Raw genomic sequence first — 122,660 nt, forward strand, 5'->3', positions numbered from 1 at the left:
CATGCGTATTTTAACCCAGATAATAATTCATATCACTCAATGAATCTATTGCATCCAGTGGAACTTAATGGATTAGCTTGTCGCCTTATGAATGAGAGGTTGCAAGATCAAATCTTCTGCAGTACGGATATTCCATTGCCTTATTTTAATTGCTATAGCTGGACAGACAAACAGATATTCAAAAATACAGACAAACTTTGAGATTTATATATATCTATAGTATATATATCTATATGTATAAATCTCAGTGTTTGCCTGTGATCGGTCTGCGATTCCGTCTGTGATTCTGTCTGCGATTCCGTCTGCGATTCTGTCTGCGACTCCGTCTGCAATTCCGTCTGCGATTTCGTCTGTGATTCCCTCTGCGATTCTGTCTGCGATTCTGTGTGCGATTTGGTCTGCGACTCGGTCTGCGAGTCGGTCTGCGATTCAGTCTGTCTAGCTATAGCTATTAAAATCTTGGAATAAAGAATCCGTGTCACAGAAGAATTGATTTTGGAACTTCCTGTTCACAAGGCGATAAACTACCTTATTGAGCTATGCAAGATGCATGAATTCATTAGGCGATATAAGTCGCTATCTAGGTACTCATAAGGAGTACATTACGGCGCAACATCACTAAAGCTTGCTCTCACTGCTCTTATTAGTAAGTTCATCAATACGGATACTAACTTCCTCAGATTAGCCATTGGCAATTTTCCAGGCTAATAGAAAGTGGCAGGCAACTTCATTACCTGCTCCTGTTTTTAAGATGTAACTTTAATTGTTATAACTAGATTTAGGAACCGACCCACAAACAAAAGACAAACATTGACTTTTTTATATATATGTATATATATACAATCAGAATTGTATCCCATTGTCCATAGAGGTGCTCAAAGATTCCTATATATATATATATATATATATATATATATATATATATATATATATATATAGTCAAATTAGATTGAATAGGAGGCCACTTTGGAAAATATATCCACGATATAGGGCTTTCGGATAATAGGAGGCTTCTGATAGGAGGCTTCGCTAGAAACATGCTTAAACAACTCTACTCGTCATGCTGATCGCATACGTATCGATTTTGCATTTTGCATAAATTTTGCCGGAGAGTTCAACATTTTGAAAAATTTTGCAGGTTAGGAGGCTCTGTAGTTTGAAATGGAGGACTTCCCATTAGCGTAAAATTTGAAAATTTTTATACAAAATTCTGAGTTGTCTTCTCTTTTGCAAGAGAAGTTATCTTCTCATTAAATTCAGGGCCTCCTATTATGTTTTTATATCTTGAATTAGATAGTCCTAGTTCCAAGCTCTACTTCTTTTCTTTTTATATAAATTTAGCTAACTATGATATTTAGTTTGGTTCTTTTTACTTGTAATGAACCTTTATTGCATCATTTAATTTTCTATCAATTGGTTAAAAAGGCGAACTAATCCCTGAAACCCCATTTCAGGGATTTTGTCAACAGAAACTAAGAAAACCGATTTGCAGGCACATCTGTGTGTGCTTTGATCTAAAGTTTATCATACATATTATTCATAAAATTGAAAACTTATGCTTTCCCTTAATAGCTTGTTAGTGGGCATGCATGGCAAAAACAAACACTTTGTCCATTTAAAAAAAGTTGTAATAAGTTGCAATAAAAGCTAGGATGGTATTGACATCAAGTAATTGGTATTGAAACCATCCTAGTTGTCAAATAGAAAACTTTTAAAACGTATATTAATTAAAACAGTGCATACATTCATGCTGCCAAATATGCCTGGTAGAGCCAGAGACACCCAATTTTTAAAACATAAATGTCAAACATGGGAGATTTTCATACCTGTGGCCACATTTATTACTTATACAATTCGATTTAGTCAAGTCATTGCTACTGAGGCAAAACTGGGAAATATAGCATATGTGGGGCCCTTTGGATTATAAAAGGTTTCAGATAAGAGCTTTCGATGAAACCATGCAGTAACATTGAACACACTGTGCAGATTTCATGCATGTATATCTAACTCGCATTTATCAACATTGGTCAGCATATTTTTTTTAAAAAAGCCCAAACTTACTCAAAAGGAAAAAAATTGACTCTTTAAGCAACCCCGTCAAGGAGTTGAGTTTACAGAAAAGGAAAGCTCAATATAAGTACGTCAAACAAAGTGAGTGCAACGGTGACAAATAAAATATTCTTAAAACACAATGAGTTTGTATAAATCTAAAAGTCTTTAGTGCAAAAGGAGCAACCTATCAAAAGCAGGCCAAACAGCTGTTACATTACCAAAAGATTAAAAATCAAAGCATTCACAAGAATACCATAAAACATTTATCAACAAAAGTGGAATATTTTATTTCTATCAAATAAAGCTGTAGAGCTTCAAAACACTGAGCTCTATAATTGTCTTGTAAATTGTGTGACCATCTCCTGGCACCTCGAGTATAATGTGTGAAGTTGTGGTAGCTGTAACTAATGGCTCTGCACAACGTTTAAAATATGATTTTAGCTAGAGATCTTAGAAGCGATTCGCAAGAGAACTTTGCTGACTGTAGACACGCCCAGCTACAGAAAGAACTTTAAGGTTGGATGTCATTCCAGTCACTGGATGCCTTTTTGGAAATTGAACATCAACTTGTTGTTTGAAGGTTAGGCAATCTAGACCACTTTGCCTCCACTGGTAAACATGCTGCTCTACCTGCAAAGAAACCATTTATTAACCTGTTAGTATAGTTAAAAATTAGGAGAATGTTGAACACTACTCATTTTACAGACTTTCCCAAGATATCAAACCAGCTTTAAAACAATACTGACTAAAAAGTGTGCTCCATCATGTTGTTTTAGAACGCTTAGGAGATTGGCCAGAAACTTGAAGAGTAGGCTTTGGCAGCTAGCTATATTGGTGGCTGTACTAAATGTAGGTCACACAGAAGATGCTTTCCTACTGAAACTCTGCATAATTATGTTTGCCCTAAAGAGATTGCAGTTCTCACTATGTTGATGTTTTGCCTAAAAAAAAATTAACCTAGTAAGCCTTAAAAAATTATTGTTTCGATATTGTTAACACAAGTTAACTCAATAAAAGTAAAAAATAACAAACATTATCATTAATGCTTTCTTTTAAGCTAAAGCTTTTTTGTCAAACTATTAGGTGAGAATGGTATCTTTTAAATATAAAATGTAATGAATAGTTGGGTTAAGAAAAGCTTTATTTTACAAACTAATAATTACAGCGTTTCCATTCCTCTTATTTCTAAGCAAAATGCACCAAAATCTACAAAATTTTACACATTCAGCTTGTACTGTGATGAAAACCGTGTCTGTCCATATAAAGCCAGCGTTGGATAATGGAAAAATATTGCATCCCGCTGGATTTGAACTTGCAACATTTACCTTGCTAGACTGACACTACAAAAACTATGCTAATTAACCTTGTAATAATTTGCAATATTTGAATGCATAATTATTGCAACTGATAATCTTTTACAGCACTTTACACTGCCAGGGTATTTGTTGGTACAAGCCAAGTTGATTCAAAACTTCTTAAGCTGAGTAAAATTCCTAACTGTCTACACGGTCAATTTTTTCCATGCACAGATTGACTATGAATTGTATAAAAGTCCCTTTTCATTCAGTTGGCCTTTAACACTGTAAGGTTTATGTGTATGAATATGCCTTTCACTGCAATGCATACGTGTACAAATTAAGCATAGGGTTACTGCCAGGTTACTCTGCAAAGCAGAGTTGTCCTCTCGTGCACTCCAAACAAATCCTAAATATTTAGGATTATACATTAATCATTAATTATATAGACATTATTGAAATTCTTTAAATAGTTTAGAAGTTTCTATTAAAACAGAGTTTCAGCTTTTGTTTACACCATTTAGTCTCTGCTTATATGATAAAGCTACTCTTTGCCATTAGCATGTCTGTGCAAATGCGCTCGTTTATAACAGTTCATCTTCGTAGACTATTTGAGATGACCAAAATAAATTCTAGCTCAGCCAAAAATTTAACTCTGATGCTCATATCAACTGATTTGACAATTAAAAAACATTCAGTTTTGAAGGTAGTAAACATGAATTTGGAGATCAAACAGAAGGTGAGGTGAATAAAAGCCACAAGAGACAGACTGCTACTTGTTGCGGCTAGCTAACAAAGTAAAATCAGTGTCTGTATGACTTATCATTTATCCATCGTCGGGAAGAGCTTGGGAGCAAGATAGATTTTGATGAGACTAGATATCATGACATTCAGCTTGGTATACAGACGGTCCCCAACCTACGAACGAGTTACGTTCCGAACAATTGTTTGTACAGTGAATTTGTTCGTAAGTTGCTTCAGTGCTATATTTTGTATTATAACTTATGCTTAAGGCCTACATGTATATAAGTATATTGAAGGTTTATATTAGTATGTTTAAGGCTTGTATAAGTAACCTGTAAATTGGTTTGTACTGAAAAAAACTTTTTAATAAAATGGAGAGAATACTGTGGTGGACGCCGGGCCATGACACAGCATTTCTTATTGATCGTATGTGTTGTCCTTTTTTATTATATCATTGTTTCACTCGTTATGCTATTGTTATATCTGATATCATGGTATAACACTATCATTTATCGTCACTTTTATTGTTGTCATACCAACTCGCTAGCGGTCCTATTTATTCACCTTGTTAGCCGGTGTTCTCACCGTTTGCCGTTAGGATGGAACAGTTGATATTACTAAATATAATGGAGCGCTCTCATTTATTTGAGCAGAGCAGATAGATGTACGCTCCTCGAATAGTGAAATTACCTTCGCTAATAAAAAAGCTGAATGGGACTACACACACTCTCTTCTTTTTATTTATTAGTCAAGATCGTGCCAAGTAAAGGTCGGCAAACTCCTTTACAATACATACAGGAAAAATAAAAAAAGTTCTTTGCGCACTGGAGATACGTTCACGCACTTATGCACTGCAACGAACTGGGCAGAGGAAGGTGGATGCTGGGTGATGCTTCTATGTAGCGCCTCTTTCTGCCGCTAATAAGTCGGTAATACCGTCGGTATAATCGATGAATATACGCGCAGACCTGTTCGTATGTACCGTTGTTTGTAACTCGAATGTTCGTAAGTAGGAAACCGTCTGTATTAACACTCCAAAGCTTTCACTGATAGATCCCCTTCAAATATTTCTGATTTCTTGCGAGGCGAATCATTTTACATATTTTTGACAAAAATGACAATCTCTAATGACAAACTAGTTTAACAATGTATTGGTATCTATAATAGCGAACCCTATGCATCTTATCATTGCTCAAGTTTACCAAGAATGTAAGCGATATTTTTAAGGACAACTATGAAAATTTTGTTAATAATTTTGGGAACTTTCACCAACTTGACACTTTACCCTATATGGCATTACTTATGTTGGTCAAACAAAAGCTTTACATAAATTCTTTACATTGAGAGGAATTTGCGTTATAATAGGTATAGGCCTACATGTACATTATAGCAAAATTTGCTGTACAGCTATTCCAACCAGATAAAAATCTGACCTATGCCCATACTACAAAAAATTCATAATTTGAGTTAAAATACTTGGACTTAAGTTAGAATATGACCTAAAAGTCAATGAAAGGAACTTAAGTTTACTTTTCACATAGGAAACAAATACATTATGCTTATGAAACAATGCAAGTGTTTTGGCCTTAAAGTTTGGCTTATTTATGTATAAACTTAAAAACATTACTTTTTATTTTGTGGGTTTTCACTGTCCACAAAAGACCCTGGTCCCCGATTATCCCGAAAATTGAATGGTTACTGCAGAAAACAGCTATGACAGGCCGAACAGGATTTGGAACAAAAGGTACATTTCTCACAAACAGAGATTGTAAATGGTACAAAAATGCAAGTTAAGCAATACGAGTGTCATTCAGAGTTAAAAAAAGCTATAGCTTGTTGCATACTATTAGATACATCGTCCAAATACATATTATTGAAATTTTTGGACTAACACAAAATTTTTCATCTCAATATTTGTAAAATACATCTAAAAAAATATTGTTTTTCACCAAGGTTCATTCTATGTCACTCACTATTTTGGTGTTTTGACACCCTAATTTACCTTCACTAAGTTCCTTTGTCCGCTCTCCTCTGACCAGAAACCTCCCCAAATATGTAAGCTTTTGTAACTTTGAATCGCCAATTCTTTAGATAACTTGTCTAGCACCAAAGTCGGTGCAGAACATGTTATAGCAACACCCTGCAATTAGTAATAACAAAATAGAAATATCACATTTTTTGAATGAATGATTTTCCGATTTAAATTAAACTCTTTTCATAGCTAATCAATTGAAAGCTCATTGCTTGCTGCAAAAAAAGGAAAAAACTGAGAAAGCAGAAGTGCATCTGATATTTTAGCTTATGACTCTCAATCCCAGCTTTGATATTTGTCACCATTGTGATTTGTAGGCAATAGCAGAACGCGAGTTAAGCAATGTAAAAACTTATTTATATCCTATTAAAAAAAGGACTTCAAATATTGAAGTGGTATTTCAAAAGCAATTACTCATTCGTAAAATTCATAGTCAGTAGTCTGACCCTGATCTGGACTTGGCTTTTAGATATTATTGCAAAGTAAAGTTTAGAGCTGGTCACCATAGGTTTTAACTGTGAGTTTCAGTTCCTATCCCAGACACTATGCTTACATATAGTCTGTACAAGTGCTATCGTCAGTGGACAGGCAACCAGAATGCAAGAACATGACAACTATAAACATGCAAGGGTGAATAGGAGCTGTATACACCAATAGTCCAATTTGTAAAACGGAAAAACTAGTAAATGACATTCAACTAAATTGTTGTTGATGACAGCTCTGCACAAGCTTCAGCTAAACATTCACAGATAATAATTACATAAGAAAATACACAAACTAAAAAGCAATAATACTTAGTCAATACTAAGAATGATTACGAAGTTTAAGAATATTAATCAAAATTACGTACAGTGGCACTCGCATACCGTTGTTGCTTGAAAGGTATGTTTCCAAAAGAAAATCTTGTCATTTTTCTAAAAGATTACTAATGCTTAAAGGTTGACATGCAACAAAATTCACGCTACAGTTATTTGGTATCAAAAGATTCATATGTGTTACTCTGTTGTGTTGCATGTGCAATATATGTAGAAATGTGATAACATGCTCTTAAAAGCTCAAAAGCGAAAAGTTAATCGCCGCCATCACGAAATTGCCGAAGATTAGAATCCCGTTCCAAAAATGGGTCAAATGGAACGTAGCTCGACAAGATGGCTTCTGTTTACACTTTCATGCAACCTCATTCATTCAAATATTTTCACAATTACGCTTCACGCATTCAATGAAACGATGTCTATTGTCCTCAAGCATCTGTTTCCTCATCACTGTATTGATGTCACTTTGAGCACTGATATCTCAAAACCTACCGTAAAAAATGGTTTAATTTTTAACCTTAGCTCGAAGGAATGCATATCATCATCTGATAAGCATGACAAACCTGTTGGTCACCTGTGATAGTCAAAAAATGCTGCGAAAATTATGCGCGCTGTTTGGCAAGAAGCATGGGTCACATGATCAGATTGCGACTAGACGATTAGATCAACCCAAAACAAAATTGTAAACTAGCGAGCATCTATATTTGGTAAGAGCTCTTTGGCGAAATCCAAAGTTTATGTCATAAACTAGTGCTACAAGAAGTTTTATATTGAGCCTTTTACGGAACTTACAATTCATGTGAGAAGATCACGTGTCAAAACAATAACCAAATCATTTTACTATGTCAGAGAAATGAATTGATTCCAATCTACGGCGGTTTCGGGATCGCGGAGATTAACTGTTTCTTTTTTAGCTTTTAAGAGCTTGTAATCACAGTTCTCCATATTTTGCACCCACAACACAGCAGAGTAAGCCAAGGTGAATCTTTTGATACCAAATAACCGTAATGAAATTTTGTTGCAAGTCAACCTTCAACAAGCAAAATGATAACAAGCTCCAGTACCATGCATTGACAACTTGGGCAGCTAAGTCGTACGTGCAAATTAGATGAGTATTTTACGGTATTTTTGAAAGGCCAATAATTAACCAATATTTGAGTTTTCATCAAAATAAAGTACATTTAATGGGCCATTTTAGCAGCGCAAAGAAAGCACATTTCTGATGACCATTTGCACTAATTTAGGGCAGGTAGTAGGAGTGAAACAAATTGGTTCGACTTATTTTAGTCAAAAATGGATACAAGTATTAGCCAAATAAAAGTTTGTTACGGAAAGTTCTATCATAAGAACATAATTTGAAATAAATTATATAATAAACTTCTTGCAGTTGCTTCATTTTGTCCTGCAAACACATTAAAATCTGTAATAGAAAACAAGACACCTATACAAAATCAAAACTGGTAGTTAATTTCTGTTAGTGATGACATATTTTTTATTGTAGTTCTACAATAGCACTATAAGTTCCAAACAGTGCATTAACTATTAATATGTGTCATGATCACAGAATTCATGGTAAGTCGGGATTACAAGATTTAGCAAACAAAATTTTGATTCTAGCCTAATTACAGCAGATTATATGGTCAAAAAACTGAAGCACGTTTACCATTAGTGCAAAAACATAGATCCAAGAAAACTGGTATTAAAGTTTTAGAAACGAAAACCAATGTAAAGTTTTGTTTACATTTCAAAACGACATAGCAACCAATATCAAGATATTGTGATATTTATCTAGATTTCTGTACTTGGATCCAAAAAACTATGCTGAATTTAAAAATCTAAACAGATTTTAGCTGGTTGTCAAAGAAATAGCTGTATATTTATAAGAAAGTGTATTACTTATTTTTGCAGATATTAAAAACAGCTTGATTGTATCGCGATATTGGGCACACCCAAATCATCAACCAAATCTTTAGAAAATTAACAACAGTAACATATTGCACACCATCGGTCACTATATACTTCGACCTTGCAAACTCGAATAATTATTCTCATAACTAAATCTGATTATAATTTCATAAAAATTGAATAATTATTCTTATTATTAAATATTGTAGTAATCTTGTAAGAATCGTTAGGAAAATATCACCACAACTCCCTTAACTTTCACTGCTTTTGACATCAGTTAGAATACCAAAGTACTCATTACAAACGTCCAAAATGTCAAAGTTACCTTTAAATTCGGCAAAAAAGAAACAATTATTTTTAGCGGACACCATTTTTCAGTACTTCTTGTTTAGCATAGCAACGGTTTTAAGTTTTTTTTCGATGGTAAAATACTTTTATTGGCTAAACTGACTTCAGATTCAGAAAGATCACTCTTTCATTGGTCCAGACCTACAGGTTACAAAATTTGTTACCAATATTATAAGTTCAGTTGGTGCAACTTCAAAGTCGAATAACTCAACTTCGTGATTTGCGACTTAACCATGGTTTCTGTGACCGCAACCCATATGATCTACCTGCTGATAACTTCAACTCCTTTACTAACAAATGGATCTCTCTACCGCGACATAAGTGTTTCGTGAAATTAATTTCTAAAAGAGTGTATAAATGGTTATAACTTTACACCCCAATTGTTTATTAACAATATTTTTATAGCAAGTTTGTCAGCATAAGTTTTTAAGTTAGTTCATGCCCCCAAAAATATTACAAACGAGTTGTCCGAGTGAGAGGGACCATTTTTCGTCCATTTTGAAATTACTGTGAGGTAAGCACAAAACTCTAGTCTGATGATTTATGAATATTATTAGTTTACATGTTAATTAATCTGATGAACATAATTACTCTCATTAGTACTATTGCTCAATAAAGTTGCTCAGTCTATAGATCTGAAGTTAGTAACCATTTATGGCTATATTGCTTCTGAAATTACTGGTCATCAGTAAGAAGATTTCATAAAACAAGTTTTTGCAAAGCAAAACTATGCTCAGGTTGTAAACGCATTCTTATTTGCTCAACATATGCAAATAATAGCTTTTTTCAATCAGGTATAGATGTAATAAGATAATTTACTAATTAATCAGTAATCGGAAACAATTTGTACAAAAGCTTGCTAAAGCCGCATCATGCAGCACTTGGCCATACAGAAACACATTGCCAAACGAGCTGTACTATTGGTAGTTTAAGAATTGACACTGAAACAGCTTCAACATAAAATTAAGACATAAGAAATCAGTGCAAAAACTGCTTCGTATTACATTTACTTCATGCCTTGTTGTAATTGAGCATCATACTGCGTGCACAATTAGGAAAAATGGCTGCAAGATCAAAATTTACCAAGTCTTTAATTTGTTAATGAAGCCGTGATAAAAAACAATTTAGACAATTTATGCAGAACTTAAATGCAACTGCATTTCATCAGCATTTTTATAAGCAGGCTTAGTGTAAAAAAAAAACAGAGTAAGAGCCATACTACAAGTTCATGAAGTTTTGAACAAATTGTTACTTTACCCTTCAATATGTTGTAAAATGCTAAGACAAGGTTAAAAAATTATTGACGCTGTTGGAAAAGAGAACGTTTCAAATGCCTCTAGATTTCATAAAAACAGCTAAAAATGATGGCCAGGGTTCTTGAGGACACTTTTATTTGTATGAAATATTGGTAGATAGAACATTATTACACAAACAGACAATTCCAGAATTAAAGCGCAAACATTGTGGCCATGAAGGGTAAATAAAAATTGTTTCAAAGTAAAAGCCAAAAGGTTATTGTGCCTGGTAGTGGTAGCATCATTACCATATCATTTTTCTATTGAATAACGTAATACACTTTTTATTAGAATAGAACAGACATTGGTACATTAATTTGTCCTACATGTGATGGCTCTTATTAAAGACCTAATTTTCACCAATAAAAGGTGCCCTCAGATTAAGTTGACCTTATTTATGAACCACTCCGCCTATCAGAGTTTTTTAACATACACATTAATCAGCAGAAGGTTTTACGCCTAATGTTACCGACAAAAAATCTAAAAAGTGTGTTGCAGTATGAGCTTGGTCAGGTTCTCATCATCTTTTGCTGATACAATAGGTAGCAATCAGTAGTCCATTTTCCAAAGGTTTATTTATTGCCCATTTCTAAAACCTTGGTAGCTGTAAAGGTCTAACACAGCTGTTTATTGCAATAATAAACTGTAAAAACAAAAATAATGATTCTCAAAAAACTTTGGTCGCTGTTGGCTGTTAACATGTTTTCTATTAGTTAGATGCAGGATGACGATTGGTTTTTTCCTATTAGGTACACATATGACCGGCTAACTAATTGCCTACTCACTAATAAGAAATGTTTTGTACAAAGATTTTTTAGCGCATTGCTCTTGGTTATAAGCGTACATTGTGCTGAGCTGCACTGCGCAGCCTGTTGTACGCACTCAGTTAATGGACTAGACCAAAATCTGATTGTGTTTTAGACTTTTTCCATTCGGAAAACCCAGGCTACACTCATTAAGAAATACATTCAATCTTTAAAAAATGGTTAATATTTTAGTACTTTGATATTGTATTTGTACAATTTAAATATCAATTGTACATGCCACTCCGTACATGGTTATTTTGCTTCATAACTATAGTTTTACTGTTTTTGCGGATTGTCAGTGCTATAGTATTTTAGTGTAGCCAACTACCCAATGAAATGACTGCAGTCTCCAGAGCTCACTTTAGTCATCAAAGCCCAATTTAATTATCAGAAGATTAGGACTACAAAAAGTAGAGGACTCATCAACTTACCCTTCAGTTTTTCAAAACACTTGTAGGCCAATATGATTAGTTCTGTGAGAACATGATTAAAGAACAATAGTTCTGCGTGGTGAGCTCATCTTCGTTCTCCAGATTAAACAACTTCTACAAAAAAACAAAGATTTTAACATTGTATAAAAAAATAAGTTGATGAGGACTTTATGCACAGAGTCTCTGACCACCTTCAATTTGGTATTGGAAAAAATGTTGAAAGTGAGCTACCGTTAAACCTATATTTGAATGCACCTTGATTTGATTGGCACCGCTATTTGGGACCACATCAGGAGATTGCTTTGAAAATCGAGCGCCATCTTTTTAATGAACGCCAACTCTATTTGAGGAGGTAAGTTACCTTATCAGTATATGTATAGGTTTAGGTATATTTGCCTTTTGTGAAAATATAGCAAGGAGCTTTTAAGGTCCAAACACACTAGGCGATTTTATTGCAAGCGTCATGAGGGCGAAGATATCGCTGGTGCGTGCATAAACACACTTGAGCGATTTACTAGCAAATGATATAATGGCCACGCTCACAAACTGCCAATAAAAATCCGTATCATCAGTTTTTTCGGAGTTGTTGATAAATTTAGGCCAGTCAAAATGTCGTCGTCTAGGCTACAACATAAACAACCTCCACATTTGTTATTAAACCTATCTCCCTTTCAGAGAGTGTACACTGCCTACACTACAAGAAGACAAAAGAAAAACGATTCTTGTATTTTTAGCTGTATTTTTTTTACAATTTTTTATACATATTTTATTTTGTAGTGGTTTTTCATATTTAATATATTAAATATTTACCATTCTCAAAATGGTCAACCGGCGCAACGATTGACTCCGGATGTTGGTTTTCAACTCGGATTTTTTTTAATTTTGTTATGATGGACAGAACTGGGAGTGCTATTATTAAATTCATGAACATTTGAGTGTTCGTTCTGAAGATGTTTCGTAACAAAATAGAAAATTGGAGCTGATGTACGTTGTTGAACATCGGTAAGAAATAATTACCTGCCGTAAAATTACATTCTGGTAAGAACTAACCAATCGAAATGCATCTCGTTAGCAATAAAGTTGTGTAGAGAAATTCTAGCTTTATCTCTCTGCATGAACACGCTGAGTGAATTTTAACGCAGATTAGCTCTAACGCAATATCGCTCTAAATATCGCCTAATTTGTTTTCACCTTAAGAGAATGCTTCAGCGATAACACTTGTTCTATTGAGTCAAATATGCTACAAAGCAAAAAATTACTCTGAATTTGTTGTCGGGGTTTTATAAAAACACCATTATCAGCTTTTTAAATGTCTTAACCGCCAGTACATCAGCAGTCATAATTAAACATTGTCCCAAAAACAAGCGGCCTCAAACTGCCTAAAATATCGTACTAATCAAACATTCCATGTTAAAGAATAGAGAAAGCATAATATTATTATGCTTTATTAGTTATCTTGAGGTGTTGACTGATGTTCTAAAAAAGGAATCAAGGAGATTGACCCCCTAGAAGCTGAGATATAGACAGCCAAACACAGGTCTACCTAATAAAGAATCAGAGGAAAACCCTTCGAAAATCCCGAAAACTGTGACGTATAAATCGACTTAATGGTCATGAGCCGGAGTTGCACACCCTTACCGCCGTTATGTATAAAGATTGTTTTGGCTACGAGATGTGAAACGCTTCTCGCGATAGTAAATAATTTACATACTAGCTCTGGTTTCTCAGGAAAATCATCCAAACATTGTGTGGTAAAGGCATTTGCCCACAACCCCTCGCCATGATTTTTTAAAGCAGAAGAGCAGATTTTGACTATTGAGCTTCAAATTTTAACTCGATCTCCACGGATATGCTCCGAAGATCATATGTTCAACGAACGGCACGTGTATAGTCTATATGCGATATCCGCGATTGCAGTTTGTTTAGAATAAGAAATAGGAATGGGACTTTTTGTTCCTTCATCATTTTTCTACTGTGTATCTACTGCAGCATTCAGTTGATTTTCATGATTATCGTCACTATTAACAGACTGGAAGTTCACTACAGCCATAATCTTAAAAAGACTAACTTGACCGTGCTGCTCTTGCTATAAGAAAAGAAAACGATAACTTTTGCTTTGATTTTTCTATTGATCTATTATCTTATCTATGATTATTTTTTATGATTTATATAATATTCATAATGCATATTATACAAAATAATAATATAACTGCGTATAGAATAAATGATGTAACTAATATAATTTGTAGAAAATTCCAAATGATAACCGAGATTGATGATTGATTATATTTATTAGCTATAGCTATAGTTAAAAAATCTGAACAACGCTAAAGATGAGCCTGGATATGGAAGCTAAGTAGGAGAACAACAAAACTGAGCTGAACTAGCAAGATAGCGAAATGTTGCGAAGTAATAGATGCGTGTAATTATTTTATGCTAAAACTAATCTACACGTCAGAGGGACTGGTTCGGAATTCTAGGAGCGATGATTGTTAGGCCCAATTTGATTGTTCTATACTTCCAGGGATTAAACCAATTAAAACGCCGTGATTGTTATAGGAGAGCGCATTAGTTGGCTTAATTGACCAATGGCACACAAGTCGATTTCATACGTCATATATTGATGATTACCAAAACACTTTTGTTTTTGGTAGACCTGTGTTTGGCTGGCTATATCTCAGCTTCTGGTTGGTCAATCTCCTTAATTCTTTTTTTAGAACATCAGTCAACACCTCAAGATAAATAATAAAGCATAATAATATTATGTTTTCTCTATTCTTTAAGTGGAAAGAAAATGGGATAAACTACAGCATTGAAATTAAAGCACTCTCACACTCACTTCATGAACAGTTCTGTCAAAATCTTTACTGATAACTCAGCTTGCACTTTTATACCATTAAGTGCCAGAGTTACATCTAGAAGCAATAGGTCGGCTTTGCGCTAGAGGACAAGCAAGGCTAAAAGTGATAAAAATTAGATAATACACAATAAACTTTCAAGTTCAATTAGTGATGAGGGAGCAAAAGTATCCTACATGGGAGCTATTGCACACTTTAAACATGATATTTGTACCTCACAAACTCACATGGTCTTTTAGAGTAAAGTAAATGCTCCTATAACGTATACCTCCTATAGCATAAATTCTAGAAAAAGTCGGGCAATTTTGTGAAGTTTTTGCTTCGTACCGCGTAAAAATCTCCATATAACTTAAAGTGTATCATCGGGCGAGTTCTAAAGTTTGATTTGAGTGTTAGTCTGTCTCGCCACACCTGCGAGAAAAGAAAGCGACATACAGCGGTGTCAGAAAGTATTTGTCCACCTCAAACCTCACTGCCCATTTTAAGTAAATTTGTTGTAGTAGTCATGTAGAGGGATTGAACCCTGACAAACCATGCATCATTTAAAAGTAAATTAACATTAGATCTTGTTGACACCATCAGTAATAAAATTACGGTTAATCAGGGATCAATAATCATTTTTAGGCCAATCAATGTGAATCAGTGCTTATTAACTCATTTTCAAACGCAATATGACATTATTAATTTTCAAGTGGAATATTATCACAACAATAGAGATCATGTTGGACAGCATGTGCAGCAAAGGTTTACAGTTTTGCTTGTTAAAAGAGGAACAGCTAGAGATCCCAGAATTCATACCAGCGTCAACATCAACCATGGATAAGAAATGTGTCAACGACCTCATCATTCGCCTACATACGATGGGCAATCTGAGCAATAGAAAAATAGCGAAGAAGCTTAGAGTATTTCAATCTAAAGAAAATTAAGTGGTAAATAAATGAATGCAGCATCAAACCACCAAAGATCTACGATGATCAAGGCGTTTGAAAAAACCAGCTGTCCAACATGATTGCTGGTTTCAGATTATGAACACTCTAGCGCTCGTGAGGCTTGTTCACAGCATGCCTAAGGCTGCAGAATGGTTATAGTCTGCAAAGGCTACCAGATAAAATATTAAAATGCAAAACAACACCAATGGCTTTTTTCTGGGCCCATAACAGTACAAGACCGTTATTTTCAATTTAGAAAATAATTAAAGAAGAGATAATAACGAAATTTGCGATGACATATTTTCTGGTATGCAGTGTGAATTAGTAGGCAGCGGTTGATACAATAGAAGATATTTGGCAATTTTAAAATCTAGTTATTTCTATTTTTCAGTTCATTAGGATTGTTTTGATACAGGGTTTTATGTATGCAGTGCAAAATATTTCCAAATTATGATGAATTTATTGCAGTGCTACACTTACTTAAACAGGCAGACAAAGATTTTTTCCCAACACTGTACATAAAGCATTATACATATAATACATACAATTTCCATAACATTCTGACTCTTGTGATAATTTGTCTGAAGTGACAACGGAACAGAAAATAGGTACATATAGCAGTGCAATTGTTGATAAATACTTTAAGGCTATTGGTCGGTGCATCTGAATGTCACGAGTTGGAGTTGCAATCTTGAGCTCTTAAGAACGAATAGATGACGAAAAGGTACTATCGCTTTTTTATAGTGAAACTATTTTTTCTTAGTCAATTGTTGTAAGTCGCTGTCGCGTCAAACTATGCGCTCTTCATCAAATTATTGTCAAATTACCACAATCATGGTCTATTAAACCAATGAGGTTGATCATGAAAAGTTGTCGATGAAAACCAATAATACAGTTAAGGCACCGCCAATACATTCAAAAGAATGTAAGTCGGATTCTCACATGAGTGAGTTTGGAAAGGTCCTGAAATGGTTTAGACAATTTACATGTATGTTAACATTCTTATAATGAAAAATCCTTATCATGTAAACGTTCCTAGAACTGATCATCTCATTTTAGCAGCGCCTACTGTACAGTCATGTCTGATATGAGAGCAAAATGCATTCTGGGACAAAAGCTCGCAAGTTAATTTTCTTAAAGTCCTATCTCAAAAATGTTTTTTATATAAATTAACTAAAGATAAATTATTGTGTTGCCATCCTCTAAAAAACTACCAATAAGAGATATTACAATGAAAAAATACATGATTTTATCTATTCATGCTCTATACCCATGCCCCCAAGGCTACAAATACCTATGTAAAGGTTATGGTCTGCATTAAAATGTAGCAGTATTATGCACAACATAATTTTGAGTAGTGGCAGTATGCAGCAGTCCATACAGTAGCATACCGTATGGAGTTCTTACCTTTCAGAGAATCATAGCACTAATGATTGTGAGAGAGAGACCTGATGCAACACGCTTGGTACGCTACACTTTTGTGGCATCGCATAAAAAAACTTAAAGTATAAATTTAATATAACTGAATTCAGCTTAATAAAAAATTCTTGAAAAAAATGTTCTGATCTTATATTAGAGCTAATTCTATTTTTTCTTCATTTTAATTTTTAAATCATCTCTTCCTGGCTGGAAACTTCTCGATTTGCTTATACTCTCATTTCCAGCCAAACTTTTTAAAACAAATCTGAAGCAGACCTGACGGGAAAACCAAGTGATGTAGTTTCCGTAACTGGCCTTTCGCATCTTTGGGCATTTAGTGATACATCAAAAACCACCTTGCAAGCTCGCAACTCTAATTTTCTAGAATTTCAAGGCGAAAGTGGGTAGTGAGATAGTGAACGGTACAGAATTTGTGTAAACATAAATTGCTTGAATTCTTAAATCTATTCGTTGGTTATTGTTATATATATATATATATAACAATATATTTATTTTGAAGGTTTGGGGTAGACTGACACAATCTTCTGAAGAATCAATTGATTTCCTATAGCCGGTTTGGGTATTGACTCGTGTTCGCTTCAAATTCTGTATCATTTACGATTTTGCTACCCATGAAAGTTTATTATAAGTTATGACTAATGTGTTGAGAGTATATGGGAGGTCATTAAGTACAAAGCCCATCAAGTCAAGTAGTCAATGATGACTTACCAGCTGTTCAAAATTAGGTTGGGTACATGTCTAATGACAGGGAAGAAGCGTTCAACTGACATTTATGATCTACTCATCGCCAAAATCTTCCGGAAGACAATGCAAGGAAGAGGACCTTGATGACCGCCCAGGCCTATATAGATGAAAGAACCGTGAGTCACCACCGGTTTGTATGTCAATGAATTTGATATAGAAATACATAAAGTGCTGGTCAAATGAAAAGCAATACACGAGATGTTATAGATGAATAGCTATGCAAATGGCTTTGTACTAACCCTTGGTATGAAATATTACCCAAGCCTGTGTCATTAGACAGCAACCACATTTGCTAGTTAAAGCTCTAATTTTCAAATAAATTAGACAATGCTATGTAAATACATGTAAGATAATATCATAGTTGTTAAATATAAATACAAACTTGTAAAAATCCATGATACGAAACCGAGTTTTAACCCGTTGATCCTTGCTCGATCTAATCAATGCGTGTCAGTAAACCTAGACAATATGTCCAGCAATCCGAAGTTATTAATTTTTTACCAAATATATCTAAACGTGCTAACAATGCAATGATATTTGGTGAAACAGCAGTACAAAAAGTCGGACAACCTACAGCAGATGTCATCAAACAGAAAAAACAGTATGTCACCATTATTCGGGCTAAAACTATAAAAGTTCGCACGATTTTAAACACTCATTAAACATTTACAGATAATATTCATCCATAGCACGCTCATCATCTTTTCATGACTCAAAATATACTGGAAATTTATATTTATTATCATAAAATTCCACATTTGTATCACAGTCATTTATGACCTACCAACGAATGAGTCATATTGATTGTTTCGCGATATCATTCTAATAAAATGTGTTATTATAATGAAAGAAGTAGATAAAGATAAATGAAAAATGTTAAAAATGGAAGTGAAATTTAGAATCTAACATCCTGCGCAAGAATTCATTTTATTAGTTTTTGCTGTTGCTTAAAAACATATTTTGTAAACAGAACCATATGGAAGCCTGTATTCCGCCATTAAGGTTTCTGCCACAGCCTACGCAATTCCGTAATACCAGCTGTGAGGGTTCAGAGGGCTAACATTGATGAGATACTGCATTATTTACTGTTTTGGTTAGTATTGTTCCTTATACCTAAATTTTAAAAACAAATGAAAAATAATTTTCTTTTGTTTTGCAGGTACAACTACAAAAAACATTGACAACAAGCGTGATAATCTCAAATCAGAAAATTGGAGACTAAAATTATAAAAACACTACACCATTCTACGTCATTTTAATTGAACAAGTTGAACTGACTGAAACATGCTACATCTCCTGTGTTTTTTTTGGAAAACCTAACCTAATACATGACACCAGCATAGTCAGTGTGATATTTAAATGCAACTGTAATTATTTCCCGAGTTGCATTAGTCCATAGCAAGCATAGTTGCTGAATATTGCACATATTTCAAGTGGAGTAAACCCAGCACTTATACATTCTGCTCAAAGAGTTCTTGTGCCAAATCTCAAACTCAGCAGTTAAAATTCTAGCCAACAAGATAAAAATACTCAAACTTTTAAATATCAAGATTTGAGAGAACATAATTCCCGAATTTCCAGTGAGTATAATACTACTTTTTACTAACAAAAGTCAACCAAAATACCATGATAACAGTAATACACAGTGTGGGTAAGGTTAGTCGGCTAGGCTATTAAGAACTAGATGAAATCATATTTGTTATAGACAGGGTTTAGCTTTATAAGAGGGTCAGTATGGTGTAATCTCAAGAGTTCAAAACTTTCAAGTTAGAAACATTGGAAAACATTGAAATCAATCTTCAGAGGCTAAGCATGACACTAAACCACAAAAATGTTCATTTTAATGTCATGACCAGAGCTATATTGATTGCTAATTATGATTTTTGTTATGTGGGCCTACAGAAAAAGCTATCTTAAATAGTACTCCACCCTTTCCTATTATAATTAGTTAAAACAATATGATTTTTAAATTTCTTGTTGGCATGAGTAACAGTAACAAAATAACAAGAAAAGAGGGCGTTCAGCTAAAGACTAAGACACAGTTGTTATCAAAATTATAGACCATATAATTAAACCCTGAAAATAAAATTGAAAAAGGAGTCGCACTGTTTTATCTTGTCAGTACACACCTGCAACCAAAAGCAAGTCAGGCATCATAGCATCATTACGAAACACGATTGCAGAATCTACAGAAAAAAAGACAATTGATGGTGACCATGCATTCATGTTGACCAAGATAAGTTAGACAGTACATCACAAGTGCCAGCGAGGTGTTGACAGTGGCTGATGGGATTAGCCATTTCTCTGAACTAAACAATCACCAGCCACGCTATTACATAATGCCATACACTCAGCTATACACAAATGGATGTTTAAATAATGCTAGCTACTAGATTATGACCTTCAGTTCTTGAACTGGGTAATGTCTGGCTCTGAAAGCTAAAGCTCACAAGAGACAAAAAGTGTCCTGCAGCACACTGGAAAACTATAAAGCAAATTTTAGCCATTGATTTTGCTAATGCTACACACAAATTTGTTGCTAACTAGCATATTAATGTGTATACAGAGAGCTTAATTATTTTGCATGTATCTGTATCATGGTTGATTAGCCAATCAAAAAAATGTTCAAAAGCTAAGCTTATGGCAAAATAGTCATTTTCTCTTAAGTAATATCTGCAACTGGGAATATTAATAATATCATTCAATAATATAAACATCCATGGTAAAAGATTTTTCTCATGTCATGCGTATCTAATATCCTTCACAAAGCCTTGTTAGCAAAGCTGATGCTACATGTAGTTCTAGCATTATACAATGTTGCTCATTTTACATCCATTTTTCGTCCTAAATTTCTATACTGAAAAATTAACTACTGCTAACTTTTGCCTTGCAATGGAAGCTTTGATAAGCATATGGTACGGAAATAATTTTTGTATGAATATTACAATATAAATTATATACCATTTCACTATTCAGTTCTTAAACATCCTTCTGTAAACCATATTATTGAAACAGTTGCTGTACATTTTTGAATCCCTTGAAATCTTTAAAAAGTTGAAAAACTTATCATTCGCGACCTTGAAGCTTTAATGTAAAGCATGCATCTAGCAACCAGTTAGCAAGACAACATTTTTCTGTAATCCATATCTACGGAAACATTACCAAGGATAGCGACTCTCAATTCTTACAAATCACTTGACATTTCTACAGTTATCTTCAGCTTTTAAAACTACATATGTTGTCTTGGCCTGCGCGATCAGGTGGGTTTTTGTACCTGCATATTTTTTGCTCCCTATAACTTTATATCTAAGCATTCATAACATCCTTTCTCTTCTTTGATTTTCTGCTTTTCAGTTGTTATACGACTAACACATATATAAAGTCAGAATGACTGCGTTAAAAACATGAATATGAAATAAATGTTAGGCTACAATCATTCAGGCTTCTAATAAAAATCCTAATTTTTTGTTACTTTGGATGAGTGACAACCATAAATTCTTTAGTTCAATGTAATCTCCAAAGTACATGGTAAGCCAGAGCTAAAGCATAAGCACACATACCTGCTACCTCCACTATCTGTCCTATTTCTTAAATAGAGTTTTAGCCTATCCTTGTTCGTCTAAATCAGAAACTAAAGCTAAAAGCCTGACTGTAACGAGATGGAATGGGTTAGATTTACAGCCTTACTTAGGCCTGGTTCGAACCAATATGGCATCTAAGACACGTGTGACAGAGTACCTGTTATGCAAGCATCGCTCATGGACTACAAGCTCAGAGTGCGCGACTATTATGTCCTACAGAAAGAAATGTCGTCATTTGCGCAATTAAATTAATTTGATGCCCATACGCAGCTACACAATTTGTTTGCTTTCCTGCTGTTGGATACATAATGAGTCGAGATTACGCAGCTGTCCCCAGGTCTGAACCCGGCCTCACCTTAGCATGCGCGGACAAAGGAGTGCCACACTGATAATTTCAAAATAAGATAAACTTCACTACAGGATTTGTAAATTTTTGATGGTTTTAATTTATACGCTACCACGTGCACAATAATATATATATATATATATATATATATATATATATATATACAATATATCATTATATTTTTAAAACAATAACTGCAAGAGACTTGCCAAATCATTAGTTCAAAAGGCAATGATGAAAGCGGGGATGAATTTGAGCACAAATTTAAAAAACAATATTTGCATAGTGCATAAAATGCTTTAGAAAAAAATTCATTTGAAGCATATAGGTGCCTTTTAATGCTTTTTAAATGCTTTCTGGAAGGCTCACCTATCTGGTATGTCTATGAAATTTATTTTAAGACTGCAGGGCTTTCTCCAATGCTTTAAAACAGTATACCTTTCACAAGCTATCGGCATGCTTAATCCATCATGGCTAACTGATTGTCAATGACAGTAGTTTAAAAACACTGCTACATTAGGCGGCAGTAAAAACTTTTGTTAAATATTTTCTTTTTCAGTTTAATATATTTGATATCTGAGTAAATACAAGATCTTTAAAATTTATTGAAAGCCTTTTACTAAAAGCATTGGAGTAAGTAAGAACGTCAAAGTTCAGAGTTAGTGTGTCTCTATCAAAGCCGGGCACTGCTACACTTTTGCTGTGTCATTTACTGTTAATTTCTCTCATCCTTTGTCCAGCTGGAGACACTCTATAGGTATTACGTAATTACTCTCGCATTGAGGGTCTGCTGCGCCAAATTGGACATTCACTGATCCCCATAGCTCGTTGCTCTGGCAGTGATTATTTCTAATCACAATTATTCTAAACATAGATGTTTGGATTCATCAAATTGAAAAACATTTAAAATCCCTAATTGGAAATTATGCAACTCCTATTAAAACATACATGATAATAATTGAAAACTACCTTATGATGGAACAATCTTCTGCCAACACAATCTGTTTGAACTATTATAGCAATAACAAGTAACAGTTATTAGCGGAGAACATTGGCTAAGAGAACATTTCAGGGGTTGATGTAGATCTGGCCATCCATAGGAGCTTATTTGAGAATTGAACAATGAACCACAGTTTGAATGCCTGGAGTTCTAATTGAACAGGCAACGGCTGTCTAAAAAGATAATGAAACTTATGAAAGGTTGGGAAGTTAAAAAGGAGCCTAGCTTAATCATTCTCCAAGTTTGTGATGACAGCTCACACCTAGAAAACAGAAGAACATTGTTTGGTTTAATCCAAACTTGTAAATACTAATGATTGGATCCGATAAGCGCCCCTAGCCCACATAGGTTGCTGTTTTTTTAGGTTTGGCTAACAGCTGAAGCCAAATAAGTAACTAATGTATTATTATTGTACCAGAAAATTTGGCCAATATCTTATTATTAGGTTATATAACATCTATAATAGATGTTATATATATCTATTATAGATGTTATATAACTCAATTATAAGATATTGGCCAAATTTTATGGCAAAAATTTCATTAAGAGTTGAAAAACATGTTTTCTTGAGTTGTTTGTGATAGATAGCCAAGCTACTTAATTGCAATGCAAATAAATGGCATTTTGTGCATTTCAAAAGCATAGTAGCAAGAGCTAATGCTTTCACTTCTACATATACAGTTAGGTAGTTAGTATAATGAATCAATTCGGGAGTGGCTACCGGTTTCTGTCTAGATTGCGTAATAGCAAATGTGCTGAGGTTCTACCGTTCTGCTATGTCATACTCTGAACGTTTGCTGAGCCCTATAGTTTGTTGTTGATCTGTATTTCATTTTCATAACAATAATTTTATGAACCTATAAATCTGGAATATTTGATATAAAAAAATTTCATAAAAGGCTGTTATAAATAGACTTGGAAACAATATTTCAGTTTGTTTTTATAACTTTTTTGTGTATTGATAAAGCGATGTAAAGTACAATCACTACAAAGCTAAAACAATCCTCCTCAATATTTCTTACTCTTACAAAAATATTACTTTCACTACCATCAGAGTCAGTGCTGCTATTTTTTGTCGGTTTAATGAAAAAAAAAGTAAATCTGAATTAGCTATAATATCATCAACATAAGTAATTATCTGTTGTCTAATGTAAGTTATGTATCTTGGTCTACTAAAATTCACTAAATGCCTCTCATCTTCAGCTCTGTTGTGATACTCTCCTTTACTGTTAAAGCATACGTAGCTCACTGACTCCAGCAAAACAATGCTACTAGCATAACTCATCAACGACAAAAACAGATACAAAAACCGCAGCATAATTGCTTTATAATAGCATACCATAACATACCTTAGGCAAGACTAACTAATGACGAAAAACATCATGAATACTTTAACAGATGATTGAATGTGAGCCAGTGCTAAAACTAATATTAATGACATATTTAATGACAGACTTAATCCTACTCTGCTTATGATAGGTAATCCAATTCACATGTATCTCGGAAGGTTCTTACATAAAACTTACACAATAATGTTGGTTTTTTCGGTTGGAAATGTCCAAACAAAAATTTAAAATTAGCTTGTGATTCAATGCTAATTTTATACAACAGATTTTGGACAACATTGTCAATACCATAAAAGTCCTAAATATCATTGGTTATGTTGTCAACGGATAATAAAATCAGGCTACTACGCAATTACTGGGAAGTTCGCGAAAATGCGCAGTCGACCATATATTTCACATAAATGAGCATAAGGCAGTGAAAGCGTATACGACACTGTATATTGTTAGTCATATGTATATTTAGTGATCGAATCTTAGGAAAACCAGAAACATGAGTGTACCAGGACCTTTGAAATTGAAATTGAAAATTGGAAATTGAAATCCATTGAAAACTACCAACTAAAAATGTATAATGGTAAAAATTAGATTTAAAAAAAACAAAACACCAAAGGTAATATCAATTAGCTACCTATAGGAAGTGCGACTTTGGCTTTTCCAATCGTTGAAAGAATATACAGTAGGCCTACATTACGAGCTCCTGCAGCATAAATGATCTTTTCCAGTGAAGTTTACAATATATTGATTGTACAATATAAGAACAGTAAAATACATGTGAATTGCACAACCCATTCAAAGACCTTTCCCAACTGACCTTTCGGGCATACAAAGAGGAAAAACTTGACGTAATTTTTTTTAAATATGTGGGGTGTACTGTAACTGCAGTAATATTAGGGTGCATTGACAACTTTTCTCTGTTTTTGATCAACCTCATTTGTTTTTTACCATTTTTCAGTACTTCCACAATAACTTGGGGAGCGTACATCTTTGACGTTCATTTACAACGATTTACTAATTTTTCTAAACATCAATGTATAATCTGCAAAGGAAAACTAATAACAAATATTTTATGTCTACAAGGAAACAAAACAACAAAATATTTTACAAAAGCTGTTCTGCCTGCTCATCACCTATCTGTATTCAGAGGTCAAGGTTAGGAAAAAATAGAACTAGTGATAATACTCCCACTCGTTACATTCACATTGATGGACTTACGCTGTAACACCTGCGCCAATCAATCGCCTTTATAATTATGAACATTGCACAATTACCCTATTCTCTGTTTTGTCGGTACATCTGGCAATCTGTCACAACCAACTAGATTGCTACAAAAATTATATACATAATATGTATAATGCTATATTCACATAGTCTTCTCTCTTACATGTGAATCAATCAATATAAACTAACGTTTAAATCAAAGTTGAGAACTTACTCGACTTAGCATGTAATATGGAATTTTTTTGGTAGTCGGAAGCAAAAACTTTACAGAAATGTATTTCGTCTAGACTTTAGTTCTAAGAGGTATAGGCCTACGTTATAGGTGCGTTTACTGTATATGGTAAGATATGGGGTTTACTATAAGATAAGCGTTTACTATATATGGTAAGAGTGATGGGAGTGATAAGAATGGCTTAGCCTTGTGGTTGGTCACTCTTGTTAGTAGACTTGCGGTCTGAATGTCATGAGTCCAATATACTGCAAGGCGATTTTCTCATTGCTAAAGCTTTATCGCTATAATTTGGTGAATGAATGACAGACAGACAAACATTGAGATTTGTGTATATATATATATCTGGATTTAACCCTGCATTTATTTATTCTAGCTTGTTCAAACTGCCATTGTGTTATCTTAAAAATTCTAGCAGCAAGGCCAAACGGCTAACATAAATAATATACAAGCTAGGGCCCAGACAGTTCTATTTTCCAAACAGCTTTCTGTAAACTGCATCATCTGATTTGCTCTAAGGTCAGCATATAGCATGCATGCATATACCGTAACAAAAATAGGTATTTTTAATGTTTTATGTTTGAATGTACATGTTGGTTCTAGTAAGTGTTACAGAGCAGGCTTTATTATTCACATGTGTGTTCTACCACTCTTTAACTAGCTCTGCCTTACAAACCTGGCCCTTCAGGCTGAGAGCCACATAATGCGTATATAACGAGTATGTGATAATATTGCAAAATACTAGATAAGCAGCTGTAATAACATTGGCCTTGCTTTGACTGCAGCAGCCGTAAATAACATCTCTGTCACATCTAGAAATACTGTGACGATTAATCACTATGTTTCCATGGTGCGCAGTACTGCGAAGCAGCCCCCCTCCAAAGTCGGGAGGATTGTACGTTTCCATGCTGCGCAGTGGTTTTCAGAATTTCAGCAAATTAGACAGAGAAGAGAAATTGTATAAATCGAATCACCTGATGGAGAAATAGATTCGATCACGGATACCGAACGTCATAAACGGTCTTTTTATGATTCTGTCGTCATTATACTTTTATTTACAATACACATTCACAAGGTTTTACAAACCTTAACACACTTTTTACAAAGTATGTTAAGTATATTTTTAATAAGTATTTTCAAGTAATATATTATTTATACGTTAATTTAGGACTTGCCACCTATTTTTCGAAATGTGTTGGCATCGATAACAAAGTCCAGGAATGTAATCACCTCATCATCCTCGTGAATGCAGACCATAATTAAATTTAAGTGAAAGAAGATCAGAAGAATAAAAAAACAAGATTAGCAGGACAACTTTTGTACTAGTTTATGGCCTTCGAAGAATCCCTATCCACGGCATGAGAGCTATGCGCAGCCACTGCGCAGTCGCTGTTTCTTTGCTGCGAATTTGCACTGGCTTCGCACTGATCAGTGCGCAGTGATTTCAGTGGGAAGACGCCGTTTCCATGATTCGGAGATAGCGCAACTCCGAAGCACTGCGCACCATGGAAACATAGTGAATGTTAGTCTTGCTTCATTAATAGGTGTATTTATAGGCCCGCAGGATAAACCCGGCAATCAGCTGAAACTTGACCACTCCGACCCATATTTCTCAGTCCATTGGTCACCTGCACCTAAATTAGGCAGGGCTAAGAATAAAGGGAGTAACAGACAGAAATTCGTGCCTGTCCCAGCAACTATAGGCAATGAATTGGTACACCACAATTAGCTCTAAAGGTTAGCTCTGAGGTTGATTAGGTAACATTGTTTTATGGACTGGCTTGATGATCTGGCCAAATACAGAGCTGAATGCAAGCTGATGATACTAATTATTCTTGGCTTCACTCACATTTTCATTGCTACATCATCCAATATGACTAATGTTGAAGTATAATCAAAATAACTATATTATAGCATTTGTAGACTCCTCCCCTCCTGATACATGGAGTTTTTAAAGAAGGTGCAAACCAACGGTGAAGGCCTCAACATCGCTTCAAAATCTTATAAATCGCACCGTCAAATACTTCAAAACCACTTCTGTCTCTTAAATAACCTATCTAAGAACTGTGGTAACTGAAGGCCAAAACTTCATGCTGGTTGCTTTCATGACACCAAGGCCAACCTTGCGGGTTCTCAAAAAGGGCACCTGGCTCCATAGATGTTAATTAATATTGAGGTCAAGCCTTTTTACTTGTGGCTGCTACTTGCCAACAGACAGCGTGTGTAATAAGAAAATTGTGATAATAATTGAATTTTTGCATCTAGTTGCATTTTTTCAACAATTCATCTCAACAACTATTAGACATGGTCATGATAAAAAACACTCTAAAATAATTTGAGTTATGACATACTAAACTTTGAAGTATAAAGAATTTATTGTATTATAAACATTTCCAAGTTTTCCTAATATTTTTCAGATATATGGTAAAAGTGAGAATCTTTTTGTCCCTTGTTAATATATGTTTGTGTGAATCCCTGTTGCTATCTTCGTTCAAATGTCATTCATGGACAAATTAAAAGTATGTTGGAAACTCACTAAATAAAAATGAGACTGTAAAAATCAACCATTTCAGTTAAGCACACATGTTTTGGCTTTATTTTAAAAATTGGAGTTTTGCAAAAATATATTTGGCATATAATTTACCAAGTTTAACTAAAAAAACCTCATAGTCTCAGATTTTGATGATTTTTTTAATATGTTGTTGACCATATTGAAAAGCGCTTATATCCCAAATTTTGATATTCTAGAGTCATTGGTTCAGGTGCTAAGAAGATTTCAACATTGACCATTTGTAGCCCGAGTTTGAGGGCATAGCACATCTACATGTAGCTGAATTTAGACTCATATGATCTGAAGAATATACAAGTTAATTATCTAGATTTTTGTGTCTACACAAAGTTTCTATATTTACACAAACAAATATGTTTGAAATTTTTTGGATAAATAATGAGGGAGATAGATGACTTAAACCAAAAAGGAACGAAAATGCTATTTTAGTGACTATTCAAAAACAATTATCCCTCCTATCATATAATTTGCCTTTGTTTCTGTTATTATTTCTGAATTTCTCCATGCCTCAGCTATCCAAAACTAGTCTCATCTTCTCTGTAGATGTATCAGGTCAGCGTCTGGAAGCCATACAAGAATAAGGTCTTTGTCGAATTACTGCAAAAGGAAAGGTCAAGGTCAACCTGCGGTTTCAACAGTCGCAAATTTTTCTCATGTTTTACACCAATTAGCATATCCAGATTTCATTAAAACTATCAAAAGTTTGTGTTTCAGCCTGTAAAATGCTGAAAATTGAGTTACAAATGCCCTCCAACCTCCTTTAAAACTTGCCTCAATCAAATGAGGTTATCCCCCCTTGTCAAGCTTTAACTTGGCTGATTATTAAAATATTATCCTATCAAGTTCAAATATGCCGTGTAATTTTGATTTGTGATTGTGGTAGTAATGAGCCTAAAATATTTTCTTAACTTACATTCCTCAATGTTATCAATTGTTGTAGCTTCAAATGCATATGCTTTGCCTGAGTTGGTGGTAGATGGCGGCGCCACAGCTAATAGAACATGCTCTTGTGGTACCCAGCAGATGTCATCTTGCTGTGGCCATGTGAAATTGTTTGTTGAGCCTTTGCACATGAATCTCACATTAACGCAAACGTTCTCTCGATCATAGCCAATTGCCATCCTCATATACCATCGACCATCATATATACAGGCCAGATATTGTCCAGGTTGAGGTGTTAAGGTATTGCTGGTAACATGTGAGTCATCAGTCTTCCCAACTTTGTATTCTTGTAGCGTACATTTTTCATCAACCAGTGGTGAAAGTTTGCAAACTTCAATGGCTGTTCTACTGAGCGGCTTGAAACAGTGCTGGTTCTGAAAACCAATGACTCGTTGTGCTGCCTTGAACCTTGGTTTTTAATTCGCTGCTTGTTCTGCGACTTCTTCAGTGAGTACATAAAACACCTCCACCCCAGCAATGTTTTCTCTAGCATACTTGCACAGTGGTTTAGCACTGAGCAGTCTTTCTTTTCCTGACTTAACTAACTGCTTGGAGTGACGGGTGGCCAGTCTCTTGACCACCCCGCGAATCCCATCTCACGGACCTTTTTCATGTGAGATGTCAAAGAAGCTCCAAGATGTTGTAAGATTGAAATCAAGCTCATGGTAACATAAGTTGGCAAAGTTCTTGTAATTCTTGTATTGGGCGCCAGATCCATCGCTGAAATAATTCACATGAGTCACTTGATGTAGGTTTTTTTAATGAATCTGATGAGCGTTCTCTGGAATGTATGTATACAATCTAAAATGCGTTATCTGGATTGTACGCTTTGGATTGTAATCTAAAAGTGCTGCAAAAATTGTTTGCGAAGTATTGGGTCACATAATCAAATTACGACTTGCCGATTAGACCAAACCAAAAGAAAACGGTAAAGTAGCAAGCATCTATATTTGATACGGTGTCTTCGGTAAAACCCGAAGTGTTTGTCATAAACCAGTTCTACGATAAGTTTTATATTGAGCTTTTTATTGGCCTTTCAATTCACATGAGAACATCACGTGACAAAACAATAACCAAATATCATGTCTACGTCCAGGAAATAAAGAGATTCGAATCTACGGCAGCTTTTCGTTTTTGAGCTTTTAAGAGCTTGTAATTACATTTTCACACATTTGGCACCTACACCACAACAGAGTAAGACATGGTGAATCTTTTGATACCAAATAACTGTAATGTGAATTTTGTTGCAGGTCAACCTTTAAGTCAGGAAAAGAAAGACTGCTCAGTACTGAGCAACTGTACAAGTATGCTAGGGAAAACATTGCTGGGGTGGAGGTGTTTTATGTACCCACTGATGAAGCCGTAGATTAAGCAGCGATTTTGGAACCAAGGTTCAAATCAACATAACGAGTCATTGGTTTGTAGGAAACAGCACTGGTTCAAGCCACTCAGTAGGAAAGCCATTGAAGTTTGAAAACTTTCACCACTTGTTGAAAAAAATGTATGCTACAAAGATATAAAGTTGAAAAGACTGATGACTCACATGTTACCAGCAATACCTTAACACCTCAACCTGGACAATATCTGGCCTGTATATATGATGGTCGGTAGTATATGGGGATGGCAATTGGCTATGATCAAGAGAACAATGATGTTAATGTGAGATTCATGTGCAAAGGCTCAACAAACAATTTCACATGATCAAAGCGAGAAGACATCTGCTGGGTACCACAAGAGCGGTTTTTTATTGGCAGTGGTGCCACCACCTGCGACCAACTCAGGCAAAACATATGCATTTGAAGCTACAACAATTGATAACATTTAGGAATATATGTTAATAAAATAATTCAAGCTTCATTACTATCACAAGCACAAACCAAAAGAAAACAGAAAATTTGATAATGAATGGATAATAATCAGCCAAGTTAAAGCTTGACAAGCGGGATCATCTCATTTAATTAAGGCGATTTAAAAAGGTGTTTGGACGCCATTTAAAACTCAATTTTAAGCGGTTTACAGTATGAAACACAAACTTTAGAAGGTTTTAATAAAATCTGCATATGTGAATTGGTGTAAACATGAGAAAAATGTGTGACTTTGTTGAAACCACAAGTTGACCTGGACCTCTACTATTGCAGTATTTCGACTAAGACGTTAATCTTGCAGGCTTATGGCTTCTATACGCAGACCCGATGCATCTACAGAGAAGACGAGACTAGTGTTGGATAGCTGAGGCTTGGGGAAATTCAGAAATAATAACAGAAACAAAGGCAAATTATATGTTAGGAGCAATAATTGTTTTTGAATAGTCGCTAAAAAAGCATTTTTGGTCATTTTCGGTCGGAGTTATCCCCCACATTATTCTTCTGAAAATTTTCATTCGTTTACTTGTGTAAATATACAAATTGTGTGTAAACACAAAAGAATCTATACCTCTCACTGGTATATTCTTAAATTTATAAGAGTCTAAAGTCAGCTAAATATGCTATGCCCTCAAACTCGGGCAAAAAATGGTTCAAGTTCCCCAAGTTTCATGATCAGATATCGACTAGATGATTAGACCAAGCCAAAACAAAACTGTAAAGTAGCGAGCATCTATATTTGATATGGGTTTCTCGATAAAACCCGAAGTGTTTGTCATAAACTAATGCTACGAGAACTTTTCTATTGAGCCTTGTATTGGCCTTCAATTTCACGTGAGAACATCAGTTGTCAAAACAATAACAAAAAATGCTGGACTAGCCTACGTCAGTAAAATAAATTGATTCCAACCGGCGGCGATTAACTGTTCGATTTAGAGCTTTTAAAAGCTTGCAATTACATTTACACATATTTTGCACCAACAACACAGCAGAGTAAGACATGGTCAATCTTTTGATACTATACACATGTAATGTGAATTTATTTTGTGCAAGTCAACCTTTACAGCTTTTGATTAAAAGCTCTTAAATTAAAAATTAGATTAAAATTCTTGTTATATATGTTGGATGAAATGTGGTGTACTCTTGCATGTGTGACACAATAGTTATGATATAGTTAACTAAAAAATTCACAGACGTCTAAAACCATCACTTTTTGTGAGATTTACAATGTAGCTCTCTGTTTCAAAGTTCAATGTATTACACGAGCTAATTATATTTATCAAAGCGTTTTCATAAAAAGATTAAAATGTTGATATCATCGAAAATGTTGCAACTCTTACTCACTATTTATTGAGTAGGACGTACAACTAATATTGATGTCATTATTTGGCAAATACTTCCTATAAACCTTTTAAAACCAATATTTTGAAATTGTCCATTGCATAAAGTTTTAAAAATCGTTATATAATCGTTGTATTTTCCTTCTTTTGACTTTCTGCATATTGTTTTATGTGATTTGGCTGCAGGGATGTTTCAAAATTAAAATTGAGAATTTTTGATTGCATTGATAAAGTTCAGAAGAAAATGTTTACTCCAAAAAGATGTCAATCGTTGCACTTCCTGTTCTTCATCTAGTGATGTCATCGGCTATTGCAGCCAAGTTGCGGTGTTATGCATATTTATTGACGTACATATTATTTGTGTTTGCTTATGAATGTTTAGATGCAAATTAGAATGTAAGCTTATCCTTAGATACACCGCTATAGCCAGTTTCAAATATTATAAAGATAGTTTGATTAGAATTAGTCCCACTGGTTTCCTTTAAATACTGTATGAACACGTGAGTATTCATTGATAACGTGATAGTATGTCTATTTTTGTAAACAACTAGCATGACTATGGATGTAATTTTTGGAGAGGTCTGAGCACTTTTTTTTGTGTGAGCATTGTAACTGGAATTGAGTTTTGCTAATTTTAATCTTAAAACATCCTGTCTGTCAGAACACCAAAAACAACCAACAAAATTTCAAATGATGGAAAAACTTCAATACTTTTTGACCAACTATTTTTGAATTTGACAGGAAAAGAGGCCGTTAAGACATCGAAGCAAATGAACTATGTATTAAAATTGAGACTAAAATGTCACAAGCATCTTAATTACTGTTTAAACCGTATAATGATTGCTGACATTTCCAGAAGCACAGCAAGCGTTATATTAAAGTGTAACAGACAGCAAGGAGAACCACACGTTTTTAAAAAGCTTGTGAAAAATCATGGCAGCTTTGACTATCCATCATCAGTGGCCTCTAAGCACAAGTTGTCTTATCCTGCATATATGCACAGCTAGAAGCAAGGTGCCTGGATGATTGTATTGGTAGTTCATTAGTACAGCCTTTTCATTAGCCTGTTCTCCATCAAATACAAACTCCAAGCAGTTCTACTTGTAAATGTATGAGAGTGTAAACTGATCAGTTCTTTTAAATATTTTTTACAAATGTTTGTTTGCATCTCCTTGCTGATTTTCTACGCATAGTACAAGATTGCTGGGACTGTTCTTGATCAGTGTGAAAACCTAATTTTCTCAGCTGTCGCTATCCTTGTCCTTTTCCTCTAGCTGTCTCTGGCAGTGATGTTTCATGAACAGGCTGAATTCTAAAAACTTTACCTCGGGAAATTATCAAAGCAGCAATTTATTTGTAAAAAATAATTTTTTCGTTGCAACTTTTCAATATTTACCCAGTATGAAACCTTACCTATTACGCAACGTTTTTCCCAAACCTCCAACCATGGCTTAGAACAGAAGGAGGCCCAGAATTCTTATTACAGAAAAACTGGTACCCTGTCAGTCTGGCAAGCTGAATTTGTAAAATTATTACACATAGGCTATGGGCCGAGCAGGCAAAACAGTTCTAGAAATGATGTTCCTTTGGCACCCCATTTTGGTGGCATTTTCTGCAGTGATTTAGACTATTTTTGGTATGGAGAGCTCAAAACTGAAGAGTTGCCGCAGCTGCCATTCCCACTTCTATGATAAATTTGAGAAAAATAATATATTAGGATTTATCTCCCCTGTAAATTAAATTATTTCCATAGAAGCGTCAGATTTGCAACTTTTTATCATAATTATTTTGCTGTAATTTAGGATGTCATTGGTGAAGTCGAAATTTATCTTCTATTTATTTTCGAACATTCCATATCGTACTATTGTTACACCCACATGTAAACTATATACATGTATATATGAATATGTACATACATGTATGTAAATAATTGTATGGTTTAATAGCTTTATTTTACAAAAACTATTCAAAACACTATAATTATGTTTTATAACCTGACACAGATTAGTTATGTTTTATTACCTGACACAGATGAATAATAGAAAATAATAAGATACAAGATAAGTGCATTCACTGTTTGAGCTTTGACATGATTTGTGTTGCTCACATACATGACTTTCAAAAATTTTACTTAATAAACATTGACTAGTCACTGTCTAGAAAGCTGGAAAACACTTTTAAAGAGCCTGAATGGTCTGTTTCAAATAGTGTACGCTTCAAGTTGTCTGCAATCGCTACTAGATTCACAGAACATATGCCATCAGAGACAAATAACAGCAAAATTGAGCTTGTTATGAGAAAACACTGTGAGGTGAGTGAGTATTTCAGAAGTCGACCTTCAGCAGGTAATGAAAGGACTCTGAGAATCATTTAAGTTTTAAAGCGACTTTATTCTCTCTGTGAAACCTACACACGCAGACTCTATGGCCAAGGAGATAGCACCCAGGAAAATGGTACAGACTTCAACTGACTAACAGACCGGCTGTTTTTGTCTAGGTCTAAACCAGTCAGTCCCTCCCTTCAATCGCTGAAAACCATGTGCATTGTGTCAATTATGTAGCAGCTATACATACATGTATATGGAAAGGGTCAACAACACAACTTGCCAAAGCACAATTTCCTTCTTTACATCGGTGGATACTGGGTAAGGAAAATGATGAGTATGCAGTAAAGTGTCATACCAGAATTATCGCCCCACCTGAAATTCTACAAGCTGTTCTATGGGAGTGTCAAAATCCAGGTTCCGAGGGAACTGATGTGCTAGTATCATGGCAGAGCTGCCTTACACAGAGCTTACACATGCATGCACTGAAACAAAACTGTAGCAGGAGTAGCAGAAGATGCCGATAGTGAAGAAAATGATTAAGAACTAAACATATTGAACGAATAGTTAGGATATGCGATATTTTGAAATATCCCAGCTCGTTTTGTAAGACTGCTGATATTAGCTGTTAATAATACCACTAATAATAATGCTAATAATAATCACCAATTATTATATTCTATGATTTATCAGTTTCAGGTTATAAAACATAATTAAAGAGGTTTTGAATTTTTTGTGTAAAATAAAGCTAATAAACCATACAACTATACACACATTTACATTGGCATATACGTATATAGATGTATATAGTTTACATGTGGTTGTAACAATCGTAAGATATAGAAAGTTAGAAAGTAGATAGAAGATGAATTTTGACTTCACCAATGACATCCTAAATTGCAGCAAAATAAATATTATAAAAAGTTGCAAATCTGATGGTTCTATGGAAAGAATATTATTTACAGGGGTGATAAATCCTAAAATAAAATTTTATCAAATTTCTTTCAGAATTGGGAATGACAGCTGTGGCAACTGTTCAGTTTTGAATTATCCATACCAAAATTATTTTGAATCACTGCAGAAATTGCCACTGAAAGGGGGTGCCAACGAAGATGCAAGAATAAACTGCCTTGGCCCACTGCCCAACATAGCTGCAAGGTGGTTAAGCTGAGCCGTTTTTAGTGTTAGTTGTTAGTGTGCACAGCTGTTCAGCCAAAGATTTGAGTTCAACTTCCCATGCAATGTTTTTCCTAACCTCTATATCTAGCTTTAGTCATATGGACAGACACTGCTATTATTTATATTATTAGTGTCATTCTAAAAACTGTCTTCACAACCGGGTGGCTGGTAGGAGGTGAGCCAAGGCCTTAGCCTGATGATTTTGACTTTAACGAGTCATTTTACTGAATAGTCGTCCTTAAAATCTGACCAGCTCCTAGCAGCACTGTTTTCTGAGTTGTTTGAAAGACTGTTGAGCACTGACCTCAATGAGATATGACACAAGCTGGCTGAATAATGTATCAATTACTCCAATCACTACATACATTATATTACTTTCGGTTGAAAATTCTACAGCCTTCGATGCTCAAATCTTGCACTTTGTACATCTCCTTTATATATTTCCTTCTTCTTTTTACTCTGGCATCACATATGACGGTTATACAACTAATCTGACAATCTGTTGTTTATTTTTTGATCAGTACTAAACCTTTCACTTTGTCATTCTCAGACACTGGCTCTACCCTATGGTTATACTATTATGCTGTGTGTGGTATGTTATGCTTCTTACATATACTCCAGTAATCTGCTGAGGCCACTTGATCAAGTCAGTGGTTGTATTCAGTTTGTGCAATCTTTGAGCATTTGTTTACAATATGGCTGTTTCACCCTTTGTCTTACACAACCTGCACTTAGTTACCATTCCTGTAATTGGTTTGCAGTGCTTAGTCTTGCGCTGCTGTTATTAGACACCCTGCCTCTTTCTTATGGCCTCTTTTTGTCATCCACTTTTGTGTCCCCTACCGTCTGATTGCTTGTTTTCATTTGTTATAGTTCATTCATCAGTCTTGGTGTTCATTATCTAGCATAGCACCTTCTAGTTTTTTTTCTAAAATCTATCTTACATGTCTTATTCATTGTTAGTTATCAGTTTATTTAAAATATGTATATGTATGTAATATGTATTTTTTCAGACTGCGGCTTTCATACTTTACAATTATCATTGTATTGTTATTACTAGTACCCATGGCAGTCTGCTGTATTTTGAGGGATGGTCATGCGTGTTGATAAAGTGCAGAGAATAATTACATCCACAATTATTCTACCCTTAAAGAAGACAGCTCATTATTGCATGTGTTAGGGTAGTCGACTCTTAAGCTGTATGCCACCAGTAGCCAAACCAATAAAAATAGTTTTTTTAATCTCTGCCCCTAGCTTCAGAGGCACAGACAAAATTGTTGCGTACTATAGAAATTATTGACTACTGTCTGCTCTGTTTGATGTTTGCCTATTAAAACCGGTAAAAAGGAAAGCCTGAACCTGTTCTTCATTAGATGAAGTAATTCGCTTAACCACTCTCCGCTTGGTGAGGTAGCATTTTATTGACAAACAGCAACGCTTTATTCAATACAAATATACAAATATAAAGTGCTAGTAGAAGCAAAAAATGTTCTTTGTAACTATTGATGCATTGTTGTAATGATAGCCAATGAACTAAGATAAAATAACTGAATTTTTGCTGCCTTCATCAGAAAACTAGCTGCAAGCGATTCTTACAGTATGTTTGTAATAATGTAGCCAGAACAGTGTAAGCTTTTTAATTAGTGGCTTGCCTAATGGCCTGTTCATGGTTTTCCAAACACTTGTTATGAAGTCAATTAACACTTTGATGCCGTATAGGCCGTGGGCCAAGACAGTTTATCTTGCGTTTCCATTGGCACTGTTTTTCAGTGGAAATTTCTGCAGTGATTTAGACTAATTATTGTATGGATAATTCAAAGCTGAAGAAGTGCCGTAGCTGTCATTTCCACTTCTATGAGAGATCTGGCAAAAATGACATTTTAGGATTTATCTCCCCTGTAAATACGATTTCCTCCATAGAAGCATCAAATTTGCTAATTGTATCTAAATTATCTTGCAGTGATTTAGAATACCAGGGGAGAAGTCAAAATTAACATTCTATCTATTGTTGAACATTCCATATCCTACGATTGTTACATGCGCACTAAAACTATATACATGTACATATGTATATGTACATGGATATATAACTGTATAGTTTAATAGCGTCATTTTACAATACGAAATAAAACATTATAAGAATATTTTGTTTTATAAACTGACACTGATGAATCATAGAAAATAATAAAAACACATTGTGAATACTTTGTATGTGTTTGAATAATAATGTCTCTACTTTTGTAGAATATATCTTTTAAATTTATTTGGTATTATATCGTTTTTGTAATTAAGTATCAATATGTTGTTGATTTCTTAACATTAATATCAAGAGATGATTTTTTTAGCGTAGTTCTGCATGATCATACTATGTTTGCATAAATTTGTTGCTGTTTGCTATTTATTTTTAGCTCTGTTGTGAAGTAATAAAATACAAACTATTTTAATTGGTTTTAATGCATTTACAACTTTTTGGATAAAAATGTTAGGTAAACCAGCTGTTTTAGTACCTACCATTCAGTCCCTTCTTGCCATGACAATAACCAGTCAGCCAACATCCACATTTACAAACTATATTTGTTGTACAATAAATAAAATGCTATGAGTTTTTTATATTGAGGAAAAGTAGCCAATTTACACATAAGTTCAAAAGATAGACCACAATCATCGAAATCAAACCATCAGTTTTAAAGGTTTATATTCAAAAAATAACTTCTTGCTAATTCAATTCATAATTGGTTTGTTTATTATTCACATCACATAACACTTTGATTTCATGCCTGATAAAAACCTGCCTATAAAAGCTCAGCTGGCAGCCATCAGTTGTGCATTTTATTGCAAAATTTGGGGTAAGGAGACTTAACTCTTAAGTGTGTACAAATTTTACCTATGAATTCATTAATTTTGGACACATATCCTTGAGGAGACAACTCCAAGTTCAAAACTACCTCTAACGAATTTAAAAATATATCCTCGATAGGAGGCAAAAATGTTCCGCCTCCTATTATCAATTTGCTATACACATTTTAGATAATTTTTATATATACGAAGGCCTCTTATTAGGGGGCCTCCCATCCTACATATTTTGAGTATATATATATATATATATATATATATATATATATATATATATATATATATATATATATATATATATATATATATATATATATATTTATATATAAATATTTATATATAAATTGTTATATACTTTGTATATAAATATATATATATATATAAATTAACAAATACTAAATTCAGTCTGCAATTATTTAAGGATCAAGTATGATGTTGGCTCTGGCAAGCAGAGTGTGTGAGTGTTCTAAACATCAGTGTTGGCAAAGCAAGGGCTCTGCAGTCTCAGCTAGACATGTTTGAGTATATTAACACAGAAACCTTAGGAACAGAGACAGGCCCAGTTGCTGAGAGAAATTTAACCATTTTCATTGCCATCTATGTGCAAATTTAGCTTTTGACCTAACATCAGCCATTTTACTAAAAATTGTAGACTTTTCTGTATATGTATAGATTTTTTGTCATTTCAAAACCTATCTAAAATATTTTTGTTTCAAATTTTTTGTTGCCAACATGTTAACAAACAGTTATTTATAAAAAGTTCTACGTATCTATATCATGCGCATAGCTGGAGACAAATACCCCTTGATAGTAGCTACTTTTATATATTCTCCTGCTCTCTCGCAAAACTCCTTGCTGTCTGTGATAACTTTGGTTTCCAAGTTGTAAGTTTAAATGCCTACTCATACGCAATTAGCAACAAGATAACAATTAAACCATGTTTTTCAAAAAATTGAAAATGCCTTTTTTGTACTTTAATTATGTTTTACACATTAATCTATCACTTGCTGACTTATGTTAAAAACCAATCATCATTTTTCAGTATTATGATATATGTCTCAATTGGCAGAGCTTTTAGCTATGAGTAAAAAACTTGTGCACATTTACTGCCATTTAACTTACTAAGAAACTAACTTACTAAAAGCCTTATAAAATTGACAAGGTATGACACAAGCTAATTAGAGGTTTTTATTGGAGCTTCCTAAAGTAGCGTGGCAAACAGTAAATGACTAGCAAATTGACTCATAACAACTAATTATTTAAAGAAACTTCTATTTTTAAGTAAACATTTAAAAAGTGAGAAAATCAGCACTTTCATGCAAATTGGAAACAGTTACATTAACGGTTTGATAACTCAAAGCTTTGAATTAAATATAATTATTACTGATATTTAATAATTAGTAGATAAACTCGCATTTTGAGCATGGATGTCTGACCGTTCTCCTTGGTTCATCTAAACTGCAGGGTATAGGTGATATATTGGAAACTTGCTGATGATTTGTGTGGTTATGGAAAACTTGAGAGTAGCTATCTTTTAGGTATATGAGGATTTCATGATAATGAACATTTCCAACAGCTATGATTAAGTCAGCAAATTCACCATAGAAATATTGTCCAGAAAACAATAATAAATATAGTTTGGATTTGAGTTTTCTCCTAAAAAACAATTAGCGCAACAGCAAATATGTTTTATGGCGAATAATTTTACCTTTGGTTTTAGTTATAGTTTTGTGTAACTTTTAAAAGTAAATTTGAAGATAGTTCTATGTATTTATTGGCTTTTTAGATTCTGAAAAAAATTGTAACAAATAGTGCAACTTTATTGAAAGTTTATTCGAAAGATTTCCAAATGTCCGATCATCATGGTTTGGCAATTTTATACCTTTTAATACATATTATTAATTTTATGATGAATTTAATGCTATAAAAGCTTTTGAAATCTCAAAACCTCTTTTGTTATCAAGTTTTATTATGCTAGCATCTGGACTCTGCGCTAAAGTCATTATGTGATTTTCAAAAAGGCTATGAGATTTATGACTTTTATAATCAGTAGAATTTACCCAGGACAAGTTGGACCAAATATTCTTTAAAATGTGTTTGCAAAAGATGCCTTAAGGTAATTATTTAAACAATATTAACAAAGGTGTAGAGCCAAATAAATGAAGGATATAATATTTGTTTCTTAGCCTAAACAAGTTGAAGTAAACTTAAGGCAACAAATAATTGAGCGTACAGTGATAAATGTTTGATCATTTTTACAAATACATTGAACTTATTACTTCTCAAAGAACTCGAAAATTTTAAAATCTGTAAATACCTTTTTCATTCCAAATGAGCTCCCTGCTACCATTTGTACTACCAATGATAGTTGAATCATAGTAGCTAGCATAAAAAATGCCTTCATAATAGCAACTCGATGCATCACCTAAAAGCAGAATAAACTGACATAAAATTATTAGATCATGAAACAATCTATTGTTCGGCTGAAAGAAGAATTTGGTCAGTGTACAGTGTTGCGCAAAGATATATCAACACCCTAAACAATACAGTATGCGCATTTTCAAATTGCACATTGCTGCATCAAGAGTCAAAAGTAATTTTTTTTATGACAAGTCGGTCGATTCAAAGTAACAGATCTACATACATACAAGTACATAGAAGTCACAGGTTGTGTTTTGTTATTTTACATGCCGCTAGTCAATTATAAGCATTACTTATTGAAAAATAATTAACCTACCTATAGTGTAAAGCTAATGGGACTGATTTAGGCCTAAATGTAAATCAATCCCTTTGATACATGTGTTTACTGTATCTAGTTAAACTGAGAAAAATGTCTCCAGAACAGCCCTGCAATGAACCTTTAAGCATTAATTGCTTTAACTAATGCTCCTGACTAAATCTTCCAAATAAAAATCTTTGTAATTCATTTTGTTAGAATAGTTTTTTGGATTATCTAGTTTTTATCAGCATTCAAAAAGTGGTGCAGCCAATCTCAAAAAGTAAGATCTCTGAAATATTTGGTGCTTTGGTATTTAGAGCTAATTCATGAATCTTATAGCTTAGAATAGTGAATGCAAAAGGTTTCTTTACCAACAACTTATCAATTCAAAATAAATACCAAACTTGCAGCGTACACATCATGGATGTTATCAATAGCAGCTCGATCAAAGTTTTCATTAGATTGAAATGCAGCTAATAATCTTTCAACCTGATTAAACTAGTTTTTAATTCAACAAAGCAAAGTCCTACAATGAAATTCACAAAAATAAAAAAATTATCTTATATTAACCTTTCTAACTGCAGATAACATATGCTGGGCTTAGTTTCTTAACAACCATCAAAACATGATGTAGCTGTAGAAAAGATCACAAGTCCAAAACTAATAAAAAATTTTAATGGCTCATCTTAATAAATCAGTACAGGATCATTGTAAATTCTTTTGAAATATGGAGGTTTAATGTTCACTGACTGTGTAAATTTATTAGCAAAACATCCAATAATGGAAATATTAATTCTGCCGGCATGAGATCGGAAGGCTACAGTTATAATTCAAGGTAAAGCTTGACCGATTAAACTTTTTTATGTTGATAATGCAAGACTTTTTATGTAATTACTATCGACTTTTCATTGGTGTAAAGCTTTTGCAGCTGTCAAAAAACTTTACGTAGATTTAGAAACATTGAACAAACATCTCATCACATATGAGTATAATCTAGATGTTTTGCCTATCTTGTGAATGCAACATTGATGAGGTTATTACAGCAGTTGTTCTAAAGAACTCGTGAACTAACAGGAACAAGGTTGCAACTTTGTGCCAACTTGACACCAGATCATCCCATTGCAGTAACTTATATTTACACAGTACAAGGTACAAGATAAACCTGCAGACCCAAACAAAGATTGTTCTAATGTGTTACCTCATAGGAAAGGGAGCAAACTTAGATATCCTTGTTGCCTTTTCAGCATACAATTTTTTATAGAAAATGCACAATAGCAATTATACGTCAAGTACAAAGCCTGCATATATTTTAAGACATTGTTGAAACTATGAACTGCAAGAAAGAAGGAGAAAAGTGTTTTGTCAGACAGGTGACATGCAATTATTATTTTTATATGCCATTTTATGGTGACATACTATCACAAGACATGCAATTACTATTGTGACATGTAATTACAGTTGACCTAGAATTAGTATTGCTACATGCTATACAGGTGACATGACATGACTATTTTGACATGCCATTATAGCTGACACGACATTACTATTGTGACATGTCATTACAGATTATATGATGTTACTATTGTTAAATGCCATTGTAGGTGACATGGCATTACTATCGCTACATGATATTACAGGTCAAATGACATGACTGTTTTTCATGTCATTACAAGTGACATGACTATCGCGAGATGTCATTACTGGTGACATGGAATTACTATTGCTACATGAGATTAGATGTGACCTGACATTACTATTGTTACATGCTATTACAGGTGACATGAAATTACTATTGTGACATGTCATTACAGGTGACAGGACATTAATATTGTAACATGCTATTACCGGTGACACGACATTACTATTGTGACATGCTATTACAGCTGACAGGACATTACTGTTGTGACATGCCATTACAGGTGACAGGACATTACTATTGTCACATGGTATTACAGGTAACATTACATTACTATTGTGACATGGCATTACAGCTGACATGACATTACTATTTTCAAATGCCATTACAGGTGACATGACATTATTACTGCCACATGCTATTACAAGTGACATGACTATTTCGATTAGTAAAAGATATTCACCCTTACCTCATGTATCTAAGGGGGTTCAAATGATTGATAAAACTAAAAATATCTAAAAAGGTAAAAAGTCCAAAATAATGAAAGCAGAAATTATAGTGAAATTACACAAAAAGAACTATTGTTCAGTTTGCTAAAAATAATTAGTTTATTCGGTAAGTTAATAGAGTGTTGGAACTTAGAAACTTTGCTCATTTTTTGCTTGACTTTTTTGTCTACATTGAAAAAATCTGTTTTGATCTTTTTCAAATGACCGAATAGTGCCACAGCACAAAATCAACTGTGGGAACTTCAAAAAACCATCTTGAGCTAGACCAAAATGAACCAATCGAGTGTATCTCATCCTCATATTCCGTATAACTCTATACCATATTTAGAGTGCAGAATGTCATTAGCAATGGAGCCTGGCCACTTGTCTATTAACATAGACTAAAATTAACATAACTATACTTCAACTTATGACAACTCAAAACCCAAGAACACAACCAACGTGTATTAATGACTCCGGCCATTCTACATATTCTCTTTTAGCTTTACGTACCTGTGACATAATTTGTTGGTTGGTAAAGGACTTTCATTCCTTGGTCCAAAGTATTTGGACTAAACCGAATTTCATCATCATCATCTCCTACATGACTTTTGGTTTTTGGCAAGTCAAAAAGCATATTATGCTAAGGAAAGAATTAGTACTTATGTGCATGCTAGATAGCGAGCCTAATCCTGAATCAATGAGCTTGTTTTGTGAAGTCCTTTTAACTTAGTGATACCAGTTTGTACAATATTGCTTTGTTTTCTATTGAGCCTTTCTAGTTGATTAACCAAACCAACGTCAGTTGTTGAAATTATTTCATTCATGCGAGTCAAGACTAAACAGTATTGTAGTTTTTGAAAGAATGAAAGGCTTATCAATTTATCAAAAATGCATTAGTTCCCTATGACTATTGTTACACAAACAGACATGTTTATTGCTGTTCTGCGTAGATACTTTCTGTGGCATAACATAAGCCATTAGTCTACCGATTACATATAAAAATAAATTAAAAATTGATATAACAATGAAGATGTGATGAAACTCATGGATTTTTAACATTTGCACTTGAATGCAGACCATCAACAATTTATACTTGCAAAACTGCACTTGCATTAATATATTTTCTTGAGAAAAAAACATGCAAAGAAAAACTGCTCCAATCTTTTTAACATAAGCGAAATCAAAGTAAATGTAAGGTGACATGTTCAATTCAAAAAGTGATTGTGATAAATTTTGCAATGGTGGTTTAATTATTCATGTTCGCTTTCACATAGAGGTTTATTAACGAGAATATTTGGCTCACATGTAAATGTATATATTTGTATTATAAGTTATGTTATTGTATATATATATATATATATATATATATATATATATATATATATATATATATATATATATATATATATATATATATATATATACATTATGTATATATATATACATTATGTATATATATGCGCATATATACTTTGTTTCATATATGTACACTAAAAGTCCTCAATATAAAAAAGTGCTAAAATACATGAAATTATTTGGGTAAAGTTTATTCATTTTATCACTACAACATTTGGTTTTATACAGCCAGCGAGCTGGCTGCGATCGTCAGGTAGCGTGGGTGTGTACAGAGCAGGTGTTTTCATCACTAAATGTTAGGAGGACTAAAAGGATTAAACAGCTAAAAGCTTGAAACTCAAAGTTGGAGTTGCTGTAAAATTAATAATGGAATAAAAATTTAATTTAAAGTTAAATTTTTGGAATAAATGGAATAAACATATATATATATATATATATATATATATATATATATATATATATATATATATATATATATATATATATATACATGCATATATATATGCATATATATATGTATATATATATTACTATACATATATATTATTACTATAATTGTAAATAATATAATGCTTTACATTTAAATGGTACTTTTAAAACTGACACAAATGAACAAAAATGTTAATAGTTTTTCATCTCAAATTCAAAGCATTATGAACTACAAGCTCTTAACAAAAATACCAGCTGTCTCTTGCTCATAGGTTTACTTATAAGTTGGAAACGAAATGGCAGTATAAAAACAGTTTTCTATCTTATTTACTTATTAATAATTTTTACTCAACAAAAAGAGTCAAAGACTTATGCTACTTCTGGTTGGTATTCAGCTGCTATACAAAAAGTTAATAAGAATATTTTGCAGTGTTAAATCACTTAAATGATAAACTTATTTTTTCAAAAAAGCCCAACTTCAAATTGATGCAATCCTAATTATCGTTTAATTATGTTCGTTCTAGCTCTACAAGTGGGTTATAATTTAGCATGTTGATCCACGCGTGTGGGTGGGTATGTGCACACATGTCTGTGTGTCTTTCAGTAAAAATATTTGCTGCAAGTTTAGAAAAATATTCATGTAATACTGTGATTATTTAATCTGTCACGTGTTTATTTGTACAATTGTATAAAATATTTAAATTATTACATAACTGTAACTAGAGACAAGCAAACAGTTTGTTCATGAACACACCTTGTTCATTTTAAATAGAGCATTGTTTACGCACAACTACGTATATGAGTGCACTTGTATTTAAGTTAACAGTTCAATAAAAAAGTCTATCAGTAGATTTTCGAAAAAGATAACGTTTGTTTCACAAGTTGTGGTTGTTTGATAAATTTTACTATTTCACTACCGCAAGGCAAATATAGAGAACAAATAATCTCTATATCTAATCAGATACGCTTAGTTTGACAATAATTTAGATAATAAATATAAATAACATATAAGGAAATTTACAGCATATATATGTGGCTAAATGAATTGGTATAATATTAAGGGTTTCTTATTACAGAGAAAGTTGAAAACAACCATGTCAGATATAATTGCTGGTATATGAGTATTTCAATAGTAAATCTAGAAAAGGTTCTAAAAATCCCAAACAACCAGTTTGTTTTAAGGCTCTAGTTTAACTGATTTCATGCAAGACTTTAAATTTTACTAGCTGAATCTCCAAGACAAGTGTGAGCTAAGCAAAGCCAACAACCAGATGAGCACTCATCTGCTTTTTTCCTGCTGAATCTGGTCCTTATAATTCTGAAGACTCAGTGAATCTCCATTATCTTAGGATTTTTGAAATACTCCAATCCGATTAATCAGCTATTCTAGTAGCTGGTTGATCCTTTGGAATTCAGTTTCAATATTTACCAGATTAACAATTGTTATAGGGATATCCTAGTTTAACAAATGCAATGTAATATACATTAGACATGTACAATGTGCATATACATGTATATGTACATTAGACCAGGCTTGCTTTATTTTATAATAGCTGAACGCCCACCATTGCACAAATCCTAAAAAACTTGTTGCATAGAAAATCTACTTTTAATTTGCTAAGTTTCTTTACCCAAAGAATTCAAGTAGTTCAAACTAGTTTAAACTTTTACTATAATAAGGTTTGTGTTTGTCCCTCTAAAGACAGTGTTAGGAAAATATATTTTGTCATGATCTCTCACACAATTATGATCTTCAAGCCTTTTAGCTAAAGAGTAAAGTGTGCTATTTCAACCAATCAAAATTATATATTGGGTATACTGCAGGTGTAATAAGTATTATGTGCACAATTATTTCATATTATGGCAAGTTGAACACCTAATCTAATGGATAATATGCCTGTCCGCAAAACTAGAGGTTCTAGCTTGAATTTCAGCGCAAAGCGGCTTCGTCGTTACTTTAATCTTATCGCTATAACTGGACACACGAATGACAAACAACGGACAGACAACAAACATACACTGAGATTTACAATAATATTATAGATACTCAACTATGTCATAATAGAGAATTTTTTTATACAGAGTAAATAATAGTTGAATAAACTTTTGTGTGTTGCTTTAATCATCCTTAGAACTTAGCCTTAGAACCTTGATACTACTTTGTTATCTGGTATGCACTATCCTTTTTTCAGTCCTCAATCCCTACTTGTTTTTCAACCTTCATCAGGGCCACCCACACGGCACGAAGATTCCTCGTCATCTGTTCCATAAAAAACTATTACAATGAACCATTACAATAGTGTCAGAAAATAAACTCATTAAGTCAGCAAATAATAAGAAAAACCCAATTGAGCGAAAACTCATGCTCAGTGTAAAATGTTGGATGCAGGACAAACAACAACTTCACAAGTTGCTAAAATAAGACTAATGATAGAGAAAGTGTTAAATAAACTTGGTAATCGAAAAGTAAGTAGTCATGAGGGAGATTACTAAGTGAAAAAAATCCATATTGACAAACCCAGGCTATTTTAAAGGCAAGTCCAACGAAAATTTTGAAAACTATATTAAAGAAGCTCAAACCTTTCTTCCGTTAAACAAAGTGTCAAAAGATTTTGAGTTATTGTGTTATGGCTATATGTTAAAGTCATTTTGGCCAAAAAACCTAAAAAAAAATTTCAAGAATGATGTAGAAATTTAATTAGTTAAATAGAGAAAACGAGTCAGTTAGAAAATATTTGTGATTGCCTTAGAATTATTGTGATGAGCAGCATTTGCAAACTGAGCCTCAGAAAATTTTAACTTGAAACTAAGCATAAAATCATAAAAGCTTGAATAAATGATTTGTAAAACCAAGCGCTGTCATTAATGTAAAAATCAAAGATGATGCTGTAAAGTTTATATTAAACATATTAATATATTTAATATATTTATTTATATATATCAATTATAAAAAAGAAAAAAAAGTGATGCTTCAAGTGTAACAGTAGTGCATATCCAATTTGACTAGTGCACTATCAGTATCGGTGACAAAAGACTTTTAACAGTAGAGATGGCTTGTGCAAAGATGTTTTTGATAAAATTTATAGTGAGATGTGATTTATGATTTATGTGATGGCTTTGATAATTAGAGCACATATGGTTTTTGGCAAAAATCGCAACAAAAATGTCACATATGGATTGACTACAAATATAATAGCGTATCAATCTGTTGGGTTGATCTACTTTAAACAAGTATATGGTGCTGTAGAAATGGTTTGTTTTATATATTTCAGACAACTATATGCTGCTGATAACCAACTATTTGTTATACAGGCTCATTTCTCATTGTATAGTACTGTTTAATTAAAAAAGAAAAAGGCCACCATTTTCCCGCAGCATCATACTGCAAGGTTTTTTGAGTGTTGATAGCCTGTGATCTCAGATACTTGCTGTGTTTTGTCTTTGTGTCTCATGAATGTACATGCTCAGCTAAGAAATTTGTCTATTGTTGTTGCTTTGAAACAAAATTTTATACTTTTGGCCAAACTAGTAACATAGTTGGAGTTGTTTTCACATGACACTAGCAAGTGTCTAGCTTGAAAAACAGAAATGTATGCATGTCGTTAATTATTGCTCAATCAACTAGAAATGGTTTGTTGTTGTGCTGATTTTTATCTACTTTACATGCAATATTTAGATGTAGCGCCATTATTCATGAGCTACGATGTGTTACCATCATTAGCAATATTTATTGCTAAACCAAGATACTGCATGGCTCAGCCATGCCTGAGGCGTGACTTAGATTTCGACCACACGAAAGAGGAGAATTCATATAAAAATGTTTGCAAACCCAATCTCAGTCTGCAGCCAGTGATAAATTATGGTGTTGCTATGGTAACATACTTCAGTAAATGAATAACCGTAGAGCATTTGGGTTGTACATGCAAGACAGGTGGCGCTCCAGAGCATGGCACGAGTACAGCATTTAATCGCATTTTACAGTGGAAGCTAATGATAAATTTCAGAGCTAATCAGTGTTTTTGAAAACTGCTGGCATGAATATTTTGGTAAGTGTTATGTTATATTGACACAATTACCATGCAGGAAATATCTAACTTTAAAGGAAGAGAAAACTCAAAAAATAAATAATGCTTTCAGGTTTCATAGAATGTGTGTGTTGAAGCCTTTAAGGTAATAAAAGAGGATGAATACCAAAGATCTGAGCACTTGTTAGATTTTTTTATTAGCCTCAAGTTATCAAAACTATATGCATTATTGTTTGAACACCTGCCTAGAGTTGTCACAACTGTAGGCAACAAGTGTCAGTTTAGAGTTGACACAATCATAAGCATTAACTGTTGGTCGCTTGTATAGAGTTGGCAATCTCTGGGCACTACCTGTCTGTCACTCACTTGTCTAGAGGTGAAAAAACCTGTCTTCACCACTTAATTGCCACTCACTTGTCTAGAGGCATCAATCTGTGGGCTTTATCTGTCTGTAACTCACTTATCTAGAATTGACAATCTGTAGGCATTACCTGTTACCCGTTTGTCACTCACTTGCCTAAATTTGTCTGAGCAGGCATTTACTGTGGCTCACTAAAAATACAACCCACTTGAACATTTCACATAGTTTCGGAAATCATTTCATGAAGGTATCTAAATATGGACTAATCATTACAGTTTTCTAGAAGCTGTGAAACACTTGAAGGAATTGAGACCCAAGTATATCCTCCGAGTTTCTCAACAATTGTAGTATAAGTTTACATGTACCTAGTTTTGTTTTTTTCAGACTATTTTATAACCCGCAGACTTCTTCCTAGAAAATAATGTTGTTCTTTATCCCTGCAGTGTCACTTAGCAGCCATCAATCTTAAAATGACAAAACTTTGAACATTTGTGGATTATTAATCTAATAGTGGTTAAAGTATGATTGTTTCCTAAACTGGCGACTAATTTTGCAAGAGCTTCTTTGAATTTTATGATGTAGGGATAGCTGGTTTCTGAGCCATTGTGTTGAATTCGGTGTACAAAATAATACAATGTACTTCTTAACGTTGGTAGAATCATAATTCATTTGTTGTAGCGTCTAGAAACATCGAAAACTACTTGAAATGTTTGTATTGAAAGAGACTAGAAGTACTGTAGCAATTTAGAACATAAAACAATATGTGTAGGCTACTGAAATAAGAGATCAGGAATGATAATTTTGTTATCGTTAGCTACTAGTACCCTGCCAGTCTAGCATGCTGTGAGAGATCAGCATGTGTACCAATAAGTAATGAAGAGTAAGAATGCGCACAACTATTCTAATGTGCTGTAAGGCAGACAATCGGTTCAGGTGTAAGAGAGCTGGCCTGCAAAGCTACAACTGCAAAGCTACAAGTCATGAGTTCATATCCCATACAACACAATTCTTTTCAACTTTTAACCTGAACAGAACATATTAGATCGTTGAAAATCTAGTGTGAATTTCACAGAGTTGAGCCGCAATCAATCAAACCTTTATTTGGTAATGCTCGAATAAGCATCTGCAATTTGAAGGGCCATGTTTTATGTCAAACACTTCCAAATTTATTATATAAGTACTTGTGACTATCCGCCTGCGGTATATGCACTCAAACTCCTTTTATACAAACAAACTATAAACTTTTAGCATTCTAGCAAATTCTTTCTTTCCATGTATTCTGCTGATCAAATATAGGAAAATGACCTACTATATGGCCTCATTTGTCATTTGTATTATGGTGAGTGTGACCTGTTGTGATATCCCATGTGACCCTTCACTCATATAAGCCAGAAATACTGTCGCAATCCAAGCACAATTAGGTATATATTTATGAATACAGAAGTGTAACTTTACAGCTGATGTTATTGATACAAGATTGATCTTGTCTCTGCTTTTTCATTGCATTGCTCTCTCATTCTCGTCTTTCCCACTGTCTCCTTGAACGAATGTAGGACGTTCCGACCTGGATGCTTCGGCTGTGGACATTTCAGCCTAGGGTTTTTTGGCTGTGGACGTTGCAGCCTAGGATTTTTCGGCTGTGGACGTTTCGGCCTCAATGATATATTCAAATTGATTAACTTGTATTTAGGAGGAAATTAATTCATTTTATTGCATGTATTTAATGTATTCTATCCTCATTTATTTTTACAAAGACAAAATTATAAACTTCAATTATTAAATAGTCTATGCAAAGTGCATTTTATGTTGTGTGGAAAAATTACCATCATCGAGCATGAAGTAAATAGTGTGATCTTGGTAAATACAAGATGCAATAAACCCAATTGCTTAAAGTTGGACTTGCAACAAAATTCACATTACTGTTAGTTGGTATCAAAAAATTCACCATGTCTTACTCTGTTGGGTTGTAGGTGCAAAATATGTGAAAAGGTGATTACAAGCTCTTAAAAGCTCAAAAATGAACAGTTAATCGCCGCCATCATGAAACCGCCGTAGATCGGAATCAGTTTATTCCTCTACCATAGTCATTCCATTTGGTTATTGTTTTGACACGTGACGTTCTCACCTGAATTGAAAGGCCAATAACAGACTGAATATAAAACTTCTCGTAGCACTAGTTTATGGCAAACACTTCGGGTTTTACCGAAGACCCCGTATCAAATATAGATGCTCGCTACTTTACAGTTTTGTTTCGGTTTGGTCTAATCGTCTAGTTGTGATCTGATCATGTGACCCATACTTCCTGCCAAACAGGGCAAATAGTTTCTACAGCATTTTTCGATTATCACAGATTACCAACAGGCTCGTCATGTTTATCAGACAATGATATGTACTCCTTCGAGCTAAGTTAAAAAAATTAAACGAATTTTCACGGTAGGTTATAAGATATCAGTGCTGAATGTGACAGCATTACAATAACGATAAAATAGACGCGTAAGAACAATAGACATGGTTTTATTGAATGCATGAAGTATATTTACGAAAATATTTCGACAAATGAGGTTGCATGAAAGTGTAAACAGAAGCCATATTGTACAACTACATCCCATTTAGCCCGTTTTAGAAAGAGATTCCAACCTACGGCGGTTTTGTGATGGCGGCGATTAACTGTTTGTTTTTGAGCTATATATTAAGAGCTTGTAATCACCTTATCACATATTTTGCACCTACAACACAGCAGAGTAAGACATGGTGAATCATTTGATACCAAATAACTGTAATGTGAATTTTGTTGCAAGTCAACCTTTAAGCCTTCGCATTATGTAATTGTCTTTAAATGTTTATTGAGCCTTTTGTGTCCATAAACAACTATTTCAGTCAGTCATAAAATTAAAGTAACCAAGTATGATCCTGATAAATGCTATTAGCAGTTTACAATTGCTTAATCGTGTATCTGGCGTCCTTCTGCAGAATGAGGGTGGTGTCCGACCACGTAAAAGGACAAAGAAAGTGTACGATGAGCTACGACGCCGACTGTTCAATCTCTGCCAAGATAGAATTCATGGACATAAAACAATTTCACAATTCTTACGCGGTGGACAACTAAACATTTAATATTTGTATTAATATTAACACTTGTTAATATTTTATATATCTTATACTTGTTAAAATTTTACATACATTCGAACTTACGCAAATAAAAATATATTAGCCTGAAAAAGAGTTTTTATTGTCATATTAAAAAAATTATTCATACCAGCCGAAACGTCCTCGGTATAAAAAATACCAAGCCAAAACGTCCCAGTCCAAAATGTCCACTACCGAAACATCCAGCTACCCCTTGAACAGAAGTGTAGCTGTCTTTCATATATTTCTTGTTGCATCCCTCCTTTCTACAGGCCATCTGGTTCTTGTCTAGCTGCCTGAATCGCATTTGGTCGGCTCCGTTCTTTATGCTAGCTGGCATTCATGGAGGCCAGCTGGGTTTCCCACAAAACCCAAACTAACGCATCACTAGTTGAAGATGCTGCCATGCTGTACTGTACTGAGACTGGAGTACAAAGATACCCTTTATTAGAGACAATCATAATATAATTTTTATTTACTATTACAGGTCTAAAGGTTAAAGGTTAAAGGTTACAGGTCTAAAGAAGCAGCAATAGGTAAATAGATTTGCGCAAGTAAATCAATTATTTGTTTTTATCAGGTACCTTTAATCTTGCACAAAATGGTTTATTCAAATCAGCAGTTATTTTAAATAAACTTTGGTTAGTTCACAAATTAATGTTGCGCACAAATAATGTGAGATTTTAGCAGGTGTAAAACAGCAACATAGGTGCAAAGTCTTTATATTGACTTACTTCTCATAGGTCAAGCTGTGGAAGCTTGAACGAACATCTTCATCAGCTTTAGTAGAAATCAGTGTAGATAGAAAACACACATGAATTTTGATGAAATATTCAATTATTTGCCTTTTTGTAAAACAATTATTTTCCTATTTTAACTGATTGTTATTGTAATTTGTGTGCAAAATTAAACAGAGAGTGTAGAGCAGGGTTGGAAAAAACCACGGTTTTTATTAAAAAAACCGAAAAAACCGAAAAAACCAGGTTTATTTGGTTGAAACCAGTTTTTATAGTTTAAACCGGTTTTTATGGTTTTTATAATTGTATCAAGGCTTTTGCAATTTTAAGTCTAATTAACATCACTTGCTATAGCTGCATGATTGAGTATTGAACATACATATGTGGAATCATCTGTTAAAGATGGTATACTGTGGGAGTTTTTATGGAAAAAAAGAGCGAAAACATATGGAAATTTCAGAATGACTCTTAAATCAAACATGGTCGATGAAATACAGAGCAAAAATCTTATCACATAAAGTGAATATTTTACATACAGCTCTATGTATAAGTAGGAACTTTAATCCCAGTGATTAGTCGTGTGGTAGTGCAGAGCATAATGCAGATGCATTGCTAGTGTTTGGAGCAGTGGCAGATGACTCCACTTTTATCACCTGAATATTAGCATCACTGTCTAAATTGGTGTTTTCAGCTTGATATTTGGCTAGTGAGCTTTAAGCCAATCTGTGTGACCTCGCGTTACGACAGCACACCTATTACGTTTTACCTTAAAACCTTTGCTTTTCAAAACTTCAAAACACAACAAACTTGATAAACTGAATTCTAACAATCCAACGACTTTGGCTTGTGACCAATAAATGAAATATTAGTTTGCAAACTTAAAGCTTTTGCCCAAAAGGATTTTATTGTTTTAATTTCTAATTATAAGTAATCCTTTCTCACTGGCCAGACTTGAGAAAGTATTCATTCATTATTAGAGACGATGATTGGATTAGTATATTTCACATTGTTTTTATATTTCATCAGTAAAGAGATCATCATATCACTTGATAAAACCAATTGAAAATGAAATTCACTAATTCATTGTTGTGCTAGGATTTCATGTAGTTTCAACTTGAACTCTGCAATCAATTTACTACTGTGTCCTAAATAAACTTCTGCAGCTGATAATTACATATAATTGCATTTCTACCGCACATGAACCACTAGGAGCATAAAATATTATGTTTTTCACACAAAAAATAATGAAAAAACCATAAAAACCGGTTTTTTCGGGCTGGTTTAAACCGGGTTTAAACTACTCGGTTTAAACCATTGGTTTAAACCAAGCCAACCCTGGTGTAGAGGTCTCTCCAGAATCATTAGTTTATGTAGGACCTTACTAACATGCTCCTATTGGTTCATTTAGTTACATATAAAAGTCTCTTATCTGTAAAAGTATTCCTCACACCCTTCTTAGTGATGCATGCTGCTGGAAGGTTTAGTTGATGTATTCACTTTCATAATACCTCACATAGAATTTTCAACTAGGTTTACGATGTAAATATTTATCAAAGAAGATGATCTTGCTGAAGGCCTTCAGTTTAAATTAGGTGATGTTATTGTTACAAAAGTTTGTTTAAAAACATTGCTAGCCAATAGTAATGTTGTAAGGCTGAGAATGTTGACTCAAATATCATAATTTACAGAACATCTATTCAAAAAGCTCTGGTTTGTCTATTTAATAAGACTAACGTTACAGGTTCAGTAAGACGAGCTATCTGTCTTCTTGGCTAATAGAGAATAGGCAGCTCTATTACTGTATTCACAGGCTATTGTCAAATTCTTTGTGATTTATTAACCTCAGTGGTCTCATTTTAGTCATTTATCCTATGACAGGTGGCTCGACTCGAGGCGTCTAGCTAGTTGAACTGAAAGAACAAATAGACTACTCTGTTGGATTATCTCTTCTTGAATCTCACTAACTCTGGGTAAGCAAAAGAAATTTTCAGATATAGCCTACCTTGTTCAAGTTCACCTTCAATACAGACCATTACAAAATTACTATTTCAGGTGCTGTTCATGCAACTTTCACTAAATTATACCTACGACACTAGGAATATGCTCGCAAATTATTGTGTGAAAGGCAGTTTAGCTGTGTCTCATATGACAATTTGAATTTAAAATATCCTGGTCAAGCATTTCGGTCACCAGAGCTACTAAAATTGGCACGCAAGATATGAAAGGCTTTCAGAGTATTTTACCAGTAGATTATAGACAACTGCATTTTATGATGCTGGTGACCTCACAGATAGCTGAAGGTTTAGCTCTTGCTGCCAGTAATAACAGCGTTGGCAATGCGGGTGAAGTCAATCGTGAGAAGCTAAGGACATAGTGAGTGATAAGTGTGGAGTAGACAGACAGCGGAGGTAGTCAAAACTAATCTTTTTAGTAAAGAAAAGGCCAAAAAGGAAAGTTTTATAGTGAGTAAAGAGGGTGAACTAGGAAGAGAACAAAGTGACTATAGAAAGAGGTGAGTAGCTTATGGTGAAGTAGGAGTGCAAACTCGTAGTGTGAGCGGTTCCTCGAGGATGGAGTAGGATGCCTGCTTAGCTTATTGCAAGCAGAGGTTGTGCATGTTTACAAGAGTATTGTTGCGCAAACAACGGCTCTGTGATCTTGGCTGGACATGTCTGATTCCAGTGGTAAGGGAACCTCTAGATGACTGTAAATGTGCCCAGTTGTAGAGAGCAATTTTTTTCTATGTCACTCTTATCACCACTAGTGGCTTTTTTGGGAATTTAACCTCAACCTGTTGTTTGCGGGTCAAGCGTTGTAGACCATGAGGCTCCTAATACTAATTTGTAGGCCACATCCATTAGTATCTGCTTCATGTATTTACTTCTGCGGAGAAGGTCTTCCTTGAATATGATTATAATTGACTAATTTCATTAAGTGATCTGCCATCTAATCTCTATTTACAATCCAGTGCTATGTTTGTGTTGAGTGATACATAGAGAGTTGGCAGTGAACTGTCTTGTCTACTCTCAGCTACCAAAACTCATCACAGGCCTCAAAAAATATTGTAACAAGTAAAATCCCCAAACATACAAAACAATTTGTTCGCTCCAACGATTTGGGAATAAGGATGAAAGTCTCAGGGGGCCTTCGTTACTAAACAGAAACCACTTTATTATTAGCCACTAGTACCCTGACAGCCTAGTGTTCTGTGAGAAATCATAAGGTGGGCCGATAAAGAACTGAGAATAAGCATGATTCCAGTCTTATATGCTGAAAGGTAGACAATTAGCTCAAGTGCAAGAGTGTTGAGCTGTTAAACTGAATGGCATGAATTCGAATCCTGAACAATGCAAGTTTTTCCAATTTCCAACCGTGGCTTTGGACAGACAGATAATGATTCTTATTATAGTAAAGATTTAAAATCTCTAAAAGAATGGAAGACCAGCCTACTGTGTACGCACTACTGACCTCTAGATGTGTTGTTTACAGCTGTCTCCTATTTCCTTATTGCCATCCAGGAAAAAGAAGTATATGAGCTATCACTATATATCAGATACCAAAAGAGTTTCGTAAATGTTAAGAGCTGTAGAGGTTAACAGTGGCTAATTATAGCTGTAGAGGTCAACTGTGGCTAACTATAGCTGCAGAGGTCGACTGTGGCTAACTGTAGCCATAGAGGTTAATAGTGGCTATCTGTAGCTGTAGATGTTATCTGTGGCTAACTGTAGCTGTAGGGGTTGACTGCAGTTGTAGAGGTTAACTGTAGTTGTAGAGGTTAACTGTAGCCGTAGAGCTTAACTGTGAATATGAGGATTCAAACCAAGCTGACCCTATTCATCATGGTTTATAGGCACGCATGCTGGGTCTGTTTGAATGCTGAAGCATGTACAGTTACTTTTATTCAAGCACTCGGTAAAACCACAGCTTTACAGTAAAACTGAATAGGTTAGACTATTGCACATTGTACCTAGTTAGAGAAAGTGTAATGGTTAGTTGCAGATGCCTGTCTACATTGAGTCAGTTCACATGAAAGTATTTCCTGTTGTTTGTCATTTCAGGATAGCCTACACAGCGGAGCTGAAGAACTAAAGGCAGGTACAATGATCCGTTACATAACATTACTGACTTTCCTTACACAACTCATCCTCGTCTTCTGCAGTGAAACTTTCCAAATATTAACAAGCATATCAAAGTACGTACCAGATGAAACCATGGAATACATTAGAAACAGAGAAGGCTGTGAGGAGTTGTCAGACTCTGTCGGGGAACAGTGCAAGTTTTATGGAGAATGCTGCGGTGATCCAGTGAGAATAAGAGAGCGTTTGGAACCGTCTGTGTTTAGATGTAAGGATTTTGGAAAAGTTCAAGGTAACAAATGCTCACTATCTCATGGTGTCAAGTAGATAATTTATGTGAACCACAAATATTTTGGGTGAAATATATAAACCCAGCCACTATACCGTGAATGTTTTCACGGTGACTTGTTTTCACACAGTGCTGCCTTGACTGGTTACGATGTTACCGGTACAGTCAAACCTCGCGTAATGATCAACTCGGCATATGAATTTTTCTAGATAGCCTACATATTAAGATTTGGGTCAATATTTTTTTTAGCGTGCAAAGTTATTTTTAACATACAACATTCAAAATTTTTCAAAGCTTTACAAATTTATTAATAAAGCTAAAAAGAAGTAGAATTTAGAAATAAAACAAACAAATGCCAAAAAGTGGGCATTCATTAAGTTACACTAAATTTAGTACGAGTTGAAGTGAGCTATGTGTTGCTATTATTCACTCAATCACAGAACCTTAGCATTGCTGAGCCTACACTTTCATTCAGATGTTTTAAGAGAATCATAAAAAAATTTTTACTGGTTTTTACTCGACCGATTTAGTTTTTGCATATAATTCAAGTTCTCACGTTTCCTTTTTTACAGCTATATGAAAATGTATTCACATGCATACATGTATATAAAAATATATAAATATAATAAATGTGATATAGGCCTATGTATATATAGGCCTACATGTATAAACTAGACAATTTTAAGGACTAAAATTTATTGCGGCTGTCACGTTGTTATTAGAAAAAAATTTAAAACAATGATTTATAAAAGACAGTGTTGATTGACATTAAATCATTTCCTCTCAAGCTCAGTTGTGTAACTAGTGCTGCACTTCTTAGCTGAGATAAAGATCTTAATGTCACCTTGAGATAGGCCTAAATGTACTGTACATGGCTCGTGTGTTCAATTAAACCCAAGTTCTCCATGTATAAAGAACAGTGCATGCTTAGAGTGGTTTCCTCAAAATCTCCTTTGAGAGAAAATCTATCTAGTAGATAGATACTCTCTATATATCAAGAGATTACCTGAACATAAACACTTAACTTGGTCACTTATGTTGCGCAAATGGAAAAGCTTCATAAGTCACTGTAGAAACCCGATTGTACCATACCACAGTCAAAAGTATTTAACACTCACATAAATGCAGAGTTGGGTACTTCTGTTCAATCTACAAATTATTTCTGCAAATATGTGAATAAAGGCAGTTATCAAGCAGTATTTTGGCTTGTGAGGGTTGGAATCTAACATAGCAAAGTTGCACGATATGAAAGTGGCAGATATATTGGTGCAAATGAAGCCTCATAACGAATCTTTGGTATCCAAACTCAAATATGTATGCCCTTCAACCTTTTAGTCTGAATAATTTAATACGAAGACCTTCAGAAGATCTTCAGGGCCTCATTTTTCAAAAAAGCGTTTAAACAAACACATATATTTTATGAGATACGTTGATAAACAGACACATGAAAAGGCCAGAGATAGGGAGAGAGTATGAGTTTAAACTAGTACAGAGCCTACTAGTACAGAACATAATAGTACAGAACCTACTGGTACAGAACCTACTAGTACAAAACCTACTAGTACAGAACCTACTAGTACAGAACCTGCTAGTACAGAACCTACTAGTATAGAACCTGGTAGTATAGAGCCTGCTAATACTGAACCTACTAGTACAGAACCTTCTAGTACAAAACCTACTAGTATAGAACCTGCTAGTACAGAACTTGCTAGTACAGAACCTATTAGTACAGAACCTACTAGTACAGAACCTATTAGTACAGAACCTATTAGTACAGAACCAACTAGTACAGAACCTACTAGTACAGAACCTACTAGTACAGAACCTGCTAATACCGAACCTTCTAATACAGAACCTACTAGTATAGAACCTGCTAGTACAGAACCTGCTAGTACAGAACATAATAGTACAGAACCTACTAGTACAGAACCTACTAGTATAGAACCTGGTAGTATAGAGCCTGCTAATACTGAACCTGATAGTACAGAACCTACTAGTACAAAACCTACTAGTATAGAACCTGCTAGTACAGAACTTGCTAGTACAGAACCTATTAGTACAGAACCTACTAGTACAGAACCTATTAGTACAGAACCTATTAGTACAGAACCAACTAGTACAGAACCTACTAGTACAGAACCTACTAGTACAGAACCTACTAGTACAGAACCTACTAGTACAGAACCTACTAGTATAGAACCTGCTAGTATAGAACCTGCTAATACTGAACCTGCTAGTACAGAACCTACTAGTATAGAGCCTACTAGTACAGAACCTACTAGTACAGAACCTACTAGTACAGAATCTACTAGTACAGAACCTACTAGTACAGTACCTGCTAATACCGAACCTTCTAATACAGAACCTACTAGTATAGAACCTGCTAGCACAGAACCTGCTAGTACAGAACATAATAGTACAGAACCTACTAGTACAGAACCTATTAGTACAGAACCAACTAGTACAGAATCTACTAGTACAGAACCTACTAGTACAGTACCTGCTAATACCGAACCTTCTAATACAGAACCTACTAGTATAGAACCTGCTAGCACAGAACCTGCTAGTACAGAACATAATAGTACAGAACCTACTAGTACAGAACCTATTAGTACAGAACCTACTAGTACAGAATCTACTAGTACAGAACCAACTAGTACAGAATCTACTAGTGCAGAACCTACTATTACAGAACCTGCTAATACCGAACCTGCTAGTACAGAACCTACTAGTGCAGAACCTACTAGTTCAGAACCTGCTAGTACAGAACATAATAGTACAGAACCTACTAGTGCAGAACCTATTAGTACGAAACCTACTAGTACAGAACCTACTAGTACAGAACTTACTAGTACAGAACCTACTAGCACAGAACCTATTAGTACAGAACCAACTAGTACAGAACCTACTAGTGCTGAACCTACTAGTACAGAACCTGCTAGTACAGAACATAATAGTACAGAACCTACTAGTACAGAACCTATTAGTACAGAACCTACTAGTACAGAACCTACTAGTACAGAACCTACTAGTACAGAACCTACTAGTACAGAACCTATTAGTACAGAACCAACTAGTACAGAACCTACTAGTACAGAACCTATTAGTACAGAACCAACTAGTACAGAACCTACTAGTATAGAACCAACTAGTACAGAACCTGCTAGTACAGAACCTATTAGTAAATAACCTATTATTACAGTACAATGCTGAGCAGACGAAGTCTGGCTACAGTTGTGTCTGAACAATTCGTCTCTGATACATTTGAATCAGGTCATCAGAGTTCTACCAGCTATAATTTACCAATAGCTTTACACTCTAGTTTAGTAAATAGCAGCTGGCAGTTGGAAGCAATTGCAATACATTATTGTTTGTGAAAGTCTTTGTTCCACCATTGATTATTTAGCTTCTTGATCTGTTGTAAACTCGTGTTCTTAAGATCAAGATCTGTGATTCCTATTTCAACGATGAAACGAAAACATAGATCTTAATTTAGTTCAAAATGAATCAGTGTTTACTCGTAGCCTATCTACGGTTGGATGCCTCTTCACCTGTTCAGATGCAAATTATTTTAGGCATAGATCATTATTATTGGCTTTGTTAAATCACTCTGGAGCATGGTTACAGACACTGCCATACAACTAGCATCTGTCCTTCTATCTGATCACGTCTTTAGCAAAACTTTTAGATGTTAGCAATAGACTGTTTTCTACAAATGCATTGTAACAGCCCAGCTTGTAAATATTTATGTAACTCTTTTGCTACCACAAGCCACCTAATATGGCTCAGCAAAGGGTTTTTGTATGGCCAAAAGCCACAAGATGCTGATTTAGCAGGCTACATACAAATCTTTTCTGATTAGTGAGTAGTTAATTAATTACCCTATCATATCTGTACTTAAATGAAAGGAATTTTAATATACGGAAATTGAATTGGTAGCAAAAGTATTGAGTTAGTATCTTTGAGACAGAGGCCTTAAATCTATTAACAATCAACCTCAGCAGTTATAGTGACATGTACAGTTAGTAGCTAGTTAGTTCTTAGCGATGTTGAAAACTGACTCCTTTTACAAGTTCAACTTAATTACAGGGTACGTTGTTGATGCTTGTCCAGAGAGAACAGCTAAGGAGCTTACCAACCTCTGCCAGCAATCCAATCACTCGGGTATGTTTTTTAATGCTAGTAATACTATAGCTTCAGTAATATGCAAAAACTTGAGAGTGGACACCTGTTTATATGTTACTAGCTGCATTACCCGTCTACAGGAGCAGATTCACGGGCAGCATAAGGTTTATTGAGAGTTGGCTTTCATACCGTAAAACAACTCCAAATATGCAGTTACATCTCCCTCTCTCCATCTCTTCCTCTTTCCTCTCTCTCCCTCTCCCCCTCTCTCCGTCTCTCCCCTCTCCCTCTCTCCCCTATCTCTCTCTCCCTCCCTCTTCTCCCTCTTTCTCTCCCTCTCTCTCCCTCTCTCCTCCTCGCTCTCTCCTTCTCTCCCTCTTTCCCCTCTCTCCCTCTCTCCGTCTCTCCCCTCTCTCCCCTCTCTCTCTCCCTCTCTCCCTCTTTCCCCTCTCTCCCTCTCTCCGTCTCTCCCCTCTCTCCCCTCTCTCTCTCCCTTCCTCTTCCCCCTCTCTCTCTCCCTCTTTCTCTCCCTCTCTCTCTCCTTCTCTCCCTCTTTCCCCTCTCTCCCTCTCTCCGTCTCTCCCCCCTCTCTCTCCCCCCCTCCTCCTCGCTCTCCCTCTCTCTCTCTCCCTTTCTTTCTCTCTCTCTCTCTCTCTCTCCCTTAGTTCAACGCAACACATGCGGATAGACAACATTTTTGGTTTTTCTGTCGGGCGTATGAAGAAACAGTTTTCGGCGTGTGCCTACTTTTGAGCAGGCGACGTATAGCTGGTCATGGCTGATGCAGGGTGACAGTAAGTCGATAGCAGCTGCTCTCTTTCTTTTCACAATAGCGTATCGCAACCCTCGGAGTACCCATGAAAGTTTTGTAATAGTAAGTTACAGTAGGCCTACTCGTAGCTGGAAAAAAATTAGTAATTCGGCTGCTGAAGGAAATGAACATGACCCACTATCACGAACAGCGGCAAATCCAACGTTATTAAGTAGTGGAGATGTGGCAATTCATAGGCAATACAACATCGTATAAGAAACACTTACCTTTTTGATGTGGAAATTTAGTAGGTGAGAAATGCGTTTTTCCAGTGGCTCCAAGAAACAAACGTTTACGTGACCTTCTCGGTACACGTTGGCAGTAAATATTAATTGCATGTAAATAACTACTCGTTAATTTATTTTATTTAATGAATAGTACATTTGTATAGCTGTATAGACACCTTTGTATAGGCCGCAGAACTCAGGAAAGGTGCTTTTTAAGACGTGCCGTTTAAAAAGCGTGCTAACCGGGGATTTCGGTTAATGCGCTCGAGCGGTGAAAGAAAAACAACAGATTCGCCACACCTTTATATAAGCTTCTTGGCTCAAATCGTCGGAGAAAAGTAGCGGCTAATAGTCCATATTACGAAATTACGATAATTAGTACTCATATTAATTCGGTTGGCTTCGTTTGACCGAATGGAAAAAGAAAGACCGCTCTATAATTTATTTACCTTTACTACACATATTAATTCAGTTTGCTTCGTACGACCGAAATTCGTACGACGATAAAAGAAAAGACCGCTCTATAAGGCGGACAGACAGATACACAGATAGATAGACAACGATTGCCGTTTATATAGTAGATTAGAGTTAGACAAGCCTTGTGTCTTCTTGTTTTTACTAACCTATATGTGATAATCTCATCGACCAACAGAGCATTGTATCTGGAAACTTGATGCTGGCCAATATGATGTTAGAGGTGAAAAGGTAGTTTGCCTTTCTTTACTGCTTATGTTTATGTCTGATCAATAACAAGTGGGTCATAGAATACGTAAACAACAACTAGAGGGTGGCTACCTCTAATTCTCCTATTTCTCATTAACGATGTGTCGGTACAACAACGGAGTCTATACTTACTGCAAGACGAATACACATTGTTTCAACTTCCTCATTGTAATAAAAGGTGTATTTTCAGCATCCTTTGTTGAAGAGTTTGATAAGAGCCAAACTTACCATTGTTGATAAACAATGCTAAAAGTTCATTACATATTCCGTGTAGAAATAATAATCTATATCCATAAATCTCAAAGTTTGTGTATGTCGGTTTGTCCAGCTACAGCTACTAAAATCTTATATGGAGAATCCGTAGGTATCGCAGAAGATTTGATCTCAGAACCTCCCATTCCCCAAACGATATGCTCAACCATTGAGCTACATGAGATTGATAGATTTATTGGGCGATATATGTCAGATTATGTGGGTGAAAATAAGCATACCACCGTGCAACGTCACGGCGCAACGTCATTTAATGCTTGCTCTCAAGGCTCTTATTAGTAGGTGTAGCAATACCAGCTTACTCAAATTAGCCGTTGGCAATCTGCCAGGCTAATGGCAAGTGGCAGGCAACTGCATTACCTGTCACTGTTTACAAGCTGATTTTTAATACCCGTGTAACGCCATGCATTCCGCTAGTTAACTATACAATGCAATGTTTTAGTTATTTTGATGCTCTGAATACATATATGTTGACTATCCCTTACTTATATGTATATTATCCCTTACTTATATGTAGACTATTCCTTACTTATATGTAGACCATCCTTTACTTACATGTATATGTTGACTATCCCTTACTTGTTTGTAGCAACAAGCATGGCCACAAGTATTGTGGAACAGTTGTTTAAAGGTTATTCATCACATTCTGAGCATTTTAACTGCAAGCAAGTTTTGGCTGATTTTAATCTTGAAACATCTTAGTATTCAGATCACCTCAAACATCAAAAACAATCGCAAATGATAGAAAAGTATCGATACCTTTTGATAAAATCTACTAAACTGTGTGTAAGTTTCTCTTTTAGATCTTGTTTCTATTTTTAGACTTGAGTATATCAAGATGGCCAGTAACCGGAACCTACACAGGGATAACCTACAGTAACATGTACTGTGCGGTTTGTAACGGAGCTCTGTCTCCTGTCACTAACAATAATATCTCTGAAGTATTTGACTCACAGAAAGCTCTAGAGTACTGGACTATTGAAGTGTATTGTGACAATGCTACGATAGAGCTCATTGAGAGTGATGAAGAGTACTTAGTGACACCTGAGAAACTTGATGACTTACTCAGAGAAGAGTAAGTTAGTCACAGAGCATATTGCTATAGCTGGCTTTATTGTCATCTCTAGTCATGTTAAGGTTTCAGGTACTTGTCTCTTTCGCACAAGTATCAGCGTATCAGTCTATCAGCCTTTATAAAGTCGAGTTCTAGCATTAGTGAGTACAAAATAATTTAGTACATTTTAAGGGAAATTCAAGTTATTGGTTTAAAGGGGGAGACAACTTTTTATTTTTTCCAAAAACTTGCATAAATAGCGACAGGTTTTCAACTCATTTCAACCTACATGGTATGAAAAAATGCATACAACCTCCAACAATTATTTTTAAACTAGAAATTCCACTGTCATACAGCCCGCGACCAAAGTGATATTGGAAAAAAGAAAGGGTACTGATGGTTGAGAAATGCAATATTAGCAGTCAAATAGGATAACTGCAATGGTAGCTGTAATGTACTGAGTGTGGGTGTTATTATATACAACAAATAGCAATAATGAAAGGAAAAGATTATATGTTTATATCTCTCCTCCTGCAAAAAGAGAAATACAATATCGGCCAATATTAGAAGTAAAATGCACTGATATAGATTTTTAAAAAATCTGTACTACGTAGCCATTGTTCTGTAGTCATCCAAACCTATAATTAGTTATTGTAATAATCTCATTAGAACCGTTAGAAAAAAATATCATCGTCTTTCCCTTTAGACTACTTACACTGCGTTAGATTTTTAGAAAATCTGTACTACGTAGTCATTGTTCTGTAGTCATCCAAACATATAATTAATTATTGTAATAATCTCATAAGAACTATTAAAAAATATCATCGCCATTTCATTTACTTATACTTCGTTGGACATCAGTTAGAATACGAAAGTACTCAAATGTGTCGGCAAATGAAATTGAAAATAAAAAAATTGAAATCGACAAGAATGAAACGATTTCTGTACTTCTATGTTAATTGCCGAAACCTTGGGAACAATGCTATAGACTGGTGAAAAGTGCACGTTTTTTTTCGTGAAATGCGCAAGACTTTATCGTTCTATTCTCTGTTCTTCGGTGTTTCAATTTCCGGTCTTAACTTGTATTAAACCAAGCTTTTCAAGTGTTTTGTGACGATTTTTGTCCTAATAAATCTGTCTATTTATGTATAATCCGATCAGATGGTCTAGTTTTAGGAATTTGCGGTAACCTTTCAAAGGCTAGGTAACATATTTAAATAGGTTTATATGCGTTTTATATCATTATTATACTTAAACGACTTTACTGAAAAATAGTTAAATTTGTTAATAGGATTTTGTTGCAAGGGTTTGGTGACGGCCGTAAACGGATAATTTTTCAGGAGTTGTGTGCACATGTGCATTTATCATAATTCTCCCAATCAATCGTTTCACTCTTGCTTGGTCATGGGAATATCATTGCTAGCTGCTTTAACAATGTTACAACTAATATCCATTCTCTTAATAGAGAAAAGCATTTTAAACTGTGTATGTCAAACCATCTAGTTGATTTCACATAAAGGGAAAAGGGCCACAAAAAGTGGGGCCCTTTTTTCATTTTATGATGATTGTATGGCATAATGTGGAAAATAATTCTGTTTGAAATGAAATTATTGCTAACAAAGTAATATATATATATATATAAGCACAAGCTTGCAAATAATACAACTACAAACATCCACATGTGTCCATTGTACAACCCCTTATAACAGCCTGAAATCACAGAGGCACTTACAACATCAAATCACATCTCATCATAAATCAGTGAACAGAATATAAACGAGAATAAGCAGTACGAAAACTAACTTTAATATAAAATACATTTGTGTACTTTTACCAGTTTAGTTTTCTTTCTGTCTTGCTGACTCTTTGCTCTAAATCAAGCAGGTGTAAACATGCATTGATTAATTACCATAAAACTCTAACAAAAACCTGCACTTTATGACTAATTTTTCAACCACTTGCTGTAAGTTTTCAGATCAAGTGCAATTTCAATTCAAGTCCATTTTTACTGCAGCTGTTTCTGAAGATATAAAAACTCTTTACAGTGATATCAAGCTTTCTATTTTGTACTTTAGTAACTGTTGGAAAGAGCTGCTGCCTACTGCACTCGGTATTCATAGACCACGCTGTGGTAAGTATATTAACAGCTGCCCTGAAGATTACACAGTTGAAGAGGTAAGAGAACTCTGTGAGAAAGGGCCTGTTAACCAGGTGTGCTTTGAGAAGGAGCCATTTCCTTGTCAGCAGGGTGCTTTCAGAAATAGCTTTTGCCAAAGCTGTTGGAAGGGCCAAGAGCTCCCTCAACCGTTCAACCTGACAAACAGTAACAGAACAGGTGAGAAAAACTACGCATGCTCTTGCTTTATCCCAATACAGAGCAAAGTCGAACTATAAGCATATGTCACTAAAACAATATTATTATCTACATAATATAATCGAGGGAATTGATTCGTAACATTTTTTTCAAAAAGTTTCAGTATAACAGACTTGCAGCGTGGAGTAAAAAGTATAATTTAATGTTTACATTGTGAAAAGACATTGCATTATGCATCTCCTCATGAGACTTTTGGTTTTTAGGGTCCTTTTTGATGGTCGCGAAACCATCAATCCAAAAGGAAAGCGACAGTGCATCTTGGTTCACAAGTGAGAGCCTAAAGAATACCAGCTTGTCTGCCCCAGGTCAAATCAGCTTGCCAAACCACGGCAGCTCTTATAATCTTGTAACCACCAACTCTTCTGGTAGGTTTCTATTTAGCCTTATTTCATTTAGCATTCGTGGGAAAGTTTTAGGTCAATGGCAATGTTAAAACAAGATAAATCTTCCAATTTTATGATCGATTTGCCTACTGAACCTCCATTTGTGGCCTTTTTTATATAATTGTTTGGTGCTACTATAGCGTGCGTGAGGTATATCGTCATTAGTGGTCTACCCAGGTAAAGGGTAGAGTGTAGTGTGGTAGACCTCATGCTATAGTGTGGTAGACCCACTCTATAGTGTGGTAGACCTCACTCTATAGTGTGGTAGACCTCACACTATATATTGTGGTAGACCTCACTCTATAGTGTGGTAGACCTCACGCTATAGTGTGGTAGACCTCACACTATATAGTGTAGTAGACCTCATTCTATAGTGTGGCAGACCTCATTCTATAGTGTGGCAGACCTCATTCTATAGTGTGGCAGACCTCACGCTATAACTACTGTTTGTTTTAGTCAGCAGTCAACAGTTCTGGGACCTTGGCAGTCTTTTGTGCTACAGCTACTTATCAACAGTTTGTGGAGAGTTCATCGTGTTTCCTGTCAGCAGCTGCACGCTGCCAGGCTGTGGCCCTGGTAGAGTACAAGGTCTTGACAATGCTTGCGTGAGCTTACGCCAACACGAATATAAACCACAAGTGACCCAAAAAAGACGATTTCATTGGGCGGGCAAAGTTTTACTGGATACAATAAGCTCCTGCAGAGAAGGAAAGAAGGCTTTGAACTGCGAGTGAGTGACAAGAGATTAATAGAAGATTTTATTCTTAAAGACTAGAGTTAGAATAGTTAGTTTTCTTGAAAAATTTACAATATATGAATAATTATAAATCAATAGTTATACTGCGATTGTTGTCTCAACTGTTAGTTATGCAAGAGTTGTTGTCTCAACTGTTAGCTAAGCAAGAGTTGTTGTCTCAACTGTTAGTTATGTAGGAGTTGTTGTTTCAACTGTTAGTTATGCAGGAGCTGTTGTCTCAACTGTTAGTTATGCAAGAGTTGTTGTCTCAACTGCTAGTTATGCAAGAGTTGTTGTCTCAACTGTTAGTTATGTAGGAGTTGTTGTCTCAATAGTTAGTTATGCAAGAGTTGTTGTCTCAACTGTTAGTTATGCAATAGTTGCTTTCTCAACTAAAATACTATACAACATAGCCCAAAGATTATAATATTTTATTCAGTATCATAAACTTAATATATTCTACAGCTTACAATAGAAATATTCAAAGGGTGGTATAAATAATATTAAATTTAATGTCTAATTTACGTCTAGACCGACTTACGATCTGCCAGTCGGATCGTAAGTCGATGATGTCCTATACTGTATTTGATCATTTACTTGTATATGGTTGACCCTGACACTATTATAGATGCAACTCGCGCTGCCACGTCTTTGGAGGCTGCTGTGCTGATGCAGAGGAAGCTAAGCCTGCTTATAGCCAGTTTTCTCTACACACAACGTTCCGCTGGTCATGTTACGAGGGTTACTACAGTGAGACGGGGTCAGCTATCATTCATTCCTGCCCTGACGAGTTCTCGAAGGAATCTCAACTTTGCAAGACAGGAAAAATTGGAAGTTGGAGTCCATTCAGCTGGATTGTCACAGATAATTCGACTTTGCTCTCGTAAGATGATCTATGAGTTACGCTAAAGGCCAGGCTACGCACACTGACAAAGTGACTCGCTGACATGTAGAGTAGTTATTTGACTCACTGTCCTGTAGTGTAGATATTTGACTCACTGACGTGTAGTGTAAATATTTGACTCACTGGCATGTAGAGTAGATATTTGACTTGCTGACATGTAGAGTAGATATTTGACTCGCTGACATGTAGAGTAGTTATTTGACTCACTGACATGTAGTGTAGATATTTGACTTACTGACGTGTAGTGTAGATATTTGACTCACAGACATATAGTGTAAATATTTGACCCACTGACATGTAGTGTAGACATGACTCACTAACATGTAGTGTAGATATTTGACTCACTGACGTGTAATGTAGATATTTGACTCACTGATGTGTAGTGTAGATATTTGACTCACTGATATGTAGAGTAAATATTTGACTCGCTGACACGTAGTGTAGATATTTGACTCGCTGACACGTAGTGTAGATATTTGACTTACTGACGTGTAGTGTAGATATTTGACCCACTGACATGTAGTGTAGATATATGACTCACTGACATGTAGTGTAGATATTTGACTCGCTGACATGTAGCGTAGATATTTGTTGTGGCTACACACACCAAAGCTACTCAATGCTACTAAATGCTATAATCACATTTCCACATATTTTGCACCTACAACACAACAGAGTAAGACATGATGAACCTTTTGATATCAAATAACTGTAATCGGAATTTTGTTGCAAGTCAACCTTTAATGAAGAAAACAGCTAAGTACAAAATTGAACTACAAAAAAAGTTTTTAACATATATTTTATTACCACAAGAATTATCTAAAATGTTTTATGAAACATTCTAATTTGTAATAGCAGCTGTCATATAGCTGTTACAAAAATATTTTTTTCATGTACAAATAGTTGATTTTGTGAAGCAGTGATATCATCATTGTTCAAAGCTAATTTTGCACAACTTGTCATGTTGGATATAAATAGAATAAAATCAAAAGCATAATTATAATAAGTTATTTTAGCCAATCACAATTGCGTCGGATACAACTTACACCAACATGTTGTTTGTTGAAACTACATACCGCCAACGAGCTGCCAGTGTGCGTTTCATATTCACCAGTGTGCGTTTGTGTAGCCAGGCCTTTGTAGCGTTTCTGGTTTAACCTGCATTACCACATTCACTTTGTAACTTGGACAATTACATCAATGTTTTCAACAATGTTACTAGAAAAAGTAATTTCGAAAATAATCTAGGTAGTTATTTGTCATCTTGTCATAAGCAGTTTATAGGACAGTTTGAGGAAGCTATGCGCCTGTGATTTCTTTGGATACCATGAAAGATAAGATTGAAAGTTGTCAAGCCTAAAGTTGTGTTAAGCAGCAAATGTACATTTTGAATGCAACTTAGAACAGAGTGAACTTAAAAGAATTCTCAGAACTTAACTATTGAATTTCTGTATCTACTTAAAAATAACCTGATGCAGATAATTTATTATTAAAAAGGTTGTAGAAGAACTACAACGATTAGTTTTAAATTTTAGTTCAACAATATAAAATATCAATACAATTTTATTAAGGCCAGAATCACATTGATATTTCTACAATACATCTCTATGTATCAATACATGTATTGATACATAGAGATTTATTAACACATCTCTATTCATCTTGCTATGCCTTCTGCTTTGAATGACATCCTATGCAAGTTCTGTCCGTTTTCAGGTACAAAAACCAATATTGCGCCAGCTGCAACAATGCTACCAACTTGATATACTGGGATGCACTCTTTGAATGCCCAATGAAATTTGGAAAGCACCGGTAAGCCAAGACTAAGAGTGTGTCTTCAAACCTTTATTTCCTTTGGTTTACCACAGAGGCTAGACCAATAAGGTGAAACTGTGGTAAGACAACTTCACATTTGTAATTAATGTTGAAAAATGTGTGTTATCTACTAATTGCTGACCAAAAGCTTCAATTTTTATACACTACTTAACAAATCATTGTGGGTCTATTACTTGGAATACTCTCCCTAGTAGTTGTATTTCCTTCAATAAAGCACTTGTGAGTGCATTTAGATGCAGTCAGAGCAAATCGTATGTATCTTGCATTTTTCAACGCGAGAAGATAATTCCTTAACCAAACATACCTTCTGTTTATGAATTAGACTTGTTCTGTTCTTGCAAGACTTTTGACAGACGTGAGCTGTTTTTTGAGGTTACGTATGCATTATGTCAATTAGTAATAATCGGATGCTTAGGTTACCAGTTGTAAATTAATTTTTTGCGCAACATCCAGAGAAATGTCGCTCTGCACAGTTTAAATATCTTATGCATCAAGACTCTTCGAAGACAATTGCCTCAAAAAAGTCATAAAAAAGCTTCTGTTGAGCATTGAAATTGTCATATTGTTGTGTATCTTATTTATTAAAAGATATAATGAAGTAGAAATCTTTTAAAAATGAAAACATTGAGTATAAATAGTGTCTCTCTACCGGTCTTCATTGGAGTATTATTATGAGGTATTGTTATAAAAATCACTGTGTTCAGAGACGGGTCAGCATTGGTACTATACTCGTATACAAGTCATCGGCATGCCTGAGTTTGAAGTTGAACTCTGTATAGTCACACCTTGACATATGAACTTAATGGCGATAGAGCATTAAAACAGAAAGAACGTGTCAATTCTCTTGTATCTCAAAGCAGTATTTTATATAAAATAACTAAATACAAACTTATCCGTTGCCACCCTTTGAAAAAACACCGAAAAACAGAAGTTTAAAATGAAAAAGCGTGTTTTTAATTGTTCTAACTCACTACCTACGCTGACAAAGTAACAAACGCTTAACTAGTGGTTATGATCTTCACTAAACTGTAACATTATTATGTACCGTACTGTGTAGAGAAGTTACTACCTTTGAGACAGACGTGGTGGCTAACAGCGGTGTGATAGACTTTATAGCAACTCGTTCGGTACGCTACACTTATTTGAATTTAACTTACTAAGCACACATACTTGAAAATAATTTTCAATTTTACACTAAACTTACTTCTAATTTCGTCTTCCTTTTTATTTCTTATTATTTTTTTCCAGCTTGGCTCTTTACGCCTCACTTCCACTTTTAGCCAGCCTTTCTAAAACTTTGTCGTCTTTCATTCTCAATGTCGCCTAAAATACTGGCCACATTGAGAACCATATCATATGCTGGTATCTTAAATTTGTCTCATATCTCAAGGCAAAAACTTGGTCAAAATTTTGCTCGTATCTCAAATTTCTCATATGCCGATGTATGACTGTATTTCTATTATTTGGTAGCCTGTATACCAAGTAATCGGCTAAGTAAGTAAGCTTCGGAATTGTCATCTTTGGTTTTATCCTGATACACAGGGGGAGATGCAAGTTTAAAGAATACGCCCCACCTGAAGGCAACGAACTCTTCCGTTATTCATGCTCAACTGACTTCAAAAAACCAGTAAGCAGCTGCCCAGAAGCCTACAGAGGCTGGAAGTTGAGAACTGATTGCAAGAAACAGCCTACCGCTTTAGTCTACGGCAAGGAAAAGGCATTTAAAAACATATACTGTGCCATCTGCAATCTTGGAGATGAGCTCCAGTTTGCGGAGTTGCTATCACCTGCTATAGCAGACCGTCAGAATGAAATAGTATCACGAATGAAAAATATTCATTCAGAAGGCCTTCATCCAGTTAAAATCTCCCCTATATCGGGCACCTGCTGTGTCAGCTGCCAGGAATATTTCAACGAGTTGTGTCAGCCGATCGACACGGTCAACAATATGTGGGGGACAATTTTTGATTCTCAGAGTGGAGAATGCGCAAAGGTGCCATTTGAGCGAAACTGTAGTGACGTGGTAGATGTTCAAATGGAAGGCGTTAAGAAAAACAGATATTTTGAATTTCTCTGTCCTTCCGTAAGCCTAGTTTGCAGTCATGCAGAAAATGAAACTGCCTGTTCAGGTTGTTATGACGATCCTGATGGACACAGTACCACAGATACGAATAACCTAAACGGTATTGACATTGGCAAAGGTTTTGGTAGCAATTCAGTAGCAAAACGACTGTTTGACGGAGCATCGGTAAGACAAAGCAATAAATTCAAACCTCGCCAACCCTTAACCAGAGTAACGGCAGCTGATATGGCCTTTCAATTCTGCCCTGATGGTAGAATATTAGACAAAAGGGATGGCGCATCATACAGCAGGCTGTTCCTGACTCATCAAGAAATTGAGGTAATTGCATCTCCTAAGACAACTTTTATACTCTGGTATGCTATGGCTGTCATGATGCATTCGGGGCAGCACACAAGTATTTTTAATTTAGCATGAAGCCTGTAATGACAACTATAAAATATCAACTTCAATTTTTTTATTATTAACTGTCAGTCTTCATGTCAATACAAAGCCAAAAACAAGTTTCTGAAATAAAAAAATTATGATATTGAGTTGGAAATATGAATATTTTACTAATCTATTCATAGGTATGGCAAAATGAATCTTCAGCAATGGTAGTGATGACTTCCTTCAGCACACTCGACTATATCTTCCTCACAACTTCATTGGTGGCGATTTTTGGCTACCTTGTTTATCTGTGCCTCACTAAGAAAAGATCATGGCATCTCGCTGACAAGATGATTATCGCTTTACTCTTTTCTCTATTGGGAGCACTCACCTGCTTCGCCATGTCAATGACGCCAGTAGGACAACAAAAGTATGCATGCTCATTTCTGGCAGGACTCACCCAGTTCTTTTTCCTCTCCACATTAACTTGGAGCAGCTCAATGGCCATGAGCATTTTCAAAAGCTTAAGTCGTTTAAGAGCCAGATGTCATTCCACAAAAGTGTTCAGTTACTACGCGCTCTACTCCTTCGGTGTGCCATCTTGTTGTACCATTATAGCGCATATCCTCTCCAGATTGGACATTGATGCCCTCAATGGTCAGGTCTACCAAACAAAATCTATCTGCTTTTTAGGGCACAAATTTGTCTTGTATCCCTTGTTTCTTCTTCCTATTTATATCTTAATTATTAGCAATGTCAGTATAGCGATAGTCGTCATGAGCAAGGTTGCCAAGAGTGGACATATTGGTGCGTCGCAGGACAAGTTCCGAACTCAAAAAAATATACTTAGCTGTGTCAAGGTTTCCTTATGTTTAGGTCTTGGCTGGATATTTCTTTTTGTAGCGTCTTTATGGGATGTTTTTTGGCCAATAATGCAGGCCTTTGTAGAACTACAAGGTGTTTTGCTTGTGATCTCCAATCTCTTTACTTGGAACTGTATACAGAAAATTAAATTGTGGAGGCGATCATCTTCCAAACAAGACTCCAAATCAGCAACTCGTCGACCACTCGGTTCCAATGCGTCTGACACGTCTGCACTGTCTAGCGGCAGGTGCAGCAGGCAGGAAGAAACCTAGCAGTAAATCTTTTTTATATTTATATGTCCAGATCATATAGTTTTCAGATCTCAGTGTGTGCCTTTATTATCATAGTAGTTGCATAATGTGCCTGCAAACTAAGGAACCACTTGTGAATTTTTTTGCAATTTTTTTATCACAACTATCGATACATCTCTTTCTTTATGTTTAAAGTATGTAGTTCTAAACTCCTGGCATATATTTTGATACATTATAAAAACTATTTGTTATATCACCTCATCTTAACGTCACTTCCACGAATATATGGAAAGCTCATAATGATAAACATAAGGAATTTAATATTGCGTTATAGTGAGACAGCGAGAACAACTCACTGTTTTAAAATGATAAATTACTTTAGCTAGTATATCTCAAAACATTTCCTAAAATGAAAAATGCAGAAAAACATCCAGGCAAGAACATAGAAAAGTTCAAGAAAGTTTTTCTACTAAATTAATTTCAGGGTCAAATATGGTACTCTACCGATGGTACTCTACCGATGGTACTCTACCGATGGTACATGGTAGCATCTTATTGTAAAAATATGTCCTCTTTGATTCTGCAGCCTTAAATTTATCAATATTTTGAGAAATGTGTATAATGATATGAAGAATAATTTAAAGATTTGTTTATAACCACAAAAATCAACACAGACCAATGGGAGTTATGTGATCTTTACTTATTCGAATGAGCACACGCTTAGCTTTCTTGTAATAAACAACAACGATAAGGATGAGACAATTTCTATGCGAGACACACTGCACTGCATGCCCCTTCATAATTAATACACAAGGTGAGAAAATAACAAGAACCAATTTGATTGGTTAGTAGAGATGACATTCTGAAACTTACAACTTGACTTCAAGAATTTTGAAGTGAGTTCATATACAAAACTTAAAGTATGTTGAAAAGTCCAATTCAAGTATGCATACAGCATGTCTTGCACAAATGATCTGTTTTGTTGTATATTGACTAACTAAATAGAAGTGTATAAAGTACTATGCTGCAGCGAAATACCAACACAAAACAAATAAAAAAATCAGAAAATGTAAAATTACCACAAAAGCATAATGATGGCGGCTTTAAACAGTTTACCAACATGAAGTATTATTTCCCGGTTGGTATATGTTTAAAAGCTTGTGAACATGTTCCGCCTTTGTGGCCCTTGGCTCTAATTTTGCAACTCCAAATAGCCATGTAATATAACTCGTCCGCTGAAGAAAATGGCTGCAAGACTTACAAAATCTCATTCATCTAGCAACGTGTCTAGCCATTCCTCTAGCTCACCGGCTTCCTCATCTAACTTCGCCCCTTTCGCTATTGTTACAACTTTCTCGTTGGGTATGGCTGCTTTCAAGTCTGAACCCGCACCTACAGAGCAGAGGACAAAGTCAACAAACGGTGCCAGATCAAATCGGATCGACTACATTGTTTACAGAGCCTGAAAGTACAAAAACTACAATTTCAGATATAGTGGAACCTCGGTGCTTGACCATAATCCATTTCGATTGAGTGGTCAAGCGCCGGTTGTTTGAAAACTGAAACCAATTTTTCCATAAAAAACAATGGTGAGAATTTCAATCAGTTTTTACCCCCCAAGAAAGATACTTTCAATATTACAAAAGCGTGTATCTCACTTTGGAGCCATTATTAAGGACTTATTATTATTAAGCAACACAAAAAAGTAAAAACTGGCAAAAAATATTCAAACCAACTGCGTAAGCCTTAGTGCACCAACGGTCTGAGTCGGATAGACGCCAAATGATCGAGAAGAGCGTCAACTTGGCTTTTTTCGTTTTTACGTAGCCTTTTCTGCACCGAAAATCTGTTTTTAAATTCAGATGCACTTTTACTCGAATTTTTTGGTTGAGTACCCAAATGCTCGAGTAATGAGATCGAGCACTGAGGTTTTGCGGTATACAGCTTTTAATATCATTCTGATTCAGTAAAAAAACCGACTCGGGTCATGATTTCCGAGCAGAATTATTTGATTCGTTCATGAAAGCCAACTTTTGACAGACTCTCTGATAACCAAGTTTACAAGATAACGACCCTCGGCTTTATCACTGTTAAACATGGACTTTGACAATGTTTTTGTAGATTGTATCGGAAATTATCGGTATTTTTCAATTGTTTGCGATTATTTTTGTTGTTTGAGGTGATCTGACTGCCAGAATGCTTTTAGATTAAAATCTATAAAACTTGATCGCGATTAAAACGTTAAAAAAATTATGTGCAAAACGACGTCACTAGTTGTTATCGTTGCGATAGTTGATATCGGTTATTGCGTTTCAGTTGAAGGGTTACACGTCTCTATTCTGTCAGTCTCTTTACAACTATAAATATCTTAATTGCGCTTTTGACTGATCTGAGCGTTTATTGCGATCAAGTTTTATCAGTTTTAATCTTGAAACATCCTGGCAGTTAGATCACCTCAAACACCAAAAACAATCACAAGTGATAAAAAAAATATTGATACTTTCTAATAAAATCTACGAAAATGTTGTGTAAGTTTATCTTTAATAGCGGGACTTTTTATGAACACTTTTTTAATTTTCACCTTTCACTAAATATTTTTTGTCCAAGGCAGAAACGGCAAATTAAACTACATTTTTTAATTAGATGAGGAAGATATTTAATAAGCAAATATATATAGTTTATATTCAGTTATACATAAGAGACACGCAGCAAAATACAGTCAAACATGGATAACTCGAACTTCACGGGACCGAGCGAAAGTGTTCGAATTATCAGAGGGTTCAAGTTATCAGAGCACTGTCACAAGTCCATGTATTTACTTATTTATTAGTAGATACATGTACATATACAATCTATATTATAAATCAAAAGCACAAATGGCTTGTTTCAAATTAAATGCTTCTAATGTAAAGTTTAAAACGTTTTTATCAAAGAGTATAGAGATTTTTCTATCACTTGAGATTGGTTCGTTGTTTGAGGTGATGTTATTGCCAGGGCGTTTTTCAGATTGACATTGGCAAAACTTGATCGTTGTTGAAATGCTCAAAAGAAAAGACATCCTTTTCTTTTGAGCGTTTTACCCACGATCAATTCTGCCGATTTTTCTTGAAGTTTTATGCAAAGATTACCTCACTTTACCTCGCTTCCGAAGGGCGATCGCTACGCGGATGTTTGGTATAAATCAAATTTCACCAAACCTTTAGAAAAGTCGTTGACAAAAATATTTTGCCGATGGTGGTAATAACGACGCTTATGAATTACGAAAAGTTGAGGTTTACCTCTATGGCTTGGAATAAAGTGATTTTCTAAAGCGATAGCAACCGTTTCGGTAGCCGTTGGGCAAAAAACAGTTCGAATTAACAGTGTTGAGTTCGAGTTATCTATAGCAATTTATCATTACGTGGGAACAGACCAAAGAAACCGTTCGAATTAACCATGTGTTCGAGCTATCCGTGGGCGAGTTATCCATGTTTCACTGTATAATGGACAGCGAGGTCATGATCTTTGCAATTTGTTGCTCAACCAGCAAGTTAATAACAAGACAACTGTGGACGCTAGCTAATAGCCATTTGCAGTTGACATGCACTACATAGCACTGATTGCTGACACCGAATAGAGTATCAAGAAGGAAGGTGGAGTAGCATAGACCCTTGAGATGTTATTATATAGATAATTAGCAATCATTGCGCAGTTGCAGTCAAAAGCTAGGGATAACTGAGCATTTTAATGATTGCTGAGAAGGCGGACGCGAGAAGAGAGGCTTTCCTCTTTTTATTATCTAGCGTTTTCATGTTCTACTTCGCGTAGCAGATCTGACTGGCTCCAAGGCATGGGACACACCTGCGTTTCACGCGTATTATATCACATTATTTTTAAATATTCTAATGCATTCTAATAATATTTTAAATATATATCAAGTACTGAAGCCTGTGAACCCATAAAATAATTTTTACACAGAAAGATGCTGAAAATCCATCAACTATGTGCAATCTTTCGGTCCGTCTTTCCAACTTATGCATTCACAAGGAATATTCAAAAAGCCTTCGCTCTCTGAAAGCATATCATATATACATGTATGTTATTTATACGAGTATATATTATATAATTGTTGATTTCTAGGAATAAATCTTTTTATATACAGTTTCCTGGTAACATGCCAGTATTGTAGCTGTCAATGGACTTGGAAGATTGTGTACCAAAGCTGTATATCTAAACAGTGCACTTTGTAAAGCACTAGACTGTGTACCAAAGTAACTCTTCATAAAGCACTAGACTGTGTACCAAAGTAATGCACATCATAAATTCTAAAGACGGTGTCCCAAAGTAGTATCGTTCATAAACTCCAGGGATAGAAGACAAATATTTACCTCCGCCCACATAGCTGTCATCGGCAGGGTGTTTCCTGTCAGCCAAGTAGTCGTGTCTTTCCATTTCCTCATCTTGACTAACAGATCAGAAAAGTTATGTCATATGATGTCACACATGAAATCGCATGAGATACAGCCTTGACCTTACCACTAGCATACAGTGGAATGCCTTCAAACATCAAGTAACAATCTTTTTAACATTATTATTGGAATCAAAGATTAGCTAGACCAAAAAGATGTCTGTGCCTTTCTTCAGCTCAGAAATTGCTTCAGTAAGCTTCAGTGATGTTGCATGTTGATAGAACAACACGTCTCCATTTCAATACAAAATAATTCTAATCAAAGATGGGCTCACATTAAATTTTAATTGGAAAGTATCGATATTTTTCTATCATTGGTGATTGTTTTTGATGTTTGAGGTGATCTGACTGCCAAGATGTTTCAAGATTAAATTCGACACAACTTGATTACAGTTAAAACACTCAGAAGTAAAATACATGCGAAATGGTCTCACTAGTTGTTATCATTGCGATAGTTGATATCGGTTATTGTGTTTAAGTTGCAGCGTTACAAGTCTCTATCCTTTCGGTCTTTTTCGCAACTATAGATGTCATAATCGCATTTGGCACTAATTAGACTACGTTTTGAGCAAGTTCATCTTTAAGATGGTCTGCTGACCCAAAAAATGAAGTTGACTATAAAAAAAGTCTGAACGGAGTTTTTGCAATGTTCAAAAGCAAAAACATTTTATCTTCCAACCTATGCTCAAACTAAATTTAGACCTGCCTTATTTATTCTTCCGGTGCAACGGAATGTTCTTGCGCTCGCAACAACACAGATTTCTACTCATATTTGTAATGTATTAAAAAAATCAAAACATCTGACTGTAAATCAGCCAAAAGCAGAAAATTGGGCCATTTTGTTTGCAAAATGGTTAAATTTGAATAGAAAAATTGGATTGAATAAACTAAAAGATTACCAGTTTTAAGCTTCGCTGACATTTTAAATATTTTAAATCAATGACATAACATGATTTGTAACTTTCCCAGCCAAAGTGCAATAATCACTAATTACTAAACATTTACCAACTAAAAATGTTTGGCTCTTTATAGCAGCACTCGTAATCAGCATTATGATTTAATGTTAATTAGTAAAGTTGTATGAATAAAAATGATGCAATATCAGCTCAAAACAAGACGAGTGAGTACAAGGCTTATTTCTAGAGTAACAAATGGAAACAAAACCATTTGCTTAGTAGTTGTATCAGAATATGGATTGACTTGGCAGTCACATCACTCAAGTGATCGCCAGCATAAGATCCTTTGTCTGAATCACAATCCAACAAACTACAGTATGCGCTGCCTCCTCCCTGAGACAACTTCAACTCAGGCAGCAAAAACTAGCAATTACTTTTGACATTACATTCCTGTAACTTGATACAACCTGTTTATCTCATGCAGTACCTAAACTAGCGGAGAAGATGAATATACAGAGATATCTGGTGACTATATTTGAGTTGAAACTTTACGAATATACCATTAGATGTAGGAACTCAGTCAAAAAATCCTCAGCCCTGAGGCTATGTTAAACCATAACTGCCACCATCCTAAGTAGAAGTTTCTCAAATAGCAAATCAGCTATGCTGATCAGTATGGTCACACTATTATTCATATTTACTGCCTCAATAAAAAAAATTCCAAACAATTTTGAGATTAATTTGCATTTTGTCCCCAAAACAATGTCATTTAGAACGTGTTGCTATTTAGCGGATATTATTAGCTAGGGCTATGGTAGAGTTTCATCAGAGACTTCTATTTGAAGATGACAGGCAACCTAATGAAGTAGTGGGTATGAGATCAAAAATTGACTATCACAAAGAAGTTACTACTGCCGTATTTTTCACACTGTAAGGTGCACTTGAAAGCCTAAAATTTTCTTTAAAAAATTGATTGTACACCTTTCAAATGCAGGGCCCCGTGTGTAGACTGAGTTCTAAGAAATGTTGTGGGCTTTTGGTACGTCACTACAGTCACTTACACCTACAATTATACCTACACTCAGACCAATACACAGTTATAACAACAAAAACACCTGCTAAGTAGCATATACTACAGTATACTACAGTATACTGTTAAGTATACATCAGAGGTGTGCTGTTAATTGCTATTTATTTTTAAGAAAATCTCTAAAATGGTATCCGTAAAGCGACGGAGGTTTAAACAGAGAGACAGTGACTAGCATGTTATGTTGCCATATGTGAATGGATGTGGGTGCACGGGCTAAGGTAAGGCCAGCCACCACTGTCAGAGCTTTCAAGAAAGCCGGCATCAATGTTAAACAGCAATCGGGTGGCGAGGCTGACTCAGTTCATGATGAGGAGAAACCCGAATGTTGCACAGAATGTTAGAAGAAGATTGAATATTTTATACAGTAAAGTTGACTAAATTCACTGTTTTGCATTTGTTGTCTTTTGAATGTTTCAAATTGGTTGTTGTGCCTTATGCATCGGATAAGTACAGAAATAGACGATGGAATTGAGACTGCACCCTATGATATAATGCGGTCTGAAATGCGGAAAACATGGTTATCTATTACAAAAACTTTTTCTACTCGTGATGGTGGGAACATGAGGCTTAGTCATAGATGACATCAAAAGGTATTAAAGTACTCACCCGGTCTTAGCTGACCACTTTCCTGTGTTTCTAAGGATAATTTCTCTTCTAGTCAGTGGTTCAACACTTCCGTGGTCGACTTTGTACACTGGGTCCATGTGAGTCTCAATGTAGTTGGAGAAAGTCTTCCTTGTCTCTCCTGAAATTTCTTTCAACTCTGCCTGCACAACGTCATAAACAGATTTAACATTTCCACAATAGGATATGAGGTCATCGTCTAACCTAGCTATTATATACTATTATGTATATTTCACCATAAAGGGTACATATATATTATCATGCGTATCCCACCATAAAGGGTACATACACTATCATGTATATCTCAACATGAAAGGTACATATACACTATCATGTATATCCCATCATAAAGGGTACATACACTATCATGTATATCCTATCATAAAGGGTACATATACACTATCATGTATATCCCACCATAAAGGGTACATACACTATCATGTATATTCCACCATAAAGGGTACATATACACTATCATGTATATCCCATCATAAAGGGTACATACACTATCATGTATATCCCATCATAAAGGGTACATATACACCATCATGTATATCCCACCATAAAGGGTACATATACACTATCATATACATCCCACCATAAAGGGTACATACACTATCATGTATATCCCATCATAAGGGGTACATATACACTATCATGTATATCCCACCATAAAGGGTACATATACACTATCATGTATATCCCACCATTAAGGGTACGTATACACTATCACGTATATCCCACCATAAAGGGTACATATACACTATCATGTATATCCCACCATTAAGCGTATATACACTATCACCTACATCACATGCCTCATACCATTAATCAGCCTGACTTGAATTATCCTTCACATAATTAATCTGACAGTATTCAATATTTTGATGCTAAAAGATTTTAAATATTGTTCAAATATCAACAGTTCAGTTGAAATCTGTGTACATTCGCAGTTTTGCTTCCGTGTAGGCCTACGCGTCTATGTACATCAATAATTTCATTGATGCTAGCAACAATGGAGAGCAACTCAGGTAGCCTGATCGACAGCACTGGAAGCCAAGGTAGATAAAGTTTCCGACAGCAATGAATAGGAAAATCTGAAATAGCATGACCAAAAGCATTAAAGACCAACTCAGACAGCGTCACCAACCGCATTGAAGACCAACTCAAATATAGCCTCTGACAGCATTGAAGACCAACTCAGATAGAGCCTCTGATAGCATTGAAGACCAACTCAAATATAGCCTCTGACAGCATTGAAGACCAACTCAGATATAGCCTCTGACAGCATTGAAGATCAACTCAGATATAGCCTCTGACAGCATTGAAGACCAACTCAGATAGAGCCTCTGACAGCATTGAAGACCAACTCAGATACAGCCTCTGACAGCATTGAAAACCAACTCAGATATAGCCTCTGACAGCATTAAAGACCAACTCAGACAGCGTCACCAACCGCATTGAAGACCAACTCAAATGTAGCCTCTGACAGCATTGAAGACCAACTCAGATATAGCCTCTGACAGCATTGAAGACCAACTCAGATATAGCCTCTGACAGCATTGAAGACCAACTCAGATATAGCCTCTGACAGCATTGAAAACCAACTCAGATATAGCCTCTGACAGCATTGAAGACCAACTCAAATACAGCCTCTGACAGCATTGAAGACCAACTCAGATATAGCCTCTGACAGCATTGAAGACCAACTCAGATACAGCCTCTGACAGCATTGAAAACCAACTCAGATATAGCCTCTGATAGCATTGAAGACCAACTCAGATACAGCCTCTGACAGCATTGAAAACCAACTCAGATAGAGCCTCTGACAGCATTGAAGACCAACTCAGATACAGCCTCTGACAGCATTGAAAACCAACTCAGATAGAGCCTCTGACAGCATTGAAGACCAACTCAGATATAGCCTCTGATAGCATTGAAGATCAACTCAGATATAGCCTCTGATAGCATTGAAGACCAACTCAGATACAGCCTCTGACAGCATTGAAAACCAACTCAGATAGAGCCTCTGACAGCATTGAAGACCAACTCAGATACAGCCTCTGACAGCATTGAAAACCAACTCAGATAGAGCCTCTGACAGCATTGAAGACCAACTCAGATAGAGCCTCTGACAGCATTGAAGACCAACTCAGATATAGCCTCTGACAGCATTGAAGACCAACTCAGATATAGCCTCTGATAGCATTGAAGATCAACTCAGATATAGCCTCTGATAGCATTGAAAACCAACTCAGATATAGCCTCTGACAGCATTGAAAACCAACTCAGATATAGCCTCTGACAGCATTGAAGACCAACTCAAATACAGCCTCTGACAGCATTGAAGACCAACTCAGATACAGCCTCTGACAGCATTGAAGACCAACTCAGATACAGCCTCTGACAGCATTGAAGACCAACTCAGATATAGCCTCTGACAGCATTGAAGACCAACTCAGATACAGCCTCTGACAGCATTGAAGACCAACTCAGATAGAGCCTCTGACAGCATTGAAGACCAACTCAGATACAGCCTCTGACAGCATTGAAAACCAACTCAGATACAGCCTCTGACAGCATTGAAGACCAACTCAGATAGAGCCTCTGACAGCATTGAAAACCAACTCAGATAGAGCCTCTGACAGCATTGAAGACCAACTCAGATATAGCCTCTGACAGCATTGAAAACCAACTCAGATAGAGCCTCTGACAGCATTGAAAACCAACGCAGATAGAGCCTCTGACAGCATTGAAGACCAACTCAGATATAGCCTCTGACAGCATTGAAGACCAACTCAGATACAGCCTCTGACAGCATTGAAGACCAACTCAGATAGAGCCTCTGACAGCATTGAAAACCAACTCAGATACAGCCTCTGACAGCATTGAAAACCAACTCAGATAGAGCCTCTGACAGCATTGAAGACCAACTCAGATACAGCCTCTGACAGCATTGAAAACCAACTCAGATAGAGCCTCTGACAGCATTGAAGACCAACTCAGATAGAGCCTCTGACAGCATTGAAGACCAACTCAGATAGAGCCTCTGACAGCATTGAAAACCAACTCAGATAGAGCCTCTGACAGCATTGAAGACCAACTCAGATAGAGCCTCTGACAGCATTGAAAACCAACTCAGATACAGCCTCTGACAGCATTGAAGACCAACTCAGATAGAGCCTCTGACAGCATTGAAAACCAACTCAGATAGAGCCTCTGACAGCATTGAAGACCAACTCAGACAGAGCCTCTGACAGCATTGAAGACCAACTCAGATACAGCCTCTGACAGCATTGAAAACCAACTCAGATAGAGCCTCTGACAGCATTGAAAACCAACTCAGATATAGCCTCTAAAAGCATTAAAGACCAACTCAGATACAGCCTCTGACAGCATTGGAAACCAACTCAAACACAAGTATCAACAATGCCTGATCAATAAAATGCCATGCAGCTGGCCCATTCATTTTTGCTGCGAGAAACTTCAGCAAGGGTACAAACCAGAAGGGTAACCTACCATTGGATAAGGGTAATAATACACCAAACCAAAGATTTCCTATAAATTATCTAATTTGAAAGAATTTATAGGAGCCTTGAGCGGAAGCCTAGAATCGATAGAGCCACTCAAATAAGCAAGAGCAACAACACTCCATACTGTAGAATATATCAACAGCGCGCGGTCTGCCTTACGATGGATCAATAGAGCTGAGAGATACTCGCATATAATAACGGGATGCACTCCAACTGGCCACACTAGAGGTCAGAAAAGCGGCGTAGAAACTCTCATATGCTGACAAGAATTCACAGAATCACTTGACAGGATAGAAGAGGAATTATTCAGAGAAATCAACATCAACTACTTAAGGTAAGAAGAGGGGAAAATCCATGTTGTGTTATAATAGTCGACTACGAACACAAAAATTCGACAAAAAATAAAATGTAATATTTTAAAGAGAGCTTGAGAACTTAGAATCTCATAAACCTCAAGCGGGTTGTGCTATTTGTATCACCTACCAACTTTCCATAAGGTTTACAGTTTGATGCCAAGGTTCCTTATTGCTGACTGTTCTATACGTAAAAGCTATAAAAGCCTTTTACGCTGCCTATACGCCGTAGTAATTAGCTATTAATTCTCAAATTATTTCATGCTCAACCGATGTGAGGAATGCTGTCACCCCGCCTTATTTCATATAACCTTGATGATAAAGCCTACAGTCACTGTCCAAACATTGCTTGCTAGAACACAACTCTGTATAACTGACTGAGATGAGCATTCCATGAAGCCCTGGCTGGCTTCAAACTGCACATTGTTGTTAAGGAGAAACAGGTCTTGTTGTGCTGCTCACTGCCGCCAATGAGTGCTTTGGCTATGCTCTCTACTATAGCAAAATAGCTCGAGTTACACCAGACTTGAAGATAAAATAGTAAATTTACCAAAATCAGCAGCGAGCGCTTCTCTCAAAGTTCATTTTTTAACTTTATAAAATATGTTGTTGTTATACATATGTCATCATTAACAAAATTCAAACAGAATAAACTGAAATACATCCTACAAAGGACGACCAAACTCCCAAAACTGAAAATTCTAATGTTAATTTTCCTGAAAAATGCTAGCAAACCGACAGCAATAGACAATCGGTTAAAATGCAGTCGGAACGCGCGTCTATCTAGTTTGTCTCAATGTTAATATGCAAGATAGATAGTAAGACGAATCCAGAGTTGTTCTACTTAGTAGGCCAGCTTCTCTTGATAATCAAAACACTCACGGTAATAAAAAGATAAGATGCTGCAATATATGCACTGAATAATTGCAACAAAGACTGTTTCATCTATTCCATGCGGGTTTAGTAAAAGATATTGTCACTATGTTCCTATTTGATAAAGATTAAGCAGTAGAAATGTTACAGTATAACGTCTACCAAAGATTCCGTTAATTAACTGCAAGAGAGATTCAAAAGGTTTATGTAGTTATTGGTAGCTTTTAGCACAAAGTAATAGAAATATTGCGTTTAGTACATTAACTTGTTATGGCTTTTGAAGGGGAATAAAATGAACAATAGATGGAAAAGTGAATTAAATATAACATCATATGGAATAGATTGTGGTTATTAATGTTTAGACTGAGGCAAAACAGTAAATCAATACTCCGTGATGCGTGTACATCTATGACAAATGTACATCTATGACAGATGTATGTCTATGACAGATGTACATAGACATAAATCTGTCATAGATGTACATCTATGACAAATGTACATCTATGACAGATGTACATAGACATACATCTGTCAGAGATGTACATCTATGACAGATGTACATCTATGACAGATGTACATCTATGACAGATGTATGTCTATGGCAGATGTACATCTATGACAGATTCATATCTATAACAGATGTATATCTATAATGTAAATGTGTCAGATGTGACAGACATACTATATCTGTGACAGACATACTATATCTGTGACAGATACACATTTGTCATAGACATACATCTATGGTAATGCATTCCTCACATTTGTCATAGACATACATCTATGGCAAATGTATATCTGCCATAGACGTACATCTAAGACAGACGTACATCTATAAGAAATGTATATTTAGTTGTTTACTGCAATATATATTCTTGTGATGTCATGAGGGTTCTGCAGGCTTATTCTGCAGAGTACAATTGCAGAGAAAAGCATAAACAATGTCGCTTGTGTAATCAAAATAGAGGTGAGATTGTGATTAGAAATTTCAATAAACGTCTGAGTGAAGCTAATAACATGTGTCAATCACCTGTTTACAAACATCAACCTCAAGTTAGCAACGGCATGCTTCTGCTCTCCGATTCCCAAAAGCAAACAAGCTAGTTTTGCAAAGGCAAGAGACTATAATTATGGTAAGATTGGAGTCTTACATACTTTAAGGCTGGAATAATAACTGTGTTTGTTAAGTCCTTATCAAGGAGAGTAAAGGGGAAGTATGAATAGATATATACAAAACTGTGAGGGGACAGCCCATTATCAGCAAATTAATAATGCTATATAGCATTATTAATTTAGTACAAATCAAAACATTTACAGGTGCTGAAGGGACAATCATGTCTACAGTGAGCGTATCCTTCTGCCTGCTCATGAGATGTACACATTGCTTAACAAGCGCTCTGAAGAACAATATAGGAGACTTCTTACCAGAAGTGTTAAAGCTTTATTCCAATATTCACTATATATTCATTGTAGAAAAATGAAAAGAAACTTGAAGAAAATAATAAAATGGAATCAGAGGGCGAGTTTCCAAGTTCTATTTTCGGAAAATCATCCTTTGATTCCATTTTATTTATTTCCTTTAAACTTCACTTCATTTTTTCAATGAATATATAGTGAGTGCCAGAATACAGCTTTAATCTTAATGTTAGGAAGTCTTCTATACTGTCCTTTGGCACACTAGTTAAGCTATGTCTACATCTACTAGCCAAATGACAGGATATGTTCACTGTAGACAAGATTGTATCACTCCATATTTTATGTAAAAACAAACATACTAATTTGGCTGTACTTAGATGTATAACTATTGTAGCAGAAGAGTAGCCAAGGGGATAGAGGTGTCTGAACCCTAGGTTCTAATCTTCTATGGTTTTAAGGGATCGATTAGTAATGCTGTTCCTAGAAAAAACTTTGTCTTGGATCTTCCTCTTTAACTTTGAGGTCTGATTAGATGAGTCAAACTTTATTTCTATACAGTACTTTTAGATCATGAAACCTCAGTGTAGGAAATGAGATTAACAACTATGCGCATACATTCACATCTTCAAAAGAGAACCTGCTATCCCCTGACACTTCTGTATGAAAGGACTTGTAAGTTGCATGCTATGACTTGACTGATATGCATAATCAGTAGCGCTTCCTGACAAAGACTTTGATGCTTTGACACTCGCAACTAACACGACTGCTCTCCTTTAGATTTCCTCAATCACAAACAAAAATTTATCGCGATGATATTTGTCCTGTCATGTTACAGAAAAAATATTTTTAAGGTATTTGCAAAAATAGCTCGATCGAGTTTTTAGCAAAAAGTGCCTTGATGCAACAGATAGGCGTAATTGTGAACTTACAAAAATATATATATGGCCATGGGTACCTCCTTCAAAAAAATGATTTGCAAGATCTGCAGCATATTAATATATATTATGTATGAATCATTATATTATTTCATAATACTATTGCACTTCATTATAAAACAAGCAAGTGCTTAGCCCGCCAGACCATCTTTTAAATTCATTCACTCCGACAAGCAAATGTACATATTGTATGCATTACATCAGGATAGCTTTCTCTACTGGTAAACTAATTTAATATTTCAATACACTCATTATCATTGCAACCGGTGATTAGCAGGATACCTTACACATAAGTTATAATCACAGAGAAACACTGTTACTACAACCTTCAACTCACTATCCAGCCTCCTCAGCAACACTATTAGACTATTAACATTTAAAACATGTCTGCTCAGCTCACTCAATAATTCCTGATTTCTATCCTTTCAATTTTTGTTCCTTTCTTTTGGCATGTAATGATAAACATTATATGCACATATTTATGTACGTATGTACATACATAAATATGTATGTATGTACGTACGTACATACGTATGTATGTATGTATGTACGTATGTATGTACATATGATGTATGTATGTACGTATGTATGATGTACGTACGTACATATACGTACCAATATACATACGTACATACATATGTATGTACGTACATATGTATGTACATACGTACGTACATACGTACATACGTACATACATACAGATAAGAATAATGTTTATTAGAATAACTTGAAATAGCTTGCCTGAGTTCCACAAGTTTTTCGAGCAGTGTAAGGTTTAGGCATGGTTAGATGACACAGTGAGTTGGAGAACAAGACACTCTTAATGTTTAGCCAAGTGTAAAAATGTTGAGTTGCTTCTAGCAAAAGCTCCAATAATGTTATCAGGGAGTTGTCTCGCCTTAGCTATTCATCATATATGTATGTGTATTGTGATTATAACAATGATTTTTTTAAAAGCTGCAACTGTTAGTGAACTATGTATAGAAATCATTGAATAAGTCCTATGTAAATATTTGTTATCATCAATGAGCTAAATCAACCATCCTATACAACGTAGACATCAGTTTAAATCTGTGTACAGTACTGAAGGCCAGTTCACACTATATCGCTGTATATCAGCGTTTTCCTTTCAGCATTCATCGTCGATTATGTGAACCATAAACCAATGGCATCGACGAAGCAATGTGGACAGGTCGGAAAAGTTTGCAGCTGTCAACTTTCCTGATGTTTCACCGAGCATCGACGACCACCTTTACAATGTGAAGCATTTCAGCGATAGTAATTCACCGTCACGGATAGCGTGATTAATTTATTTCCGTTTACGATAGTTGCTGCTGGACTTGTATTTGACTTCAGCCCACTAAAACAAAGAGGTTTCTTCGTGAAAATTTAAAATGAAAAATTAGAACACTACGTCACCGAGCATTTGCTGATGTAAACGCGGATGGGTTTGTGATAGTGTGAACATTTTTATCATCAATGATCACTAAAGTATTGTGGCATCAACGCCGAAATATATGGCGATATAGTGTGAACCAGCCTTAATTACGTTGTGTACTAATTTGTGTTCGCCTAATCTCTATAAGCTGTCATGAAGTCCCTCAGCATCATGTTGACTGTTCATGTACCAATTAGGATAGAAGAAGGTCATATCCACAGCTATTCTATATGCTGACGATGAAAATTTATTTTTGAGTCCAACAATTTGAATAATGGCATTGATATAGCTAACAATGAACTTCAAAAAATTGAACAAAGGTGTAATACAAATAAATTAATTGCAAACATGGACAACCAATTGTACATTGTAGTGAGAAATCATCAAAAGAAAATGAAATCAGAAAATCAATAAAATTATTTGATTTGGAATTAAAGGAGACATCTTCAATCATATTCTTAGGAATTCATTTGGACAGTCACCTGATATGGGATACTCACATCAATAAACTGAATAAGCAGATAGCATCTATGTCAGGCCTGATTAGTAGATGCTCTAAATTTTTACCCCGAAGTGTTATGAAACTAACATACAACGCATTTATTGACTCTAAAAGTAGTTACTGACTGGAGTCATGATTAACTGCTCCATTTTGTTATTTAAAAAAAAATTAATATCACAAAAACGTCTAATGCACATAACCTGTAACTCTTTCGCTATCATAAGCCGATGTATTGACTTTCGCGGTAATACAAGTACAGACCATAAGCCGATGTATCGGCTTATCAATAGGGTTTCACTTTTCTTTTCATTACGATGGCTATACATTGGCTAGACCAATCAAATTTTGTCTCCAACAAAACAACCTTGTTGCCAATCATGTGCAACCAATCGAAAATCTTTTTTGCTGAGCAATTCAATTTTTAATTATTTTTTCAAAGCGAGAAAACCAGATCGCAATCATTATGGTAATAAGAAATTCCCCACGTTATTTCGGTGCAAAAAAAGGGTCAGAGATTTTGTGAGAATAATATTAACTAAACAATTTTATACTTTTCTTGTAGAGAATTTTGTTTTGAATAAGACGCACCTTACAGTAAAACAATAGTTGCTGTGGTTCTCGAAATATTGCACAAATACTAGCGGCATATCAATTTTTCGAAAATCCGGTTGAATTAATTTGGTCAGAATAACGATTTTATTGCAGCAGTGAAAGAGTTAATAAACCACCACTGACTTCATCTCGGTCTCTGTTTATTAATTTTACCAGTATAATATTCTCTTGATAGCTCATTCAAAATCTTATTCATGTGATGACAAAAATAACCTCAGATTTCTACAAAACAATCTACCTTTTCCATTATTTTATACTGCTTCAGGTCAAAAAACAATCGAATGCAGAGTAACATCACAATGGAACAGTCTTCCAATAGACTTACGCAGAACCTCTGCGTTCACTAGTTTCAGAGTTAACGTTAAGAGCCATTTGTTAAGCCTAGACTAATCCACAACTACTATTCGAGTATGCCAACTCCTGTGGGCCAAGCATCTCGATTAGCTGCAGTGCTACTGCGCATGTGGGCTTCATCATGCCTTAACAAATGGAACTAAGCTTTCACTTATTTTGCTCAACTTAATCAATATTATAACCATATCTTCATTTTGCTTAATGTTATATTTCTTCAAATTAATGAAATAAATACACACGCGCGCACACAGCTGAACCATTTGTTCACAGAAATTATTAGAATCACAGACATAGGCCAACCACGGAGCATAAAGGCTCATAGCAATGATTGAATAAAATTAAATATAAAAATATCACTCAAGAATAAAAATAAGCCATTTTAAACCGTTTCTACATATAGGTTAATGCGCTTTCTTCCTTAAAAGTTGACTTGCAACAAAATTCACATTACAGTTATTTGATATCAAAAGGTTCGCCATGTCTCACTCTGCTGTGTTGTAGGCACAAAATATGTGAAAATGTGATTACAAGCCCTTAAAAGCTCAAAAACAAACAGTTAATCGTGGCTATCATGAAACTGGCCGTAGGTTGAAATCTCTCTAAAAATGGCTCAAATGTGACGGAGTTGAACATGATGTGCTTCTGTTTACACTTTCATGCAACCTCATTCGTCAAAATATTTTCATAAATAAACTTCACGCATTCAATAAAATCATGTTTATTGTCGTTGCGCGTCTATTTCATTATTATTATAATGGTGTCACTTGGAGCACTGTCATCTCAAAACCTAGCCTAAAAATCAGTTTACTTTTTAACCATAGCTCGAGGGGGTGCATATCATCCTCTGATAAACATGAGGAGCCTGTTGGTAAACTGTGATGGTCAAAAAATGCAATAGAAATTGTTCACGCCATTTGGCGGAAAATATAGGTCACATGATCAGATTATGACTACGCGATTAGACCAAGCTGAAACGAAACAGTGAAGTAGCGAGCATTTATATGTGATAAGGGCTTTCCGATAGAACCCAAAGTGTTTGTCATAAACTAGTGCTACGAGTCATTTATATTCAACCTTTTATTGGCCTTTCATTTCACGTGATAACATCAGGTGTCAAAACAATAACCATGTCGAGTTGAATTCATCATCAGAACAAGGGATTCCAACCTACGGCCGTTTTCGTGATGACTGTTCGTTTTTTAGCTATTAAGAGCTTATAATCACATGTTTACATATTTTGAACCTCCAACACAGCAGAGTAAGACATGGTCAATCTTTTGATACCAAAAACCGTGATGTAAATTTTGTTTCCAGTCAACCTTTAAGATTGATTCCCACTACATCCCCGCTAGTTGGAGTTGTCCTCTCGGTGATTATTAGTCAACTAGCTGCACCGTAAATCAATGGCATCGTCAAGGTAGCGCGGCTACTTAGGGAAAGATGGCAGCTCTCAAACTTTCCTGATAGTTCACCGAGCATCCACTACAGCCTGTAAAATGTGTACCAATTCGGCGATGGTGATTGGCTATCACGGATTACTCGATTCATATTTTCTTTTGTTGCAATTGTTGCAGGACCAGTATTTCGCCATTTCCGCGACAGCATTGTAAATTGACAATGCTATGCTGTAAATTTCGCTGATGTACATGTGGATGGGCTTATGATATTGTGGACATCGTTATGAGTAAAGCCATTTTTGGTCTGATTGTGACGAGCAGGACATTTGAATGTTTCTTCGCATACTCTACAGCCCAGATGTGAACTTTTGCTATAATGTTTGCTGCTTTAAGCAGCACTTGACACCAACTATCACTGAATGAGATTTCATCCTTGTCATGCAATGGATTGAAGAATTATTAAATGTGTGACATTAATTAAATGGTGTGACAGTCGGGACCATGATTAGATACGAAAAACTAATTTGCAATCGATTGCAAAAATCTTCTGAAGTTTTTGACTCATGACATTATTGTTTGACATGCTCATATCCCTACTACCCTTCTACAAGAAATATGTACTGTTTTGTTTTCAGGCCTAAGTTAAAGGTTTCTGTGAGGTTTGAAAGAAGGCAACTAAATGTGACACGTGAGTGATGAGCGGGACAAAAATAACATTACGAAAAATCCAGCAGTTTTCTACATTTTGCAGTTGTTAGACAACAAATTGTCACGATTTGAAGTTACAACATCGATATACATGTGGTAAACCAACTAATAATTTAAATTAGTATATATTATACTTATTTTACTTAAAAATGAAACATAAAACACATACGATTCAAAATTATCAGACTTATGCAGTAAACCATTTTTTTTCAAAACCATTACATTCTGCCATTATTATTTCCTATTTCTAGTGAAAGTATCTCAGTGACCTGATAGTTCCCGCTGGCACAATAACTGGAATGCCTTAAGAGGAAAGTTCCTCTGGGTGGTTCTTTTGTCGTTGGGGTTTGGCCGCATAAACTTCTTGCGCGCACCGTGCATGTACTTTATAGTGTAGAGCTATACTTTCATTGGCTTCCGCTGCGAGAATTTCTCTAATGTTGAATACCTGGTGGTTACCTCTTGATTAGGTTCACTGCTCTGTGTGTGTGGAATTGGCTGCCAGAGAAAAGGACACCATTCCATCAGAACAACATCACTATCTTTTTTATTTGATATGTGATGGTACAATTGAATGCCATGAATTAGAGGCACCATGGACCACGGTTCTTTGCAGATCTGCCCTGTTTCAGTAATCTTATCTTTTGAGATGGAGAATATCTTCATTGGTTTCACTGATTTGGAAGTTATGGTTGTTGCAGCTTGCACAAATGATTTTGCCAAGTTTAGGACATACATTTTCCGGTACACTACCATTAGAACCATGTTGTTTGATGCTTTCCCACAATACTATCTCTTGCACCTTTGCCGTGTGATGTAATTTTTGAAACCATAATTTACAAACACACATTTGGTTCAAATATTACCTCATGATTTGATGGCATCACTCCAAGTGTGTATCAGTAGGGTAGTCTTGACAAACTTCAAGTTCTGAGTTACAAAACATCTAATTTATTCCAATTTTTCATTTCTCTCAATGAAACTGGCTTTTTGACTTGGAATTTCAAGCATTGCTTTTACATGCAGAGCATCAAATGAAATCTCAAACAAAGACAGACATCGTCATATTATTAAAAAATATCCCACACGTCACAAATCCTTCGTTTTTTGTGACGCAGTTTTATCGTTGTCAGCCATCTTTATAGACAATTTTATCGTTAAAAACATGAAGCTTTTGCAATAAATGTTTGAAAATGATGCTTTTGTTTGCAGTTTTTTTATTATAGTATCAAAACAACACTAAAAAGTACTATTAAATAAAAGAAAAACAATCGTTTTCTACAAATATGGCGGCTTTTTTGTGAACGAGCGCATGTGCAAACGGCTTGATGTCAAAAAATAATGATGGATACTTCCATGTGCCTATAAAACAGAAACTTGCCATATTTTCAGCGAATTGGCGAGTTTGGCTGAGGCATAGCAGCCCAAAATCGAATTATAGATAAAATCTTTTTACTTCAGATAGCTTAGGAAGAACAGGCTGCAACTAAATGCACTAAAAATGTGATGCGAGAGACGAACTATTTTTAGCTCGCCTGAATGGTAAGGAAAGACTGCATTTGTTAGGAAAAAACACCTGGGCTAAAAAATCTATTCTTGTATTGATTACAAAATAAAATCAAAACTTATTTCAGAATGAGTGGTAAAGTTTGAGAGAAGATGACCTAATGTCCCACGCATCACACACAATACCAGAAAAATCTACTTGCATGCCCCATATCATCATGGGAGAAGATTTCATTATAAAAATTTTCTTGTTTTTGTATGTCTGAACACATTTACTCACTAATTGACAGAAAATTATGATCACAAAAGGTAGAAAAAAAATTACGTATGTGCGTGACACTATGCCTGGCCTTGCCTTTATCACAGACAATCATCGAAGGATTGTGCGATTAATACTAACATTCAGCGATACAGTGTGAACCAGCCTTTAGGATGCTAAAACTGTTTAGACAGTTATGGCTTTCCACATAAACCAATCAACAAACAGGGATTTCCACATAGACCAATCAGCAGACAGGGCTTTCCACATAGACCAATCAACAGACAGGGCTTTCAAAATAGACCAATCAACAGTTAGGGTTTTCCAAATAGACCAATCAACAGTTAGGGCTTTCCAAATAGATTAATCAACAGTTAGGGCTTTCCAAATAGATCAATCAACCGAAATTGTAAAATAAACAGACAGTTATCAAGTTGTCAATATCAAATCAGCTGACGGTCCAAAACAAACATGCATCACAAACAGAGAGCATCGAAAATAGCCAAAAGTAATCGGTTTAATGATAAAAACACACAAAAGTCTTGGTAGATTTTTTAGAAAGTATCGGTATGTTTTCATCATTTGTGATTGTTTTTGATGTTTGAGGTGATCTGACTGTACGATTGTTTTACGATTAGAATCGACAAAACTTGCTCGTGGTTAAAATGCTCAGATCATGCGAAAGTGCAATTATGACATCTAATAGTTGCAAAGAGACTGACAGAATAGAGACACATAATGATGGAACTTGAACGCAATAGCTAATATCAAATATAGCAATGATAGCAACTAGTGACATCATTGTAGCAGGTATTTATTTTCTGAGGTTGTTACCGTGATCAAGTTTTGTTAATTTTAATCTTGAAATATCCTGGCAGTCAGATCACCTCAAACATCAAAAACAATCATAAATGATATAAAAATATCAATACTTTCTAATAAAATCTACTAAACTTTCAACTAAGTTCATCTTTAAAACAGTTTTACAGGGTAACATCGGGTTTGCGACTAGCATCTTGATCCTATTAAAAATTTCCCAGCGAAAGACGTGACAAGATGCCCTCGGTAATGGCAGAGCAATCGATTAGTATGCAAATGTGAGGACTAGTTTTAAGGAACCAGCTCATCATGCCTCGAGTCCCTCGGGACCACGTCTAATCAGTGCAACGCTAAATTTGCAATCAGTTTATGCTCAGTGATTAAGTCTCCGTAACGGCTGTGAGGCTGATCAATACACTCCGAGATTCAAGTGTTCGCTGTAGCTACCAAGTGCTTGTAATACAGTCTTAGACGTAATGTATGCCTTACATAGACTAGTAGACAAAAAGCGCTTGATGTCAAAATCGATGTATTTACCACGCCCGTGCATATCACTTACAGCTAATAACCATAATAAAATAATGTTACATTTTATGATGTGTGTATAACTTTTGCTTGGCACTAGTAGATCATCAACAAAAATGATGTTTTTCGTTACAAAAACGAAAATGAAAAAACAGAAATCAATAATTATTGAGCGAGCTGAACAGATGTGTTTTAAAAGTTGATAATCTAATAGTATTGCAGATCAGCTGGGAGAGTGTACTGTAGATTGTAGTAACAGAAAGTTCCCAAACCGAAACATACAATCATAGATGTAGCATGTTGGTGTCACTAAATAAAAAGCAACGTTTTTATTTGTGTGGAAGGATAAATATTCTGAGAATAGTTTACGTAGTAATTTGAAACCTGTGACACAAATATGGAAATGAGCGAGTTTGAGATAAGGCAATATGTTCAAAGATTTTCAGAAGGGATTGATGGAAGAGTGGTGGACCTGGAATGCATACTCGGTAGTACACAAATCTTAGTATAAATTTCTGTAAGATAAATACCCTTCTCCGCTGTCGTCATGGTGAGACGGGTTAAATGATGATTAAAATAAATAATGATAAAAAGAAACATAAATTGATAGAAGACCTGAAAATCCTCAGTATCCTGTGGTAGAGGACTACAAGATATTTTTTTCAATTTGGTTTACTGAACATGGAAACAGAAATTTTTGATAAACTCTTCCATAACATAAAGAGTCATGATAAATAGGAATAGTTCTATGATACAGCAGCTTGAGTTCGATGAGTTTCATAGAGAGTCAAGTTTCTCCTCAAGCAAGTTTACCGTTAGAGGGGTGATACGTCTGCAAAAACTGCTGTTTTCTATCGCCCAATCAACTTGGGGTGGCACAATCAGTATGCTTATAATTAGGGATAGCGGATCCTAGTATCAATATTTGAACCAGTAAAGACCAATCTGCTTTTGAATGAATCTGAAACTTCAAGCACCGTCCACAAATCCACTATTGATCATGGTAGTAGTATTTCCCGCTAAAACACTAACAACTATCTTAAGCTGCCAGTTTCTATCACTGAGATATAGAGATTAATTAATTAATCTAATTAAAGATTAACTTACACAAAATTTTTGTCGACTTTATCAAAAAGTATCAGTATTTTTCTATAATTTGCAATTGTTTTTGATGTTAGAGGTGATCTGACTGACAGGATGTTTCTCGATTAAAATCAACAAAACTTGAACATAGTTAAAACACTCAGAAGAAAAAGGCACTTTTTCCTGAGCATTTTAACCGCGATAAGTTTTGTCGATTTTAATCTTGAAACATCCTGGCAGTCACACAGCCTCAAGATTAAAAACAGTCTCAAATAATAGAAAAATGTCGATACCTTCTGATAAAATCTACTAAAACTTTGTGTATAGTCATGTTTAATGATGGAAGTGAGCAGCCTGCTAGAGATAAGGTATAAAATAAAGAATAATATTATGCCAGTACTTTTATTGCACAATTAGAATGCTCTTTAGTGATAAAAAGACTTTCATTCATAATTTATACTGGAGTGTTATTATTTTGTATCATACAACATTTATGATCATCTGTTTAACTCTCAGCGGCATTCAAATCCCGTGGTTCAATTACAGTTCAATATTTCATTGCTATCTGCTCTATATACGGCATGTGTAACACCGAGTAAGTTGACTCGGAGAATTTTACCTTGACCCAAATCTATATCATGGTCATAATTAATGTAATTGCGTTGTGGCCACATCGAGACTGCATTGTAGTTACAATATGGTTCTGTTGTGATTGCATTATGAATGTGCTGTGGTTGCATTATGGTTGTGCTGTGGTTGCATTATGGTTGTGCTGTGGTTGCATTGTGAAGGTGATGTAGCTGCATTGAAGGTATTTTGTGGTTGAAGTGTGGTTCTATTGTGATTGAGCTATAACTGTAAGTTTGTGGCTGTATTATGATTGTGGAGATCAAATCATGGTTATATTTAGGGTGCAGTATGCATTATGTTTTTCTTATGATTGAATGGTGGCTGTCTTATAAACGTTTTCTGGTAGTATTGCTGATTGTGTTGTTTGTTTTATGGTTGTGTCATGGTGGTAGTTTAGTTGTCTTATAGTCATATTTGGGATGTGTTATGGTTGCATTGATGAGTTTTAGTTACATTGTAGTTGGTCATATTTGCAATGTTTATTCTGCAGCTTCTTAATTATAAACATTCTTGAAGCATACACATATTCTATGTCATTATATGAGACTCTCAACATAGGCAAAACTCAACATAGGCAAAAAAATTCCATGTCTGCTGTAGATGCTCTATGATGCCTTCCATATTGCATATCATGCTATATCACCTCCCTGTATTACAAGTTAATAAACAATAATGGTGCTTGATGAGATGTTTTGACCACCATAGTTCAACTACGTACTTAGGTACGTATATTTAGTCACAATTCCATTTTATGGCTGTGGTCTCGTTCATCTAGCAAGCTCAAAGTATTGATCTGCTGCCGACATACCTGAAGAGCTGTTCAAATGATTAGAAACAATGTAGATAGTTTTGTTGATTAGCAAGTCTTTTAAATGGAATGAAAAACAGCAATTTTGTTCAAGTGCTCTCCAACAAGTTAGGTGCATCAACACAAATCTCACTCTATCCGTGTTGTTCAACTTCTACATTCTTAAATCCCTTATCATTATACAGATGGACAGTTTTGAGAAGGAGCAGTGTGTGACTGAGGTAGGAAGGAGTTTGAAAGTAGTGCATCTTAAATAAGGCAAAAACGCAAATAAAAATGCGTGAAAAAAGGGTCTGATTTAAACTTAGGTGCTATTAAGTAACAACTTTTGAAAGTTCAGGTTTTTCATGTTTAAAGTTGATTACAGTATGAACATCTTAACTTGCACACTACTAGTTATTCCGCTGTAAAAAAGATATAGATCGATTGAAAGATTCAGTATGGATGTTTTGGCCTTCACCCTGGAGTTTATGCAACAACACGTGTGGTTTATTGAACTGTTTTTGCAGTGTGGTCTAGCTATATGCTTTATCAGTGAGTGCAGGCATGACATTAAAAAGTAGCCTGCAGGTTAGACCGAGTTATGGTAGTGACATACGCTCCTTAAAAATGCAGGTTCTGCAGCTTAAACGCATAGAAACCAGTCTTGTGTTAGAGCCCTAACACCAAGTTCAGTTTAATCATAAACATACGGTCATGCCTCAACATAGTAAACACTGATGCAGCACATCCGGTTCTATAATAGCAACCTAAAATTGTTGAAAAGGGTTTATGGGTTGTTGTTACTCAAATTGCATTTCCTCGGCAACAGTCATTTGTTTTGAATAGTAAAAAAATGAGAAATGCTAATTCAATATAACAAAAAATATTTTGGGATGAGGAAGTTGCATAGAAGTTACGTTTCTTTAAGCAAAAATTCTTAGGGTAGCAAACAAACATAGAAATAACGATGTAGTTTTAATTCCAATGTTGTATCTTATAGGCTAAAAGTATTTAAGAAACAAGAGCTCTTTCTGTAATTCTGCCATGGTCACCTGATAAGACATAAGAACTGCAGTGGAGGGTACACTCGGAGAAACAATTTATTTGCTGCAGTTAATTAAAGAAGTTAGACTGCATCAGAGAACTTTATTTAACAGTCTGGTTATTGCATCAGAAACATCATTATTGCTACATAATTGAATAATTAGTGTCAATAAACCTCCATATCATTCAACAACTGCACTGCTCAATCTCAATATCATACAACCTGAATATCATCCAACATCAATATCATCCAACCTCAATATCATCCAACCTCAATATCATCCAACTTCTATGTCATCCAACCTCAATATCGTCTATCCTCTGTGTCGTCCAACAATTGACTCGCCCGCTCTCTCTATCATCCATATTCTGTATCATCCATCGCCTATATCATTCAAAAACTATATTGTCCAAACCAAACATAATCCATCCTCAATATTATCTACCCTCCATATCGCCCAACAACCATCACCAACCACCAAATACTGGTAGTTTAATACCATGGAGTTGTCCCACTATACCACACCGACTATACCACACCGACTATACCACACCGACTATACCACACCCACTATACCACACCCACTATACCATACCCACTATACTATGAACCCACTATACCACACCCACTATACTCTGAACCCACTATACCACACCCACTATACTCTGAACCCACTATACCACACCCACTATACTCTGAACCCACTATACCACACCCACTATACTCTGAACCCACTATACCACACCCACTATACTCTGAACCGACTATAATTATCGTCATATAGTTGCATGTTGTTGTTGATATGCTACCTATCAATTACCTCCCATGAATTCTCACTTAATCGTCATTATAAATCCAGAGTTTAAACATCAAGAAAAAACCTTATGATTTTGAGCATCAAAAATGCAGGGGGGTAAGAGCCGTCTGTTATTGGATAATTTGAAGTAGCCAGAGTCATTACACTCTAGAACTACAAAGGGGTGGGCAGTTTCTTTAGAGCAGGTCATGACAAGCAATTAGCCGAGAGAATGGTGTTGTAACTCAGTCTGCTTCTTCCTTAGGGACTCAGAGGTTTGATTATCGGAAAAATCAACATGACTTGTTCAGATGCAATTCATGTGCATGATATTTCGATAAACACGTGCGCTACCAATGATCGACGGCTTCCAATGACCTTCGGCCTAATCTCTATGAGATGCCTTGAAGTCCCTCGGCATTCTGTTGACTGTTTATGTATAAATCAGTGTGATAGAAGGTCATATCCGCAGACCAACTACTTGTTTGCGAAAACGTGGCATCATCCAATTCGTAAAATCATAGACTTAGGTCAATCGTAGAACATAAAACTCACAACACAAATTAAATAAAAACAAACACCCCTTAAAAAAGAATTGAAAAAAATCAGTTAATTCCATAAAGCTTTTAGGTTAATGAGCTTTCTCCCTTAGCATGATAAAACCTTTTAGACAGACAGGGCTTTCAAAATAGGCCAATCAATAAACAGGGCTTTCAAAATAGGCCAATCGACAAACAGGGCTTTTCCAATAGACCAATCAACAGACAGGGCTTTCAAAATAGGCCAATCAATAAACAGGGCTTTCAAAATAGGCCAATCGACAAACAGGGCTTTTTAAATAGACCAATCAACAGACAGGGCTTTCCAAGTAGACCAATTAACAGACAGGGCTTTCCAATTAGACTGATCAACAGATAGGGCTTTCCAAATAGACCAATCAACAGAAATCTTTTGCTTTACAGTTCGGAATCATCCAACTGTCTCAAAACCTTTTTCTGATTGTTTGTATACAAGCCCTGCCAATAATAAACAATCTCTGAACTTTGATCTACTAGCGTCATAATATTGTAAATGTCAGACACACAAACAATCGGGTGCTAGAGTTTATGCAAGCGCTTTTCTAATTATAAAGTATAGAATACCAACCTTCATGAGTCCAGTTGCTTTTAACCTAATGAGCTCATCAAGAGGGTAACAGCCAACTACCCTGGCAATCGATGAAGTGTCTAAAGAGAGCAGGTCCCCGGCATCCTCTAACAGGTGCTCCTCCTTGCTAGACACTGTCATAGAAGCTGCCAATTGTCAGTTTATTTAGACCTTGAGGTATTTTATGGGTCAGAAGCAATAGTGAATAGTAAGATACAGATATATAATCATAGCTCACTAATGTTCATCAACGGATTTAGGTGCTAGATTGTTATCTCTATGAAATCTATGAAAATCAACCTGCTGACCTGACTGCCAAGATGATTAAAATCGACAAAACTTTTGTCATTTTGTTGATTCAAAACTTCAAACGCTCAGAAGAAAAATACGTGCAAAAAGATGTCACTAGTTGTTCTCGTTGCAATCGTTGCTATCGGCTATTGTGTTTAAGTTGCAGCGTTACGCGTCTTTATTCTGTCGGTCGATATCTTTGCAACTATACACATCATAATCGTATTTTAGCTTGCTCTGAGCATTTTAACTGAGATCAAGTTTTGTTGATTTTAATTTTGAACCATCCTGACAGTCAGATCATCTCAAACATCAAAAACTATCGCAAATAATAGAAAATATTGATACTTTCTAATAAATCTACTAACATTTTGTGTAGGTTGATCTTTAATAGAAATAGTTTAAGAACTTAGGATTTATGTTCTCTCTATTTTAATTTGGATTTGTTGCTCCTGGCCTGTTAATGGAGCAATTATACATTCAAAACAAAAATGCTGCCCACCCTTCTTTGTGATGACTGAAGCATATTTAATAAAGTATGTAAAAAATTGCTTTTTGAATTTTTGTGTGGTAACTAAAATTTCAAGTTTTTACGTAATACTTAGATGTGTTTTTGAAAAAAATCAAATATTAGCTTTTTCATCATTAAAGATAATACAAAAACAAGATAACATGGTAATCATGTATTCGTGGTATTAAAATTCATAAATGTGTTACCAAAAAGTTTTAAGACGGTGACAAAGCTACGAATTCAAATGAAAAATCTCAGGTTGCTAGAGCTAACGTTTTTAGTAATCCTAGCGTTATCTGACAAACATAGAAAACAAAATATGATCATTAGCACGCCGATAAAATGACTATCAAGATATTGGTTTAGGATATTCAAGGTAAGCAAGTCTGAGCCAAGTATATACAAATTTCAATTTACAACCGCCTCTATGTGCGAATATTTTGACACGCAACAGCAAGCATTAAGTAAATATTTGTTTCTACGAATTTTCAACATGACTAAAAACTACTGAATAAATAAAAGTAGCTATAAGAAATTGAAAAATGTAACGATAATAAAGAAATATAAAGTAATTGAATTTAAACTACATCCAGCGTAAGTTATGGTAAGTTAATGTATCACTCTAATATTGGTTAAACATTGAAAATGTAGTTTTTTTAATTTAAAATATCAAAGGAGGTTTGTGGCTCTCACTGCGTTTTTTCCTGCGGAAAACGAGTTCAAATGGCTCTTTGAGTGGAAAAGGTTGCCGGCCCCTGCACTAGAGCATTATACATAGACAGCATGAACAACTGACTGAAAGTGTACGAGGCATCAGATTGTTGATATGCATTCAATTCCTAAGATACATTTAACAAAATTTTACTGAGCGTCTTCTCAGGGACTTTTAGATTCAATTTCATCCTCTGCAGTTTTAACTCAATCCTACTAGGTGTTTCAGCAAACTTCAACTCTTTTGCAATTCATCATTGATTTGAATTAATTCAATTTCAAATCAAGGAGTCAAATTTCAAATCGATTTGTATATAGGAGTTGACAAGTGCCTCATTACAATGTTCCATCTAAAACTATTCAGGTAGATACTTACATATATATATATATAATTGATTCCTCACCCCGGTTAACCCGTATGGGTGGTAGTTTCTGCTCTAACTCGGGTCTCCTACCAGAGACCTGGGAGTTTGAGCACTCGCCTCAAGATCTTAGCTGTTCCCAGTAGCGCACTTTTTTGCAACTCACCTGAGTTGATTGCTGTTGGTATTTGGGCAAGCCACATTTTATGCGCCAGTGTTATTGCGCCCAGTGCCCCAATGACTACTGGGATTACAGTTGTTCTTATATCCCAGCATTTTTCAATCTCTTCTCCAAGGGGGAAATATTTCTCTACCTTTTCTTTTTCTTTGCTGGCTATATTGTAGTCATTGATTACTGCTATATTTATTATAGTAGCTCTCTTGTTCTCCTTGTCCACCACTACTATATCTGGTTGGTTTGCCAGAACATGCTTGTCAGTCTGGATGCAGAAGTCCCAGAGGATCATAGCGCGGTCATTCTCATTGACCTTACCAGGAGCCTCCCACCAGTGTTGTGGTTTATTAAGGCCGTACTCGTCACATCACTGATATATATATATATATATATATATATATATATATATATATATATCTCTGATAAAAGATCTAAAGCAGGGGCCGATTCCCAAAAACTATCGACCAATAACGTGCTTGCCCACCACCTGGAAACTGCTCTCAGGAATAGTTGCAGACAAACTGGAAGAGCACATGAGCCACTATATGACCAGTGCTCATAAAGGAATTGGTCGCAACACCCGAGGAGCCAAACATCAGTTACTGGTGGATCAGACGGTCTGTCAAGACAGCAGGAGAAGGCATACCAATCTTGCCATGGCTTGGATCGACTACAAAAAGGCCTATGACTCAATTCCCCATAGTTGGATACTTGAGTGCCTCAGTAAGTACAATGTTCACCTTGCTCTTGTGGAATTCATCAAGATGTCAATGACCAAATGGAAGACGGAACTGGAGGCTAATAGCAAAAAGCTGGCGAGTGTAAAAATTAAGCGAGGCATTTATCAAGGTGACTCCTTATCACCGCTGCTCTTCTGCATATGCCTAAACCCTCTAAGCAATATGCTGGAGGAGACTCGAAATGGGTACCAGTTCAAGAGTGGCACCAAGATAAACCACCTTTTCTACATGGATGACATCAAGCTGTACGCTAACAAAGAAAGGGACATTGATTCGCTAATACACCTCACTCAGGTATACAGCAGGACATCGGAAGGACTTTCGGTATTGAGAAATGTGGAAGGCTAATTCTTAAGAAAGGCCATTCTATGCTCACAGATGGCCTAAGAATGCCAAATGGTACCATCAAAGATATAAAAGAAGGGTACAAGTACTTGGGGATTATGCAAAGCAACATCAACCACGAAGCCGAGGTACGTCACAAAGCCATTACCGAATACAAGAAACGCCTTCGGCAGGTCTTACGGAGCCAGCTCAATGCCAAGAACCAAGTCATGGCAATAAATACCTACGCACTGCCAATAATAAGATATTCAGCAAGCATAATAAAGTGGACTGAGGAAGCCATCAAAGAAACAGATATAGCAACTCGTAAACTGCTGAACATGCATGGAGCACTCCACCCAAAATCTGATACTACTAGATTGTATCTCGATAGGAAAGATGGTGGTAGGGGACTCAAAAGTGTACAGCAGACAGTGAAAGCGGAAGAGCAAAGCATCAAAGCATATGCAGCCTCCATGGCCACTTCAGGTAAGTTGCTAGCTGAATTTCAATCGGCTGCTTTTACAATGGACCTTCGCCTGATGATGAGGAAATGGACTTGCACACGAAACCTTTTTATGGTGCTTACCACCGACAAATTTCTAAGGTTGGCGATCTTCACCAGACATATATGTGGCTGAACAAAGGAAATCTAACGGCCAATACAGAGTCGCTAATCATGGCAGCCCAGGAGCAAGTGCTCCCAACAAGGCAACTCCAAACAAAAATCTATGACACTAGAGACGATCCTAGATGCAGACTGTGCAAAGATGCACCTAAGACCATCCAACACATCATTAGTGGATGCAAGCAGCTAGCAGGAAACGCATTCACTGAGCGGCATAATCATGTCGCAGGTGTTGTGTATAGAAGTCTATGTGACGAGTATGGCCTTAATAAACCACAACACTGGTGGGAGGCTCCTGGTAAGGTCAATGAAAATGACCGCGCTAAGATCCTCTGGGACTTCTACATCCAGACTGACAAGCATGTTCTGGCAAATCGACCAGATATAGTAGTGGTGGACAAGGAGAACAAGAGAGCTACTATAATAGATATAGCAGTACCCAATGACTACAATATAGCCAGCAAAGAAAAAGAAAAGGTAGAGAAATATCTCCCTCTTGGAGAAGAGATTGAAAAATGCTGGGATATAAGAACAACTGTAATCCCAGTAGTCATTGGGGCACTGGGCGCAATAACACTGGCGCATAAAATGTGGCTTGCCCAAATACCAAAAGCAATCAACTCAGGTGAGTTGCAAAAAAGTGCGCTATTGGGAACAGCTAAGATCTTGAGGCGAGTGCTCAAACTCCCAGGTCTCTGGTAGGAGACCCGAGTTAGAGCAGAAACTACCATCCATACGGGTTAACTGGGGTGGAGAAACAATTTTATATATATATATTCCTCGGTTCAAACCTCAACAACTGCACTTTTCTGGTGGTCCTTGGACAAGACCCTTGCTTGTATAATGTCTACAACCTCTATGATGAGTGCAATAACCAAAGCCATGCCGGCTCGGACGTCGCTTGGTCAAACAAGGTCTGCGCTGCTTGTAGCTGAACCAGGACAAGGCAGTGAAAAATGGGCTACTGGTTCAAAATGGATGAAATGGACTCGGACTGATAACACGGACCTCATGCAGTGCTACTTTATGAGTGAACCTCAAAAGTGGGGCTACATGGGAAGGATGCATCAACTGTGGATAAACATGCGCCCTGAATTGCCACTAACCGCTAAGCAACTTGTAGCTCAGAGGAGTAATATAATCAAGCGGCACCTCATATCGGAACTTAAGGTAGATGAAATTAGGGAACAGTTCACCCAAGTAACCTCAACCAACGAGGAGTGCATGTCAACACACACTGTCACGAATACACGATCATGTGTTGACTCACAGGTTGAAGGAGACATGCACTTTGACCTTGACCCAAAGGTGAGAGAGCTTGCGGAAAATATCATCAACAAGATGTCAGCTGCTAGTGATTATGGTTGCAGGGCTCCACTACGAAGAGTTAGCAAGGCCATACCCAAGAAGCTGTTAGAAGACATTAACTTGGCACTGGAGTCAATCTCAACTGAATCAATCAGTGAGACTAATGCTCTAATCTACAGTACAGCAACCGTCATCTTGGAGGAGATGGATATTAAGCCAATGCCAACAAGGCTTCAAGCCATTCCATCCTGGCAGCTGAGGCTACAAAATAAGATCAAGGACTTGCGCAAGAAAGTTAGTAGGCTCAGTGAGAGATCTAACCACAGTTTGGAGCGTCCAAAAAGGGAAGCCACAATAGAAGCTCTAGAATCTGCCAAACAGCAGCTAGTAGCACTCTCGGCACGACTGAAGCGGTACACCAAAGAGCGGGATAACAAGAGAATGAACAAACTGTTCATCAATAATCCATCTAGAGTGTATTCTCAGTTCAAAGGTGAACTGCAGAGGCCAATGTCTGAGCCTCCCCGATCTAGCACTTCAAAGTTCTGGAAGGACATCTGGGAGAAAGAGACTACTCATAACACCATTGCAAATTGGCTGAAGAGGCTTAAAGAGAGCCACCAACACACTGTGGCTCAGCAAAGACTCACCATCAGCAAAGAGGACATCAAGTGCAGAGTGCAGCGTATGAAGAACTGAGCAGCACCTGGCCATGACATGATTCAAGCCTTCTGGTTGAAGAAATTGACATCACTTCACACTAGAATGGCTAAGCAGATGGAATGCCTAATAGAACAAGGTGACCATCCAGAATGGCTGACCAAAGGACGAACTGCACTTCTGATAAAAGATCCAAAGCAGGGGCCGATTCCCAAAAACTATCGACCAATAACGTGCTTGCCCACCACCTGGAAACTGCTCTCAGGAATAGTTGCAGACAAACTGGAAGAGCACATGAGTCACAATATGACCAGTGCTCAGAAAGGAATTGGGCGCAACACCCGAGGAGCCAAACATCAGTTGCTGGTGGATCGGACGGTCTGTCAAGACAGCAGGAAAAGGCAAACCAATCTTGCCATGGCTTGGATTGACTACAAAAAGGCCTATGACTCAATTCCACATAGTTGGATACTTGAGTGCCTCAGTATGTACAATGTTCACCCTGCTCTTGTGGCATTCATCAAGATGTCAATGACCAAATGGAAGACGGAACTGGAGGCTAATGGCAAAAAGCTGGCGAGTGTAAAAATTAAGCGAGGCATCTATCAAGGTGACTCCTTATCACCGCTGCTCTTCTGCATATGCCTAAACCCTCTAAGCAATATGCTGGAGGAGACTCAATATGGGCACCAGTTCAAGAGTGGCACCAAGATAAACCACCTCTTCTACATGGATGACATCAAGCTGTACGCTAACAAAGAAAGGGACATTGATTCGCTAATACACCTCACTCAGGTATACAGCAAGGACATCGGAATGACCTTCGGTATTGAGAAATGTGGAAGGCTAATTCTTAAGAAAGGCCATTCTATGCTCACAGATGGCCTAACAATGCCAAATGGTACCATCAAAGATATAGAAGAAGGGTACAAGTACTTGGGGATTATGCAAAGCAACATCAACCACGAAGCCGAGGTACGTCACAAAGCCATTACCGAATACAAGAAACGCCTTCGGCAGGTCTTACGGAGCCAGCTCAGTGCCAAGAACCAAGTCATGGCAATAAATACCTACGCACTGCCAATAATAAGATATTCAGCAAGCATAATAAAGTGGACTGAGGAAGCCATCAAAGAAACAGATATAGCAACTCGTAAACTGCTGAACATGCATGGAGCACTCCACCCAAAATCCGATACTACTAGATTGTATCTTGATAGGAAAGATGGCGGTAGGGGACTCAAAAGTGTACAGCAGACAGTGAAAGAGGAGGAGCAAAGCATCAAAGCCTATGCAGGCTCCATGGCCATTTCAGATAAGTTGCTAGCTGAATTTCAATCGGCTGCTCTTACAACGGACATACGCCCTGATGATGAGGAAATTGACTGGCACACGAAACCTCTTCATGGTGCTTACCACCAACAAATATCTAAGGTTGGCGATCTTCACTAGACATATATGTGGCTGAACAAAGGAAACCTAACGGCCAATACAGAGTCGCTAATCATGGCAGCCCAGGAGCAAGTGCTCCCAACAAGGCAACTCCAAACGAAAATCTACCACACTACAGACGATCCTAGATGCAGACTGTGCAAAGATGCACCTGAGACCATCCAACACATCATCAGTGGATGCAAGCAGCTAGCAGGAAACGCATACACTGAGCGGCATAATCATGTTGCAGGTGTTGTGTATAGAAGTCTATGTGATGAGTATAGCCTTAATAAACCACAACACTGGTGGGAAGCTCCTGGTAAGGTCAATGAAAATGACCGCGCTAAGATCCTCTGGGACTTCTACATCCGAACTGACAAGCATGTCCTAGCAAACCAACCAGATATAGTGGTGGTAGACAAGGAGAACAAGAGGGCTACTATAATAGATATAGCAGTACCCAATGACTACAATATAGCCAGCAAAGAAAAAGAAAAGGTAGAGAAATATCTCCCTCTTGGAGAAGAGATTGAAAAATGCTGGAATGTAAGAACAACTGTAATCCCAGTAGTCATTGGGGCACTGGGCGCAATAACACTGGCGCATAAAATGTGGCTTGCCCAAATACCAACAACAATCAACTCAGGTGAGTTGCAGAAAAGTGCGCTATTGGGAACAGCTAAGATCTTGAGGCGAGTGCTCAAACTCCCAGGTCTCTGGTAGGAGACTCGAGTTAGAACAGAATATACCACCCATACGGGGTATCCGGGGTGAGGAAACAATTTTTTATATATATGTAGGTAGCTAAAGCACATTCTGTTTGCCAAATAAGTGAGTCAATTTGGTACTCCAATACAATCAACAAAAAACTAAATAGCTTTTTCTCAGAACAGTCTGATTGGAAGAGTAATGAAACCATAGAACCACTACTAATATAGCATATTATGCTGCTCAGCAGTCACCAAGTGTAAGGAACGTATGAATATATTTCAAACTGTGTAGAATTTTACACCTTGTTTATAGTATGAGTTTTATCGAATACTCCAGCTACGAAACTTAATGTGTTCATTTTGTAATGATCACATGGGACATGAACTCAGAGACTCACTCCCACAGGCTAATAAAACAAACCTAGACAGTGGCCCCTAAGCAACGTGTAGCATTAAACAAATTATTTTAAAAAGCTAACCAGCCATACAGCTGACGTATCCTTCACAGTAACTAATTTTTCTCCCCGATAACTCGCCCTTCTCCAGGAACCTAAACAATGTTGATAGATGTGATGAAATCGTCTAAAAGACAACGTACACAAAATGTTAGTAGATTTTATCAGAAAGTATGGGTATTTTCTATCATATGGCTGATGCTCCTTGTAGCAAGTAGTACAATGTGGACATCATTTTTGTCAGAAATCAGAATATTTCAAACCTTCAAACTGAAATACAAATAATTTTAAGGATGAATTTGCACAAAGTTTTAGTATATTTTATCAGAAAGTATCGATATTTTTTTATTATTTGCGATTGTGTTTGATGTTTGAGATGATCTGACTGTCAGGATGTTTTAAGATTAAAATCTACAAAACTTGATTGCGGTTAAAACACTCAGAAGAAAAATAGGGGCGAAATGATGTCCGCAGTTGCAATCGTTGCGATAGTTGATATCGGCTATTGTGATCAAGTTGCAGCATTATGTGTCTCTACTCAGTGGGTCTTGTTGCAACTCTAGACGTTATAATCGTACTCTCGCTTGATCTGAGCATTTTAACCGTAATCAAGTTATGTTTATTTTAATCTTGAAGCATCCTGGCAGTCAGATCACCTCGAACATCAAAAACAATCACAAATTATTAAAAAATACCGATAGTTTCCGAAAAAAATGTTGTGCAAGTTCATCTTTAAAAATATTCGAATTCTGATTGGAGGGTTTGGAATAGCATGATGCATGATTGGTCAGCTGTTTATGTACAAAGCTGATGCCCACATTGTCTTACTTGCTTTAAGGAACACCAGGTATAAACTCAATCATACGCAAGTATATAGAGAGAAGACAACTCACTAGTATGTGAGCTGTACACTGTTGCTAACAACTCTTTCAGATTCTGTCCAGCGAGCTGAGAGGAAAGGTTTTCTGCTTCATCATATCTGTCTGCGTTAGACGCTATTTTTGGATCCTCACTCTGTCTTCTCTTCTATAAAATACTCTGTTCAAGTGACTGCCATATTATATCAAAAGCATATCAATATCCTGTCAATATCATATCAATACCATATCAATATCATGTATATGCCATGTCAATATCCTGTCAATATTATGTCAATAACATATCAATACCATATCAATATTATATTGATATTATATCAATATCATATTAATATCATATCTATATCATATCAATAGCATATCAATACCATATCAATACCAAATCAATATCGTATCAATATCATATCAATATTATGTCAATATCAATTTATGGCAAGTCCTCAGCTGAGCTGGCAAGATGGCCGTGTGGAAGCTTAAAAAAGCAATTTAAGAATTGTCATTTTCATATTTGCTGTCACTTGTATCTTATGTTAGCTCAACAAAAGTCTTAAAAATAATTTAGCAAGACTGTCAGAATATTTGTGTATAGCTTATTTCAAACTTAATGTATCCTGACAGTGTTTTTAAAAAAAAACACGTGAAACATTTTATGCGTCAAATATGAAACAGACTTATTTCAACCATATTTAAATCATTTTTATTTTATAATGCCAAACTACCAACCACCACCTACTACTTCAGGGTAGGTTCTGAGCCTAATTATTAATTAACAGGAAATCTAATGAAGTATGAAAATAACATGTTTAACTCGGAATAAGCAAAATGTTAAACTTACTTGCATTGAGTAACTATACTAATTAGTAGAATAGTTCTACTATCAAATATTGAATATTAATATCTAATCTTTACTATAAATAAAAGCTTATCCCGGCCTAACGCCGTGGTTGGAGGTTAGAAAAAAACATTACAACGTACAAAGTCCTGACCTGCGAAATTCAGCTTTTAGAATTATTGTGTATATACTTATTCTCTGTGCATTTTCTGAGCACACTCAAAGATCTCTCATAGCAGTCAAGGGGGCCAAGAGTACCATTAGTAGAGAAAAGTACATTAGTCAATCATAGGTAGAGCACAACTCCAAACTTGCACAACTTTTACTGAAACATTAGCACTTGTTATTCAGGTTTTGCGCCTTATACCAATCATACACTAAAGTAAGTCAAGTCATCAGATATTTGAATAAAAAGTAAATTCATACACAGATTTAGATTTATAAGCTAAAAACCAAAGCATGTTCATCAAATCTCATGTTCATAAGAATACACTGTAGGTCAAGTAATTTGTTTCGAAGCAAAAAACCTAGTGATAACTCTTTCACAAATAGTCCAGCTAATTATGTAAAGCCTTGAAACAAATACATTATATAAAATTAACCGTAAGAATTATACTTTATATGAAAGAACTAAATTAATAGGAGAATAGAAAGAGGTTTATATGTTGGTTTATCATAAATTAAGGCAAAAAGATCTGTAGGCTGGCGACAGAGAAATCTCAGAGGTAGAGGAGGGCATAGCGATACTCAAAGTTATAATAAATTGCAGTTGCAATAGTATTGCAATTGCAATTTATTGCATTGCAATAAATTGCAAATCTCTTTATTGCAATTGCTCCAATAAAATGATGCATTTACAAAAAGAGCAAGATTTAGTTATTCAAATTAAAGCATTCAATCAGCAAAAAAGATAATGTGAAGGCAATTATTACTAACTTGAGGTGTCTGTGTATTCATGTTGTGTTTTTTCTTGTAAACCTCATTTTTCTTTCTTCTATGCTCGTCTGGTCTCATCTTAAATAATGGCAACAGTCAGCAGGCTGAAGATTCTGTGAAAAGAAGAGATATTGATAATTTTACTTACAAGTGAAAACAAACACTAAAAATACATACATTAATTTTGAATAGTTCATTTGATAAGCTAGCACAAAGATAGAGCTCATAAGAAATACTACAGACCAATATTACATCAGCAGATATACACAGGCTGTCCTGTCTATTGTAAAGTGTACGGTACAAGAAGTACGATGATACAATGAAAGGGGGTAAATGGGGATCATCATGGCTTAACTAAATTTTAAACACGACTACAAAACTAATTAATTGAAGCATGCAACATCTGAATGACCAACCAATCTATTAACCAGTAGTAGAGAAATTTTGACCTCAATAAAACCAACCAAAAATTAAATTCTAGCTCTTTTGAAAACTAGCCCATACAACAACTGGCCTTTAAAAAAACTAGCCCGTACAACAACTGGCCTTTTAAAAACTAGCCCATACAATAACTAGTCCTAAGAAAACAAGCCCATACAACAACTAGTCCTAAGAAAACTGGCCCATACAAGAACTAGCCCATACAAGAACTAGCCCATACAACAACTAGCCCATACAACAACTAGCCCATACAACAACTAGCCCATACAACAACTAGCCCTAAGAAAACTAGCCCATACAACAACTAGCCCATACAAGAACTAGCTCATACAACAACTAGCCCATCCAAGAACTAGCCCTAAGCAAACTAGCCTTTACAAAAAGCAGGCCTAGAAAAAACTAGCTTTTAGAACATCAAGGAACGTAGATCATTAGCTATATATTAAAGATACTATTACTTCAGCATTTAGTCAGGAAAAAAGATTTCGTAAAAGTTTTGATTAACAGCTTTGTCACAGCAAAATAAACGTAAATATCAAGATATACCTAGATTCCAATAAGCAAAAGAAATACGACATTTTAAAGAGTTATTTTATGTACAGTTGGCATAAAATTAGACCAATTAGTCGCAAAATAGAAAATAAAAAGGCTAAAACAGGCATTATTCTACAGTGAAACTTTGGTATACAATGTTAGTAAGTTTTGATTTGATGTATAAGCATGTTAAAAAATTTGTATGTAGAGGTGCTTTAAGTAAGTATTTTCACAACAATATTTTATTATCATTTGATGTAATTTAATTTGTTCATTTGTTCATTAATTTGTAGCAGAGCAAAACCATACTTATAAGGTAGAAGACTTCAATAAACTCATGTGTGTATATTGATACTCATATTGATATTGAAATACTGTATATTGATTGAAACTACATTTCATATTACAAGCTAAAAATATACATGAAACAAAAAAGTCTAGGGGCTAAACAACTCGTCTTGTCACCAACATTTAAAGAGATGAATTCACAAAAACAATCCTCATTGAAATAAATTGTTATAACTTACTAACTTAATATTAACCAAGATGAAAGAACTCAACATTCCATTCAATATTGAATTTTAGTAAAGGCTATAGTTCAGCCGAACGAAGAATATGTTACAGCTGTTTTATCACAATTGCAATGTTTTACTAGTCATTTAAAACAAATCATAGTTTAACTCTCACTTACTGTGGATCACTATGTAGTGCACATCCTGCAAATATCAGCATTGTGTAAAGACTCTTCAAAAAAGAAGCATGAAGAGCTTGCACATATCAGTAAAACAAAATTATCCATGATACTTTGCAAATTCTTTACCGGGGATCCTGAAGCATTTGTGATTACATAATGTCATTTGATAGTCTGGTTTCATTCTTGAGTGACATTTCCATATTTTACAACCACAGCATTTATAATGATGCTAGGCCATTGAACATTTCTATTTCTTTCGTTACATTGCAAATTATTTGTGAATTAGACTTTAGATTTTTTATAGAAGGTGATGTTGATGGATGATATCAAACAACTAGATTTCACGAAAAAAGCTTGTTTTGCTCTTCATTTCGTATGTTGTTAAACACTAAGAAATGGTATTGATGAATTAGCGATGTTGTAAATTGCAAGCCATCTAATTTTGTCACCAAGAATGGAATTAGCTTATTTGCACATCTTGTTCACTTGCTCAACACAGCCTGCTGATACTTGCATGGTTCCTGTCCATACTTTTAAGCAAACTGCATTTTGAAAAGCTAAGAAAGTAGCTTGCTTTGTAAAATATAAGTCTATTTGTAGTTACGGAGTTTGGTCAAGTTGTGATGTTTTATCTTATCTAATTAGATAAGCACCTACACATTTAAGCAGTTTAAAAACATCCTTCTGTTGATGATTACCAATACCAATAAGGTTATACATATATATCAAAGTCAAAGAAGGAACTTGTCATGTCTTAATCGCTAGTTACTACAGCCTTATATAACGAAATATTGCTGTCAAAACTAGAACAGTTAGCTAGTATAAAATTGTAAGGTAGCGATTTTTAACTCGTGTAGCTAAATATAGTCGCAACAAATACGCGAGTGTGAAGATAATCTCAGATGGCTACACAATTTTATCCGCGGCAATTTTTACCATCGATTTCAAGTACTGTTGGGATGTTAAGAACAATGATTAGATCACACGTGTACTTGTAAAAACAAGTATAAACTCTGAGAGTTTTAGAGTTCCATTGCATTGTACAATATAGTTAAATTCATACATTACACCCTAATATAATACAATGCTTAAAAGCGAGTAACTGCCGAACGCTTGTAGTTAGTAAAGCCTATGTTCTAAAGCGTTTGTTAGCATGGTACCGAATTCAAATTCCGTGAGATTATTTTAAAACGCTAAGGCTATTATACTAATAAAGGGTATTATTTGACGCGAAATAATGCTTTTGTATTTTGATAGAGAGAGCAACTCCAACTTCTACTAATTCGTATAGCTTACAGTTGGCCAGTCAATTTAAAATTTTTGGACCCACGAAATTTGCAAACCAATTGTTCAAAATTATGATAAAACTTTATCTTATCATAATTTTAGTTTTATTATAAAGTTTTTAGATAAAATTTATTTGTTTTAAGAACACCTTTCAAAGTGTTTAAGTTACAAACAAAAAGTACTGTTCAGTTCAGCATTTTCTGATTTGCTTCAAATAAACTGTTCAAATAAGCTTTTAATCACGATGTAATATTATTTACTAACAACTGTTTAACATGCTTTTAGTAAAAACTATTTACAGTAATGTATATTGTAAATACATGCAGGTTTTCACAGAAAGGAAATAGTTTTGCTGAACATGGGAGCTGGAGGAAGTCGTAACCTTTGCAGCAAAAATAAAGGTCGAACACGCACTAAAGATCGAGCTGCATCCACATTTAAGATGATGTGAGTTTTAAAAGATAATTTAATATAATTTACAATTATTGTCCATTGTTGTGTAATTTTAATTTTATTAAAGTTAAGGTTAACACATCCAAAATTAAACAGCCGCAAATTTCTTGCTTGGCAAACTTATAGATTTAGACAATTTTATTTTGTTCTTTTTAGATGTTTCTAGTAGTAAAGCTCAAGCATTTATTTAACTTAGCAAAGACATTCACAGACATAAGATAAAATTAATATTAAACTATTTTTAATCTGAAAGAATCTGAACCTCTATTGCAGCTCCAAAACAATTTACACTCATCTTATTACATATATCTTGTTCAAAGCATTAACTAATCAATAATATTGAATATTAAATAAATTAGCAAATCAAAGCATTAACTAGCAACAAGATAAGCAACCAACGGATAGCTAGCTGTATATCAGCTAAATTCATATTTCAAGAAAAATTATTTCATTGAAATTTTTTTTGTTTTATTATTATATGTTAATCTAAACATAAAACTTGTTTGTTATTTCTACATTATCTTATATATAAAATTAGATATAAATTGATATGACCTTGATTTGACCTGAAGCTTTGATTTAAATAGCAGTTGAAAATTGGTTTTAACAACGCTGTTTGTTTCTGAAAACTCACAATGACACTAGAGTTGTTTCATCCTGAAAAGATAACTTTGGCGACATAAACTGATTTGTTGCTATAGACTAACTTTTCAAAAAGTTTTAAAAGTTTGGATATTCGCTGACTCCCTTATAGGCAAACTGGTTAACTATTTGGTCGCACACTATGTTTTCTTGATATTAAATGTAATAAAACAATAATATTATACAAAAACATGCATTTTTTTTGTTTAGCGCACAATCGTATTAGAGTTGTCTCATCATGAGATAATAACTTTAACAATACCTGTTGCTGAATAAGAGTTAGACGAGCTAAAAATATTTCATCTAACTAGAATGTAGATTGAAATGCTTTTTCTTTGTTTCCTAATGCATAAATTAAAATTCTTCATGCTTGATTCCACAGACATGCATGTTAATAAGATGAACGCAAGTCAGCCCAGTACACATATATTAAAAGGGTTGCTATGGTAATCCTACTACACTTGTTTAGAGGCAAGAATAGAGTAACAATAGAAGAGGATATAGAAACTATTGAAACCGATAGGGATGATCAAGAGAGCCCCCCACCTCCTCTCACTACCGAAGAGAAAGCACTTATCAAGAGCACCTGGGCTAAGATAGAAGCGGATGCGGAAGCTGTGGGTCCTATGGCTTTTGTCAAGTTAGCATCCAAATATCTTTTCTTTGATATAGTGATATCCTGAAGTTACCAATAAACATTGATGTTTCTGAGATTTCAAACTAAGACAAGAATAACATCAGTAATAATAACAACAGTAATAATAGCAACAGTAATAATAACATCAGTAATAATAACAGTAGTAATAATAGCAACAGTTATAATAGCAACAATAATAATAGCAACAATAATAATAGTAACAGTAATAATAACAGTAGTATTAATAACAGCAGTAATAATAACAACAGTAATAATAGCAACAGTAATAATAATAACAGTAATAATAACAACAGTAATAATAACAAAAGTATTAATAACAACAGTAATAATAACAACAGTAATAATAGCAACAGTAATAATAACAAAAGTAATAATAACAACAGTAATAATAGCAACAGTAATTATAACAACAGTAATAATAACAACAGTATTAATAACAACAGTAATAATGATAACAGTAATAATAGCAACAGTAATAATGATAACAGCAATTATAGCAACAGTATTAATAACAACAGTAATAATAACAATAGTAATAATAACAACAGTAATAATAACAACAGTAATAATAACAATAGTAATAATAACAACAGTAATAATAACAACAGTAATAATAACAATAGTAATAACGTAGAGTAGGTTATTCGGCAATATGATTGACATGATTGGTAATTTTTTGTCTTTTTAGCTAAATTCCAAAAGCATTGCGATAAAACAACAACAACAATAATAATAATAATAATAATAATACTAATAAGAATACTTATAATAATAATAATATTGAGGAAGGTCCTCTCTTAGTGGAGTTGAGGAAGATGTTGGATCCTTTGGCCTTTTGTTAAGGCCCGGACTCAACATGGACTACAACCAGTCACCTACCACCACACGACTGTGAAGAAAAACTTTTGCAACAATAATAATAATAATAATAATAATAGCAGTACCAGCAACAACAATGATAACGATAATGATAAAAGTAATCATAATGATACTATAATAGTAATTATACATGGATGTATATTGCGAATATTATATGTTCTGTCTTGTTTGGTTTGTTCTATAACCCAAACAAACAATGATGAACACTTCAAGTGATTGCATAGGCCTATAGCATTGAAATGAATGCATTATAATAAAACTATGTGATAAATTAAATGCAAACCCAAAACAAAATTATAAGTAAAAAAAGTGAGAAAGTAATAATCAGGAAAAAGAGGAATTCATGGTTGCAGTTTTAAGTGTTGATTTGGCAAAGTTTCGTGGTTCAGCAAGCCAAAAAGTACATGGCATTACTTACTCTTACTTGCATTAAATATAGAAAAAATAAATTTAATTTGTTTTATTTTCATTATAGTTTGTTTCCTCTAAAATTTTTATCGGCTTGTTTTATTTGTGTTTAAAAAACTGTTGTTTTAAGAGGTTATAAATATAATGAATTAGAAATTAGTTAAGTTTTCAATATGAAAAAATGAACAACTTTAAAGTTCTATTTTGAACAACTGTTATGTAAAGATTTTCCCAAGTCTGGGTGTGACTATCATCATTGAGGGGTTAAGAAATAGGAGAGATTAACTTGTTAGTCGAATGTCCATCAACTAGGACTATTAAGGGTAGAAACAAACAGTTTGTTAACAAAACTGTTTTGTTAAAAGTTTTGTTAACAACTCATTAACAAAACTGTTAACAAATTGTTAACTGTTGTGTTAGAATCAAAACAGTTTTGTTCTGCTACAAAGTTTTTAATAGATCAGAAAATAATTCAAATATCCATCTGCAGTATTAGCTCATATCCTTTTTGTATTTTTTTATATTATAGTGTGAATACACTTGCGCGATCTCTTGCAGCCAATTTGAAATGCCACCAGAAAAGGGGAGTGATTCCGTTCCTTTTAAATCAATAGAAGTGAACAATGAACGGTTCAACAAGATACTGAGAAACCATGGCCTGAAGGTGTTTAACACTATCAGAAAGATGGTGAGTCGAATAGAGGAAGATGATAAAATGGTTGCCGCAGTCGAAGCAACTGGGTGCCGGCACGCCGGTTACGGCGGAGAAGCTTCCCTTACAGATGTAAGTTTTGATTAACAGAAAATGTTTATTGCTTCTGCAGCTGTAGGCCTATTTGATGCACTTATTATGGCAACTGCCAGTTGAACACATATCTGTGATTTTTCATAGTTCAACAGTACACGTTGCAAAAGGTGTTTTTCGTTAAATATAATGTCGTAGTTTGTAGCTAAGGTTTACTCATTGATAACTTTAAAATACAACATCATTTGTGTCTTACCTGTTGGTATAAATTTGAAAATACAATATTTTAGCTAACTATAGAATAGGGTAGCTCTGCTAGTGTTACAATATAACCAGTTGCTCTCTATTGGTAGATTTATCTGTTCTTTACTCGAATAAGTTTTTTACACATTTACCTTTAGCATTCACACACTCTCTTTAATAAACTGATACATGATATTTATCTTCAATCGGTCGGCATCATCAAAATCATAGGTTTTCTTTCGATTTCACAAGATTATATCGTAAAATTTCGCACATATGCGGCTGTATTAGTTTATTTACTCAATTATAACCCCCTTCTTGCCCCCTCTCTGCAGTCCTATAAGCTGGCATGTTCAGACACTAAAGATTGCTAACTTCAGCGCTAAAAGCCATGCATAGGTCAATCTGTTGAAGGTTGCAAAATCTTTGCTTTTATGGTAAAAAGTACAGTATTAGTATACCCCTCATCGCTTATTGATACGTGTGTAAGTATAAGAAAGTATAAGAAATTGAGTGGGAGTATGAATAAGGTACGAGGGAGTACGAATAAGGTACGAGGGAGTATGATATATTACAAGGGAATATGAGAGAGTGAGAAGTATAAGGTCGTACAATGTAATATAAGGTTCCCACTTATACTTCATCATTCTGAATGAGTATGTATCTATTACTACATGACAACTATTTCAACTGGTAGACAATCCTGATTTATGGGTGAGAATAGTAGAATAGTATATTATCTTGGGCCATTCGTCTTTTCAAACCTCTGCGACTGACTAGATTCAAAAACATCAACACCTTTTCCAAACAAGTATGCATGTTCTGTTTTACAAGTGTACATGTAAACTGCTCTGTTCTTGTAGTTGATGTGCCCACAGTTTATGCAAGCCATACAAAGCTCGCTGGATACGATGTGGAGTGTCGAAGTGGAGCAAGCTTATACACATCTCTCCTCTATACTGACATTTCATATGAAGAAATCTTGGTCTATTTCCGAAAAAGAAAACGACTTGAACTAAAGTTAACCTTTTTTCTGTTAGATCCTTTTTCTATCAATTGTAAAAAAATGAATGTTACTTCTTCCGATTTGTTTTGTTGTTTCAATGATAAACCAAACATTAGATTAATCTATATAAGTATGTTATTTTCTTAAAATATAATAACTGAGTTTTACCCTCAGCCTGATAAAGGTGCCACTATAAATACATAGCGTAAGATCTTTTAGAGGTAAAAATGTGACGATCTATTTCACAATTAACCTTACATTAAAAAGGGCTGTTGTTAAATTGTATGATTGAAGTTTTTCAGTAGTGACTGCATCTTCTCTATTTATTGTATAAGTATAAAATGATACAATAAATAACATTGCCTCACACATAATAGTAATAGAGGTTCTCTACATGAACTTCCAAAGCATCAAATTATAGTCAACTTCAAGCAGGTTAAGCAGCATGCTCATCTTTGACATAGACATAGATCCTGAGTAATTGTGACATATATCAATTAACAATGTTCGATAATCGAGTTCATATGGTAAAAATCTTTAGTCGTAAAGTTATGACCACAGTCTACGCAGCTTTAGTAACCACACAAAGTGCACATACGATGTCCTTATGTGTACAGTTCTATAGCTACACCTAATTTTGTTTAAATAGATTATATATTAAGCAAAATTAGACTAAACAAGGCATCAGAGTTTTGACAGAATTTGGTTAGCGATGAAGGAGTATTGTTCTTAAATTTATGAAATAAAATGAATGCATGAATTCAAGCAACAACAAGAGCTATGAATGACTAATAACTGCCACAAAATTAAAATTTTTAAAGATTTTTATGCGGCATATCTATCAAAAATATAGAATATTTTCTAAAGATACATGATTTAATATATACTTCTTTGCATGAAAATACTACACTATTCTAGAAAACACGCAAAGTGCGCATATGCTGTCCTTATGTATACAGTTCTATAGTTACACCTATATTTGTTTATATAGATTATATATTAAACCAGATTAGACCAAACAGGGACAGGATGCTTTTTGAGAAGAACTTGGTGTATGATAGAAGAGCATAATTCTTAAATGTATAAAATTTGCAGAACAAAAATAACTACGTATGACTAATAACTGCCGCAAAATTAAAGTCACTGAAGGATTTTATGCGGTATGCCTATCAAAAATTTATCACACTTTCACAAGACACGGAATTTA

The 122,660-nt window shown here is 35.3% G+C and overlaps 5 protein-coding genes and 1 long non-coding RNA gene across 10 annotated transcripts; 4 read left to right on the plus strand and 2 right to left on the minus strand.

The window, feature by feature from the left end:
- Positions 1-6,100: 6,100 nt before the first annotated feature.
- Positions 6,101-14,605, minus strand: LOC137406491 (uncharacterized). Its single transcript, XR_010979884.1, has 3 exons — positions 14,560-14,605; positions 11,721-11,834; positions 6,101-6,231 (listed from the first exon to the last, which is right to left on the minus strand). It is a non-coding gene; the product is annotated as an uncharacterized lncRNA (long non-coding RNA).
- A 34,413-nt stretch (positions 14,606-49,018) lies between these two features.
- LOC137405584 (uncharacterized) lies at positions 49,019-75,024 on the plus strand. Of its 4 annotated transcripts, XM_068091883.1 has the most exons (14): positions 49,019-49,156; positions 53,110-53,158; positions 55,238-55,329; positions 55,791-55,871; positions 57,418-57,727; positions 61,814-61,888; positions 64,703-64,955; positions 67,010-67,269; positions 67,512-67,673; positions 68,148-68,421; positions 69,056-69,310; positions 71,048-71,143; positions 72,710-73,568; positions 73,817-75,024. In XM_068091883.1, the coding sequence occupies exons 5-14, from the start codon at positions 57,460-57,462 to the stop codon at positions 74,750-74,752; spliced, it is 3,438 nt and encodes a 1,145-aa protein (XP_067947984.1). In that variant the 5' UTR covers positions 49,019-49,156; positions 53,110-53,158; positions 55,238-55,329; positions 55,791-55,871; positions 57,418-57,459; the 3' UTR covers positions 74,753-75,024. The 4 variants fall into 4 exon arrangements, with proteins under 4 accessions (XP_067947984.1, XP_067947983.1, XP_067947987.1 ...); XM_068091882.1 differs by lacking the exon at positions 55,791-55,871; XM_068091886.1 differs by lacking the exon at positions 53,110-53,158 and having other exon boundaries at positions 49,101-49,156.
- LOC137406091 (salivary glue protein Sgs-3-like) lies at positions 57,875-60,913 on the plus strand. Its single transcript, XM_068092618.1, has 2 exons — positions 57,875-57,900; positions 59,707-60,913. The coding sequence occupies exons 1-2, from the start codon at positions 57,875-57,877 to the stop codon at positions 60,911-60,913; spliced, it is 1,233 nt and encodes a 410-aa protein (XP_067948719.1).
- Positions 62,049-62,383, plus strand: LOC137406092 (uncharacterized; the record flags this gene model as incomplete). The annotated part of the gene is made up of 2 exons (XM_068092619.1): positions 62,049-62,099; positions 62,321-62,383. Coding segments are annotated over 2 exons (114 nt in total), but the record flags the coding sequence as incomplete, so codon positions are not given.
- LOC137405585 (uncharacterized) lies at positions 67,115-115,225 on the minus strand. 2 transcript variants are annotated; one of them, XM_068091888.1, is made up of 8 exons: positions 115,130-115,225; positions 113,464-113,576; positions 111,711-111,843; positions 102,509-102,642; positions 81,771-81,931; positions 79,099-79,175; positions 75,993-76,123; positions 67,115-67,247 (listed from the first exon to the last, which is right to left on the minus strand). In XM_068091888.1, exons 2-7 carry the CDS (start codon positions 113,539-113,541, stop codon positions 75,999-76,001), a joined length of 708 nt encoding a protein of 235 aa, XP_067947989.1. In that variant the 5' UTR covers positions 113,542-113,576; positions 115,130-115,225; the 3' UTR covers positions 67,115-67,247; positions 75,993-75,998. The 2 variants fall into 2 exon arrangements, with proteins under 2 accessions (XP_067947989.1, XP_067947988.1); XM_068091887.1 differs by lacking the exon at positions 67,115-67,247 and having other exon boundaries at positions 75,286-76,123.
- Positions 115,226-116,793: 1,568 nt separating this feature from the next.
- LOC137406481 (cytoglobin-2-like) lies at positions 116,794-121,588 on the plus strand. The gene is made up of 4 exons (XM_068093064.1): positions 116,794-116,866; positions 117,984-118,154; positions 120,018-120,243; positions 121,311-121,588. Exons 1-4 carry the CDS (start codon positions 116,862-116,864, stop codon positions 121,464-121,466), a joined length of 558 nt encoding a protein of 185 aa, XP_067949165.1. The 5' UTR covers positions 116,794-116,861; the 3' UTR covers positions 121,467-121,588.
- Positions 121,589-122,660: the final 1,072 nt, after the last annotated feature.

Source organism: Watersipora subatra, chromosome 10 (genome assembly GCF_963576615.1).
Source record: "Watersipora subatra chromosome 10, tzWatSuba1.1, whole genome shotgun sequence".
Taxonomy (NCBI): Eukaryota; Metazoa; Bryozoa; class Gymnolaemata; order Cheilostomatida; family Watersiporidae; genus Watersipora; species Watersipora subatra.

Coding starts and splice junctions, on each gene's coding strand:
- LOC137405584 (XM_068091883.1), top strand. CDS start 57,460: ATGATCCGTTACATAACATTACTGACTTTCCTTACACAACTCATCCTC. Junction 57,728..61,813: donor GGATTTTGGAAAAGTTCAAG/GTAACAAATGCT, acceptor ACTTAATTACAG/GGTACGTTGTTGATGCTTGT. Junction 67,270..67,511: donor GACAAACAGTAACAGAACAG/GTGAGAAAAACT, acceptor TTTGGTTTTTAG/GGTCCTTTTTGATGGTCGCG.
- LOC137406091 (XM_068092618.1), top strand. CDS start 57,875: ATGTTACCGGTACAGTCAAACCTCGC. Junction 57,901..59,706: donor CCGGTACAGTCAAACCTCGC/GTAATGATCAAC, acceptor TGAACCTGATAG/TACAGAACCTACTAGTACAA.
- LOC137405585 (XM_068091888.1), bottom strand. CDS start 113,541: ATGAGACCAGACGAGCATAGAAGAAAGAAAAATGAGGTTTACAAGAAA. Junction 81,932..102,508: donor AAGCAACTGGACTCATGAAG/GTTGGTATTCTA, acceptor GACGTTGTGCAG/GCAGAGTTGAAAGAAATTTC. Junction 79,176..81,770: donor AAGTGGTCAGCTAAGACCGG/GTGAGTACTTTA, acceptor CTGATCTGTTAG/TCAAGATGAGGAAATGGAAA.
- LOC137406481 (XM_068093064.1), top strand. Junction 118,155..120,017: donor GGTCCTATGGCTTTTGTCAA/GTTAGCATCCAA, acceptor GATCTCTTGCAG/CCAATTTGAAATGCCACCAG. Junction 120,244..121,310: donor GAGAAGCTTCCCTTACAGAT/GTAAGTTTTGAT, acceptor CTGTTCTTGTAG/TTGATGTGCCCACAGTTTAT.